Here is a 141,318-nt window from a genome sequence, read left to right on the forward strand (position 1 = left end):
CCACGTACAGAAGACTGGAGCACCACCAAAAACTACTGAACCTGCCCTGCCATCATCTGAAGCAAGAAGTGGTAACGAGGTGGAATTCAACCCTCTATATGCTTCAGAGGTTGGAGGAGCAGCAAAAGGCCATTCAAGCCTATACAATTGAGCACGATATAGGAGGTGGAATGCACCTGTCTCAAGTGCAGTGGAGAATGATTTCAACGTTGTGCAAGGTTCTGATGCCCTTTGAACTTGCCACACGTGAAGTCAGTTCAGACACTGCCAGCCTGAGTCAGGTCATTCCCCTCATCAGGCTTTTGCAGAAGAAGCTGGAGGCATTGAAGAAGGAGCTAAAAGGGAGCGATTCCGCTAGGCATGTGGGACTTGTGGATGCAGCCCTTAATTCGCTTAACAAGGATTCACGGGTGGTCAATCTGTTGAAATCAGAGCACTACATTTTGGCCACCGTGCTCGATCCTAGATTTAAAGCCTACCTTGGATCTCTCTTTCCGGCAGACACAAGTCTGCTGGGGTTGAAAGACCTGCTGGTGACAAAATTGTCAAGTCAAGCGGAACGCGACCTGTCAACATCTCCTCCTTCACATTCTCCCGCAACTGGGGGTGCGAGGAAAAGGCTCAGAATTCCGAGCCCACCCGCTGGCGGTGATGCAGGGCAGTCTGGAGCGACTGCTGATGCTGACATCTGGTCCGGACTGAAGGACCTGACAACGATTACGGACATGTCGTCTACTGTCACTGCATATGATTCTCTCAACATTGATAGAATGGTGGAGGATTATATGAGTGACCGCATCCAAGTAGGCACGTCACACAGTCCGTACTTATACTGGCAGGAAAAAGAGGCAATTTGGAGGCCCTTGCACAAACTGGCTTTATTCTACCTAAGTTGCCCTCCCACAAGTGTGTACTCCGAAAGAGTGTTTAGTGCCGCCGCTCACCTTGTCAGCAATCGGCGTACGAGGTTACATCCAGAAAATGTGGAGAAGATGATGTTCATTAAAATGAATTATAATCAATTCCTCCGCGGAGACATTGACCAGCAGCAATTGCCTCCACAAAGTACACAGGGAGCTGAGATGGTGGATTCCAGTGGGGATGAATTGATAATCTGTGAGGAGGGGGATGTACACGGTGATATATCGGAGGGTGAAGATGAGGTGGACATCTTGCCTCTGTAGAGCCAGTTTGTGCAAGGAGAGATTAATTGCTTCTTTTTTGGGGGGGGTCCAAACCAACCCGTCATATCAGTCACAGTTGTGTGGCAGACCCTGTCACTGAAATGATGGGTTGGTTAAAGTGTGCATGTCCTGTTTTGTTTATACAACATAAGGGTGGGTGGGAGGGCCCAAGGACAATTCCATCTTGCACCTCTTTTTTCTTTTCTTTTTCTTTGCATCATGTGCTGATTGGGGAGGGTTTTTTGGAAGGGACATCCTGCGTGACACTGCAGTGCCACTCCTAGATGGGCCCGGTGTTTGTGTCGGCCACTAGGGTCGCTAATCTTACTCACACAGTCAGCTACCTCATTGCGCCTCTTTTTTTCTTTGCGTCATGTGCTGTTTGGGGAGGGTTTTTTGGAAGGGACATCCTGCGTGACACTGCAGTGCCACTCCTAGATGGGCCCGGTGTTTGTGTCGGCCACTAGGGTCGCTAATCTTACTCACACAGCTACCTCATTGCGCCTCTTTTTTTCTTTGCGTCATGTGCTGTTTGGGGAGGGTTTTTTGGAAGGGACATCCTGCGTGACACTGCAGTGCCACTCCTAGATGGGCCCGGTGTTTGTGTCGGCCACTAGGGTCGCTAATCTTACTCACACAGCTACCTCATTGCGCCTCTTTTTTTCTTTGCGTCATGTGCTGTTTGGGGAGGGTTTTTTGGAAGGACATCCTGCGTGACACTGCAGTGCCACTCCTAGATGGGCCCGGTGTTTGTGTCGGCCACTAGGGTCGCTTATCTTACTCACACAGCGACCTCGGTGCAAATTTTAGGACTAAAAATAATATTGTGAGGTGTGAGGTATTCAGAATAGACTGAAAATGAGTGTAAATTATGGTTTTTGAGGTTAATAATACTTTGGGATCAAAATGACCCCCAAATTCTATGATTTAAGCTGTTTTTTAGTGTTTTTTGAAAAAAACACCCGAATCCAAAACACACCCGAATCCGACAAAAAAAATTCGGTGAGGTTTTGCCAAAACGCGTTCGAACCCAAAACACGGCCGCGGAACCGAACCCAAAACCAAAACACAAAACCCGAAAAATTTCAGGCGCTCATCTCTAATGTATGTATGTATGTATATGTATAGAGGAAGGTGTGATACATACATATAACACATACATGATAGATACATACATATATCACACACACGATAGATAGATAGATAGATAGATAGAACACATACATACAAGATAGATACATACATACATACATACATACATACATACATGATAGATACATATATACACACACACATACGATAGATAGATAGATAGATAGATAGATAGATAGATAGATAGATAGATAGATAGATAGATAGATATCACAAACATATATGATTCATACATATATCACACACACATACATGATACATACATGAGAAAGACCTGGGATGGTGATGAGGCCCGGGCCCCCTGTGTTATGAACCACAGGTAGTGGTTCATTTCTATTTTATGTTTATTTAGTTGTCTTGCATGCCAGGATTTCCCATTGCTCTGTTTTAGATTACTCTTGTCTGCTGCCGCTGGTGAGTCTGTGCAATTGCAGCTTGTTCCCATGTGTTCAGCCTCATCTGGCTGCTAATTGCATCTTGTCAGCTTGGAGTCCTGCAATAGGCCAGCTGCACTGGATTATTAATTAGGCCTCTCTGTTATATGCTGGCTGATTGCAGTTCGCAGATGCTGGTGATATTTCTGGGTTTTCAGTCTGCTTGAGTTCTGAGCTTGGTTCCTGCTAGTTCCTGAGCTTCCTGAATGCTGAATCTGTTTGCTGAAAGTGTTTCCAGTCCTGCTGTATCCGGTCGTTCCTGTTCTCAGTTGTCCTGTACTCGGAAGTCGTCATCTGTTCCTGGAGTCCTGACTGAGCACCTTTGAACATCCAGTGGTGTTCGTGAGTCACGGCGTAGCCGTGTGTTGCGGCTTGGGCCGCTTAATTATTTATCTTTTATTATTTGTGTTCCGGAGCTTTTGCGGAGGATTCCGCTCCCACAGATCCACTCTGGTATCCAGCGGTGCTGGGTAGGAGTACGGACTAGTGGATTTTGGTTGTCCTTTTCCCTGGCGGGTTACCGCACATACCTCAGGTTTAGTCAGTTAGCTTGTAGCCCCTGGCCTGGTTGTTTAGTCAGAGGGCCCCTTGTTATCACCCTGTCTCGGATTTCCCTTTGTCTCCCATTAAGACCTGAGGGGGCATCGGAGTTGGGCAGACATAATCCGCCCTTCAAACGCGGCTGCCATGGGCTCAAGCAACCATAGTCTCGCAGGGGATTTCTGACCACACGGGCGAGACAACGGAGTTAGGGCGCCAGGGGCTATTCCCTTTCCATTCCCCTTTCCCAGCATTACGTCCTGGTGCTCTGGACTCGCTTCATAACATCTCCCTTGTTCTGAGCACCAGGAACCTAACATTATCACCAGCCATACCACAAAAAAGAAATAAAACTTTTTTTTCTTTTTTGGCCCAGTCCAGTGTCTAGTCTAGAATCCAGTCCGGTGTTTAGAATCCAGTCCGGTGTTTAGAATCCAGTCCGGTGTTAAAAAAAAAAAAAAAAAAGTCTTGTTTTGTTTAGCAAAATTTAGTCTTGCCTTGCCTTGTCTTGCCTTGCCTTGTCTTGCCTTGTCTTGTCTTGTCTCGTCTAGTTTTAAATCCTCCTATGTCTACTATGCAAGCCCTGCAGGCATCTCTCGCAGCTCTGAACTCTGTATTCAGTGCCTTGAGACCAGAGCGACTAGAAGTTTTGCAGCAATCCCTAAAGCAACTGCAAAACCTTCTGACTAAAATCTTGCTCATTTTGCCAGAAGTCGTTGAGAGTACATCTATCTCTAAAGAGACTATTGCTCACAGTATGGTGACAAGAGAATCCTCTGGTCTAATTGAAGAGAAAAGGTTTAAAAGTTTTCTGCGGCCCAGGCTCTCAGAAGAGGAGCGTCTGCGTCGCAGAAACTTAAACTTATGCCTATATTGTGGGGGTTTAGGCCATTATCTGCAGACCTGTGAGTTGCGCAAGCCAAAGTGTGGTGACGAGTCTTGCCCTCTGGCCAAGTTGAGTCATGATACAAGACCTACTCCTGTCTCTACTGTGGCAGAGGCACTTGTCACACAACCCACACAAAAAAGCTCTCTGTCCTATAATTGGGGTCCTTGGGCAAGGGAGCCCCATTATAGATTCAGGAATCAAAAGAGAATGTTTCTCTCCTCTCTTGAGGTTCCTGTGGAAGCGGAGTTGCAAGTCCCTGGAGTGATGCCTGATGCCCAGGTTCCTGGAGTGGTGCCCGATGCCCAGGTTCCTGGAGTGGTGCCCGATGCCCAGGTTCCTGGAGTGGTGCCCGATGCCCAGGTTCCTGGAGTGGTGCCCGATGCCCAGGTTCCTGGAGTGGTGCCCGATGCCCAGGTTCCTGGAGTGGTGCCCGATGCCCAAGGTCCTGGAGTGGTGCCCGTAGCCCAGGGTCCTGGAGTGGTGCCCGTAGCCCAGGGTCCTGGAGTGGTGCCCGTAGCCCAGGGTCCTGGAGTGGTGCCCGTAGCCCAGGGTCCTGGAGTGGTGCCCGTAGCCCAGCGTCCTGGAGTGGTGCCCGTAGCCCAGCGTCCTGGAGTGGTGCCCGTAGCCCAGGGTCCTGGAGCGGTGCCCGTAGCCCAGAGTGCTGGAGCGGTACCCGATGCCCAGAGTGCTGGAGCGGTACCCGATGCCCAGAGTGCTGGAGCGGTACCCGATGCCCAGAGTGCTGGAGCGGTACCCGATGCCCTAGCTTATAGAGGGACATCAAATATTATAGTTCAGGTGTCCATATCGGAAGGGGTCTCAGAAGCTGTTACCCCAGGTAGGGACTTGAAAAGCGCAACCCTAGAAAGGGTCTCTAAAACCATAGTTCTTGAGGGGAACTCGAGAAGCAAAACCCCAGAAGGGATCTTTGAAGTAATATCCCCAAGTGGGGTCTCGAGAGACGCAGCCCCAAAGAAGGGTCTAGAAGTCGCTTCCCCAGGAAAGAACTTAAGAAGCATAGCATTAGTGGAGGATCTGAACGTTATTGCTTCAGCAAAAGTCCCTGAAGTCATAGTCCCGGGAGAACTTTCGATAATTATCGACTCAGAGAGGGAGGCCGATGGCCCGATCCCAGTCAGGGAGGCCAACGGCCCGGTCCCAGTAAAAGAATCCGAGGTGCTGGCCCCAGCGGGGTTCTCGGAGGCCACTGCCCCAGCGGGGTTCTCGGACGCCACTGCCCCAGCGGGGTTCTCGGAGGCCACTGTCCCAGCGGGGTTCTCGGAGGCCACTGTCCCAGCGGGGTTCTCGGAGGCCACTGCCCCAGCGGGGTCCCCGGAGGCCACTGCCCCAGCGGGGTCCCCGGAGGCCACTGCCCCAGCGGGGTTCCCGGAAGTCACTGCCCCGGGTGGGGTTCAGAAAGTCACTGCCTCGGGTGGGGTTCAGAAAGTCACTGCCCCGGGTGGGGTTCAGAAAGTCACTGCCCCGGGTGGGGTTCAGAAAGTCACTGCCCCGGGTGGGGTTCAGAAAGTCACTGCCCCGGGTGGGGTTCAGAAAGTCTCAGCCCCGGGTGGGGTTCAGAGAGTCTCAGCCTCGAGTAAGGTCAATAGTGACCAGGTCCTAGCAAAGCACTCCAGTCAGTCAGATGAGAAGGAAACAGATCCTGACTCTGATATCTCAACATCCATAACCTTTGATGGGGACTTCGCCCAATTTCTGGCGCTTTTCAAACACTATTACACTATTATGTTGTCTAGACCATTTCTGGGCATCACTTCAGAAAACCTTGGGCTCTATCTGATTTATTGTTTTAGAGGAGAGCCTTCTGAGTGGGCAACCAGCCTAATGAAAGCTGAAGATCCCATTCTTCAGGATCCCCTAGCATTCTGTGATGTCTCAAGTGCAGTGGAGAATGATTTCAACGTTGTGCAAGGTTCTGATGCCCTTTGAACTTGCCACACGTGAAGTCAGTTCAGACACTGCCAGCCTGAGTCAGGTCATTCCCCTCATCAGGCTTTTGCAGAAGAAGCTGGAGGCATTGAAGAAGGAGCTAAAAGGGAGCGATTCCGCTAGGCATGTGGGACTTGTGGATGCAGCCCTTAATTCGCTTAACAAGGATTCACGGGTGGTCAATCTGTTGAAATCAGAGCACTACATTTTGGCCACCGTGCTCGATCCTAGATTTAAAGCCTACCTTGGATCTCTCTTTCCGGCAGACACAAGTCTGCTGGGGTTGAAAGACCTGCTGGTGACAAAATTGTCAAGTCAAGCGGAACGCGACCTGTCAACATCTCCTCCTTCACATTCTCCCGCAACTGGGGGTGCGAGGAAAAGGCTCAAAATTCCGAGCCCACCCGCTGGCGGTGATGCAGGGCAGTCTGGAGCGACTGCTGATGCTGACATCTGGTCCGGACTGAAGGACCTGACAACGATTACGGACATGTCGTCTACTGTCACTGCATATGATTCTCTCAACATTGATAGAATGGTGGAGGATTATATGAGTGACCGCATCCAAGTAGGCACGTCACACAGTCCGTACTTATACTGGCAGGAAAAAGAGGCAATTTGGAGGCCCTTGCACAAACTGGCTTTATTCTACCTAAGTTGCCCTCCCACAAGTGTGTACTCCGAAAGAGTGTTTAGTGCCGCCGCTCACCTTGTCAGCAATCGGCGTACGAGGTTACATCCAGAAAATGTGGAGAAGATGATGTTCATTAAAATGAATTATAATCAATTCCTCCGCGGAGACATTGACCAGCAGCAATTGCCTCCACAAAGTACACAGGGAGCTGAGATGGTGGATTCCAGTGGGGATGAATTGATAATCTGTGAGGAGGGGGATGTACACGGTGATATATCGGAGGGTGAAGATGAGGTGGACATCTTGCCTCTGTAGAGCCAGTTTGTGCAAGGAGAGATTAATTGCTTCTTTTTTGGGGGGGGTCCAAACCAACCCGTCATATCAGTCACAGTCGTGTGGCAGACCCTGTCACTGAAATGATGGGTTGGTTAAAGTGTGCATGTCCTGTTTTGTTTATACAACATAAGGGTGGGTGGGAGGGCCCAAGGACAATTCCATCTTGCACCTCTTTTTTCTTTTCTTTTTCTTTGCATCATGTGCTGATTGGGGAGGGTTTTTTGGAAGGGACATCCTGCGTGACACTGCAGTGCCACTCCTAGATGGGCCCGGTGTTTGTGTCGGCCACTAGGGTCGCTAATCTTACTCACACAGTCAGCTACCTCATTGCGCCTCTTTTTTTCTTTGCGTCATGTGCTGTTTGGGGAGGGTTTTTTGGAAGGGACATCCTGCGTGACACTGCAGTGCCACTCCTAGATGGGCCCGGTGTTTGTGTCGGCCACTAGGGTCGCTAATCTTACTCACACAGCTACCTCATTGCGCCTCTTTTTTTCTTTGCGTCATGTGCTGTTTGGGGAGGGTTTTTTGGAAGGGACATCCTGCGTGACACTGCAGTGCCACTCCTAGATGGGCCCGGTGTTTGTGTCGGCCACTAGGGTCGCTAATCTTACTCACACAGCTACCTCATTGCGCCTCTTTTTTTCTTTGCGTCATGTGCTGTTTGGGGAGGGTTTTTTGGAAGGGCCATCCTGCGTGACACTGCAGTGCCACTCCTAGATGGGCCCGGTGTTTGTGTCGGCCACTAGGGTCGCTAATCTTACTCACACAGCTACCTCATTGCGCCTCTTTTTTTCTTTGCGTCATGTGCTGTTTGGGGAGGGTTTTTTGGAAGGACATCCTGCGTGACACTGCAGTGCCACTCCTAGATGGGCCCGGTGTTTGTGTCGGCCACTAGGGTCGCTTATCTTACTCACACAGCGACCTCGGTGCAAATTTTAGGACTAAAAATAATATTGTGAGGTGTGAGGTATTCAGAATAGACTGAAAATGAGTGTAAATTATGGTTTTTGAGGTTAATAATACTTTGGGATCAAAATGACCCCCAAATTCTATGATTTAAGCTGTTTTTTAGTGTTTTTTGAAAAAAACACCCGAATCCAAAACACACCCGAATCCGACAAAAAAAATTCGGTGAGGTTTTGCCAAAACGCGTTCGAACCCAAAACACGGCCGCGGAACCGAACCCAAAACCAAAACACAAAACCCGAAAAATTTCAGGCGCTCATCTCTAATGTATGTATGTATGTATATGTATAGAGGAAGGTGTGATACATACATATAACACATACATGATAGATACATACATATATCACACACACGATAGATAGATAGATAGATAGATAGATAGATAGATAGAACACATACATACAAGATAGATACATACATACATACATACATACATACATACATGATAGATACATATATACACACACACATACGATAGATAGATAGATAGATAGATAGATAGATAGATAGATAGATAGATAGATAGATAGATAGATAGATAGATAGATAGATATCACAAACATATATGATTCATACATATATCACACACACATACATGATACATACATGAGAAAGACCTGGGATGGTGATGAGGCCCGGGCCCCCTGTGTTATGAACCACAGGTAGTGGTTCATTTCTATTTTATGTTTATTTAGTTGTCTTGCATGCCAGGATTTCCCATTGCTCTGTTTTAGATTACTCTTGTCTGCTGCCGCTGGTGAGTCTGTGCAATTGCAGCTTGTTCCCATGTGTTCAGCCTCATCTGGCTGCTAATTGCATCTTGTCAGCTTGGAGTCCTGCAATAGGCCAGCTGCACTGGATTATTAATTAGGCCTCTCTGTTATATGCTGGCTGATTGCAGTTCGCAGATGCTGGTGATATTTCTGGGTTTTCAGTCTGCTTGAGTTCTGAGCTTGGTTCCTGCTAGTTCCTGAGCTTCCTGAATGCTGAATCTGTTTGCTGAAAGTGTTTCCAGTCCTGCTGTATCCGGTCGTTCCTGTTCTCAGTTGTCCTGTACTCGGAAGTCGTCATCTGTTCCTGGAGTCCTGACTGAGCACCTTTGAACATCCAGTGGTGTTCGTGAGTCACGGCGTAGCCGTGTGTTGCGGCTTGGGCCGCTTAATTATTTATCTTTTATTATTTGTGTTCCGGAGCTTTTGCGGAGGATTCCGCTCCCACAGATCCACTCTGGTATCCAGCGGTGCTGGGTAGGAGTACGGACTAGTGGATTTTGGTTGTCCTTTTCCCTGGCGGGTTACCGCACATACCTCAGGTTTAGTCAGTTAGCTTGTAGCCCCTGGCCTGGTTGTTTAGTCAGAGGGCCCCTTGTTATCACCCTGTCTCGGATTTCCCTTTGTCTCCCATTAAGACCTGAGGGGGCATCGGAGTTGGGCAGACATAATCCGCCCTTCAAACGCGGCTGCCATGGGCTCAAGCAACCATAGTCTCGCAGGGGATTTCTGACCACACGGGCGAGACAACGGAGTTAGGGCGCCAGGGGCTATTCCCTTTCCATTCCCCTTTCCCAGCATTACGTCCTGGTGCTCTGGACTCGCTTCATAACATCTCCCTTGTTCTGAGCACCAGGAACCTAACATTATCACCAGCCATACCACAAAAAAGAAATAAAACTTTTTTTTCTTTTTTGGCCCAGTCCAGTGTCTAGTCTAGAATCCAGTCCGGTGTTTAGAATCCAGTCCGGTGTTTAGAATCCAGTCCGGTGTTAAAAAAAAAAAAAAAAAAGTCTTGTTTTGTTTAGCAAAATTTAGTCTTGCCTTGCCTTGTCTTGCCTTGCCTTGTCTTGCCTTGTCTTGTCTTGTCTCGTCTAGTTTTAAATCCTCCTATGTCTACTATGCAAGCCCTGCAGGCATCTCTCGCAGCTCTGAACTCTGTATTCAGTGCCTTGAGACCAGAGCGACTAGAAGTTTTGCAGCAATCCCTAAAGCAACTGCAAAACCTTCTGACTAAAATCTTGCTCATTTTGCCAGAAGTCGTTGAGAGTACATCTATCTCTAAAGAGACTATTGCTCACAGTATGGTGACAAGAGAATCCTCTGGTCTAATTGAAGAGAAAAGGTTTAAAAGTTTTCTGCGGCCCAGGCTCTCAGAAGAGGAGCGTCTGCGTCGCAGAAACTTAAACTTATGCCTATATTGTGGGGGTTTAGGCCATTATCTGCAGACCTGTGAGTTGCGCAAGCCAAAGTGTGGTGACGAGTCTTGCCCTCTGGCCAAGTTGAGTCATGATACAAGACCTACTCCTGTCTCTACTGTGGCAGAGGCACTTGTCACACAACCCACACAAAAAAGCTCTCTGTCCTATAATTGGGGTCCTTGGGCAAGGGAGCCCCATTATAGATTCAGGAATCAAAAGAGAATGTTTCTCTCCTCTCTTGAGGTTCCTGTGGAAGCGGAGTTGCAAGTCCCTGGAGTGATGCCTGATGCCCAGGTTCCTGGAGTGGTGCCCGATGCCCAGGTTCCTGGAGTGGTGCCCGATGCCCAGGTTCCTGGAGTGGTGCCCGATGCCCAGGTTCCTGGAGTGGTGCCCGATGCCCAGGTTCCTGGAGTGGTGCCCGATGCCCAGGTTCCTGGAGTGGTGCCCGATGCCCAAGGTCCTGGAGTGGTGCCCGTAGCCCAGGGTCCTGGAGTGGTGCCCGTAGCCCAGGGTCCTGGAGTGGTGCCCGTAGCCCAGGGTCCTGGAGTGGTGCCCGTAGCCCAGGGTCCTGGAGTGGTGCCCGTAGCCCAGCGTCCTGGAGTGGTGCCCGTAGCCCAGGGTCCTGGAGCGGTGCCCGTAGCCCAGGGTCCTGGAGCGGTGCCCGTAGCCCAGAGTGCTGGAGCGGTACCCGATGCCCAGAGTGCTGGAGCGGTACCCGATGCCCAGAGTGCTGGAGCGGTACCCGATGCCCAGAGTGCTGGAGCGGTACCCGATGCCCTAGCTTATAGAGGGACATCAAATATTATAGTTCAGGTGTCCATATCGGAAGGGGTCTCAGAAGCTGTTACCCCAGGTAGGGACTTGAAAAGCGCAACCCTAGAAAGGGTCTCTAAAACCATAGTTCTTGAGGGGAACTCGAGAAGCAAAACCCCAGAAGGGATCTTTGAAGTAATATCCCCAAGTGGGGTCTCGAGAGACGCAGCCCCAAAGAAGGGTCTAGAAGTCGCTTCCCCAGGAAAGAACTTAAGAAGCATAGCATTAGTGGAGGATCTGAACGTTATTGCTTCAGCAAAAGTCCCTGAAGTCATAGTCCCGGGAGAACTTTCGATAATTATCGACTCAGAGAGGGAGGCCGATGGCCCGATCCCAGTCAGGGAGGCCAACGGCCCGGTCCCAGTAAAAGAATCCGAGGTGCTGGCCCCAGCGGGGTTCTCGGAGGCCACTGCCCCAGCGGGGTTCTCGGACGCCACTGCCCCAGCGGGGTTCTCGGAGGCCACTGTCCCAGCGGGGTTCTCGGAGGCCACTGTCCCAGCGGGGTTCTCGGAGGCCACTGCCCCAGCGGGGTCCCCGGAGGCCACTGCCCCAGCGGGGTCCCCGGAGGCCACTGCCCCAGCGGGGTTCCCGGAAGTCACTGCCCCGGGTGGGGTTCAGAAAGTCACTGCCTCGGGTGGGGTTCAGAAAGTCACTGCCCCGGGTGGGGTTCAGAAAGTCACTGCCCCGGGTGGGGTTCAGAAAGTCACTGCCCCGGGTGGGGTTCAGAAAGTCACTGCCCCGGGTGGGGTTCAGAAAGTCTCAGCCCCGGGTGGGGTTCAGAGAGTCTCAGCCTCGAGTAAGGTCAATAGTGACCAGGTCCTAGCAAAGCACTCCAGTCAGTCAGATGAGAAGGAAACAGATCCTGACTCTGATATCTCAACATCCATAACCTTTGATGGGGACTTCGCCCAATTTCTGGCGCTTTTCAAACACTATTACACTATTATGTTGTCTAGACCATTTCTGGGCATCACTTCAGAAAACCTTGGGCTCTATCTGATTTATTGTTTTAGAGGAGAGCCTTCTGAGTGGGCAACCAGCCTAATGAAAGCTGAAGATCCCATTCTTCAGGATCCCCTAGCATTCTGTGATGCAATTGTTAAAAGATACGGTTCCAAAGAAATTGGTTCAGGTTCCTCTAAGTCACCCGTCTTGTCTGCTGAGAGTCCACCAAATACTGTAAACTCTGCACAAGAGTCCCAGCCCGATGTTTTGACTGCAGGATGTGCTTTTTTGACTTCTTCTTCTTCTAATAATAGTACTTTACCAGAAAGTTCAGCTCCCAAGGGTAAGAAACCTGTCTCTGATTTGAACGCAGCCTTGCTGGGTGGTACCATCAGTTCAGACAATGTTTGGGGAATTACCTTGGTCAGACCTAAAGAGCTTTGTAAAAAGAAGAAGAAGAAAAAGAAATAATTTTTTGACTCTTGCCTTGATTTAAAAAAAAAAAAAAAAGTGTTTTTTTTTTTTTGTCCTTGTCTTGTGTCCTGTGGCCACCGTTAGGGAGAGGGCACTGTTACAAGTTGTTGCTACAGCTTGTTTTTGTTTTCTTGTCTGTTAGACCAGTGTGTCAGGTTTTTTTTTTTTTTTTTGTATCCCTTGTTCTGGATAGTCTGAATTTTGGGGTCTTTTGACCCCTCCTCAAGGGGGGGGTAATGTTATGAGCCACGGCTGTGGCTCATTCCTGTTTTGCATTTTTGTTATGTATTTTATGTTATACTTCTGTTTATGTTCCCCGTGGGTGTCATGGGGTGCTCGGAGCTCACCCTTAAGGAGGGGATACTGTTATGAACCACAGGTAGTGGTTCATTTCTATTTTATGTTTATTTAGTTGTCTTGCATGCCAGGATTTCCCATTGCTCTGTTTTAGATTACTCTTGTCTGCTGCCGCTGGTGAGTCTGTGCAATTGCAGCTTGTTCCCATGTGTTCAGCCTCATCTGGCTGCTAATTGCATCTTGTCAGCTTGGAGTCCTGCAATAGGCCAGCTGCACTGGATTATTAATTAGGCCTCTCTGTTATATGCTGGCTGATTGCAGTTCGCAGATGCTGGTGATATTTCTGGGTTTTCAGTCTGCTTGAGTTCTGAGCTTGGTTCCTGCTAGTTCCTGAGCTTCCTGAATGCTGAATCTGTTTCTGAAAGTGTTTCCAGTCCTGCTGTATCCGGTCGTTCCTGTTCTCAGTTGTCCTGTACTCGGAAGTCGTCATCTGTTCCTGGAGTCCTGACTGAGCACCTTTGAACATCCAGTGGTGTTCGTGAGTCACGGCGTAGCCGTGTGTTGCGGCTTGGGCCGCTTAATTATTTATCTTTTATTATTTGTGTTCCGGAGCTTTTGCGGAGGATTCCGCTCCCACAGATCCACTCTGGTATCCAGCGGTGCTGGGTAGGAGTACGGACTAGTGGATTTTGGTTGTCCTTTTCCCTGGCGGGTTACCGCACATACCTCAGGTTTAGTCAGTTAGCTTGTAGCCCCTGGCCTGGTTGTTTAGTCAGAGGGCCCCTTGTTATCACCCTGTCTCGGATTTCCCTTTGTCTCCCATTAAGACCTGAGGGGGCATCGGAGTTGGGCAGACATAATCCGCCCTTCAAACGCGGCTGCCATGGGCTCAAGCAACCATAGTCTCGCAGGGGATTTCTGACCACACGGGCGAGACAACGGAGTTAGGGCGCCAGGGGCTATTCCCTTTCCATTCCCCTTTCCCAGCATTACGTCCTGGTGCTCTGGACTCGCTTCATAACATCTCCCTTGTTCTGAGCACCAGGAACCTAACACCCTGCTGATGTTGCGTTGAGGAAGGCAGTGTTCCAGGGCGGATGCCAGTCGGGGAGAGCGCCGCGCAGCCCGGGAAAAATACTGCTGAGGAGCTACATCTGGAAGAGCCCCAGGGAGGGAGAGTGTCACATGCCCCATACTTCGCGGCACACTCTGCAGGCCTGCACATGGGAAGGGAGGTCTCTGGCCACACATACTCACCCTGCTGCTGAAGCCCCGCTGCTGTCCTCATCAGCGCTCTCCAGCGGGGAGCGGGGCCAGGATGAACCTCAACCTGTGAGAACTATCTTCATGATCAAGAGATCTCATATGCAAGATAAGTATGTGTTGGGAAAGGGCTGGGGAGGGCGGCTGCTCGGGCACACCCTCGTCAAGTTAAGGAGATTTAACTGAGGAAGCACAAGGGAACTCTCGTCTGGGGACAACAACTGCAGGGAGACCACATCTTTTCAGATGAACATGGGAGGGCGGAAGGCTGCCGAATACTGAAGCACCCTCAGACATTAAACCATATGCAACAACTATTGCAAGCATTCCTGGGGGAAGGTCTGCAGCAGACGGATTTGCATTCGGTGATGTCATCCAAGCAGTGGGCCAAAGTTGGCTGGAACCCTCATCTGTATATGAAAAGAGAAAAGGGGCATGCGGGCATGGCGGTCTTTTGCGGCGCTTGGATAACCCCAAGTTTGCATTAAACACCCCCACCCTCCTTCGGTGTGGGGCTCATGTTGGCCATGCCCAAGCCCCTGAAGCATTCAAGCTGATTTCTTGCAGCAGCTGGGCACTGTAACAGCTTCAGAGCTGCTCTACAAGACAAGTAAAGGGGTGTGGGCCCTGCAGCACCACCGGTAGTTTGCATACACACATATATAGGACAGCATCTCTTATATGCCCCAGGGTCAATAAAATAGTATCCTTGTCTAGGCTATCCATCCCCTCAGATAAGGCATTTGTCCATGCCGCTACAGCACTACACACCCAGGTCGACGCAATTGCCGGTCTGAGTAAGGTACCTGAATGTGTATAAATGGACTTCAGGGTAATCTCCTGTTTGCGGTCAGCACACTCTTTGAGGGTAGCCGTATCCTGGGACGGGAGGGCTACCTTCTTGGATAAGCGTGTTAATGCTTTGTCCACCCTAGGGGAGGATTCCCATCGTAACCTATCCGTTGATGGGAAAGGATACGCCATAAGAATCCTTTTGGAAATCTGCAGTCTTTTATCTGGAGATTTCCAAGCTTTTTTACATAACTCGTTCAGCTCGTGTGAGGGGGGAAAGGTTACCTCAGGCTTCTTTCCCTTGTACATATGTACCCTCTTGTCAGCGACAGGGGGTTACTCTGTGATGTGCAAAACATCTTTTATTGCCATAATCATAAATCGAATGGATTTTGCCAATTTTGGCTGTAACTTTGCATCATCGTAATCGACACTGGAGTCAGAATCCGTGTCGGTATCTGTGTCAACAAACTGGGATAGTGGGCGCTTATGAGACCCTGACAGTCCCTGCAACATAGGATCAGGCATGGGATGAGACCCTGACTGTCCCAAAGCTTCTGCCTTGTCTAATCTTTTGTGCAATGAGTTTACACTAGCATTTAAAACATTCCACATATCCATCCAATCAGCTGTCGGCGGAGACACCACATTCATTTGCTCCCGCTCCTCTCTAATATAGCCTTCTTCCTCAGACATGTCGACACACGTGTACCGACACACCACACACACAGGGAATGCTTTTTCTGAAGACAGTTTCCCCACAAGGCCCTTTGGAGAGACAGAGAGGGAGTATGCCAGCACACACCCCAGCGCTATATAACCCAGGAATAAAACAGTAACTTAATGTTTGCCCAGTAGTGCTGCTGCATGTAATTTGCGAATTATGTGCCCCCCCCCCCCTCTTTTCAACCCTCTTGTCTAACGTGGTATAAGCAGGGTAGAGTCCGGGGAGCTTCCTCTCAGCGGTGCTGTGGAGAAAAAATGGCGCTGGTGAGTGCTGAGGGAGAAGCCCCGCCCCCTTGGAGGCGGGCTTCTGTCCCGCTTAAACTGTAAAATTGGTGGGGGCTCATACATATATACAGTGCCCAGCTGTATATATGTTATATTTTTGCGAAAGAGGTTTATATTGCTGCCCGGGGCGCCCCCCCTGCGCCCTGCACCCTTACAGTGACCGGAGTATGTGAGGTGTATGGGAGCAAAGGCACACAGCTGCAGTGCTGTGCGTAACCTCAGTGAAGATCATGAAGTCTTCTGCCGCCTCTGAAGTCTTCTTTTCTTCTCATACTCACCCGGCTTCTATCTTCCGGCTCTGCGAGGGGGACGGAGGCGCGGCTCTGGGACGGACGGCGAGGGTGAGATCCTGCGTACCAATCCCTCTGGAGCTAATGGTGTCCAGTAGCCTAAGAAGCAGGACCTTGCAACTCAGAGAGTAGGGCTGCTTCTCTCCCCTCAGTCCCTCGATGAGGGAGTCTGTTGCCAGCAGTGCTCCCTGAAAATTAAAAACCTAACAAAATACTTTCTGTCAGAAAGCTCAGGAGAGCTCCTGAAAAGCACCCAGTCTCCACTGGGCACAGTATCAAACTGAGGTCTGGAGGAGGGGCATAGAGGGAGGAGCCAGTGCACACCCAGAACTAAAGTCTTTCTTAAAGTGCCCATGTCTCCTGCGGAGCCCGTCTATCCCCATGGTCCTTACGGAGTCCCCAGCATCCTCTAGGACTTTAGAGAAAATAGGATTTTAATACCTACTGGTAAATCCTTTTCTCTTAGTCCGTAGAGGATGCTGGGCACCCGTCCCAGTGCGTACTGTGTCTGCAGTTATTAAATGGCCCTTAACTCCAGAACATTTATGTGGAGACAACTTTCCTGACTTGACCATCTTCCTTGGATGTTTTCCCCCTGTGTGACTGCTCTCCAGCCTCGGAGGGTTGCATCCGTGGTCCCTAGGATCCCGTCCTGGATCCCAAACCATCACCCCTCTAGGTGGTGAGAACTGTGCAGCCACCAATGGAGTGAGATTCTGGTCTTGGAAGACAGGATTATCCTCCGGTGCATGTGTAGGTGGGATCCGGACCACTTGTCCAACAGGTCCCACTGGAACACTCTGGCATGGAGCCTGCCAAACTGAATGGCCTCGTAGGCCGCAACCATCTTCCCCAGCAACTGAATGCATTGATGGATTAACACTCTTGCTGGTTTCAGAATTTGTTTGACCAGACTCTGGATCTCCAGAGCCATTCCACTAGAAGAAAACCTCTTCTGTGTCCAGTATCACTCCCAAAAACAACAACCGCGTCATTAGGACCAACTGCGATTTTGGCAAGTTTAGGAGCCAACCATGTTGTTAAAGAACTGTCAGGGAGAGTAGATGTTTTGCACCAACTGGTACCTGGATCTCGCCTTTATCAGGAGATCATCCAAGTACGGGATAATTGTGACTCCTTGCTTGCGAAGGAGAACCATCATTTCCGCCATCACCCTGGTGAAAATCCTCGGAGCCGTGGACAGACCAAACGGCAACGTCTGAAATTGGTAATGACAATCCTGAATTGCAAACCTCAGGTAGCTTGATGCAGTGGCTAAATGGGAACATGTAAGTAGGCATCCTTTATGTCTACCAAAACCATGAAATCTCCTTTATCCCCCGGACTGGAGATCACTACCCTGAGAGATTCCATCTTGAAATTGAATTTCTTTAGGTAGAAATTAAGGGATTTCAGATTTAAGATTGGTCTGACTGAGCCGTCCGGCTTCGGGACCACGAAGAGGCTTGAATAAAAACCTTCTCCCTGCTGACTAAGGCTGATTTGAACAATCGGTGAGGGGGAACTTCTTGAAACCCCAGTTTGTACCCTTGGGACACTATTTGTAAAACCCACGAGTCCAGGTCCGAATGAATCCAGAACTGACTGAAGAGTTTTAGACGTGCCCCCCAGTGGCGGAACTAGCGAGCAGTGGGCCCATGTGCGACAAAATGGCTTGGGGCCCCCCCCCCATCCCATCCCATCCAAGTCCACCCCCTCACCCCTGGAGAGGATCTGGTGAGGGGGGCCTGCTCAGGGAAGTGGATACCTAGCAACAGTGCCGTAACTAGACATTTTAGCTGTGTGTGCAAGAAACGGCATTGGAGCCCCACCCCTGCATGCAAAACAGGGGCAGTGCGCGCCGTAGGCGCGCGCAAAAAAACATAGTGGCGTGGCTTCGTGGTTAAGCGGTGTGGCCACAAAATAATACCAATTCATAACACGGTGCACAGTAGTCTACATTATTCAAATTACGCCGCACAGTAGCACCACTACACCAGGTAGAGACCCTTTTACACCTTACGGCGGACAGATTCCTCTTTTTACACATTACAGCAGACAGCGTCCTCTTTTTACACATTACAGCAGACAGCGTCCCCTTTTTACACATTACGGCAGACAGCATCCCCCTATTTTACACAACGGCAGACAGCGTGCCCTTGTTACACATAGCGGCAGACAGCGTACATTTTTTTCACATAACGGCAGACAGCCTGCCCTTGTTAAACATAGCGGCAGACAGCGTACACTTTTTACACATAACGGCAGACAGCCTGCCCTTGTTAAACATAGCGGCAGACAGCGTACACTTTTTTCACATAACAGCAGTCAGCCTGCCCTTGTTACACATAATGGCAGACATCGTACACTTTTTACACATTACAGCAGACAGCTTGCCCTTGTTACACATTACAGCAGACAGCTTGCCCTTGTTACACATTATGGCAGACAGCGTGCCCTTGTTACACATTACGGCAGACAGCATCCCCCTTGTTACACATTACGGCAGGCAGATTCCCCCTTGTTACACATTGCGGCAAGCAGATTCCCCCTTTTTACACATTGCGGCAAGCAGCTTCCCCCTTTTTACACATTGCGGCAGGCAGATTCCCCCTTTTTACACATTGCGGCAGGCAGTCCCCCTTTTTACACATAGCTGTAGGCAGATTCCCCCTTTTTACACATAGCGGCAGGCAGATTCACCCTTTTTACACATTGCGGCAGGCAGTCCCCCTTTTTACACATAGCTGCAGGCAGATTCCCCCTTTTAACACATAGCTGCAGGCAGATTCCCCCCTTTTAACACATAGCTGCAGGCAGATTCCCCCTTTTTACACATAGCGGCAGGCAGATTCCCCCTTTTTACACATAGCGGCAGGCAGATTCCCCCTTTTTACACATAGCGGCAGGCAGATTCCCCCTTTTTACACATAGCGGCAGGCAGATTCCCCCTTTTTACACATAGCGGCAGGCAGTCCCAACAAAGAAAGAAAGAGACGAAAGAAAGAAAGAAAGAAAGAAAGAAAGAAAGAAAGAAAGAAAGAAAGAAAGAAAGAAGAATTATACTTACCCTCTCCGCTGGCTCAAGCTCCTCGTGCAGCTTGACGATTCCCGGGCAGTAGAGAAGGAGGAGGAGGGAGGTGGAGGAGGGAGCCGCAGCAGCGCTGTGTTATTGGTGGAGGCGCTGCTGCTGCTGCCCCTCTGCTTCACTATAGGCTGTTCTCGGAAGACAGCCTATAGTGAAGCAGAGGGGCAGCAGCAGCAGCGCCTCCACCAGTAACAAAGCGCTGCTGCGTCTCCTTCCTTCACCTCCCTCCTCCTACTCCTCCCCCCGTGCCGCTGCTCCTCTCATCTCCAAGCGACCCTCCTCCCTCTTCGTGTGTTACAGAGGCGGCAGCGTGTCTGGTGCTGCGGCTGCTGCCCGTAGTGCCCTGGCCTGATCTGTTCGTTACGACGGGCGGGCGGCGGGAGTCGCAGGACGCAGACCCGACGGGAGCGCTGGTGTGCGGCTGCGGCATGATACAATGAGTCATTGTGACTCATTGTAATGCCGGCGGCTGTGGGCCCTTGAGTGCGGCGGGGCCCCAGTGCAATGCACTGCCTGCCCTGCCAGAAGTTCCGCCCCTGGTGCCCCCCACTGGTGTGGGCTCCTGCAAGAGAGCCCCAGCGTCATGCAGTGGATTTGGCAGAAGCAGAGGACTCTGCTCCTGCGATCTTGAAGAGGCTTCTTGGAGTCAGCATCAGCATTCCCTTGGTGAATCCACAATGCCCTCCTATCCGAGACTGCCATGAAATTGGCCCGTGAGCACTTGTGCCCGGTGTAGGATTTTTAAATATGTGTAGTTTACTGTATGCAAGGGTTTAAAACCTTTTAGGAACTGAGATCTAAGGTGTATTACATGTAGTTTAAAAAAAACAAAAAAGGTTTATTTTATGGCAGTAGTTTCCAAACTGGGGTTCTTGCACTGGTAGCATAGTTTGGTGGTCCAGGACCAATTAAAATTATTTATACTTTATTAAATTGCCAAAACCATTCCCTCACAACATAACTGAACCTGAGGATGACATGCTATAAACACAATTTACTTAATTTTATATTTTTTTCTGAATTTCTCAATAAAAAAAACTTTGGCCTAGGGGTGCCGTGAAACAAATTTTGATACTATTTATTTATATAGTGCTCTTTCTCCAACAGGACTCAAGGCGCTTGAGATATGGCTTCTGGAACTGAACACAGGATTCTAAATGTGGCTGTACCAAGGACCTATACAGTGGCATTACAGGTTGAGTATCCCTTATCCAAAATGCTTGGGACCAGAGGAATTTTGGATATCGGATTTTTCTGTATTTTGGAATAATTGCATACCATAACGAGATATTATGGTGATGGGACCTAAATCTAAGCACAGAATGCATTTATGTTTCATATATACCATATACACACAGCCTGAAGGTCATTTTAGCCAATATTTTTTATAACTTTGTGCATTAAACAAAGTGTGTGTACATTCACAGAATTCATTTATGTGTCATATACACCTTATACACACAGTCTGAAGTTCATTTAATACAATATTTTTAATAACTTTGAGTATTAAACAAAGTTTGTGTACACTGAGCCATCAAAAAACAAAGGTTTCACTATCTCAGTCTCACTCAAAAAAGTCCGTATTTCGGAATATTCCGTATTTCGGAATATTTGGATATGGGATACTCAACCTGTATTACTTTTTTCTGCTACTGGTTCTTTACCTATGCAAACAAGCATCTGACTTGCCTTTCCTATTGCTTTGTTACATTGCTCACCTGAAATAGTAATACTTAGATAGCTTTCCTCTTGCCATTATAATGCCCTTAATATTATAGTTAGCCTTTGTATTTTTGAGACGTGTATGATTTTGCATTTTTTGGCATTAAATGTTGCCATGTTCTTGACCATTCCTCTAGTCCAGGGGCGGAACTGCCAGAGACAACGGAGTCAGTTGCCGCCGGGCTCCAGCCCTAAAGGGGCTTCCTCCATTGCCCTCCGGCTGTTACGTGCCCTTCCTATTAAATAGACAAAGGCGCTACCAGCAGGGTCTCGCAGTTTGTACATTCCATGCCGTAACACCCTTCTTTCCACCTTTTTCAAGACCCAGCCCAGCAGCCTCGCCGCTGCCACCACCGCTAGCTGCAGCACTGCCAGCGGTGGGGTGCCCCTGCTTCTTCTCACACCACAGATAGCTGGGCAGCACTGCAACTGCCTGCCTGATTGCTCCGCCCCCTTCCGGCTCCCAAGCACCTCTGCTGCCCAGTGATCCAGGAGCCTGCTGCTAGGAAGAAGTGGCCGAGCTTCAGCAAGCGAGTCTGGACACTGGCGGAGGAAGCCATGATAACCAGATAATGGGGAGTGGAGAGCCAGTTCCAAGGTAATACTTTATACAGCTGGTTGAGATCCTGGTCGGTGGATATGGATTCCAAGAAAACCCTGGAGGTGCTTCCTTTCAAGGGAGACACTCTCTTTGGAGAAGACCTCAATAAGATTGTAGCTGATCTGGCTACTGCTAAAACAGCTTGCCTACCTAGTATGACTCCTACCACGCAGAAGGCTAAAAGTACTTTCCCTTGGCCCTTTCATCCTCAAGGTAAAGCGTACCCAAGGTCAGGCATACCCAAAGCAAGCTCATGCTTCCAGACCTGCCAAGCCCAGACTGAAGCAAGCCTGGGCTGCCCATCAGCCTGCTTCCAAAACGGACAAGCCTGCCGCATGACGGTGCAGGCCTCCCTCTGGGGGATCCCAGGGTGGGGGGCCCGACTTCTAGGTTTGGCATAATTCTAAGCTAGAGAATTCTGTTTGGAGCTCACCTTGTACTTTGTGAAGAAATAATCAGCATTGTGGCTGAGCAGATACATGTAGTGTGTGGCTGCAAACTGCATGGATCTGCTGCGTTGCAATGCTGATACTTTTTTTTTCAAAGTACCAATAGCTTCATATAATGTTCACAATTTTTATGCAGGATCAAATAGCTCAATAGGTAGGGTGTTTGATTAGAATTCAACAGGTTATAGGTTTGAATCCTGGGTATGGTAGTTTGAGATGTGTTATTTAATAAAGTATGTTGTTCTGACTGCCGGCATCCTATCACCTGGGATATCATACTAAATAAATGGAGTTGATCAATTTTTTTTATTTTTTTTTTAAACTAGGGACAATTTCCAGATACTTTTCTTTATAACTGAGATTGCCCCCTGGAACTTCACATCAGTTGACAACTATGCATGAGTGGTCAGTGCTTGCTCTGGATCTGCCCACCCATTTATGTGCCGTCATAAAAGAAAGCACAACTGACAGTTATCCTGGGCGTACACTACACAATTATCTGTCAGGCTATCTATCCAGTCTGGATGGATGGAATGAAAATCTGGTAATGTATCGGAGCAAATGTCAATTAACCATTTGCTCCCAAACACTAGAAAAGTGGTCAAAAATGGTCATTACACAAATTGGTTAAACCCAAAATTTAACCAATTTGTTTAGGGGACCATTTTTGTCCATTTTCTAGTGTTTGAGAGTAAATCGTTGATGGTCATTTGCTCACATAGATAACCGGATTTCTATTCCAACCAGCCAGTGTTGGAGATATGGTCTGCCAGATTACATAATGCATACCAGAGCCATAACTAGACTTTTTGGTGCCCTGTGACAGATAATTATATGCGCCCCCCCCTCCCCATTTTTGCAATATGGACAAAAGGCGCATGCCTTGTGGGGAAGGGACATAACAAGATTGGTCTCAGAGAAAGCACATGAGATATGAAGATATATCTAGTATACTTGACACTCAATGGTTTGTGGTATTGCCGGGGTGCCCTCCTTAAATGCATATACAGTCACACATGGCGTGTTTGTGCAAATGGCATATCAGCAGTCAGCACTAACTGGTGACATGCCATTTGTACAAGTAAGCCATGTGTGACTAATATATAAACATACTTTATTAAATAACACCTCAAACTATCATACCCAGGATTCAAACCTATAACCTGTTGAATTCTAATCAAATACCCTACCCATTGAGCTACTTGATCCTGCATCTATTCTAACCTCCAAAAACAGATTCAGTTGCATTTTCCAGCGTGTTTTGTTTGCGCCTTTGCAAATGTCTTACATCGACAAACTTATTTAGTACTATTTTGCAAATAGGGTTACATTGTCGCAACATTGTGTTCCCTAATTGCTTGATTTTTTTAAATGCAACAATTGATAAAGACACCTGATAATTGCTCTGTGGAGTCTTATTTTGTGTCTACTTCTTATCTACATTTAATTCCCTACCTCTAATCAAGGCATTTTTAAATGCTGGGGGCTGCCAGGACGTGAGGCCTACCTAGACTTTAGATCTGAATTTGAATGTACTTGTGAACTAACTTAATTTCCTACTTCTAAATTCATTCCTAAATTCACTACTTACATTAATCCTGTAGTTGGGCATTTTGAGCCTTCAATTGTGGGCATTGTTTTGTGTCCAGACCAGCAGCTGGTGGTGTGCATTTGCTGGAAAGGCATCGAAGACCTCCGATATGCTGCATCTCCTGATGTGTGTCTCCCTCAAGTGGCTGTCAGCAAATGCATGCTAGACACCCCATTCCAAGCTGATTGTGACATCACGGAACATGCATCATAGAACAGGCATGCTAGAATATGGGTCTTCAACCTGCGACCCTCCAGCTGCTGTGGAACTACATATACCAGCATGCCCTGCCTCAGTTTTAGCATACCTTAATAGCAAAACTGTGGCAGGGCATGCTGGGATGTGTAGTTTCACAGCAGCTGGAGGGCCACAGGATGAAGACCCATGTGCTAGAGCCAAGCCGCAGGTATATTGAATGCTAGCAAGCTGAATGTTTAAATCATTTTTGTTCCGCAGCATTCCAATGCGGAAGATTCCATGGAACCAGAGATTATTCCATTGAGAAGGACATGCTGCCTGGATGACTACACTGTGCAAATTAAATCACGGAGCCAGTTGGTTTGTGGGTGGCTCTGGTGACTGGGTGGTTGGGTGGGTGGTGTGTCTGAGGTGGAGCACATGCAAATGATTGTGTATCATCCAGCTAGTGAGAGAGAAAACTCATGCAGGAGTGTGCCTGCTTGTCAGTGGGTTATGCACCTTGCCAGACGTCAAATCTACATAGAGCAGCTGGAGTAGACAAGAGCAGGTTTGCAAAATATAGATAGAAGAGCATATATGCTGGCACATTCTCCATGATTGTGTCAGCTTATGTTTTGGTGCACTGCACTTTCCTCCACTAAGTTTTAGCCATTTTTGTTAAGCTCAAGTGTAGTTGCTTCTCGGCCTTTTGGCTGTGATCTTGTATCGTGGTTGAAGGGTCTGCAGGAGGGAGGGATTGTTTTCTTCATTGGCGAAAGACCAAAGATATTCCAGGTAGTGATGGGAAATCTAGTTCAGTTCGGTGATTAGTTCATTATGATCTAGTTCACTGAAAAGATTAGTTCAGAAGATTAGTTCATCTAGTTCATTTAGTTCATCATTTCACTCACTGACTCTGAGACTGAAAGGAGTGATTAGATTTAGAACTAGTCTAGACTATTACACATAGAGTAGGCATTTCTAATACTAGCTCATTGTAGGAGTTATAATCTTTTTCAAATGATCAGATGTGTGTAATATGTCAGATTTTTTATTTTTAAGAAAAGCAATAAGTTATATAGCAACCTTATACTGACATATGTATCTCTGCAATATTAATCCCATTGTTGGTACTCCTTTTTACTTCATAATAGGCAAGTGAAAGACCCAAATCCAGAGTAATGTCATAAATCACTTTTAGTTTTTTCTGCTTTTAAAATATAGTAATTAAAAGAAAAAGTCCCTTTGCCCCAATGTAACAGACCTTAGAGAGATAAAGTGGAGATGTTGCAAAGCAACCCATCAGCTTCTGTCATTTATGTTCAACAGTATATAAAGTGACAGAAGCTGATTGGTTGCTAGGGGCAACTGCTCAACTTTATGTCACTTGAAGGTTCATAGTACATATACCCCTGTGTCTTGTGTGGAGTAATCATACCCTACAGAAGGCATGTCCAAACTGCGGCCCTCCAGCTGTTGTGAAACTACATATCCCAGCATGCCCTGACACAGTTTTTCCGTCAGAGAATGCTAAAGCTGTGTCAGGGCATGCTGAGATGTGTAGTTTCTCAACAGCTGGAGGGCCGCAGTTTGGACATGCCTGCGCCTACAGGATAGCATGCAGCACTCAGCACTGTGTCTTTAGCTGATTGGGAGTGTAGCTTGTCACCTAATATACTGGAGGAATGAATCATGGCTATATGCAGTTCAGCATCAGCTCCATACAATGCATATGCCTGAGCACAGCAGTGCCACACATGGTAGCTGAGAAGTACTGCACTGACTCGTATGGCTGTATGAGTCATTGAGTCAGTGAACTGATCAGTGAACTGTAATGAATCACTGAACTACTGAACTACTTGCTGAACTACTGAACTACTTGCAAGGAGAGTGACTCGTGAGTCGTCAGGACAATGCAGTTCAATCAGCTTCATAGAGTCCACCACTGACTCCATGAGCACAGCAGTGACCCCTGTGGCAACTGAGGTAAACTGACTCATGAGAATTCAGTATTCACTCACACACACACACACACACACACACACACACACACACACACACACACACACACACACACACACTGATTGGTTGCTATGGGCAACATCACTTCTATAGAACTACCTAAGTATATGTACCATCATATTTTTAATTATTTCAAGACTGAAGGTTCATCAGACAGACATACATATCCCCCTATGTCTTGTGTAGAGTAATCAGTCCCTACAGCAGGCATGTCCAAACTGCGGCCCTCCAGCTGTTGAGAAACTACATATCCCAGCAAGCCCTGACACAGCTTTAGCATTCTCTGACATCTGACAGCAAAACTGTGTCAGGGCATGCTGGGATATGTAGTTTCACAACAGCTGGAGGGCCGCAGTTTGGACATGCCTGCCCTACAGGATAGCATGCAGCACTCAGAATTTGTCTTTGGTTGATTGGTAGTGACAGTGTACCTTGTGACCACCTAATATGCTAGGTGAATTAATCATGGCTATATGCAGTTCAGTATCAGCTCCATACAATGCATATGCCTGAGCACAGCAGTACCACACATGGTAGCTGAGAAGTACTGCACTGACTCGTATGGCTGTATGAGTCATTGAGTCAGTGAACTGATCAGTGAACTGTAATGAATCACTGAACTACTGAACTACTTGCTGAACTACTGAACTACTTGCAAGGAGAATGACTCACGAGTCGTCAGGACAATGCAGTTCACTCAGCTCCACAGAGTGAGTCCAATCCATGTCTGAGCACAGCAGTGACCCCTGTGGCAGCAGAGATGTACTGACTCATGAGTACTGCTGAGTGAGAGCTGAATAAAAACAGTGCTGCAGCAGCACCTACACAACACCCAGCAGAATATTTAGCACAGCAATATGCACAGGAACCAGTAGTACCAGAAGTAGCAGCAAGTGTTTGGACATCTGGACTAATAGGACAGTGATTGTATCACAGAAAGGTGAGCAGCATGACCACACATGCTCACTCACAGACACACATAAGGGTAAATTTACTAAGGTGGGAGATTTTTAGAACTGGTGATGTTGCCCATGGCAACCAATCAAATTCTACTTACCATTTATCTAGCTGCTTCTAGCAGATAATAAATATAATCGGATTGGTTGCTATGGGCAACATCACCAATTCTAAAAAATCTCCCACCTTAGTAAATTTACCCCATACACTTTGGCTAGGCAGTGCAGATGCTATTTTTTATTAGATCTGATTGCTGGGCTGTGTTGTACTTTTAACTTTCATTTCACAGCATCAGATTCAGGAAGTGAAAATCCAGTGAATGAGACAGTGAGAAGCCTAATGCTGGCTCTATTCTGTCTGTGTCTGACTCCTCCTTCCTGATGAACTAATCTTTGCCAAAGCTGTGAACTGAACGAACTAGTTCACTTTGAAGATTAGTTCATTTTGAACTAATCATTCATGAACTACCCATCACTAATTCCAGGATGGAAGGCTTGGGAACACTATCCGTTTTTCAGTTGTGGAAGAGCACAGAGGTCGGATTGGACTACATTCTATAGTAAAGGATACCTTTCTATTTATTGCCCCTCCCCTTATATGTGTCTGTGTTACAATAAAGCTTTGGTCTTGTGATTCCCTCACCCTCTTACACTCCACACACATAGCCTTATTAACTGTTGTATTATTGTATAGTTTAAATGTATAGTGCAGTTCATGATTTATAGTGTAGGCTGGCCTGTGCTGTAGTTCTTGAACTGTACTATACCGACAGCATTTGTATTGTGTTTTGGCTGTGCTGCAACACAGTACTTATGTGTGTAATGTTTATGTATGTTTTTTCGCTTCTTTATGTCAATAAAGACTGCTTTTTCAATCCAATATCTGAAAACAATCAATGTTTATCTTTGATGGCAATAGAAGTGGTATGATATTTGCTGCTTTTGAAAGGCAATATCTGATATGTCCCCTATCTGGAAACCATATATTAAATGGCTTTTCAGAAAAGGGAGATGGTAGAAGAGCTTTCAGTACTTGTAGGACCGATGCACATTTCCTATTCTAGCCTCCAAAAACAGATTCAGTTGCATTTTCCAGCGTGTTTTGGATGCGCCTTTGCAAATGTCTTACATCGACAAACTTATTTAGTACTATTTTGCAAATAGGGTTACATTGTTGCAACATTGTGTTCCCTAATTGCTTGATTTTTTAAATGCAACAATTGATAAAGACACCTGATAACTGCTCTGTGGAGTCTTATTTTGTGTCTACTTTTTATCTACATTTAATTCTCTACCTCTAATCAAGGCATTTTTAAGTGCTGGGGGCTGCCAGGACGTGAGGCCTACCTAGACTTTAGATCTGAATTTGAATGTACTTGTGAACTAACTTAATTTCCTACTTCTAAATTCATTCCTAAATTCACTACTTACATGAATCCTGTAGTTGGGCATTTTGGGACTTCGATTGTGGGCATTGTTTTGTGTCCAGACCAGCAGCAGGTGGTGTGCATTTGCTGGAAAGGCATCGAAGACCTCCGATATGCTGCATCTCCCTCAAGTGGCTGTCGGCAAATGCCTGCTAGACACCCCATTTCAAGCTGATTGTGACATCACGGTACATGCATCATAGAACAGGCATGCTAGAACATGGGTCTTCAACCTGCGACCCTCCAGCTGCTGTGGAACTACACATCCCAGCATGCCCTGCCTCAGTTTTAACATACCTTAATAGCAAAACTGTGGCAGGGCATGCTGGGATGTGTAGTTTCACAGCAGCTGGAGGGCCACAGGATGAAGACCCATGTGCTAAAGCCAAGCCGCAGGTACATTGAATGCTAGCAAGCTGAATATTTAAATCCTTTTTATTCCGCAGCATTCGAATGTGGAAGATTCCATGGAACCAGAGATCCTTCCATTGAGAAGGACATGCTGCCTGGATGACTACACTGTGCAAATTAAATCACGGAGCCAGTTGGCTTGTGGGTGGCTCTGGTCACTGGGTGGTTGGGTGGGTGGTGTGTCGGAGGTGGAGCACATGCAAATGATTGTGTATCATCCAGCTAGTGAGAGAGAAAACTCATGCAGGAGTGTGCCTGCTTGTCAGTGGGTTATGCACCTTTCCAGACGTCAAATCTACATGGAGCAGCTGGAGAGGACAAGAGCAGGTTTGCAAAATATAGACAGAAGAGCTCTCCAGCCTAGTTTGCTGTCTGTTTCCACTTCTCTTTTCTTGAGCCGCTCCCTTCTATGCCCTAGCGCACTATCCTGACTTCTCCCATCTGCTTACTTTGTGCCTTCCAACGCACAATGCGAACTACAGGTAGTGCTGCAGGGCCCACACCCTTTTACTTGCCATACAGAGCAGCTCTGGAGCTGTTACAGTGCCCAGCTTCTGCAAGAAATCAGCTTGAATGCTTCAGGGGCTGGGGCATAGCCAACATGAGCCCCACACCGAAGGAGGGTGGAGGTGTTTAATGCGAACTAGGGGTCATCCAAGCACCGCAAAAGGCCGCCATGCCCTGCACGCCCCTTTTCTCTTTTCATATGCAGACGAGGGTTGAAGCCAACTTTGACCCACTGCTTGGATGATATCACCATATGCAAATCCATCTGCTGCAGGCCTTCCCCCAGGAATGCTTGCACTAGTTGTTGCATTTGGTTTGTTGTTTGGGGGTGCTTCAGTATTAGGCAGCCTTCTGCCCTCCCATGTTCATCTGAAAATATGTGTTCTCCCTGCAGTTGTTGTCCCCAGATGAGAGTTCCCTTGTGCTGCCTCAGTTGAATCTTCTTTACTTGACAGAGATGTGCCTGAGCAGCGGCCCTCCCCAGCCCTATCCTAAATCATACTTATTTTGCATAGGAGATACCATGGTCATGAAGATTGTTCTCCCAGGGTGAGGTTCATTCATTGCATTCTGGGTATGCTGACCCCTGTGATTTCCCCAAATGTGGGAAACTTGACTGCATTATTTGTGGTAGTGGGGGACTGTGTTTGTGCTTTCCTCTGGTCAGCTCTGGTAAAAGTCAGATTTATTTGTCTCAGATCTTCCTCTAGCCTTGTTCTTCTTTCGAGAGTTCCCTTGTGCTGCCTCAGTTGGATCTCCTTTACTTGACAGGGGGGTGCCCAAGCAGCGACCCTCCCCAGCTCTAGCCCAACTCCTACTTACCTGCCAGGTGAGATACTATGATCATGAAGGTGCTTCTCCCAGGGCAAGGCTCACCCATTGCACTCTGGGTGTGCTGCCCCTGTGATTTCCCCAAATGTGGGAAACTTGACTGCATAATTTGTGTTTCCACTGGTCGGCTTTCATATAATTCAGATCTCTTTGTCTCAGGTCTCTCTCCAGCCTAGTTTGCAGTCTGTTTCCACTTCTTTTTTTTTTGAGCCCCTCCCTTCTATACCCTTGTGCACTATCCTGACTTCTCCTCCTGTCTGCTTACTTTGTGCCTTCCAATGCACAATGCAAACTACAGGTAGTGCTGCAGGGCCCACAAACTTTTACTTGCATTACAGAGCAGCTCTGGAGCTGTTACAGTGCCAAGCTGCTGCAAGAAATCAGCTTGAATGCTTCAGGGGCTGGGGCATTGCCAACATGAGCCCCACACCGAAGGAGGGTGGGGGTGTTTAATGCGAACTAAGGGTCATCCAAGCGCCGCAAAAGGCCGCCATTCACTGCATACCCCTTTTCTCTTTTCATATGCAGATGAGGGTTCCAGCCAACTTTGGCCCACTGCTTGGATGACATCACTGTATGCAAATCCGTCTTCTGCAGACCTTCCCCCAGGAATGCTTGTACTAGTTGTTGCATTTGGTTTGTTGTTTGGGGGTGCTTCAGTATTAGGCAGCCTTCTGCCCTCCCATGTTCATCTGAAAATATGTGTTCTCCCTGCAGTTGTTGTCCCCAGATGAGAGTTCCCTTGTGCTGCCTCAGTTGAATCTCCTTTACTTGACAGAGATGTGCCTGAGCAGCGGCCCTCCCCAGCCCTATCCCAAATCATACTTATTTTGCATAGGAGATATCATGGTAATGAAGACTGTTATCCCAGGGTGAGGTTCATTCATTGCATTCTGGGTATGCTGACCCCTGTGATTTCCCCAAATGTGGGAAACTCGACTTCATTATTTGTGGTAGTGGGGGACTGTGTTTGTGCTTTCCTCTGGTCAGCTCTGGTAAAAGTCAGATTTATTTGTCTCAGATCTTCCTCTAGCCTTGTTCTTCTTTCGAGAGTTCCCTTGTGCTGCCTCAGTTGGATCTCCTTTTCTTGACAGGGGGGTGCCCAAGCAGCGACCCTCCCCAGCTCTAGCCCAACTCCTACTTACCTGCCAGGTGAGATACTATGATCATGAAGGTGCTTCTCCCAGGGCAAGGCTCACCCATTGCACTCTGGGTGTGCTGCCCCTGTGATTTCCCCAAATGTGGGAAACTTGACTGCATAATTTGTGTTTCCACTGGTCGGCTTTCATATAATTCAGATCTCTTTGTCTCAGGTCTCTCTCCAGCCTAGTTTGCAGTCTGTTTCCACTTCTTTTTTTTTGAGCCCCTCCCTTCTATACCCTTGTGCACTATCCTGACTTCTCCTCCTGTCTGCTTACTTTGTGCCTTCCAATGCACAATGCAAACTACAGGTAGTGCTGCAGGGCCCACAAACTTTTACTTGCATTACAGAGCAGCTCTGGAGCTGTTACAGTGCCAAGCTGCTGCAAGAAATCAGCTTGAATGCTTCAGGGGCTGGGGCATTGCCAACATGAGCCCCACACCGAAGGAGGGTGGGGGTGTTTAATGCGAACTAAGGGTCATCCAAGCGCCGCAAAAGGCCGCCATTCACTGCATACCCCTTTTCTCTTTTCATATGCAGATGAGGGTTCCAGCCAACTTTGGCCCACTGCTTGGATGACATCACTGTATGCAAATCCGTCTTCTGCAGACCTTCCCCCAGGAATGCTTGTACTAGTTGTTGCATTTGGTTTGTTGTTTGGGGGTACTTCAGTATTAGGCAGCCTTCTGCCCTCCCATGTTCATCTGAAAATATGTGTTCTCCCTGCAGTTGTTGTCCCCAGATGAGAGTTCCCTTGTGCTGCCTCAGTTGAATCTCCTTTACTTGACAGAGATGTGCCTGAGCAGCGGCCCTCCCCAGCCCTATCCCAAATCATACTTATTTTGCATAGGAGATATCATGGTAATGAAGACTGTTATCCCAGGGTGAGGTTCATTCATTGCATTCTGGGTATGCTGACCCCTGTGATTTCCCCAAATGTGGGAAACTCGACTTCATTATTTGTGGTAGTGGGGGACTGTGTTTGTGCTTTCCTCTGGTCAGCTCTGGTAAAAGTCAGATTTATTTGTCTCAGATCTTCCTCTAGCCTTGTTCTTCTTTCGAGAGTTCCCTTGTGCTGACTCAGTTGGATCTCCTTCACTTGACAGGGAAGTGCCCGAGCAGTGACCCTACCCAGCTCTAGCCCAACTCCTACTTACCTGCCAGGTGAGATACTATGATCATGAAGGTGCTTCTCCCAGGGCAAGGCTCACCCATTGCACTCTGGGTGTGCTGCTCTTGCGATTTCCCCAAATGTGGGAAACTTGACTGCATAATTTGTGTTTCCCCTGGTCGGCTCTCGTATAATTCAGATCTCTTTGTCTCAGGTCTCTCTCCAGCCTAGTTTGCTGTCTGTTTCCACTTCTCTTTTCTTGAGCCGCACCCTTCTATGCCCTTGCGCACTATTATGACCTCTCCTGTCTGCTTACTTTGTGCCTTCCAACGTCAATGCAAACTACAGGTAGTGCTACAGGGCCCACACCCTTTTACATGCTTTACAGAGCAGCTCTGGAGCTGTTACAGTGCCCAGCTGCTGCAAGAAATCAGCTTGAATGCTTCAGGGGCTGGGGCATAGCCAACATGAGCCCCACACCGAAGGAGGGTGGAGGTGTTTAATGTGAATTAGGGGTCATCCAAGCGCCGCAAAAGGCCGCCATGCCCTGCACATCCCTTTTTTCTTTTCATATGCAGACGAGGGTTGAAGCCAACTTTGACCCACTGCTTGGATGACATCACCATATGCAAATCCATCTGCTGCAGGCCTTCCCCCAGGAATGCTTGCACTAGTTGTTGCATTTGGTTTGTTGTTTGGGGGTGCTTCAGTATTAGGCAGCCTTCTGCCCTCCCATGTTCATCTGAAAATATGTGTTCTCCCTGCAGTTGTTGTCCCCAGATGAGAGTTCCCTTGTGCTGCCTCAGTTGAATCTCCTTTACTTGACAGAGATGTGCCTGAGCAGCGGCCCTCCCCAGCTCTATCCCAAATCATACTTATTTTGCATAGGAGATACCATGGTCATGAAGATTGTTCTCCCAGGTTGAGGTTCATTCATTGCATTCTGGGTATGCTGACCCCTGTGATTTCCCCAAATGTGGGAAACTTGGCTGCATTATTTGTGGTAGTGGGGGACTGTGTTTGTGCTTTCCTCTGGTCAGCTCTGGTAAAAGTCAGATTTCTTTGTCTCAGATCTTCCTCTAGCCTTGTTCTTCTTTCGAGAGTTCCCTTGTGCTGACTCAGTTGGATCTCCTTCACTTGACAGGGGGGTGCCCGAGCTGCGACCCTCCCCAGCTCTAGCCCAACTCCTACTTACCTGCCAGGTGAGATACTATGATCATGTAGGTGCTTCTCCCAGGGCAAGGCTCACCCATTGCACTCTGGGTGTGCTGCCCCTGTGATTTCCCCAAATGTGGGAAACTTGACTGCATAATTTGTGTTTCCCCTGGTCGGCTCTCGTATAATTCAGATCTCTTTGTCTCAGGTCTCTCTCCAGCCTAGTTTGCTGTCTGTTTCCACTTCTCTTTTCTTGAGCCGCTCCCTTCTATGCCCTTGCGCACTATTCTGACCTCTCCTGTCTGCTTACTTTGTGCCTTCCAACGCACAATGCAAACTACAGGTAGTGCTGCAGGGCCCACACCCTTTTACATGCTTTACAGAGCAGCTCTGGAGCTGTTACAGTGCCCAGCTGCTGCAAGAAATCAGCTTGAATGCTTCAGGGGCTGGGGCATAGCCAACATGAGCCCCACACCGAAGGAGGGTGGAGATGTTTAATGCGAATTAGGGGTCATCCAAGCGCCGCAAAAGGCCGCCATTCCCTGCACATCCCTTTTTTCTTTTCATATGCAGACGAGGGTTGAAGCCAACTTTGACCCACTGCTTGGATGACATCACCATATGCAAATCCATCTGCTGCAGGCCTTCCCCAGGAATGCTTGCACTAGTTGTTGCATTTGGTTTGTTGTTTGGGGGTGCTTCAGTATTAGGCAGCCTTCTGCCCTCCCATGTTCATCTGAAAATATGTGTTCTCCCTGCAGTTGTTGTCCCAAGATGAGAGTTCCCTTGTGCTGCCTCAGTTGAATCGCCTTTACTTGACAGAGATGTGCCTGAGCAGCGGCCCTCCCCAGCCCTATCCCAAATCATACTTATTTTGCATAGGAGATACCATGGTCATGAAGATTGTTCTCCCAGGGCAAGGCTCACCCATTGCACTCTGGGTGTGCTACTCCTGCGGTTTCCCCAAATGTTGGACACTTGACTGCATAATTTGTGTTTCACCTGGTCGGCTCTCGTATAATTCAGATCTCTTTGTCTCAGGTCTCTCTCCAGCCTAATTTGCTGTCTGTTTCCACTTCTCTTTTCTTGAGTTGCTCCCTTCTATGCCCTTGCGCACTATCCTGACTTCTCCCGTCTGCTTACTTTGTGCCTTCCAACGCACAATGCAAACTACAGGTAGTGCTGCAGGGCCCACACCCTTTTACTTGCCTTACAGAGCAGCTATTGAGCTGTTACAGTGCCCAGCTGCTGCAAGAAATCAGCTTGAATGCTTCAGGGGCTGGGGCATAGCCATCATGAGCCCCACACCGAAGGAGGGTGGAGGTGTTTAATGCGAACTAGGGGTCATCCAAGCACCGCAAAAGGCCGCCATGCCCTGCATGCCAATTTTATCTTTTCATATGCAGACGAGGGTTGAAGCCAACTTTGACCCACTGCTTGGATGACATCACCATATGCAAATCCATCTGCTGCAGGCCTTCCCCCAGGAATGCTTGCACTAGTTGTTGCATTTGGTTTGTTGTTTGGGGGTGCTTCAGTATTAGGCAGCCTTCTGCCCTCCCATGTTCATCTGAAAATATGTGTACCTCCTGCAGTTGTTGTCCCCAGATGAGAGTTCCCTTGTGCTGCCTCAGTTGAATCTCCTTTACTTGACAGAGATGTGCCTGAGCAGCGGCCCTCTCCAGCCCTATCCCAAATCATACTTATTTTGCATAGGAGATACCATGGTCATGAAGATTGTTCTCCCAGGGTGAGGTTCATTTATTGCATTCTGGGTATGCTGACCCCTGTTATTTCCCCAAATGTGGTAAACTTGACAGCATTATTTGTGGTAGTGGGGGACTGTGTTTGTGCTTTCCTCTGGTCAGCTCTGGTAAAAGTCAGATTTCTTTGTCTCAGATCTTCCTCTAGCCTTGTTCTTCTTTCGAGAGTTCCCTTGTGCTGCCTCAGTTGGATCTCCTTCACTTGACAGGGGGGTGCCCGAGCAGCGACCCTCCCCAGCTCTAGCCCAACTCCTACTTACCTGCCAGGTGAGATACTATGATCATGAAGGTGCTTCTCCCAGGGCAAGGCTCACCAATTGCACTCTGGGTGTGCTGCTCCTGCGATATCCCCAAATGTGGGAAACTTGACTGCATAATTTGTGTTTCCCCTGGTCGGCTCTCGTATAATTCAGATCTCTTTGTCTCATGTCTCTCTCCAGCCTAGTTTGCTGTCTGTTTACACTTCTCTTTTCTTGAGCCACTACCTTCTATGCCCTTGCGCACTATCTTGACTTCTCCCGTCTGCTTACTTTGTGCCTTCCAACGCACAATGCGAACTACAGGTAGTGCTGCAGGGCCCACACCCTTTTAGTTGCCTTACAGAGCAGCTCTGGAGCTATTACAGTGCCCAGCTGCTGCAAGTAATCAGCTTGAATGCTTCAGGGGCTGGGGCATAGCCAACATGAGCCCCACACCGAAGTAGGGTGGAGGTGTTTAATGCGAACTAGGGGTCATCCAAGCGCCGCAAAAGGCCGCCATGCCCTGCACGCCCCTTTTCTCTCTTCATATGCAGACGAGGGTTGAAGCCAACTTTGACCCACTGCTTGGATGACATCACCATATGCAAATCCATCTGCTGCAGGCCTTCCCCCAGGAATGCTTGTACTAGTTGTTGCATTTGGTTTGTTGTTTGGGGGTGCTTCAGTATTAGGCAGCCTTCTGCCCTCCCATGTTCATCTGAAAATATGTGTTCTCCCTGCAGTTGTTGTCCCCAGATGAGAGTTCCCTTGTGCTGCCTCAGTTGAATCTCCTTTACTTGACAAGGGAGGCATTTTGGATTTTTTCTTTGGGTACCCTTACACCTGATGGTCTGAATGAGAGCATCGAACTGAACAACATTGGCAGTCTCTGAAGATTTTATCTATTGATTTACCTAATATATTATTTATTGAATATCCATTTATTGTATGTTTAATAAATAAACAAAATTATTAGAAGTAGCTATTTTGGAAACAGCTTTCCTCTTAGGATGAAACTGTATAATCCTGTTGTGTGTGTTCCTTTAAAGTTCTTTAGTAAAATCCACTAGTAATGATGAACATCAGATTTCTTCCTCCATCCTCTTTTTACACTTTCTCTTGGTTCTATATATATATATTTTTTTTTCTATTTTTTTTCCCCTCCTTCTCCCAAAAGGCCCCCCTCCCCCCCCCTCCCTGTTTTAAATTTTAAAATCTTTAAATATTTAAATCTTCGAATCCTTAAATTGTCTGTTTAATATTTATTTTTTCTTCATTTCTTTTTGTTGTTTAAACAGCAATGTAATTATTCCAGGGGTTAAAATAATGAAATATAGAAATAATATTAACAAAAATTAAAGGTAAAAATGAATTGATAGAATGATCCCATTAAAAGTAAATAAATAATATGGATGTTAAGCTGAGCGGGTTGGATTCGAACATGGGACTAGCTGCATAGAGTGCAGGTGATGTTTCCCCTGCGCCACAAGAACTGCTTTAGTAGTGGCATGGATTTATGTTACCCTAAAAGGTTTTATATAAGTAAATGGGGATCCTTAGTGCTGAGTCTCTGAATTATGTATATGTGATTATAGATATGAGGTATTGATTGAAAGATTATAGGTTAATCTGTATATAGATTATATATTTTCTGTTATTTTTTAAACCACCTTGTTGCTTATTTTATTATTATTTTTAATCACCATGTTGCTTATTTTTATATTATGAAATGCCTTTATATGTGCAATTGCAATTAGAAAGTTGTTCCATATGTGGGTCATTACATGTATGCATCCAATTAGTACATGTATGTATCCAATCAACTAATTAGTAATGCTATTGGTCCGGTGCATTTTAAAAAGAGCCTGCTAGGCTGCTGATGTATCCTCTGACGAAACCGCTCTTGGATAACAGCGGAGAAAGTGATTACCGGACACTCTGATTGCTGAGATATAAGCCCGTTCATGAACGAGCTACATCACGGCGGACGTCTGATGTAAAGACAGCGGTGAAGGGGAAAAAGCAATTTGAGACCGAGCAAAAGGAGGTCTCTACCCCACGGCAGGGAGAAATATCCCGACCGCGAGTGCCAATAAGATCCAGCCACGGTTAACGGGGGTCGTAGCATACCGCTGTGTTTCACCAACCATCACAGCGCTCTCCCCCTGTTTTCTTTCATTACTCACGTGAGTTACATATGAACTTTAACTGCAGTAAATAAGAGGCGTTGGTTACAACTGTTGCTGTTCATCCACAAGAAGGAATTTAATGTATCAATTACAATTGGAAAGTAACGATTAAATTACAACAGCTGTATCCAGGAGGATTTTTTGGACACTTTAATAAACATTCCGTTGTCATCAAGGGCAATATGAAATAGATCCTGATTACATTTAGATATGGATAGTGGTGCCTATATATGTTGACTCCATTGTATTTTATTGAATGTGGGTTTCTTCTGTCTATATATATTTTTTTAAAATAAAGAGCTTGTACATTTTATTTTTTGCGCTCCCTTGATAACAAGTGTGATTATCTTTAAAATTTGGTTTATTATTGGTAGAACAGTACTACCTATGGGAGCAGCATTTTATAATATATGGTGAAAATTAATAGATGTATAAAGATTAAATAAGCAACAAATTGGTGAAATAGATACGTTTTGATAGGAGCGCTGGGTTCTATATATATATATTGACATTTGGTTATATATATGTATAGACTTTATAAATTCTTGACAGAGATGTGCCTGAGCAGCGGCCCTCCCCAGCCCTATCCCAAATCATACTTATTTTGCATAGGAGATACCATGGTCATGAAGATTGTTCTCCCAGGGTGAGGTTCATTCATTGCATTCTGGGTATGCTGACCCCTGTGATTTCCCCAAATGTGGGAAACTCGACTGCATTATTTGTGGTAGTGGGGGACTGTGTTTGTGCTTTCCTCTGGTCAGCTCTGGTAAAAGTCAGATTTATTTGTCTCAGATCTTCCTCTAGCCTTGTTCTTCTTTCGAGAGTTTCCATGTGCTGCCTCAGTTGGATCTCCTTCACTTGACAGGGGGGTGCCCGAGCAGCGACCCTCCCCAGCTCTACCCCAACTCCTACTTACCTGCCAGGTGAGATACTATGATCATGAAGGTGCTTCTCCCAGGGCAAGGCTCACCCATTGCACTCTGGGTGTGCTGCTCCTGCGGTTTCCCCAAATGTTGGACACTTGACTGCATAATTTGTGTTTCCCCTGGTCGGCTCTCGTATAATTCAGATCTCTTTGTCTCAGGTCTCTCTCCAGCCTAGTTTGCTGTCTGTTTCCACTTCTCTTTTCTTGAGTTGCTCCCTTCTATGCCCTTGCGCACTATCCTGACTTCTCCCGTCTGCTTACTTTGTGCCTTCCAACGCACAATGCAAACTACAGGTAGTGCTGCAGGGCCCACACCCTTTTACTTGCCTTACAGAGCAGCTCTGGAGCTGTTACAGTGCCCAGCTGCTGCAAGAAATCAGCTTGAATGCTTCAGGGGCTGGGGCATAGCCCCACACCGAAGGAGGGTGGAGGTGTTTAATGCGAACTAGGGGTCATCCAAGCGCCGCAAAAGGCCGCCATGCCCTGCACGCCCCTTTTCTCTTTTCATATGCAGACGAGGGTTGAAGCCAACTTTGACCCACTGCTTGGATGACATCACCATATGCAAATCCATCTGCTGCAGGCCTTCCCCCAGGAATGCTTGCACTAGTTGTTGCATTTGGTTTGTTGTTTGGGGGTGCTTCAGTATTAGGCAGCCTTCTGCCCTCCCATGTTCATCTGAAAATATGTGTTCTCCCTGCAGTTGTTGTCCCCAGATGAGAGTTCCCTTGTGCTGCCTCAGTTGAATCTCCTTTACTTGACAGAGATGTGCCTGAGCAGCGGCCCTCCCCAGCTCTATCCCAAGTCATACTTATTTTGCATAGGAGATACCATGCATCTATACATACATGCGCTAACACCTGGGCATACACTGATGTACCCACACCTAATATCCATACATACACGCCCTGACACCTGGACATACACCAACATTCCCACACCTGCATCTATACATACACATGCTGACACCTGGACATACACCAACATACAAGCACCTGCATCTATATATACACGCGCTGACAAATGGACATACACCGACGTACCCACACTTGCATCTATACATACATGCACTGACATCTGGACATACAAGCACCTGCATCTATACATACACGCGCTGACACCTGAACCTACACTGACGTTCCCACACCTGCATCTATACATACACATTCTGACACCTGGACATACACAGACGTACCCACACCTGCATCTATACATACACGCGTTGACACCTGGACGTACACTGACGTACACACACCTACATCTATATATGCATGGATGCAAATGTGGGTACGTCTGTATACGTCCAGTTGTTAGCATGTGTATGTATAGATGTTAGGTGTGGGTACATCAGTGTATGTCCAGGTGTCAGCACATGTATGTATAGATTCACATGTGGGTACGTTGGTGTACGTTTAGGGGTCAGCGTGTTTATGTATAGATGTTGGTGTGTGTATGTCAGTGTACGTACAGATATAGGTGTGTGTATGTATGTATGTATGTATGTATGTATATGTATAGAGGAAGGTGTGATACATACATATAACACATACATGATAGATACATACATATATCACACACGCGATAGATAGATAGATAGATAGATAGATAGATAGAACACATACATACAAGATAGATACATACATACATACATGATAGATACATATATACACACACATACGATAGATAGATAGATAGATAGATACATATATATATATATCACAAACATATATAATTCATACATATATCACACTCACATACATGATACATACATGAGAAAGACCTGGGAAGGTGATGAGGCCCGGGCCCCCTGCTGATGTTGCGTTGAGGAAGGCAGTGTTCCAGGGCGGATGCCAGTCGGGGAGAGCGCCGCGCAGCCCGGGAAAAATACTGCTGAGGAGCTACATCTGGAAGAGCCCCAGGGAGGGAGAGTGTCACATGCCCCATCCTGCGCGGCACACTCTGCAGGCCTGCACATGGGAAGGGAGGTCTCTGGCCACACATACTCACCCTGCTGCTGAAGCCCCGCTGCTGTCCCCATCAGCGCTCTCCAGCGGGGAGCGGGGCCAGGATGAACCTCAACCTGTGAGAACTATCTTCATGATCAAGAGATCTCATATGCAAGATAAGTATGTGTTGGGAAAGGGCTGGGGAGGGCGGCTGCTCGGGCACACCCTCGTCAAGTTAAGGAGATTTAACTGAGGAAGCACAAGGGAACTCTCGTCTGGGGACAACAACTGCAGGGAGACCACATCTTTTCAGATGAACATGGGAGGGCGGAAGGCTGCCTAATACTGAAGCACCCTCAGACATTAAACCATATGCAACAACTATTGCAAGCATTCCTGGGGGAAGGTCTGCAGCAGACGGATTTGCATTCAGTGATGTCATCCAAGCAGTGGGCCAAAGTTGGCTGGAACCCTCATCTGTATATGAAAAGAGAAAAGGGGCATGCGGGGCATGGCGGTCTTTTGCGGCGCTTGGATAACCCCAAGTTTGCATTAAACACCCCCACCCTCCTTCGGTGTGGGGCTCATGTTGGCCATGCCCAAGCCCCTGAAGCATTCAAGCTGATTTCTTGCAGCAGCTGGGCTCTACAAGACAAGTAAAAGGGTGTGGGCCCTGCAGCACCACCGGTAGTTTGCATACACACATATATAGGACAGCATCTCTTATATGCCCCAGGGTCAATAAAATAGTATCCTTGTCTAGGCTATCCATCCCCTCAGATAAGGCATTTGTCCATGCCGCTACAGCACTACACACCCAGGTCGACGCAATTGCCGGTCTGAGTAAGGTACCTGAATGTGTATAAATGGACTTCAGGGTAATCTCCTGTTTGCGGTCAGCACACTCTTTGAGGGTAGCCGTATCCTGGGACGGGAGGGCTACCTTCTTGGATAAGCGTGTTAATGCTTTGTCCACCCTAGGGGAGGATTCCCATCGTAACCTATCCGTTGATGGGAAAGGATACGCCATAAGATTCCTTTTGGAAATCTGCAGTCTTTTATCTGGAGATTTCCAAGCTTTTTTACATAACTCGTTCAGCTCGTGTGAGGGGGGCAAGGTTACCTCAGGCTTCTTTCCCTTGTACATATGTACCCTCTTGTCAGCGACAGGGGGTTACTCTGTGATGTGCAAAACATCTTTTATTGCCATAATCATAAATCGAATGGATTTTGCCAATTTTGGCTGTAACTTTGCATCATCGTAATCGACACTGGAGTCAGAATCCGTGTCGGTATCTGTGTCAACAAACTGGGATAGTGGGCGCTTATGAGACCCTGACAGTCCCTGCAACATAGGATCAGGCATGGGTTGAGACCCTGACTGTCCCAAAGCTTCTGCCTTGTCTAATCTTTTGTGCAATGAGTTTACACTAGCATTTAAAACATTCCACATATCCATCCAATCAGCTGTCGGCAGAGAAACCACATTCATTTGCTCCCGCTCCTCTCTAATATAGCCTTCTTCCTCAGACATGTCGACACACGTGTACCGACACACCACACACACAGGGAATGCTTTTTCTGAAGACAGTTTCCCCACAAGGCCCTTTGGAGAGACAGAGAGGGAGTATGCCAGCACACACCCCAGCGCTATATAACCCAGGAATAAAACAGTAACTTAATGTTTGCCCAGTAGTGCTGCTGTATGTAATTTGCGAATTATGTGCCCCCCCCCCCCCCCTCTTTTCAACCCTCTTGTCTAACGTGGTATAAGCAGGGTAGAGTCCGGGGAGCTTCCTCTCAGCGGTGCTGTGGAGAAAAAATGGCGCTGGTGAGTGCTGAGGGAGAAGCCCCGCCCCCTCGGAGGCGGGCTTCTGTCCCGCTTAAACTGTAAAATTGGTGGGGGCTCATACATTTATACAGTGCCCAGCTGTATATATGTTATATTTTTGCGAAAGAGGTTTATATTGCTGCCCAGGGCGCCCCCCCTGCGCCCTGCACCCTTACAGTGACCGGAGTATGTGAGGTGTATGGGAGCAAAGGCACACAGCTGCAGTGCTGTGCGTTACCTCAGTGAAGATCATGAAGTCTTCTGCCGCCTCTGAAGTCTTCTTTTCTTCTCATACTCACCCGGCTTCTATCTTCCGGCTCTGCGAGGGGGTCGGCGGCGCGGCTCTGGGACGGACGGCGAGGGTGAGATCCTGCGTACCAATCCCTCTGGAGCTAATGGTGTCCAGTAGCCTAAGAAGCAGGACCTTGCAACTCAGAGAGTAGGGCTGCTTCTCTCCCCTCAGTCCCTCGATGAGGGAGTCTGTTGCCAGCAGTGCTCCCTGAAAATTAAAAACCTAACAAAATACTTTCTGTCAGAAAGCTCAGGAGAGCTCCTGAAAAGCACCCAGTCTCCACTGGGCACAGTATCAAACTGAGGTCTGGAGGAGGGGCATAGAGGGAGGAGCCAGTGCACACCCAGAACTAAAGTCTTTCTTAAAGTGCCCATGTCTCCTGCGGAGCCCGTCTATCCCCATGGTCCTTACGGAGTCCCCAGCATCCTCTAGGACGTTAGAGAAAATAGGATTTTAATACCTACTGGTAAATCCTTTTCTCTTATTCCGTAGAGGATGCTGGGCACCCGTCCCAGTGCGTACTGTGTCTGCAGTTATTAAATGGCCCTTAACTCCAGAACATTTATGTGGAGACAACTTTCCTGACTTGACCATCTTCCTTGGATGTTTTCCCCCTGTGTGACTGCTCCCCAGCCTCGGAGGGTTGCATCCGTGGTCCCTAGGATCCCGTCCTGGATCCCAAACCATCGCCCCTCTAGGTGGTGAGAACTGTGCAGCCACCAATGGAGTGAGATTCTGGTCTTGGAAGACAGGATTATCCTCCGGTGCATGTGTAGGTGGGATCCGGACCACTTGTCCAACAGGTCCCACTGGAACACTCTGGCATGGAGCCTGCCAAACTGAATGGCCTCGTAGGCCGCAACCATCTTCCCCAGCAACCGAATGCATTGATGGATTAACACTCTTGCTGGTTTCAGAATTTGTTTGACCAGACTCTGGATCTCCAGAGCCATTCCACTAGAAGAAAACCTCTTCTGTGTCCAGTATCACTCCCAAAAACAACAACCGCGTCATTAGGACCAACTGCGATTTTGGCAAGTTTAGGAGCCAACCATGTTGTTAAAGAACTGTCAGGGAGAGTAGATGTTTTGCACCAACTGGTACCGGGATCTCGCCTTTATCAGGAGATCATCCAAGTACGGGATAATTGTGACTCCTTGCTTGCGAAGGAGAACCATCATTTCCGCCATCACCCTAGTGAAAATCCTCGGAGCCGTGGACAGACCAAACGGCAACGTCTGAAATTGGTAATGACAATCCTGAATTGCAAACCTCAGGTAGCTTGATGCAGTGGCTAAATGGGAACATGTAAGTAGGCATCCTTTATTTCTACCAAAACCATGAAATCTCCTTTATCCCCCGGACTGGAGATCACTACCCTGAGAGATTCCATCTTGAAATTGAATTTCTTTAGGTAGAAATTAAGGGATTTCAGATTTAAGATTGGTCTGACTGAGCCGTCCGGCTTCGGGACCACGAAGAGGCTTGAATAAAAACCTTCTCCCTGCTGACTAAGGCTGATTTGAACAATCGGTGAGGGGGAACTTCTTGAAACCCCAGTTTGTACCCTTGGGACACTATTTGTAAAACCCACGAGTCCAGGTCCGAATGAATCCAGAACTGACTGAAGAGTTTTAGACGTGCCCCCCAGTGGCTGAACTAGCGAGCAGTGGGCCCATGTGCGACAAAATGGCTTGGGCCCCCCCCCCATCCCATCCAAGTCCACCCCCTCACCCCTGGAGAGGATCTGGTGAGGGGGGCCTGCTCAGGGAAGTGGATACCTAGCAACAGTGCCGTAACTAGACATTTTAGCAGTGTGTGCAAGAAACGGCATTGGAGCCCCACCCCTGCATGCAAAACAGGGGCAGTGCGCGCCGTAGGCGCGCGCAAAAAAACATAGTGGCGTGGCTTCGTGGTTAAGGGGTGTGGCCACAAAATAATACCAATTCATAAAACGGTGCACAGTAGTCTCCATTATTCAAATTACGCCGCACAGTAGCACCACTACACCAGGTAGAGACCCTTTTACACCTTACGGCGGACAGATTCCTCTTTTTACACATTACAGCAGACAGCGTCCTCTTTTTACACATTACAGCAGACAGCGTCCCCTTTTTACACATTACGGCAGACAGCATCCCCCTTTTTTACACAACGGCAGACAGTGTGCCCTTGTTACACATAGCGGCAGACAGCGTACATTTTTTTCACATAACGGCAGACAGCCTGCCCTTGTTAAACATAGCGGCAGACAGCGTACACTTTTTACACATAACGGCAGACAGCCTGCCCTTGTTAAACATAGCGGCAGACAGCGTACACTTTTTTCACATAACAGCAGTCAGCCTGCCCTTGTTACACATAATGGCAGACATCGTACACTTTTTACACATTACAGCAGACAGCTTGCCCTTGTTACACATTACAGCAGACAGCTTGCCCTTGTTACACATTATGGCAGACAGCGTGCCCTTGTTACACATTACGGCAGACAGCATCCCCCTTGTTACACATTACGGCAGGCAGATTCCCCCTTGTTACACATTGCGGCAAGCAGATTCCCCCTTTTTACACATTGCGGCAAGCAGCTTCCCCCTTTTTACACATTGCGGCAGGCAGATTCCCCCTTTTTACACATTGCGGCAGGCAGTCCCCCTTTTTACACATAGCTGCAGGCAGATTCCCCCTTTTTACACATAGCAGCAGGCAGATTCCCCCTTTTTACACATTGCGGCAGGCAGTCCCCCTTTTTACACATAGCTGCAGGCAGATTCCCCCTTTTAACACATAGCTGCAGGCAGATTCCCCCCTTTTACACATAGCTGCAGGCAGATTCCCCCTTTTTACACATAGCGGCAGGCAGATTCCCCCTTTTTACACATAGCGGCAGGCAGATTCCCCCTTTTTACACATAGCGGCAGGCAGATTCCCCCTTTTTACACATAGCGGCAGGCAGTCCCAACAAAGAAAGAAAGAGAGAAAGAAAGAAAGAAAGAAAGAAAGAAAGAAAGAAAGAAAGAAAGAAAGAAAGAAAGAAAGAAAGAAAGAAAGAAAGAAAGAAAGAAAGAAAGAAAGAAAGAAAGAAAGAAAGAAAGAAAGAAAGAAAGAAGAATTATACTTACCCTCTCCGCTGGCTCAGGCTCCTCGTGCAGCTTGACGATTCCCGGGCAGTAGAGAAGGAGGAGGAGGGAGGTGGAGGAGGGAGCCGCAGCAGCGCTGTGTTATTGGTGGAGGCGCTGCTGCTGCTGCCCCTCTGCTTCACTATAGGCTGTTCTCGGAAGACAGCCTATAGTGAAGCAGAGGGGCAGCAGCAGCGCCTCCACCAGTAACAAAGCGCTGCTGTGGCTCCTTCCTTCACCTCCCTCCTCCTCCTCCTCCCCCCCGTGCCGCTGCTCCTCTCATCTCCAAGCGACCCTCCTCCCTCTTCGTGTGTTACAGAGGTGGCAGCGTGTCTGGTGCTGCGGCTGCTGCCCGTAGTGCCCTGGCCTGATCTGTTCGTTACGACGGGCGGGCGGCGGGAGTCGCAGGACGCAGACCCGACGGGAGCGCTGGTGTGCGGCTGCGGCATGATACAATGAGTCATTGTGACTCATTGTAATGCCGGCGGCTGTGGGCCCTTGAGTGCGGCGGGGCCCCAGTGCAATGCACTGCCTGCCCTGCCAGTAGTTCCGCCCCTGGTGCCCCCCACTGGTGTGGGCTCCTGCAAGAGAGCCCCAGTGTCATGCAGTGGATTTGGCAGAAGCAGAGGACTCTGCTCCTGCGATCTTGAAGAGGCTTCTTGGAGTCAGCATCAGCATTCCCTTGGTGAATCCACAATGCCCTCCTATCCGAGACTGCCATGAAATTGGCCCGTGAGCACTTGTGCCCGGTGTAGGATTTTTAAATATGTGTAGTTTACTGTATGCAAGGGTTTAAAACCTTTTAGGAACTGATATCTAAGGTGTATTACATGTAGTTTAAAAAAAACAAAAAAGGTTTATTTTATGGCAGTAGTTTCCAAACTGGGGTTCTTGCACTGGTAGCATAGTTTGGTGGTCCAGGACCAATTAAAATTATTTATACTTTATTAAATTGGCAAAACCATTCCCTCACAACATAACTGAACCTGAGGATGACATGCTATAAACACAATTTACTTAATTTTATATTTTTTTCTGAATTTCTCAATAAAAAAAACTTTGGCCTAGGGGTGCCGTGAAACAAATTTTGATACTATTTATTTATATAGTGCTCTTTCTCCAACACGACTCAAGGCGCTTGAGATATGGCTTCTGGAACTGAACACAGGATTCTAAATGTGGCTGTACCAAGGACCTATACAGTGGCATTACAGGTTGAGTATCCCTTATCCAAAATGCTTGGGACCAGAGGAATTTTGGATATCGGATTTTTCTGTATTTTGGAATAATTGCATACCATAACGAGATATTATGGTGATGGGACCTAAATCTAAGCACAGAATGCATTTATGTTTCATATATACCATATACACACAGCCTGAAGGTCATTTTAGCCAATATTTTTTATAACTTTGTGCATTAAACAAAGTGTGTGTACATTCACAGAATTAATTTATGTGTCATATACACCTTATACACACAGTCTGAAGTTCATTTAATACAATATTTTTAATAACTTTGAGTATTAAACAAAGTTTGTGTACACTGAGCCATCAAAAAACAAAGGTTTCACTATCTCAGTCTCACTCAAAAAAGTCCGTATTTCGGAATATTCCGTATTTCGGAATATTTGGATATGGGATACTCAACCTGTATTACTTTTTTCTGCTACTGGTTCTTTACCTATGCAAACAAGCATCTGACTTGCCTTTCCTATTGCTTTGTTACATTGCTCACCTGAAATAGTAATACTTAGATAGCTTTCCTCTTGCCATTATAATGCCCTTAATATTATAGTTAGCCTTTGTATTTTTGAGACGTGTATGATTTTGCATTTTTTGGCATTAAATGTTGCCATGTTCTTAACCATTCCTCTAGTCCAGGGGCGGAACTGCCAGAGACAACGGAGTCAGTTGCCGCCGGGCTCCAGCCCTAAAGGGGCTTCCTCCATTGCCCTCCGGCTGTTACGTGCCCTTCCTACTAAATAGACAAAGGCGCTACCAGCAGGGTCTCGCAGTTTGTACATTCCATGCCGTAACACCCTTCTTTCCACCTTTTTAAAGACCCAGCCAAGCAGCCTCGCCGCTGCCACCACCGCTAGCTGCAGCACTGCCAGCGGTGGGGTGCCCCTGCTTCTTCTCACACCACAGATAGCTGGGCAGCACTGCAACTGCCTGCCTGATTGCTCCGCCCCCTTCCGGCTCCCAAGCACCTCTGCTGCCCAGTGATCCAGGAGCCTGCTGCTAGGAAGAAGTGGCCGAGCTTCAGCAAGCGAGTCTGGACACTGGCGGAGGAAGCCATGATAACCAGATAATGGGGAGTGGAGAGCCAGTTCCAAGGTAATACTTTATACAGCTGGTTGAGATCCTGGTCGGTGGATATGGATTCCAAGAAAACCCTGGAGGTGCTTCCTTTCAAGGGAGACACTCTCTTTGGAGAAGACCTCAATAAGATTGTAGCTGATCTGGCTACTGCTAAAACAGCTTGCCTACCTAGTATGACTCCTACCACGCAGAAGGCTAAAAGTACTTTCCCTTGGCCCTTTCATCCTCAAGGTAAAGCGTACCCAAGGTCAGGCATACCCAAAGCAAGCTCATGCTTCCAGACCTGCCAAGCCCAGACTGAAGCAAGCCTGGGCTGCCCATCAGCCTGCTTCCAAAACGGACAAGCCTGCCGCATGACGGTGCAGGCCTCCCTCTGGGGGATCCCAGGGTGGGGGGCCCGACTTCTAGGTTTGGCATAATTCTAAGCTAGAGAATTCTGTTTGGAGCTCACCTTGTACTTTGTGAAGAAATAATCAGCATTGTGGCTGAGCAGATACATGTAGTGTGTGGCTGCAAACTGCATGGATCTGCTGCGTTGTAATGCTGATACTTTTTTTTTCAAAGTACCAATAGCTTCATATAATGTTCACAATTTTTATGCAGGATCAAATAGCTCAATAGGTAGGGTGTTTGATTAGAATTCAACAGGTTATAGGTTTGAATCCTGGGTATGGTAGTTTGAGATGTGTTATTTAATAAAGTATGTTGTTCTGACTGCCGGCATCCTATCACCTGGGATATCATACTAAATAAATGGAGTTGATCAATTTTTTTTAATTTTTTTTTTAAACTAGGGACAATTTCCAGATACTTTTCTTTATAACTGAGATTGCCCCCTGGAACTTCACATCAGTTGACAACTATGCATGAGTGGGCAGTGCTTGCTCTGGATCTGCCCACCCATTTATGTGCCGTCATAAAAGAAAGCACAACTGACAGTTATCCTGGGCGTACACTACACAATTATCTGTCAGGCTATCTATCCAGTCTGGATGGATGGAATGAAAATCTGGTAATGTATAGGAGCAAATGTCAATTAACCATTTGCTCCCAAACACTAGAAAAGTGGTCAAAAATGGTCATTACACAAATTGGTTAAACCCAAAATTTAACCAATTTGTTTAGGGGACCATTTTTGTCCATTTTCTAGTGTTTGAGAGTAAATCGTTGATAGTCATTTGCTCACATAGATAACTGGATTTCTATTCCAACCAGCCAGTGTTGGAGATATGGTCTGCCAGATTACATAATGCATACCAGAGCCATAACTAGACTTTTTGGTGCCCTGTGACAGATAATTATATGCCCCCCCCCCTCCCCATTTTTGCAATATGGACAAAAGGCGCATGCCTTGTGGGGAAGGGGCATAACAAGATTGGTCTCAGAGAAAGCACATGAGATATGAAGATATATCTAGTATACTTGACACTCAATGGTTTGTGGTATTGCCGGGGTGCCCTCCTTAAATGCATATACAGTCACACATGGCGTGTTTGTGCAAATGGCATATCAGCAGTCAGCACTAACTGGTGACATGCCATTTGTACAAGTAAGCCATGTGTGACTAGTATATAAACATACTTTATTAAATAACACCTCAAACTATCATACCCAGGATTCAAACCTATAACCTGTTGAATTCTAATCAAATACCCTACCCATTGAGCTACTTGATCCTGCATCTATTCTAACCTCCAAAAACAGATTCAGTTGCATTTTCCAGCGTGTTTTGTTTGCGCCTTTGCAAATGTCTTACATCGACAAACTTATTTAGTACTATTTTGCAAATAGGGTTACATTGTCGCAACATTGTGTTCCCTAATTGCTTGATTTTTTTAAATGCAACAATTGATAAAGACACCTGATAATTGCTCTGTGGAGTCTTATTTTGTGTCTACTTCTTATCTACATTTAATTCCCTACCTCTAATCAAGGCATTTTTAAATGCTGGGGGCTGCCAGGACGTGAGGCCTACCTAGACTTTAGATCTGAATTTGAATGTACTTGTGAACTAACTTAATTTCCTACTTCTAAATTCATTCCTAAATTCACTACTTACATTAATCCTGTAGTTGGGCATTTTGAGCCTTCAATTGTGGGCATTGTTTTGTGTCCAAACCAGCAGCTGGTGGTGTGCATTTGCTGGAAAGGCATCGAAGACCTCCGATATGCTGCATCTCCTGATGTGTGTCTCCCTCAAGTGGCTGTCAGCAAATGCATGCTAGACACCCCATTCCAAGCTGATTGTGACATCACGGAACATGCATCATAGAACAGGCATGCTAGAATATGGGTCTTCAACCTGCGACCCTCCAGCTGCTGTGGAACTACATATACCAGCATGCCCTGCCTCAGTTTTAGCATACCTTAATAGCAAAACTGTGGCAGGGCATGCTGGGATGTGTAGTTTCACAGCAGCTGGAGGGCCACAGGATGAAGACCCATGTGCTAGAGCCAAGCCGCAGGTACATTGAATGCTAGCAAGCTGAATGTTTAAATCATTTTTGTTCCGCAGCATTCCAATGCGGAAGATTCCATGGAACCAGAGATTATTCCATTGAGAAGGACATGCTGCCTGGATGACTGCACTGTGCAAATTAAATCACGGAGCCAGTTGGCTTGTGGGTGGCTCTGGTGACTGGGTGGTTGGGTGGGCGGTGTGTCGGAGGTGGAGCACATGCAAATGAATGTGTATCATCCAGCTAGTGAGAGTGAAAACTCATGCAGGAGTGTGCCTGCTTGTCAGTGGGTTATGCACCTTGCCAGGTGTCAAATCTACATGGAGCAGCTGGAGGGGACAAGAGCAGGTTTGCAAAATATAGATAGAAGAGCATATATGCTGGCGCATTCTCCATGATTGTGTCAGCTTATGTTTTGGTGCACTGCACTTTCCTTCACTAAGTTTTAGCCATTTTGGTTAAATGCAAGTGTAGTTGCTTCTCGCCCTTTTGGCTGTGATCTTGTATCGTGGTTGAAGAGTCTGCTGGAGGGATTGTTTTCTTCATTGGCGAGAGATTGAAGATATTCCAGGATGGAAGGCTTGGGAACACTATCCGTTTTTCAGTTGTGGAAGAGTTGAAAGACCGGATTGGACTACATTCTATAGTAAAGGATATCTTTGTATTTATTAATCCTCCCTTTATATGTGTCTGTCTTTCAATAAAGCTTCGGGCTTGTGATTCCCTCACCCTCTTACACTCCACACACATAGCCTTATTAACTGTTGTATTATTGTATTGTTTAAATGTATAGTGCAGTTCATGATTTATAGTGTAGGCTGGCCTGTGCTTTAGTTCTTGAACTGTACTATACCGACAGCATTTGTATTGTGTTTTGGCTGTGCTGCAAAACGGTACTTATGTGTGTAATGTTTATGTATGTTTTTTTGCTTCTTTATGTCAATAAAGACTGCTTTTTCAATCCAATATCTGAAAACAATCAATGTTTATCTTTGATGGCAATAGAAGTGGTATGATATTTGCTGCTTTTGAAAGGCAATATCTGATATGTCCCCTATCTGGGAACCATATATTAAATGGCTTTTCAGAAAAGGGAGATGGGAGAAGAGCTTTCAGTACTTGTAGGACCGATGCTCATTTCCTATTCTAGCCTCCAAAAACAGATTCAGTTGCATTTTCCAGCGTGTTTTGGATGCGCCTTTGCAAATGTCTTACATCGACAAACTTATTTAGTACTATTTTGCAAATAGGGTTACATTGTTGCAACATTGTGTTCCCTAATTGCTTGATTTTTTAAATGCAACAATTGATAAAGACACCTGATAACTGCTCTGTGGAGTCTTATTTTGTGTCTACTTCTTATCTACATTTAATTCTCTACCTCTAATCAAGGCATTTTTAAATGCTGGGGGCTGCCAGGACGTGAGGCCTACCTAGACTTTAGATCTGAATTTGAATGTACTTGTGAACTAACTTAATTTCCTACTTCTAAATTCATTCCTAAATTCACTACTTACATGAATCCTGTAGTTGGGCATTTTGGGACTTCGATTGTGGGCATTGTTTTGTGTCCAGACCAGCAGCAGGTGGTGTGCATTTGCTGGAAAGGAATCGAAGACCTCCGATATGCTGCATCTCCTGATGTGTGTCTCCCTCAAGTGTCTGTCAGCAAATGCCTGCTAGACACCCCATTCCAAGCTGATTGTGACATCACGGTACATGCATCATAGAACAGGCATGCTAGAACATGGGTCTTCAACCTGCGACCCTCCAGCTGCTGTGGAACTACATATACCAGCATGCCCTGCCTCAGTTTTAGCATACCTTAATAGCAAAACTGTGGCAGGGCATGCTGGGATGTGTAGTTTCACAGCAGCTGGAGGGCCACAGGATGAAGACCCATGTGCTAGAGCCAAGCCGCAGGTACATTGAATGCTAGCAAGCTGAATGTTTAAATCCTTTTTGTTCCGCAGCATTCCAATGCGGAAGATTCCATGGAACCAGAGATTATTCCATTGAGAAGGACATGCTGCCTGGATGACTGCACTGTGCAAATTAAGTCACGGAGCCAGTTGGCTTGTGGGTGGCTCTGGTGACTGGGTGGTTGGGTGGGCGGTGTGTCGGAGGTGGAGCACATGCAAATGAATGTGTATCATCCAGCTAGTGAGAGTGAAAACTCATGCAGGAGTGTGCCTGCTTGTCAGTGGGTTATGCACCTTGCCAGACGTCAAATCTACATGGAGCAGCTTGAGGGGACAAGAGCAGGTTTGCAAAATATAGATAGAAGAGCATATATGCTGGCGCATTCTCCATGATTGTGTCAGCTTATGTTTTGGTGCACTGCACTTTCCTCCACTAAGTTTTAGCTATTTTGGTTAAACGCAAGTGTAGTTGCTTCTCGCCCTTTTGGCTGTGATCTTGTATCGTGGTTAAAGAGTCTGCTGAAGGGATTGTTTTCTTCATTGGCGAAAGACCAAAGATATTCCAGGATGGAAGGCTTGGGAACACTATCCGTTTTTCAGTTGTGGAAGAGTTGAAAGACCGGATTGAATTACATTCTATAGTAAAGGATATCTTTGTATTTATTAATCCTCCCTTTATATGTGTCTGTCTTTCAATAAAGCTTCGGGCTTGTGATTCCCTCACCCTCTTACACTCCACACCCATAGCCTTATTAACTGTTGTATTATTGTATTGTTTAAATGTATAGTGCAGTTCATGATTTATAGTGTAGGCTGGCCTGTGCTGTAGTTCTTGAACTGTACTATACCGACAGCATTTGTATTGTGTTTTGGCTGTGCTGCAACACGGTACTTATGTGTGTAATGTTTATGTATGTTTTTTTGCTTCTTTATGTCAATAAAGACTGCTTTTTCAATCCAATATCTGAAAACAATCAATGTTTATCTTTGATGGCAATAGAAGTGGTATGATATTTGCTGCTTTTGAAAGGCAATATCTGATATGTCCCCTATCTGGGAACCATATATTAAATGGCTTTTCTGAAAAGGGAGATGGGAGAAGAGCTTTCAGTACTTGTAGGACCAATGCTCATTTCCTATTCTAGCCTCCAAAAACAGATTCAGTTGCATTTTCCAGCGTGTTTTGGATGCGCCTTTGCAAATGTCTTACATCGACAAACTTATTTAGTACTATTTTGCAAATAGGGTTACATTGTTGCAACATTGTGTTCCCTAATTGCTTGATTTTTTAAATGCAACAATTGATAAAGACACCTGATAACTGCTCTGTGGAGTCTTATTTTGCGTCTACTTCTTATCTCCACTATTCTGACTTCTCCTGTCTGCTTACTTTGTGCCTTCCAACGCACAATGCGAACTACAGGTATTGCTGCAGGGCCCACACCCTTTTAGTTGCCTTACAGAGCAGATCTGGAGCTATTACAGTGCCCAGCTGCTGCAAGTAATCAGCTTGAATGCTTCAGGGGCTGGGGCATAGCCAACATGAGCCCCACACCGAAGTAGGGTGGAGGTGTTTAATGCGAACTAGGGGTCATCCAAGCGCCGCAAAAGGCCGCCATGCCCTGAACGCCCCTTTTCTCTTTTCATATGCAGACGAGGGTTGAAGCCAACTTTGACCCACTGCTTGGATGACATCACCATATGCAAATCCATCTGCTGCAGGCCTTCCCCCAGGAATGCTTGCACTAGTTGTTGCATTTTGTTTGTTGTTTGGGGGTGCTTCAGTATTAGGTAGCCTTCTGCCCTCCCATGTTCATCTGAAAATATGTGTTCTCCCTGCAGTTGTTGTCCCCAGATGAGAGTTCCCTTGTGCTGCCTCAGTTGAATCTCCTTTACTTGACAGAGATGTGCCTGAGCAGCGGCCCTCCCCAGCCCTATCCCAAATCATACTTATTTTGCATAGGAGATATCATGGTCATGAAGATTGTTCTCCCAGGGTGAGGTTCATTCATTGCATTCTGGGTATGCTCACCCCTGTTATTTCCCCAAATGTGGGAAACTTGACAGCATTATTTGTGGTAGTGGGGGACTGTGTTTGTGCTTTCCTCTGGTCAGCTCTGGTAAAAGTCAGATTTCTTTGTCTCAGATCTTCCTCTAGCCTTGTTCTTCTTTCGAGAGTTTCCTTGTGCTGCCTCAGTTGGATCTCCTTCACTTGACAGGGGGGTGCCCGAGCAACGACCCTCCCCAGCTCTAGCCCAACTCCTACTTACCTGCCAGGTGAGATACTATGATCATGAAGGTGCTTCTCCCAGGGCAAGGCTCACCCATTGCACTCTGGGTGTGCTGCTCCTGCGATTTCCCCAAATGTGGGAAACTTGACTGCATAATTTGTGTTTCCCCTGGTCGGCTCTCGTATAATTCAGATCTCTTTGTCTCAGGTCTCTCTCCAGCCTAGTTTGCTGTCTGTTTCCACTTCTCTTTTCTTGAGCCGCTCCCTTCTATGCCCTTGCGCACTATCCCAGGATAATTATTGTAGCTGGTCTGCGGGTAACAGCTCTCAGATCCACTTCTAGAAAAAATGCAACAATGTAATTTGAGTGACAAACTGCAGAGATGAACGCTTTCTGTGACTGCTGCACAGGGATCACACAAACTCTATTCATAGGGCTGACTTCACTTAGGGGAGATGTTCTCGCCCCGCAAAGAAGTGCGAGTATATACCGCACTTACGGTACCATTGGATTTACAGATATTTTTTTGCAATACACTATGGGGGTCATTCTGAGTTGATTGCTCGCTATTTAAAACGGTGGAGTTAACATATCTCACGTGGAAGGTGGTCATGTTATTAGCCTTGGCTTCGGCTAGGCGAGTGTCGGAATTAGCGGCTTTGTCACATAAAAGCCCATATTTGGTGTTCCATGTGGATAGAGCGGAATTGCGGACCCATCCTCAATTCCTACCAAAAGTGGTCTCATCTTTTCATATGAACCAACCTATTGTGGTGCCTTTGGCTACGCGTGACTTGGAGGATTCCGAGTTACTTGATGTGGTCAGGGCTTTGAAAATTTACGTGGCCAGGACGGCTAGAGTCAGGAAAACTGAAGCGCTGTTTGTCCTGTATGCAACCAACAAGATTGGTGCCCCTGCTTCAAAGCAGGCTATTGCTCGCTGGATTTGTAACACGATTCAGCAAGCGCATTCTATGGCTGGATTGCAGTTACCGAAATCGGTCTAGGCCCATTCCACGAGGAAAGTGGGCTCTTCTTGGGCGGCTGCCCGAGGGGTCTCGGCACTACACCTTTTCAAAATACTATAAGTTTGATACCCTGGCTGAGGAGGAACTCATGTTTGCTCAATCGGTGCTGCAGAGTCATCCGCACTCTCCCGCCCGTTTTGGAGCTTTGGTATAATCCCCATGGTCCTTACGGAGTCCCCAGCATCCTCTAGGACGTTAGAGAAAATAAGATTTTAAACCTACCGGTAAATCTTTTTCTCGTAGTCCGTAGAGGATGCTGGGCGCCCGTCCCAAGTGCGGACTACTTCTGCAATACTTGTATATAGTTATTGCTTCAATAAGGGTTATGTTATAGTTGCATCGGTCCTGCACTGATGCTACAGTATGTTGTTTTTTCGTACTCATAACTGGGTAGTTTATCACAAGTTATACGGTGTGATTGGTGTGGCTGGTATGAATCTTGCCCTGGATTAACAAAATCATTTCCTCATACTGTCAGTCTCCTCTGGGCACAGTTTCTCTAACTGTGGCATAGAGGCGCATAGAGGGAGGAGCCAGTGCACACCCAGAACTAAAGTCTTTCTTAAAGTGCCCATGTCTCCTGCGGAGCCCGTCTATCCCCATGGTCCTTTCGGAGTCCCCAACACCCTGTACGGACTACGAGAAAAAGATTTACCGGTAGGTTTAAAATCTTATTTTCTACTTTATTCTTTTCTATCCTAGTTTATTACGACCAACTCTCATCCAAGGAGTTTGATATTCTACTACCTGCATGCAATTTAAATTGCTTAAATTGTTTATATGGTTGATTTGTCCTTCACAACCCATAATCTGCAACTTGGATGTACTTGTGTCATTGAAAATCTTATAATAAAAATGTTTACATATTGAAAAAAAAAGTTATAAGACATATGCATTCAATATTTGAAGAAACAAAATAAAATAAAGCTATGTATTGGGTTTCACTAACAAGCACATTGGAAGACTTGACTACTGTTAAAAGACATGCATTACATGGTATAGAGCCAAAAACCACAATGTAGTAAAATAAAAACAAACTTACATGTGCTAGAGCTGGGGAGGGTCGCTGCTCGGGCAGCCCCCTGTCAAGTGAAGGAGATCCAACTGAGGCAGCACAAGTGAACTCTCGAAAGAAGAACAAGGCTAGAGGAAAATCTGAGACAAAGAAATCTGACTTTTACCAGAGCTGTCCAGAGGAAAGCACAAACACAGCCCCCCACTACCACAAATAATGCAGTCGAGTTTCCCACATTTGTGGAAATCACAGGGGTCAGCATACCCAGAATGCAATGAATGAACCTCACCCTGGGAGAACAATCTTCATGACCATGGTACCTCCTATGCAAAATAAGTATGATTTGGGATAGGGCTGGGGAGGGCCGCTGCTCAGGCACATCTCTGTCAAGTAAAGGAGATTCAACTGAGGCAGCACAAGGGAACTCTTATCTGGGGACAACAACTGCAGGGAGAACACATATTTTCAGATGAACATGGGAGGGCAGAAGGCTACCTAATACTGAAGCACCCCCAAACAACAAACAAAATGCAACAACTAGTGCAAGCATTCCTGGGGGAAGGCCTGCAGCAGATGGATTTGCATATGGTGATGTCATCCAAGCAGTGGGTCAAAGTTGGCTTCAACCCTCGTCTGCATATGAAAAGAGAAAAGGGGCGTGCAGGGCATGGCAGCCTTTTGCGGCGCTTGGATGACCCCTAGCTCGCATTAAACACCTCCACCCTCCTTCGGTGTGGGGCTCATGTTGGCTATGCCCCAGCCCCTGAAGCATTCAAGCTGATTTCTTGCAGCAGCTGGGCACTGTAACAGCTCCAGAGCTGCTCTGTAAGGCAAATAAAAGGGTGTGGGACCTGCAGCACTACCTGTAGTTCGCATTGTGCGTTGGAAGGCAAAAAGTAAGCAGACGGGAGAAGTCAGGATAGTGCGCAAGGGCATAGAAGGGAGGGGCTCAAGAAAAGAGAAGTGGAAACAGACAGCAAACTAGGCTGGAGAGAGACCTGAGACAAAGAGATCTGAATTATACGGGAGCCGACCAGGGGAACACAAATTATGCAGTAAAGTTTCCCACATTTGGGGAAATCGCAGGAGCAGCACACCCAGAGTGCAATGGGTGAGCCTTGCCCTGGGAGAAGCACCTTCATGATCATAGTATCTCACCTGGCAGGTAAGTAGGAGTTGGGCTAGAGCTGGGGAGGGTCGCTGCTCGGGCACCCCCTTCTCAAGTGAAGGAGATCCAACTGAGGCAGCACAAGGAAACTCTCGAAAGAAGAACAAGGCTAGAGGAAGATCTGAGACAAAGAAATCTGACTTTTACCAGAGCTGACCAGAGGAAAGCACAAACACAGTCACTCACTACCACAAATAATGCAGTCAAGTTTCCCACATTTGGGGAAATCACAGGGGTCAGCATACCCAGAATGCAATGAATGAACCTCACCCTGGGAGAACAATCTTCATGACCATGGTATCTGCTATGCAAAATAAGTATGATTTGGGATAGGGCTGGGGAGGGCCGCTGCTCAGGCACATCTCTGTCAAGTAAAGGAGATTCAACTGAGGCAGCACAAGGGAACTCTCATCTGGGGACAACAACTGCAGGGAGAACACATATTTTCAGATGAACATGGGAGGGCAGAAGGCTGCCTAATACTGAAGCACCCCCAAACAACAAACCAAATGCAACAACTAGTACAAGCATTCCTGGGGGAAGGTCTGCAGAAGACGGATTTGCATACGGTGATGTCATCCAAGCAGTGGGCCAAAGTTGGCTGGAACCCTCATCTGCATATGAAAAGAGAAAAGGGGTATGCAGGGCATGGCGGACTTTTGCGGCGCTTGGATGACCCCTAGTTCGCATTAAATACCCCCACCCTCCTTATGTGTGGGGCTCATGTTGGCCATGCCCCAGCCCCTGAAGCATTCAAGCTGATTTCTTGCAGCAGCTGGGCACTGTAACAGCTCCAGAGCTGCTCTGTAAGGCAAGTAAAAGGGTGTAGGCCCTGCAGCACTACCTGTAGTTTGCATTGTGCATTGTAAGGCACAAAGTAAGCAGACGGGAGGAGAAGTCAGAATAGTGCACAAGGGTATAGAAGGGAGGGGCTCAAGAAAAAATAAGTGGAAACAGACAGTAAACTAGGCTGGAGAGAGACCTGAGACAAAGAGATCTGAATTATATGAGAGCCGACCAGGGGAAACACAAATTACGCAGTCAAGTTTCCCACATTTGGAGAAATCACAGGGGCTGCACACCCAGAGTGCAATGGGTGATCCTTGCCCAGGGAGAAGCAACTTCATGACATAGTATCTCACCTGGCAGGTAAGTAGGAGTTGGGCTAGAGCTGGGGAGGGTCGCTGCTCGGGCACCCCCCTGTCAAGTGAAGGAGATCCACCTGAGGCAGCACAAGGGAACTCTCGAAAAAAGAACAAGGCTAGAGGAAAATCTGAGACAAAGAAATCTGACTTTTACCAGAGCTGACCAGAGGAAAGCACTACCACAAATAATGCAGTCGAGTTTCCCACATTTAGGGAAATCACAGGGGTCAGCATACCCAGAATGCAATGAATGAACCTCATCCTGAGAGAACAATCTTCATGACCATGGTATCGCCTGTGCACAATAAGTATGATTTGGGATAGGGCTGGGGAGGGCCGCTGCTCAGGCACATCTCTGTCAAGTAAAGGAGATTCAACTGAGGCAGCACAAGGGAACTCTCATCTGGGGACAACAACTGCAGGGAGAACACATATTTTCAGATGAACATGGGAGGGCAGAAGGCTGCTTAATACTGAAGCACCCCCAAACAACAAACCAAATGCAACAACTAGTGCAAGCATTCCTGGGGGAAGGCCTGCAGCAGATGGATTTGCATATGGTGATGTCATCCAAGCAGTGGGTCAAAGTTGGCTTCAACCCTCGTCTGCATATGAAAAGATAAAATTGGCATGCAGGGCATGGCGGCCTTTTGCGGTGCTTGGATGACCCCTAGTTTGCATTAAACACCTCCACCCTCCTTCGGTGTGGGGCTCATGATGGCTATGCCCCAGCCCCTGAAGCATTCAAGCTGATTTCTTGCAGCAGCTGGGCACTGTAACAGCTCCAGAGCTGCTCTGTAAGGCAAGTAAAAGGGTGTGGGCCCTGCAGCACTACCTGTAGTTTGCATTGTGCGTTGGAAGGCACAAAGTAAGCAGACGGGAGAAGTCAGGATAGTGCGCAAGGGCATAGAAGGGAGCAACTCAAGAAAAGAGAAGTGGAAACAGACTGCAAATTAGGCTGGAGAGAGACCTGAGACAAAGAGATCTGAATTATACGAGAGCCGACCAGGTGAAACACAAATTATGCAGTCAAGTGTCCAACATTTGGGGAAACCGCAGGAGTAGCACACCCAGAGTGCAATGGGTGAGCCTTGCCCTGGGAGAAGCACCTTCATGATCATAGTATCTCACCTGGCAGGTAAGTAGGAGCTGGGCTAGAGCTGGGGAGGATCGCTGCTCGGGCACCCCCCTGTCAAGTGAAGGAGATCCAACTGAGGCAGCACAAGGGAACTCTCGAAAGAAGAACAAGGCTAGAGGAAGATCTGAGACAAAGAAATCTGACTTTTACCAGAGCTGACCAAAGGAAAGCACAAACACAGTCCCTCACTACCACAAATAATGCAGTCCAGTTTCCCACATTTGGGGAAATCACAAGGGTTAGCATACCCAGAATGCAATGAATGAACCTCACCCTGGGAGAACAATCTTCATGACCATGGTATCTCCTATGCAAAATAAGTATGATTTGGGATAGAGCTGGGGAGGGCCGCTGCTCAGGCACATCTCTGTCAAGTAAAGGAGATTCAACTGAGGCAGCACAAGGGAACTCTCATCTGGGGACAACAACTGCAGGGAGAACACATATTTTCAGATGAACATGGGAGGGCAGAAGGCTACCTAATACTGAAGCACCCCCAAACAACAAACCAAATGCAACAACTAGTGCAAGCATTCCTGGGGGAAGGCCTGCAGCAGATGGATTTGCATATGGTGATGTCATCCAAGCAGTGGGTCAAAGTTGGCTTCAACACTCATCTGCATATGAATAGAGAAGAGGGGCGTGCAGGGCATGGCGGCCTTTTGCGGCGCTTGGATGACCCCTAATTCGCATTAAACATCTCCACCCTCCTTCGGTGTGGGGCTCATGTTGGCTATGCCCCAGCCCCTGAAGCATTCAAGCTGATTTCTTGCAGCAGCTGGGCACTGTAACAGCTCCAGAGCTGCTCTGTAAAGCATGTAAAAGGGTGTGGGCCCTGCAGCACTACCTGTAGTTTGCATTGTGCGTTGGAAGGCACAAAGTAAGCAGACAGGAGAGGTCAGAATAGTGCGCAAGGGCATAGAAGGGAGCGGCTCAAGAAAAGATAAGTGGAAACAGACAGCAAACTAGGCTGGAGAGAGACCTGAGACAAAGAGATCTGAATTATACGAGAGCCGACCAGGGGAAACACAAATTATGCAGTCAAGTTTCCCACATTTGGGGAAATCACAGGGGCAGCACACCCAGAGTGCAATGGGTGAGCCTTGCCCTGGGAGAAGCACCTACATGATCATAGTATCTCACCTGGCAGGTAAGTAGGAGTTGGGCTAGAGCTGGGGAGGGTCGCAGCTCAGGCACCCCCCTGTCAAGTGAAGGAGATCCAACTGAGGCAGCACAAGGGAACTCTCGAAAGAAGAACAAGGCTAGAGGAAGATCTGAGACAAAGAAATCTGACTTTTACCAGAGCTGACCAGAGGAAAGCACAAACACAGTCCCCCACTACCACAAATAATGCAGTCAAGTTTCCCACATTTGGGGAAATCACAGGGGTCAGCATACCCAGAATGCAATGAATGATCCTCAACCTGGGAGAACAATCTTCATGACCATGGTATCTCCTATGCAAAATAAGTATGATTTGGGATAGAGCTGGGGAGGGCCGCTGCTCAGGCACATCTCTGTCAAGTAAAGGAGATTCAACTGAGGCAGCACAAGGGAACTCTCATCTGGGGACAACAACTGCAGGGAGAACACATATTTTCAGATGAACATGGGAGGGCAGAAGGCTGCCTAATACTGAAGCACCCCCAAACAACAAACCAAATGCAACAACTAGTGCAAGCATTCCTGGGGGAAGGCCTGCAGCAGATGGATTTGCATATGGTGATGTCATCCAAGCAGTGGGTCAAAGTTGGCTTCAACCCTCGTCTGCATATGAAAAGAAAAAAGGGATGTGCAGGGCATGGCGGCCTTTTGCGGCGCTTGGATGACCCCTAATTCACATTAAACACCTCCACCCTCCTTCGGGGTGGGGCTCATGTTGGCTATGCCCCAGCCCCTGAAGCATTCAAGCTGATTTCTTGCAGCAGCTGGGCACTGTAACAGCTCCAGAGCTGCTCTGTAAAGCATGTAAAAGGGCGTGGGCCCTGCAGCACTACCTGTAGTTTGCATTGTGCGTTGGAAGGCACAAAGTAAGCAGACGGGAGAAGTCAGGATAGTGCGCAAGGGCATAGAAGGGAGCGGCTCAAGAAAATAGAAGTGGAAACAGACAGCAAACTAGGCTGGAGAGAGACCTGAGACAAAGAGATCTGAATTATACGAGAGCCGACCAGGGGAAACACAAATTATGCAGTCAAGTTTCCCACATTTGGGGAAATCGCAAGAGCAGCACACCCAGAGTGCAATGGGTGAGCCTTGCCCAGGGAGAAGCACCTTCATGATCATAGTATCTCACCTGGCAGGTAAGTAGGAGTTGGGCTAGAGCTGGGTAGGGTTGCTGCTCGGGCACTTCCCTGTCAAGTGAAGGAGATCCAACTGAGTCAGCACAAGGGAACTCTCGAAAGAAGAACAAGGCTAGAGGAAGATCTGAGACAAATAAATCTGACTTTTACCAGAGCTGACCAGAGGAAAGCACAAACACAGTCCCCCACTACCACAAATAATGAAGTCGAGTTTCCCACATTTGGGGAAATCACAGGGGTCAGCATACCCAGAATGCAATGAATGAACCTCACCCTGGGATAACAGTTTTCATTACCATGATATCTCCTATGCAAAATAAGTATGATTTGGGATAGGGCTGGGGAGGGCCGCTGCTCAGGCACATCTCTGTCAAGTTAAGGAGATTCAACTGAGGCAGCACAAGGGAACTCTCATCTGGGGACAACAACTGCAGGGAGAACACATATTTTCAGATGAACATGGGAGGGCAGAAGGCTGCCTAATACTGAAGCACCCCCAAACAACAAACCAAATGCAACAACTAGTACAAGCATTCCTGGGGGAAGGTCTGCAGAAGACGGATTTGCATACAGTGATGTCATCCAAGCAGTGGGCCAAAGTTGGCTGGAACCCTCATCTGCATATGAAAAGAGAAAAGGGGTATGCAGGGAATGGCGGCCTTTTGCGGCGCTTGGATGACCCTTAGTTCGCATTAAACACCCCACCCTCCTTCGGTGTGGGGCTCATGTTGGCAATGCCCCAGCCCCTGAAGCATTCAAGCTGATTTCTTGCAGCAGCTTGGCACTGTAACAGCTCCAGAGCTGCTCTGTAATGCAAGTAAAAGTTTGTGGGCCCTGCAGCACTACCTGTAGTTTGCATTGTGCATTGGAAGGCACAAAGTAAGCAGACAGGAGGAGAAATCAGGATAGTGCACAAGGGTATAGAAGGGAGGGGCTCAAAAAAAAAGAAGTGGAAATAGACTGCAAACTAGGCTGGAGAGAGACCTGAGACAAAGAGATCTGAATTATATGAAAGCCGACCAGTGGAAACACAAATTATGCAGTCAAGTTTCCCACATTTGAGGAAATCACAGGGGCAGCACACCCAGAGTGCAATGGGTGAGCCTTACCCTGAGAGAAGCACCTTCATGATCATAGTATCTCACCTGGCAGGTAAGTAGGAGTTGGGCTAGAGCTGGGGAGGGTCGCTGCTTGGGCACCCCCCTGTCAAGTGAAGGAGATCCAACTGAGGCAGCTCAAGGGAACTCTCGAAAGAAGAACAAGGCTAGAGGAAGATCTGAGACAAAGAAATCTGACTTTTACCAGAGCTGACCAGAGGAAAGCACAAACACAGTCCCCCACTACCACAAATAATGCAGTCAAGTTTCCCACATTTGGGGAAATCACAGGGGTCAGCATACCCAGAATGCAATGAATGAACCTCACCCTGGGAGAACAATCTTCATGACCATGGTATCTCCTATGCAAAATAAGTATGATTTGGGATAGGGCTGGGGAGGGCCGCTGCTCAGGCACATCTCTGTCAAGTTAAGAAGATTCAACTGAGGCAGCACAAGGGAACTCTCATCTGGGGACAACAACTGCAGGGAGAACACATATTTTCAGATGAACATGGGAGGGCAGAAGGCTGCCTAATACTGAAGCACCCCCAAACAACAAACCAAATGCAACAACTAGTGCAAGCATTCCTGGGGGAAGGCCTGCAGCAGATGGATTTGCATATGGTGATGTCATCCAAGCAGTGGGTCAAAGTTGGCTTCAACCCTCGTCTGCATATGAAAAGAGAAAAGGGGCGTGCAGGGCATGGCGGCCTTTTGCGGCGCTTGGATGACCCCTAGTTCGCATTAAACACCTCCACCCTCCTTCGGTGTGGGGCTCATGTTGGCTATGCCCCAGCCCCTGAAGCATTCAAGCTGATTTCTTGCAGAAGCTGGGCACTGTAACAGCTCCAGAGCTGCTCTGTATGGCAAGTAAAAGGGTGTGGGCCCTGCAGCACTACCTGTAGTTCGCATTGTGCGTTGGAAGGCACAAAGTAAGCAGATGGGAGAAGTCAGGATAGTGCGCAAGGGCATAGAAGGGAGCGGCTCAAGAAAAGAGAAGTGGAAACAGACAGCAAACTAGGCTGGAGAGCTCTTCTGTCTATATTTTGCAAACCTGCTCTTGTCCTCTCCAGCTGCTCCATGTAGATTTGACGTCTGGAAAGGTGCATAACCCACTGACAAGCAGGCACACTCCTGCATGAGTTTTCTCTCTCACTAGCTGGATGATACACAATCATTTGCATGTGCTCCACCTCTGACACACCACCCACCCAACCACCCAGTGACCAGAGCCACCCACAAGCCAACTGGCTCCGTGATTTAATTTGCACAGTGTAGTCATCCAGGCAGCATGTCCTTCTCAATGGAAGGTTCTCTGGTTCCATGGAATCTTCCACATTGGAATGCTGCGGAATAAAAAGGATTTAAATATTCAGCTTGCTAGCATTCAATGTACCTGCGGCTTGGCTTTAGCACATGGGTCTTCATCCTGTGGCCCTCCAGCTGCTGTGAAACTACACATCCCAGCATGCCCTGCCACAGTTTTGCTATTAAGGTATGCTAAAACTGAGGCAGGGCATGCTGGGATGTGTAGTTCCACAGCAGCTGGAGGGTCGCAGGTTGAAGACCCATGTTCTAGCATGCCTGTTCTATGATGCATGTACCGTGATGTCACAATCAGCTTGGAATGGGGTGTCTAGCAGGCATTTGCTGACAGCCACTTGAGGGAGACACACATCAGGAGATGCAGCATATCGGAGGTCTTCGATGCCTTTCCAGCAAATGCACACCACCTGCTGCTGGTCTGGACACAAAACAATGCCCACAATCGAAGTCCCAAAATGCCCAACTACAGGATTCATGTAAGTAGTGAATTTAGGAATGAATTTAGAAGTAGGAAATTAAGTTAGTTCACAAGTACATTCAAATTCAGATCTAAAGTCTAGGTAGGCCTCACGTCCTGGCAGCCCCCAGCACTTAAAAATGCCTTGATTAGAGGTAGAGAATTAAATGTAGATAAAAAGTAGACACAAAATAAGACTCCACAGAGCAGTTATCAGGTGTCTTTATCAATTGTTGCATTTAAAAAATCAAGCAATTAGGGAACACAATGTTGCAACAATGTAACCCTATTTGCAAAATAGTACTAAATAAGTTTGTCGATGTAAGACATTTGCAAAGGCGCATCCAAAACACGCTGGAAAATGCAACTGAATCTGTTTTTGGAGGCTAGAATAGGAAATGTGCATCGGTCCTACAAGTACTGAAAGCTCTTCTACCATCTCCCTTTGTACATTCAAATTCAGATCTAAAGTCTAGGTAGGCCTCACGTCCTGGCAGCCCCCAGCATTTAAAAATGCCTTGATTAGAGGTAGAGAATTAAATGTAGATAAGAAGTAGACACAAAATAAGACTCCACAGAGCAGTTATCAGGTGTCTTTATCAATTGTTGCATTTAAAAAATCAAGCAATTAGGGAACACAATGTTGCAACAATGTAACCCTATTTGCAAAATAGTACTAAATAAGTTTGTCGATGTAAGACATTTGCAAAGGCGCATCCAAAACACGCTGGAAAATGCAACTGAATCTGTTTTTGGAGGCTAGAATAGGAAATGAGCATTGGTCCTACAAGTACTGAAAGCTCTTCTCCCATCTCCCTTTTCTGAAAAGCCATTTAATATATGGTTCCCAGATAGGGGACATATCAGATATTGCCTTTCAAAAGCAGCAAATATCATACCACTTCTATTGCCATCAAAGATAAACATTGATTGTTTTCAGATATTGGATTGAAAAAGCAGTCTTTATTGACATAAAGAAGCAAAAAAACATACATAAACATTACACACATAAGTACCGTGTTGCAGCACAGCCAAAACACAATACAAATGCTGTCGGTATAGTACAGTTCAAGAACTACAGCACAGGCCAGCCTACACTATAAATCATGAACTGCACTATACATTTAAACAATACAATAATACAACAGTTAATAAGGCTATGGGTGTGGAGTGTAAGAGGGTGAAGGAATCACAAGCCCGAAGCTTTATTGAAAGACAGACACATATAAAGGGAGGATTAATAAATACAAAGATATCCTTTACTATAGAATGTAGTCCAATCCGGTCTTTCAACTCTTCCACAACTGAAAAACGGATAGTGTTCCCAAGCCTTCCATCCTGGAATATCTTCAGTCTCTCGCCAATGAAGAAAACAATCCCTCCAGCAGACTCTTCAACCACGATACAAGATCACAGCCAAAAGGGCGAGAAGCAACTACACTTGCGTTTAACCAAAATGGCTAAAACTTAGTGAAGGAAAGTGCAGTGCACCAAAACATAAGCTGACACAATCATGGAGAATGCGCCAGCATATATGCTCTTCTATCTATATTTTGCAAACCTGCTCTTGTCCCCTCCAGCTGCTCCATGTAGATTTGACGCCTGGCAAGGTGCATAACCCACTGACAAGCAGGCACACTCCTGCATGAGTTTTCACTCTCACTAGCTGGATGATACACATTCATTTGCATGTGCTCCACCTCCGACACACCGCCCACCCAACCACCCAGTCACCAGAGCCACCCACAAGCCAACTGGCTCCGTGATTTAATTTGCACAGTGCAGTCATCCAGGCAGCATGTCCTTCTCAATGGAATAATCTCTGGTTCCATGGAATCTTCCGCATTGGAATGCTGCGGAACAAAAATGATTTAAACATTCAGCTTGCTAGCATTCAATATACCTGCGGCTTGGCTCTAGCACATGGGTCTTCATCCTGTGGCCCTCCAGCTGCTGTGAAACTACACATCCCAGCATGCCCTGCCACAGTTTTGCTATTAAGGTATGCTAAAACTGAGGCAGGGCATGCTGGTATATGTAGTTCCACAGCAGCTGGAGGGTCGCAGGTTGAAGACCCATATTCTAGCATGCCTGTTCTATGATGCATGTTCCGTGATGTCACAATCAGCTTGGAATGGGGTGTCTAGCATGCATTTGCTGACAGCCACTTGAGGGAGACACACATCAGGAGATGCAGCATATCGGAGGTCTTCGATGCCTTTCCAGCAAATGCACACCACCAGCTGCTGGTCTGGACACAAAACAATGCCCACAATTGAAGGCTCAAAATGCCCAACTACAGGATTAATGTAAGTAGTGAATTTAGGAATGAATTTAGAAGTAGGAAATTAAGTTAGTTCACAAGTACATTCAAATTCAGATCTAAAGTCTAGGTAGGCCTCACGTCCTGGCAGCCCCCAGCATTTAAAAATGCATTGATTAGAGGTAGGGAATTAAATGTAGATAAGAAGTAGACACAAAATAAGACTCCACAGAGCAATTATCAGGTGACTTTATCAATTGTTGCATTTAAAAAAATCAAGCAATTAGGGAACACAATGTTGCGACAATGTAACCCTATTTGCAAAATAGTACTAAATAAGTTTGTCGATGTAAGACATTTGCAAAGGCGCAAACAAAACACGCTGGAAAATGCAACTGAATCTGTTTTTGGAGGTTAGAATAGATGCAGGATCAAGTAGCTCAATGGGTAGGGTATTTGATTAGAATTCAACAGGTTATAGGTTTGAATCCTGGGTATGATAGTTTGAGGTGTTATTTAATAAAGTATGTTTATATATTAGTCACACATGGCTTACTTGTACAAATGGCATGTCACCAGTTAGTGCTGACTGCTGATATGCCATTTGCACAAACACGCCATGTGTGACTGTATATGCATTTAAGGAGGGCACCCCGGCAATACCACAAACCATTGAGTGTCAAGTATACTAGATATATCTTCATATCTCATGTGCTTTCTCTGAGACCAATCTTGTTATGTCCCTTCCCCACAAGGCATGCGCCTTTTGTCCATATTGCAAAAATGGGGAGGGGGGGGCGCATATAATTATCTGTCACAGGGCACCAAAAAGTCTAGTTATGGCTCTGGTATGCATTATGTAATCTGGCAGACCATATCTCCAACACTGGCTGGTTGGAATAGAAATCCGGTTATCTATGTGAGCAAATGACCATCAACAATTTACTCTCAAACACTAGAAAATGGACAAAAATGGTCCCCTAAACAAATTGGTTAAATTTTGGGTTTAACCAATTTGTGTAATGACCATTTTTGACCACTTTTCTAGTGTTTGGGAGCAAATGGTTAATTGACATTTGCTCCGATACATTACCAGATTTTCATTCCATCCATCCAGACTGGATAGATAGCCTGACAGATAATTGTGTAGTGTACGCCCAGGATAACTGTCAGTTGTGCTTTCTTTTATGACGGCACATAAATGGGTGGGCAGATCCAGAGCAAGCACTGCCCACTCATGCATAGTTGTCAACTGATGTGAAGTTCCAGGGGGCAATCTCAGTTATAAAGAAAAGTATCTGGAAATTGTCCCTAGTTTAAAATAAAAAATAAAAAAAATTGATCAACTCCATTTATTTAGTATGATATCCCAGGTGATAGGATGCCGGCAGTCAGAACAACATACTTTATTAAATAACACATCTCAAACTACCATACCCAGGATTCAAACCTATAACCTGTTGAATTCTAATCAAACACCCTACCTATTGAGCTATTTGATCCTGCATAAAAATTGTGAACATTATATGAAGCTATTGGTACTTTGAAAAAAAAAGTATCAGCAGTACAACGCAGCAGATCCATGCAGTTTGCAGCCACACACTACATGTATCTGCTCAGCCACAATGCTGATTATTTCTTCACAAAGTACAAGGTGAGCTCCAAACAGAATTCTCTAGCTTAGAATTATGCCAAACCTAGAAGTCGGGCCCCCCACCCTGGGATCCCCCAGAGGGAGGCCTGCACCGTCATGTGGCAGGCTTGTCCGTTTTGGAAGCAGGCTGATGGGCAGCCCAGGCTTGCTTCAGTCTGGGCTTGGCAGGTCTGGAAGCATGAGCTTGCTTTGGGTATGCCTGACCTTGGGTACACTTTACCTTGAGGATGAAAGGGCCAAGGGAAAGTACTTTTAGCCTTCTGCGTGGTAGGAGTCATACTAGGTAGGCAAGCTGTTTTAGCAGTAGCCAGATCAGCTACAATCTTATTGAGGTCTTCTCCAAAGAGAGTGTCTCCCTTGAAAGGAAGCACCTCCAGGGTTTTCTTGGAATCCATATCCACCGACCAGGATCTCAACCAGCTGTATAAAGTATTACCTTGGAACTGGCTCTCCACTCCCCATTATCTGGTTATCATGGCTTCCTCCGCCAGTGTCCAGACTCGCTTGCTGAAGCTCGGCCACTTCTTCCTAGCAGCAGGCTCCTGGATCACTGGGCAGCAGAGGTGCTTGGGAGCCGGAAGGGGGCGGAGCAATCAGGCAGGCAGTTGCAGTGCTGCCCAGCTATCTGTGGTGTGAGAAGAAGCAGGGGCACCCCACCGCTGGCAGTGCTGCAGCTAGCGGTGGTGGCAGCGGCGAGGCTGCTGGGCTGGGTCTTGAAAAAGGTGGAAAGAAGGGTGTTACGGCATGGAATGTACAAACTGCGAGACCCTGCTGGTAGCGCCTTTGTCTATTTAATAGGAAGGGCACGTAACAGCCGGAGGGCAATGGAGGAAGCCCCGTTAGGGCTGGAGCCCGGCGGCAACTGACTCCGTTGTCTCTGGCAGTTCCGCCCCTGGACTAGAGGAATGGTCAAGAACATGGCAACATTTAATGCCAAAAAATGCAAAATCATACACGTCTCAAAAATACAAAGGCTAACTATAATATTAAGGGCATTATAATGGCAAGAGGAAAGCTATCTAAGTATTACTATTTCAGGTGAGCAATGTAACAAAGCAATAGGAAAGGCAAGTCAGATGCTTGTTTGCATAGGTAAAGAACCAGTAGCAGAAAAAAGTAATACAGGTTGAGTATCCCATATCCAAATATTCCGAAATACGGAATATTCCGAAATACGGACTTTTTTGAGTGAGACTGAGATAGTGAAACCTTTGTTTTTTGATGGCTCAGTGTACACAAACTTTGTTTAATACTCAAAGTTATTAAAAATATTGTATTAAATGAACTTCAGACTGTGTGTATAAGGTGTATATGACACATAAATGAATTCTGTGAATGTACACACACTTTGTTTAATGCACAAAGTTATAAAAAATATTGGCTAAAATGACCTTCAGGCTGTGTGTATATGGTATATATGAAACATAAATGCATTCTGTGCTTAGATTTAGGTCCCATCACCATAATATCTCGTTATGGTATGCAATTATTCCAAAATACAGAAAAATCCGATATCCAAAATTCCTCTGGTCCCAAGCATTTTGGATAAGGGATACTCAACCTGTAATGCCACTGTATAGGTCCTTGGTACAGCCACATTTAGAATCCTGTGTTCAGTTCCAGAAGCCATATCTCAAGCGCCTTGAGTCGTGTTGGAGAAAGAGCACTATATAAATAAATAGTATCAAAATTTGTTTCACGGCACCCCTAGGCCAAAGTTTTTTTTATTGAGAAATTCAGAAAAAAATATAAAATTAAGTAAATTGTGTTTATAGCATGTCATCCTCAGGTTCAGTTATGTTGTGAGGGAATGGTTTTGGCAATTTAATAAAGTATAAATAATTTTAATTGGTCCTGGACCACCAAACTATGCTACCAGTGCAAGAACCCCAGTTTGGAAACTACTGCCATAAAATAAACCTTTTTTGTTTTTTTTAAACTACATGTAATACACCTTAGATCTCAGTTCCTAAAAGGTTTTAAACCCTTGCATACAGTAAACTACACATATTTAAAAATCCTACACCGGGCACAAGTGCTCACGGGCCAATTTCATGGCAGTCTCGGATAGGAGGGCATTGTGGATTCACCAAGGGAATGCTGATGCTGACTCCAAGAAGCCTCTTCAAGATCGCAGGAGCAGAGTCCTCTGCTTCTGCCAAATCCACTGCATGACGCTGGGGCTCTCTTGCAGGAGCCCACACCAGTGGGGGGCACCAGGGGCGGAACTACTGGCAGGGCAGGCAGTGCATTGCACTGGGGCCCCGCCGCACTCAAGGGCCCACAGCCGCCGGCATTACAATGAGTCACAATGACTCATTGTATCATGCCGCAGCCGCACACCAGCGCTCCCGTCGGGTCTGCGTCCTGCGACTCCCGCCGCCCGCCCGTCGTAACGAACAGATCAGGCCAGGGCACTACGGGCAGCAGCCGCAGCACCAGACACGCTGCCGCCTCTGTAACACACGAAGAGGGAGGAGGGTCGCTTGGAGATGAGAGGAGCAGCGGCACGGGGGGGAGGAGTAGGAGGAGGGAGGTGAAGGAAGGAGCCGCAGCAGCGCTTTGTTACTGGTGGAGGCGCTGCTGCCCCTCTGCTTCACTATAGGCTGTCTTCCGAGAACAGCCTATAGTGAAGCAGAGGGGCAGCAGCAGCAGCGCCTCCACCAATAACACAGCGCTGCTGCGGCTCCCTCCTCCACCTCCCTCCTCATCCTTCTCTACTGCCCGGGAATCGTCAAGCTGCACGAGGAGCCTGAGCCAGCAGAGAGGGTAAGTATAATTCTTCTTTCTTTCTTTCTTTCTTTCTTTCTTTCTTTCTTTCTTTCTTTCTTTCTTTCTTTCTTTCGTCTCTTTCTTTCTTTGTTGGGACTGCCTGCCGCTATGTGTAAAAAGGGGGAATCTGCCTGCCGCTATGTGTAAAAAGGGGGAATCTGCCTGCCGCTATGTGTAAAAAGGGGGAATCTGCCTGCCGCTATGTGTAAAAAGGGGGAATCTGCCTGCAGCTATGTGTAAAAGGGGGGAATCTGCCTGCAGCTATGTGTTAAAAGGGGGAATCTGCCTGCAGCTATGTGTAAAAAGGGGGACTGCCTGCCGCAATGTGTAAAATGGGGGAATCTGCCTGCCGCTATGTGTAAAAAGGGGGAATCTGCCTACAGCTATGTGTAAAAAGGGGGACTGCCTGCCGCAGTGTGTAAAAAGGGGGAATCTGCCTGCCGCAATGTGTAAAAAGGGGGAATCTGCTTGCCGCAATGTGTAAAAAGGGGGAATCTGCTTGCCGCAATGTGTAACAAGGGGGAATCTGCCTGCCGTAATGTGTAACAAGGAGGATGCTGTCTGCCGTAATGTGTAACAAGGGCACGCTGTCTGCCATAATGTGTAACAAGGGCAAGCTGTCTGCTGTAATGTGTAACAAGGGCAAGCTGTCTGCTGTAATGTGTAAAAAGTGTACGATGTCTGCCATTATGTGTAACAAGGGCAGGCTGACTGCTGTTATGTGAAAAAAGTGTACGCTGTCTGCCGCTATGTTTAACAAGGGCAGGCTGTCTACCGTTATGTGTAAAAAGTGTACGCTGTCTGCCGCTATGTTTAACAAGGGCAGGCTGTCTGCCGTTATGTGAAAAAAATGTACGCTGTCTGCCGCTATGTGTAACAAGGGCACGCTGTCTGCCGTTGTGTAAAATAGGGGGATGCTGTCTGCCGTATTGTGTAAAAAGGGGACGCTGTCTGCTGTAATGTGTAAAAAGAGGACGCTGTCTGCTGTAATGTGTAAAAAGAGGAATCTGTCCGCCGTAAGGTGTAAAAGGGTCTCTACCTGGTGTAGTGGTGCTACTGTGCGGCGTAATTTGAATAATGGAGACTACTGTGCACCGTGTTATGAATTGGTATTATTTTGTGGCCACACCGCTTAACCACGAAGCCACGCCACTATGTTTTTTTGCGCGCGCCTACGGCGCGCACTGCCCCTGTTTTGCATGCAGGGGTGGGGCTCCAATGCCGTTTCTTGCACACACTGCTAAAATGTCTAGTTACGGCACTGTTGCTAGGTATCCACTTCCCTGAGCAGGCCCCCCTCACCAGATCCTCTCCAGGGGTGAGGGGGTGGACTTGGATGGGATGGGATGGGGGGGGGCCCCAAGCCATTTTGTCGCACATGGGCCCACTGCTCGCTAGTTCCGCCACTGGGGGGCACGTCTAAAACTCTTCAGTCAGTTCTGGATTCATTCGGACCTGGACTCGTGGGTTTTACAAATAGTGTCCCAAGGGTACAAACTGGGGTTTCAAGAAGTTCCCCCTCACCGATTGTTCAAATCAGCCTTAGTCAGCAGGGAGAAGGTTTTTATTCAAGCCTCTTCGTGGTCCCGAAGCCGGACGGCTCAGTCAGACCAATCTTAAATCTGAAATCCCTTAATTTCTACCTAAAGAAATTCAATTTCAAGATGGAATCTCTCAGGGTAGTGATCTCCAGTCCGGGGGATAAAGGAGATTTCATGGTTTTGGTAGACATAAAGGATGCCTACTTACATGTTCCCATTTAGCCACTGCATCAAGCTACCTGAGGTTTGCAATTCAGGATTGTCATTACCAATTTCAGACGTTGCCGTTTGGTCTGTCCACGGCTCCGAGGATTTTCACCAGGGTGATGGCGGAAATGATGGTTCTCCTTCGCAAGCAAGGAGTCACAATTATCCCGTACTTGGATGATCTCTTGATAAAGGCGAGATCCCGGTACCAGTTGGTGCAAAACATCTACTCTCCCTGACAGTTCTTTAACAACATGGTTGGCTCCTAAACTTGCCAAAATCGCAGTTGGTCCTAATGACGCGGTTGTTGTTTTTGGGAGTGATACTGGACACAGAAGAGGTTTTCTTCTAGTGGAATGGCTCTGGAGATCCAGAGTCTGGTCAAACAAATTCTGAAACCAGCAAGAGTGTTAATCCATCAATGCATTCGGTTGCTGGGGAAGATGGTTGCGGCCTACGAGGCCATTCAGTTTGGCAGGCTCCATGCAAGAGTGTTCCAGTGGGACCTGTTGGACAAGTGGTCCGGATCCCACCTACACATGCACCGGAGGATAATCCTGTCTTCCAAGACCAGAATCTCACTCCATTGGTGGCTGCACAGTTCTCACCACCTAGAGGGGTGATGGTTTGGGATCCAGGACGGGATCCTAGGGACCACGGATGCAACCCTCCGAGGCTGGGGAGCAGTCACACAGGGGGAAAACATCCAAGGAAGATGGTCAAGTCAGGAAAGTTGTCTCCACATAAATGTTCTGGAGTTAAGGGCCATTTAATAACTGCAGACACAGTACGCACTGGGACAGGTGCCCAGCATCCTCTACGGACTAAGAGAAAAGGATTTACCAGTAGGTATTAAAATCCTATTTTCTCTAAAGTCCTAGAGGATGCTGGGGACTCCGTAAGGACCATGGGGATAGACGGGCTCCGCAGGAGACATGGGCACTTTAAGAAAGACTTTAGTTCTGGGTGTGCACTTGCTCCTCCCTCTATGCCCCTCCTCCAGACCTCAGTTTGATACTGTGCCCAGTGGAGACTGGGTGCTTTTCAGGAGCTCTCCTGAGCTTTCTGACAGAAAGTATTTTGTTAGGTTTTTAATTTTCAGGGAGCACTGCTGGCAACAGACTCCCTCATCGAGGGACTGAGGGGAGAGAAGCAGCCCTACTCTCTGAGTTGCAAGGTCCTGCTTCTTAGGCTACTGGACACCATTAGCTCCAAAGGGATTGGTACGCAGGATCTCACCCTCGCCGTCCGTCCCAGAGCCGCGCCTCCGTCCCCCTCGCAGAGCCGGAAGATAGAAGCCGGGTGAGTATGAGAAGAAAAGAAGACTTCAGAGGCGGCAGAAGACTTCATGATCTTCACTGAGGTAACGCACAGCACTGCAGCTGTGTGCCTTTGCTCCCATACACCTCACATACTCCGGTCACTGTAAGGGTGCAGGGCGCAGGGGGGGCGCCCCGGGCAGCAATATAAACCTCTTTCGCAAAAATATAACATATATTCAGCTGGGCACTGTATATATGTATGAGCCCCCACCAATTTTACAGTTTAAGCGGGACAGAAGCCCGCCTCCGAGGGGGCGGGGCTTCTCCCTCAGCACTCACCAGCGCCATTTTTTCTCCACAGCACCGCTGAGAGGAAGCTCCCCGGACTCTACCCTGCTTATACCACGTTAGACAAGAGGGTTGAAAAGAGGGGGGGGGGGGCACATAATTCGCAAATTACATACAGCAGCACTACTGGGCAAACATTAAGTTACTGTTTTATTCCTGGGTTATATAGCGCTGGGGTGTGTGCTGGCATACTCCCTCTCTGTCTCTCCAAAGGGCCTTGTGGGGAAACTGTCTTCAGAAAAAGCATTCCCTGTGTGTGTGGTGTGTCGGTACACGTGTGTCGACATGTCTGAGGAAGAAGGCTATATTAGAGAGGAGCGGGAGCAAATGAATGTGGTGTCTCCGCCGACAGCTGATTGGATGGATATGTGGAATGTTTTAAATGCTAGTGTAAACTCATTGCACAAAAGATTAGACAAGGCAGAAGCTTTGGGACAGTCAGGGTCTCAACCCATGCCTGATCCTATGTTGCAGGGACTGTCAGGGTCTCATAAGCGCCCACTATCCCAGTTTGTTGACACAGATACCGACACGGATTCTGACTCCAGTGTCGATTACGATGATGCAAAGTTACAGCCAAAATTGGCAAAATCCATTCGATTTATGATTATGGCAATAAAAGATGTTTTGCACATCACAGAGTAACCCCCTGTCGCTGACAAGAGGGTACATATGTACAAGGGAAAGAAGCCTGAGGTAACCTTTCCCCCCTCACACGAGCTGAACGAGTTATGTAAAAAAGCTTGGAAATCTCCAGATAAAAGACTGCAGATTTCCAAAAGGATTCTTATGGCGTATCCTTTCCCATCAACGGATAGGTTACGATGGGAATCCTCCCCTAGGGTGGACAAAGCATTAACACGCTTATCCAAGAAGGTAGCCCTCCCGTCCCAGGATACGGCTACCCTCAAAGAGTGTGCTGACCGCAAACAGGAGATTACCCTGAAGTCCATTTATACACATTCAGGTACCTTACTCAGACCGGCAATTGCGTCGACCTGGGTGTGTAGTGCTGTAGCGGCATGGACAAATGCCTTATCTGAGGGGATGGATAGCCTAGACAAGGATACTATTTTATTGACCCTGGGGCATATAAGAGATGCTGTCCTATATATGTGTGTATGCAAACTACCGGTGGTGCTGCAGGGCCCACACCCCTTTACTTGTCTTGTAGAGCAGCTCTGAAGCTGTTACAGTGCCCAGCTGCTGCAAGAAATCAGCTTGAATGCTTCAGGGGCTTGGGCATGGCCAACATGAGCCCCACACCGAAGGAGGGTGGGGGTGTTTAATGCAAACTTGGGGTTATCCAAGCGCCGCAAAAGACCGCCATGCCCCGCATGCCCCTTTTCTCTTTTCATATACAGATGAGGGTTCCAGCCAACTTTGGCCCACTGCTTGGATGACATCACCGAATGCAAATCCGTCTGCTGCAGACCTTCCCCCAGGAATGCTTGCAATAGTTGTTGCATATGGTTTAATGTCTGAGGGTGCTTCAGTATTCGGCAGCCTTCCGCCCTCCCATGTTCATCTGAAAAGATGTGGTCTCCCTGCAGTTGTTGTCCCCAGACGAGAGTTCCCTTGTGCTTCCTCAGTTAAATCTCCTTAACTTGACGAGGGTGTGCCCGAGCAGCCGCCCTCCCCAGCCCTTTCCCAACACATACTTATCTTGCATATGAGATCTCTTGATCATGAAGATAGTTCTCACAGGTTGAGGTTCATCCTGGCCCCGCTCCCCGCTGGAGAGCGCTGATGAGGACAGCAGCGGGGCTTCAGCAGCAGGGTGAGTATGTGTGGCCAGAGACCTCCCTTCCCATGTGCAGGCCTGCAGAGTGTGCCGCGAAGTATGGGGCATGTGACACTCTCCCTCCCTGGGGCTCTTCCAGATGTAGCTCCTCAGCAGTATTTTTCCCGGGCTGCGCGGCGCTCTCCCCGACTGGCATCCGCCCTGGAACACTGCCTTCCTCAACGCAACATCAGCAGGGGGCCCGAGCCTCATCACCATCCCAGGTCTTTCTCATGTATGTATCATGTATGTGTGTGTGATATATGTATGAATCATATATGTTTGTGATATCTATCTATCTATCTATCTATCTATCTATCTATCTATCTATCTATCTATCTATCTATCGTATGTGTGTGTGTATATATGTATCTATCATGTATGTATGTATGTATGTATGTATGTATCTATCTTGTATGTATGTGTTCTATCTATCTATCTATCTATCTATCTATCTATCTATCGTGTGTGTGATATATGTATGTATCTATCATGTATGTGTTATATGTATGTATCACACCTTCCTCTATACATATACATACATACATACATACATACATACATACACCTATATCTGTACGTACACTGACATACACACACCAACATCTATACATAAACACGCTGACCCCTAAACGTACACCAACGTACCCACATGTGAATCTATACATACATGTGCTGACACCTGGACATACACTGATGTACCCACACCTAACATCTATACATACACATGCTAACAACTGGACGTATACAGACGTACCCACATTTGCATCCATGCATATATAGATGTAGGTGTGTGTACGTCAGTGTACGTCCAGGTGTCAACGCGTGTATGTATAGATGCAGGTGTGGGTACGTCTGTGTATGTCCAGGTGTCAGAATGTGTATGTATAGATGCAGGTGTGGGAACGTCAGTGTAGGTTCAGGTGTCAGCGCGTGTATGTATAGATGCAGGTGCTTGTATGTCCAGATGTCAGTGCATGTATGTATAGATGCAAGTGTGGGTACGTCGGTGTATGTCCATTTGTCAGCGCGTGTATATATAGATGCAGGTGCTTGTATGTTGGTGTATGTCCAGGTGTCAGCATGTGTATGTATAGATGCAGGTGTGGGAATGTTGGTGTATGTCCAGGTGTCAGGGCGTGTATGTATGGATATTAGGTGTGGGTACATCAGTGTATGTCCAGGTGTTAGCGCATGTATGTATAGATGCAGGATAATAATCGCACAGCCAACCACAAACCTCCCCCACCCCCCTGTATGACATAAACACCGCTAATTCCACTTACACACAATAATTTCAGTTTGCTACCAGGAGCCGGCAATGTATGTGCACCCAAATGAAGCCACTGTACATGCCCTGCAGGCTGCTATGTACTGCACAGGTGCAACAAATTTAAATGCCCTATCTTTAAAATGGGGCATATTTTACTAAATTAAAAAAACCTGTAACTTTCTGTAAAACCTTAACCCCAAAAGGCACTACACTAACATCGGGGTGTAGAGTTGGATGTTGATCCAAGGCACCAACAGGCTAAAGCTTTGACTGTTCCCAGGATGCCTTGCACCGCCTCCTCTATAACCCTACCCAGTGGCGTAACTAGACCTTTGTGGGCCCCATAGCAAAATTCTGAATGGGCCCACCAGCACTCAACAAGAATGAGTGGCGTTTGGGGTCAGAAAAGTAGAGGGGAAGGGGTCTGACAGAGTAGGGGGCAGGACATGAATGAATAGAAACTGAGGTCTCCATTATATAAAGAAATACAGTATGTGTGTCTGTGTGTATATCACACACACACATATAAGGGAAATTCAAATGCCCTCAATTATTGCGCCCATTACACTCTGGTTTAGGTGCACAAAGCACCTAAACCTGAATAAAGTAATGGGCGCGATCGTGAAAAGACACCGTTTGGTTGCCCAAATGGGTCTCTTTGCACACATTTCAGCTTGTTTCCCCTGGGGGTAGCGAGCTGAAATAAACATGTCGCACCCGTTGGCAGCAACATTAGAATAGCTGCTGACGGGCACGATTGAGGGAGGAAAGGGACATTTGAATCCAGCCCATAGATGCAATGTGAATATGTAATTTGTACCTTCCTATCTTAAAATGTATATAGTAGTGTATACACTAGAGGTCTTTCCGAACCCCCTAATCCTAACATTGTAATTTGCTTTAGGGCGCACCTCCAATTAGTCTAGTGTTTCGTATTTTCACATTAAATACTTTCTTGCATTGGTTGGTTAAAGATTAGATCGTATATTTTTCTAGATATAGCTGTGCATAGTCTACAAGGCTACATGCTTCTCCCCTAACTAGAGATGTGCAGCGGGCATTTTTCGTGTTTCATGTTTTGGTTTTGGTTTCGGATCCGCAGTTGTGTTTTAGATACGGACGCGTTTTGGCAAAACCACCCTTTCGGGTTTTGGATTCGGGTGATTTTTTTTTAAAACCTCAAACAGCTAAAATCATAGAATTTGGGGGTAATTTTGATCCTATAGTATTAAGCTCAATAACCATATTTTCTACTCCTTTCCAGTCTATTCTGAACACCTCACACCTCCCAATATTATTTTTAGTCCTAAAATTTGCACCAAGGTCCCTGGATGACTAAGCTAAGCGACCCAAGTGGGTAGCACAAACACCTGGCCCATCTAGGAGTGGCACTGCAGTGTCAGACAGGATGGCACTTAAAAAAATAGCCCCAAACAGCACATGATGCAAAGATAAATAAAAAAAGAGGCGCAATATGAAATTGTAGTGTGTCTCTCCTGCTCAGTGTCAGTTCTCAGTAGTATCCTCATCAGTGCTCAGTATCACTGCTCATTGTCTTGTGCTGCATTGTGGTGCTCAGTATACTAGAGTACATTACTAATAGTCCAGTGCTGCATCTTGCTGCTCAGTGTCAGTTCTAGTATCCTCATCAGTGCTCAGTATCACTGCTCATTGTTTTGTGCTGCATTGTGGTGCTCAGTATACTACAGAACATTACTAATAGTCCAGTGCTGCATCTGGCTGCTCAGTGTCAGTTCTAGTAATCTCATCAGTGCTCCGTATCACTGCTCATTGTCTTGTGGTGCTCAGTATACTACAGTACATTACTAATACTCCAGTGTCTTGTGCCGCATATGGCTGCTGTAGGGTGCTGTGGTAGTGTCCTGTCACTGTGCATATGTCATCATTCCAGTCACAGTGACATACCCTCCAACTGTACCTTTTTAATAGGTACAGTACCTTTTTTTCATGGTCTGTACCTATTTTTGGCTCTCCAAACTTCCATTGAAAGTATAGGAAAAGGGGCGTGGCCACGCCCCCTTTACACGTGACCACGCCCCTTTTTCTAATTTGTACCGATTTTTGTGTGTAAAATGTTGGAGGGTATGCAGTGATATCTGGTATCTATCTAGTGGTATCTAATTCCAGACATTACCACCGTCTAATTCCAGATATATTACTGGCATATAATTCCACACATTAAAAAATGGAGAACAAAAAGGTGGAGGGTAAAATAGGGAAAGATCAAGATCCACTTCCACCTAGTGCTGAAGCTGCTGCCACTAGTCAAGGCAGAGACAATTCAATGCCATCAACATTATGTAATGATTATACGATACATTATATATCATATCATTGTATGGTTGTAAAATACAACTTAAAAACTTTAATGAATAAATACATAAAGTAGCTTTTATGTAACCTTTTTAAACCTATTAGCATAGACCGAATCTCATCGTGTGTATAGGCCTTTAGTTCAACAACAGCATGGGACCAGTTAGTGTGTTTTGACCACTGCACAGCACCTGGTGTTATATAGTAAGCACCACTATGGCATAGTATACAGCATTATGGGCCTGATATGAGTGTGACCAGCGGTGATGTGGAATGCAGTAGGAGGTGCTGTTTAGTAAGCACCACTTCTATATTCACCATGCAGTATATTGTGTGAATATAGAAGTGTTGGCTGTGTTATGTATTAGAGTAATTATTGCAGCTCCCAGCTAAAATTGCAACAATGTAATTTAGTGACAAGCTGCAGAGATTAACCCTTTCTGTGGCTGCTGCACATCCTCTATTCATATCGCTGAATTCAATTAGGGAGATGTTCTCACCCCGCGAGCAAGCGCAGGTATATGCCACACTTATGGTAACATTGGATTTGCAGATATTTTCTTGCAGGGGTGTTTCTAAACAATTTGGCTTCAAATGCGTGCCCCCCGCCACCATTGGCATTAAAAATTGTGCCCCTCCCCCATATATATATATATAAAAAAAACTATATTTGCGTGAGCGCTCCGGACGGCATGGGGGGGCGTGACCTCGCAAAAATGGGTATGGTCTCCATAAAATGGGCGTAGCCTTGCAGGCAAAGACTACCTTACACCCCAGTTCTTGACCCTGCACCAACAGACCTCGGCCACCACAGGGAAAAAAGTACAGTAATTTCCACCATGTTAAGCCCCACACATTAATGCCCTTTGGAACATATTATGTCACTCACCACAATATCTGTGATACACTATGCCCTACAGTAAAGCTTCTAATTACTTTTACAAAAACTGCTCAATGCCAAGAGTTTCACGTGCTGGGTGTCATGCTCATTGCCAGGGGTTTCACTCTCTGGGTGTCATGCTCATTGCCAGGGGGAACGCAGTAGGAGGTGTTATATAGTAAGCACCACTATGGCATAGTATATAGCATTATATATATTGTGAGCACTGGTGATGTTGAGTGCAGTAGAGCTGCTGCTGGGTAATTACAAATGACTACAACCACCAATATATTCTGCTGCACTATATATATGCAAAGCTAATTCTGCTGGGTAATTACAACTGACTACAACCACCAATATATTCTGCTGCACTATATCTATATTTGCAAAGCTAATTCTGCTGGGTAATTACAATTGACTACAACCACCAATATATTCTGCTGCACTATATCTATATATGCAAAGCTAATTCTGCTGAGTAATTACAATTGACTACAACCACCAATATATTCTGCTGCACTATATCTATATATGCAAAGCTAATTCTGCTGGGTAATGCAAATTGAAACATTATTGCATAGTATGTGATTTTGAAGTACTTTTTTAAAGTTTTGAATGATATAGACCCAGTTTAATCTTTGTGGAATGCCTGGTTGTTGTTTTTAAGGTAATTTATTGCCTGGCATTTGAGGGGGTGGGGTGTGGTTACAGATTTCAATTATTGGTTTCACTTGTAATAGTCTTCTACTTAAGTCCAATGGTGTAGGCTGTGCAAAGCCGTTTGGCTGTGCATTTATTGATCTAAGCGTGCATTTTTATCAAAGCGTGATAAAATTGACACATAGCAGCGTTCAATCAGCGTTAATTTATCTTCAGCTGATATTGATTGTGAATTGACGTTTCTTCTCTTCTTGTCACCTACAGGTAATTTCAATTGACTACAACCACCAATATATTATGCTGCACTATATCTATATATGCAAAGCTAATTCTGCTGGGTTATGCAAATTGAAACATTATTGCATAGTATGTGATTTTGAAGTACTTTTTTAAAGTTTTGAATGATATAGACCCAGTTTAATCTTTGTGGAATGCCTGGTTGTTGTTTTTACGGTAATTTATTGCCTGGCATTTGAGGGGGTGGGGTGTGGTTACAGATTTCAATTATTGGTTTCACTTGTAATAGTCTTCTACTTAAGTCCAATGGTGTAGGCTGTGCAAAGCCGTTTGGCTGTGCATTTATTGATCTAAGCGTGCATTTTTATCAAAGCGTGATAAAATTGACACATAACAGCAGTGTTCAATCAGCATTAATTTATCTTCAGCTGATATCGATTGTGAATTGACGTTTCTTCTCTTCTTGTCACCTACAGGTAATTACAATTGACTACAACCACCAATATATTCTGCTGCACTATATCTATATATGCAAAGCTAATTCTGCTGGGTAATGCAAATTGAAACATTATTGCATAGTATGTGATTTTGAAGTACTTTTTTAAAGTTTTGAATGATATAGACTCAGTTTAATCTTTGTGGAATGCCTGGTTGTTGTTTTTAAGGTAATTTATTGCCTGGCATTTGAGGGGGTGGGGTGTGGTTACAGATTTAAATTATTGGTTTCACTTGTAATAGTCTTCTACTTAAGTCCAATGGTGTAGGCTGTGCAAAGCCATTTGGCTGTGCATTTATTGATCTAAGCGTGCATTTTTATCAAAGCGTGATAAAATTGACACATAACAGCAGTGTTCAATCAGCGTTCAATCGAAGTGAAAAAGAAGGAAAACAGAAACACACCAATCTAACAAAACAAAGAAAACTGAAGAACTAATAACAAATGTGAGTCACTTACTCCTCAGATCACTCACCTCCTGATTGTTGCATCTGATTACATAGCACAGAACTACCTTACTTGGACATTGTTATGCACACCAGTGCCAGCAGGAAAGTACTGGTGTCAGAACTGTTATGCACTCCAGTGTCTGCAGGAATGTACTGGTGTTTGAACTGTTATGCAAAACAGATGGACTCACAGACAAACTGGGGGATATGACATAACGTACACAGAAGGTGATAGGGTAACAAAATACACACAAAGTGAACAGAGAAGCCCAGAGGCTAAGGAACTGGGTATCTCCCTTGTATTAGAACTGCTAAGATGGAAAAAGCAAGATGTTGTGTTTTAATACGTAGAGTACCCGAAATGCTGTTGCTAAGGGCAACAGCAAAACCCTAAAGGGTTACCAACGGGTGTGGCAGTATACTCCTTGGTCAGAGATGGAATGATAGACACAAGGAGAATCTCCACAATCCAAATTCTCACTTGCAGTGCACAGGTTTTAGCTTACTGCCACTAAACTGACCCCTGACACCTAGCACAGTGAGACAGGATTAGACAGGCAAGTCTTAGAATACAGCCGCAAACTTGCTAAGTTCACAGAGTAGTAACAGAACCCCAGCAAGCTAAACGACTGACTCCAGTCTTACTGCTAGGTCTGGATTGGCAGAGTGTAATACCAAATTCCCAGGCCTATTTGCAGTAAGCAACAAACAAATACAAAGCTACACAGTACTGGCTAACGTTCATGAACTGACTAACCAACAAAGATTCAGCAGCATCTGCTTACCCTGAAAAGAGGCCTTATAAAGCAGGTGCTGTCCACGCCCCACTCAGACCTCACAGACTGTGAGCACAAAAACCAGCACCGGATCCCCTGCCGTGCACAGAGCCTATAACCACTGCACAGCAAAAGACCCGAACCGGAGTATCAGCTGCGCTCAGGTTACTCCACTAGCACTTGTCTCCCGGTTGCCATGACGACGTGGCAGCACAGGGCAGGAGACCCTAACAGTACCCCCCCCTCTGACGAGGGGTCAAAGAACCCCTACCACCGGGTTTATCGGGGAACTGCGAGAATAAAGAGCGTATCAGTCTGGGGGCATGAAGATCACAACTGCGCACCCACGACCGCTCCTCCGGGCCATACCCCTTCCAGTGCACCAAAAATGACAGCCGACCCCGAACCACCTTGGAGTCAAGAATCCTTTCAACAACAAACTCCCTCTGGCCACGTATCAGAAGAGGGGAAGGTCTTCCACTGGTAGAAAGATTACTAATCGCCCGTTTTAAAAGGGAACAATGAAATGTTTTATTGATACCCAAAGAACGGGGCAGATCTAACTGAAATGCCACCGGATTGATAACCCTGGTGATCTTATAAGGGCCGATGAACCGGGGCCCTAACTTATGAGATGGCTGTCTCAACTTCAAATTCTTGGTAGACAACCAGACGAAGTCTCCTAATTTGAAGCTGCAGGGTCTTTTCCGCTTATCAAAAACCCTTTTGGTCACTAATGACACAGACACAAGGGCTTTCTTCACTTTCCGCCAAATACCTCTAAGGACCGAAACCACAGAGGAACCACCAGGCGTGGAGTCCACGGGGTCAAAAGAATTGGCTTTAGGATGATGCCCATACACACAAAGGAAGGGAGAGATCCCTGTAGCAGAGTGAGCCGCGTTGTTATAGGCAAACTCCGCCATGGACAGATGAGCAACCCAGTCAGTCTGACACTTGGAGACATAACACCTGAGGAACTGCTCCAAGGACTGGTTCACCCTTTCAGTCTGCCCATTAGACTGCGGATGGTAGCCTGACGACAAGCTGACGGAAATCTGGAGATCGGAACAAAATGCCCTCCAGAATTTGGCCACAAACTGGGATCCGCGGTCAGAGACCACATCAAGTGGCAACCCGTGGAGACGCACAACATGCAGCATAAATAATTCAGACAGGCGTCTGGCTGATGGCAGCCCAACCAGTGGAACGAAGTGCGCCATCTTCGAAAACCTGTCAACGACAACCCAGATGGCTGTCATCCCCGAGGATTTGGGCAAGTCCACCACAAAATCCATTGAAATGTGGGTCCATGGCTTAGATGGGATAGAGAGTGGATGTAATGGGCCAACAGGAACCCCTCTAGGAGTCTTATTTCGGGTACAGATGTCACATGCCCGAACCCACTGATCCACATCCTTAGCCACCGAGGGCCACCACACCGCCCTAGATAGCAACTCCCGAGTTCTGGCAATACCCGGGTGACCTGCCGACTTCTTGGCATGGAATTCCAGGAACACTCGCTGTCTTAACCTAGGAGGCACAAACAAAAGACCTACCGGAAGGTCTGGAGGAGCCTGCTCCTGTGCTCTAAGGACTAATGATAAGAGGTCCTGGGTAATGCCCACTTTAATACATGATGGGGAAACAATGGGCAACGGCTCCTCGGTGGTCTCCTGGATTGGAGCAAAACTCCGCGAGAGCGCATCAGCCTTGATGTTTTTTGACCCAGGGCGATATGTTATCAAAAAATTAAAGCGAGCAAAAAACAAAGCCCATCGTGCCTGCCTGGCATTGAGACGCTTCGCTGACTCTAAATATGCCAGATTCTTATGGTCAGTGAGAATTGAGACCACAAACTTAGCCCCCTCAAGCCAGTGTCTCCACTCCTCGAGTGCATCCTTAATAGCCAACAATTCCCGGTTACCCACGTCATAATTCATCTCGGCAGGCGAAAATTTACGGGAAAAGTAAGCACAGGGATGAAGGCGATTATCAGACACTCCCATCTGAGAAAGCACTGCCCCAATACCCATCTCAGAGGCATCCACCTCCACCACAAAAGGACGCTCTGGATCTGGGTGTCGCAGCACCTTGGCCGAAACAAATGCCCTTTTGAGACGGGCAAAAGCCGCTTTAGCCTCACAAGACCAGTGAGCAACATCCGCCCCTTTCTTAGTGAGTGCCACCAAGGGCGCCACTATAGACGAAAATCCAGCGATAAATCGTCTATAAAAATTCGCAAAGCCCAGGAAACGCTGAAGCGCCTTCAAACTAGTGGGCTGCACCCAATCCAGGACTGCCTGTACCTTGGAACCCTCCATTTGGAAACCTTCTGGGGAGATAATATATCCTAGAAATGCGATTTGCTGAACTTCAAATTCGCACTTCTCCAGCTTTGCCCCAAGCCGGTGGTCTCTGAGTTTCTGGAGGACTAAGCGTACATGCTTCCGATGTTCCTCCAGGGAATGGGAGAAGATTAGGATGTCATCTAAGTATACAACTAAGAATCTATCCAAATATTCCCTGAGCACATCATTCATGAAATCCTGGAAGACTGCCGGGGCATTACAGAGCCCAAAAGGCATCACCAAATATTCATAATGCCCTGAGTGGGTATTAAAGGCAGTCTTCCATTCATCCCCCTCTCTTATTCGGATTAGATTGTACGCACCGCGTAGGTCAATCTTAGAAAAAATGGTGGCAGTACGAAGCTGGTCAAACAAGACCGAAATGAGAGGCAGTGGGTATGAGTTTTTAATCGTGATACGGTTCAATTCCCTGAAGTCGATGCAGGGTCGCAACGAACCGTCCTTTTTACCCACGAAGAAGAACCCCGACCCAACTGGAGACTGTGAAGGTCTGATAAATCCCTTAGCCAAGTTCTCCTGAATGTACTCTGCCATAGCCTGAGTCTCAGGACGTGACAGGGAGTACAACCTGCTCTTGGGAAGCTTAGCATTTGGCAACAAATCAATGGCACAGTCATAGGGGCGATGGGGAGGTAGTACCTCTGCAACTTTTTTGGAGAACACGTCCGCAAAATCTGCATAACACCCTGGCAATCCTGGCAAACTTAGCTGCGAGAGCCTGACTGGAAGGCTCAAGCAACTCCTGAAACAATCAGTACCCCAACTAAGAATCTCCCCAGAGACCCAGTCAAATTGAGGATTGTGGGCCCTTAACCAGGGTAACCCCAACACCAATGGGGCAAAAGTACAGACAGTCACATAAAAGGACAATTTTTCAGAGTGTGTGGCTCCAATAAACAAAGAAATCTGGCTAGTGCAAGAGGTAATTTTACCTTGGGATAATGGTTCCCCGTTTAACCCACAAATCTCAATTTCCGATGCCAAGGGTACTAAGGGAACAGAGTGTTTCAGGGCGAATTGGCGGTCCATAAAAACCCCGTCGGCCCCACTGTCCACAAAGGCCTCAGTCTTGACAGTTTGACCGAGGATCTTCAAGGTCACCGGAATGATAAAAGTCTTCTTGGGAAATTCTGACTTCTGGCCTGACAGGATATTTCCCATCACCCTCAGGCCCTGAAGTTTTCCGGCTTTTCTGGGCATGATACTACCACATGACCTTTATTCCCACAGTACAAACACAACCCCTGCTGTCTCCTCCGCGTCTTCTCACGCGAGGAGAGGCGGGTAGCCCCAATCTGCATAGGCTCCTCAGAAAATTCCTCAGAGTCTGAGGTTCCCTTGGGAAGGAAGGAAATCTCAGTCTCCCTTTCAAGCCTACGCTCTCTCAGCCGTCTATCCACCCGGATGGATAACTGCATGAGCTGATCCAAGCTATCAGGCAAGGGATATTGTACCAGTTGGTCCTTTATCTGGTTAGAAAGACCTCTTCGGTACTGGTGTCTCAGGGCTGGGTCATTCCACTGGGTATCATGGGCCAACCTCCGAAACTCCGTACAGTAAACCTCAACTGACCTGCGCCCTTGCTTAAGGATCGAAATCTGAGCCTCGGCTGAGGCCGTCTTGTCAGGGTCATCATACAACATGCCCAGTGCCGTAAAAAAAGCATCAACACTTTTAAGCGACGGACAGTCAGGCTGCAACCCATATGCCCAGACCTGTGGGTCTCCTTGTAGCAAGGAAATCACTATGCCCACCCGCTGAATCTCCGACCCAGAAGACTGAGGCCTAAGCCGGAAGTATAGCTTGCAGCTCTCCTTGAAACAAAAGAACTGCGAGCGATCTCCAGAAAAACGATCCGGGAGATTTACTTTCGGCTCCTTAACCCCTGCAGGTGCTGCTGCTGCGGGAGCTCCGCCAGCAGCCTGGGAGGTGTGCATTTTAATGGACAAATCATTAAATTGTCGAGTCAGGACCTGCACCTGATCGACCACCTGTTGCAACGTATTTTGAGGGGTATGCTCCATATTCCCACAAAATTTCAACAGGAGTATTAGGCTGCTGAATATGTTATGCACACCAGTGCCAGCAGGAAAGTACTGGTGTCAGAACTGTTATGCACTCCAGTGTCTGCAGGAATGTACTGGTGTTTGAACTGTTATGCAAAACAGATGGACTCACAGACAAACTGGGGGATATGACATAACGTACACAGAAGGTGATAGGGTAACAAAATACACACAAAGTGAACAGAGAAGCCCAGAGGCTAAGGAACTGGGTATCTCCCTTGTATTAGAACTGCTAAGATGGAAAAAGCAAGATGTTGTGTTTTAATACGTAGAGTACCCGAAATGCTGTTGCTAAGGGCAACAGCAAAACCCTAAAGGGTTACCAACGGGTGTGGCAGTAAACTCCTTGGTCAGAGATGGAATGATAGACACAAGGAGAATCTCCACAATCCAAATTCTCACTTGCAGTGCACAGGTTTTAGCTTACTGCCACTAAACTGACCCCTGACACCTAGCACAGTGAGACAGGATTAGACAGGCAAGTCTTAGAATACAGCCGCAAACTTGCTAAGTTCACAGAGTAGTAACAGAACCCCAGCAAGCTAAACGACTGACTCCAGTCTTACTGCTAGGTCTGGATTGGCAGAGTGTAATACCAAATTCCCAGGCCTATTTGCAGTAAGCAACAAACAAATACAAAGCTACACAGTACTGGCTAACGTTCATGAACTGACTAACCAACAAAGATTCAGCAGCATCTGCTTACCCTGAAAAGAGGCCTTATAAAGCAGGTGCTGTCCACGCCCCACTCAGACCTCACAGACTGTGAGCACAAAAACCAGCACCGGATCCCCTGCCGTGCACAGAGCCTATAACCACTGCACAGCAAAAGACCCGAACCGGAGTATCAGCTGCGCTCAGGTTACTCCACTAGCACTTGTCTCCCGGTTGCCATGACGACGTGGCAGCACAGGGCAGGAGACCCTAACAGACATTTCATAAACCATCCATTTCACCTACAAATGCCTGTATCTGTATTATTGTAATTTTGTTTTTTAAGCACAGCTGCACCAATGCAATTTTACCTGCAAACACTTAAAACATCTAACATAATTACCATTGCTTCTTAAACCTCTCACAATCCTTTCATTTCTTACACTCCAAATACTTTTCTGCCCCCACTTTATCTACGCTTTTGACTCATTTCATACTAAATCTACACCCCTTGAGCCTACACTGCTTTTCTCACCTGCATTTCTGCAATTCTTCTGCTCGGATTGCCTTACAGTCTCCTCTCCTACTTCCACTTTCCCTCAACCTTGATAAAGCTAAATATTTATCTTATTTAAAACCCTTTAAGAGGCCTAAGAACACTGTACGCTATTGACGTATGGAGTACCGTAAGGGTACGCACGTTGCGTAGCAATCGCTTAGCCGAGGTCGAGACGCTCAAGCGTCACGTTCGCTCACGGCCAAGAGATCACAGGCAGGCACGCTATTGGCTGCTGACTAACGTAATGGTTCGCTATAGCGTAGCGGACGCTCGGGACCACGAGGAGATCACCAGCGGCGCAGACGCTCACAATGTTAAACCTTTATCTCTAAACCATAAACAATGTAATATGCAGTAAAACCTTAGTGTAGAGATAGGGTGTAGATGCAACACAGTGTAACCTTATTAACTTAAAAGCTGTTTGAGCGTCACCGACGCTCTGTGAATACTTAACACTATAATAAATACACAACTACCGGGCTTAGGGTCTAACGCCTTATATGAATGTTTATACTTGCAAAAAGAATAATACAGTACAAGTCATACACTACAATATAACACAGACTAACTAACCAGGTAACTACACAGGAAATACAATACAATACTATTACGTTTAAGAGAATACGAGAGAAAGAGGAGAAGAGAGAGAGAGAGAGATATGGCTCACAATAACAAGAAAGACAATATGATTGCGGAGAAAACTTACGCACAAAGGGGAACGATCGCATGCGCCTCTGGACATCCAGCTCCCGATTATCAGCAATGAGAACTGTTGAAGAGTGAGCTGGATGTGATCGGCTTGTCTATTTATGCCCCACACACAATACAATTCAATGGTCCCTACAATCTCATTGTTCATTGGACACAGGAATTCCTCTTCGCATTATAACAAAAGGTCATAGGTTGATTCATACAGGTGGGCTGTGACGATTTCCAACTGCTCAGGTGGGTGGGAAACTAGGTTTCCCGCCGCATGGATAAGTAAGTGCAAATAATAGTAAATGGACATAAACTTCTTATGTCCATAACTATTCGCACGAGCGATTAATCTGTTTCAAACCAACACCGGAATATTGCTAATTAAATACTCTTCCGATGGATACTAAACACCACTGTATTACTCCTGTCTGACCCTTCGTATCAAACAAAGAGGGATTTCTCTGTCCATGAACATGCTACATTAACCAAACTTTCAGAATCTATCAAAGGGACCATAATCTACAAAATACATTATATAGTTAAAATATGTTATGAACGAGTCGCCCGCTAGACGCATACAATCTCTACCGTAAATGCGCACACCGTGCGCCTGCGGGTGCCCGCAACAGCGAGTATGCGCACGCACGGGAGAGCGCACGCATGCGCAGCAGGGACACATATGAGGTGCAAATATGGCAGTGTGCATCGTGATATTTCTCTGACTTTGACAGTCCACCCTTTGGCAGTCAACAATAACTGCCACTTCTTAAAACATTTCAAAAAGAGAAAAATATATGTCAAGTGTAAATACATTTCCATGGTTGGGTAGGGGAGGAGAGGAGAAGGTAGGAAAAGGGTATGACCTAGTGAGATAGCAGAAGCATGTGTGTATGAATCCGTGTTTGGGGGTCATGTATCATCGTGCCGTACGTGTTTTAAATCAAGCTTCGAGGTATTGCGAAGTATACATTGGAATTCCTTCTTATCCCGTGGTACGGGTCTGTGGATAGGCTGTCAAACTTTACCGAGCTCTCTTCGGCTGTGGTTGTAACAAAATGGGGAGCACATTTTAGTTGATGATACATGAATGGGGGAATATGTGATTGCTGATATCTGTGCCTGTATTCCCTATCGACTATGTGTGTAATTACCTGAAGGTTGTAGAGATGAAGATAAAGAACACTTATGGTAAAATGCAGTGGTATTCTATGTCAGGTTAATGAACATTTGTCGGTTGAAGTCTTGTTCGGTGTCTGTTGAATGCAGTCTTCTTTGTGCTTTTGCCAAAAGGCGTGTGGGCAAAAAGCTTTGTCAATGTCCATAGACTTACAAAAGTGTTGGGCTAGCGTAATTTTAAAATTTCTAGGGAAACTGGGGGTCTATGGCATAGTTCATCAAATCTCTGTGTATAAGGTTGTCAAAACTTCTTCTTTAATCCATCCGTTGTCTGTATACAGGATCATCAAATTCCTCGTCAAACGTCGGTCTTGTTACCTTGGAGAAACCGGAAAAAAACAGGTGAAAGAAACGGACCGTAGAAATCGCATTTTCATCACATCATTGTTTCTACAGTTGGGTCATAAATCAAATCCATTGGAATTACAATTTCCTCACTCCTTAGACTCATTACCCTGGTACTACGTTTGCACTTCATTAAAGCCTGACCGCATCTAAATATCAAGCCAATCGTTATGACAACACCTAAGATACATAGAAGAAACTTCCCAACATCCATTATGACTCCTTGAGCCCATTCTCCTAAACCAGAGAACCAATTTCGCGGGTTCAACCATGACACCCAACTAGTCAGCTCATTACTCACAGCAGCAAGGGTGAGATTGTGTCTCCTGCGAAATTCCCACTTCAATTGGAGAATATCGTCCATCTTTTGGTCTATGACCTCGACCGGGTCCTCGGTTCTATTCGTTATATATGATCAGCATTTCACGCCGTACTGCGTTGCCAGTGTGACACAATATCTACCTGTTACTGCTGTGAGATAATTAAGAACCATTCTATGCTGAACTAGTTCTGTTTTATAAGCTTGAAGTTCTCTTCCAGTATACCTAAACGTGTCATCATACATTTCTGTGATATTGTCTAACAAATTTGCAAGCGCAGAGATGTATCTATAGTTCAGCACTCCTCTAGCGGTGCGAGTGATATCTAACGCGATTAGAAACTGAATCCCGGTGGATTCATGGATCATGTCAGAGGCCGGATGCTCTGTTCTTTCTATCAGGTGCCGTTTAACTACGTGCTCGTAATGAGTATGAGTATAAGGAGCTTGGGCAACACGGTGAATATCTTTCATTTTGGCATGTGATACAGTCATTACTTCAGGCAGTACTTTTCCAATATAACACAATCCTTCAGAGTTTGGGGCAAGCCACTTATACGCCTTCCTCCCGCATATGAAATATGCATCATCGGGGAGAACATATGGGACGGAGTAGGACATAACCATATTACACATCTTCCATGTGAAATCTCCTAACCCTAATTCTCCCATCTGTCTAGTACACGTATCAGCTTGTACGATATGTGCACAGTATCCTGGTGATACCTCTCCAACTCTCGTAATCCTATTTCCTAGGGTATACCTATATCGGAAAGATTTTCCTCTACTGGCTATGTGGCGTATAAGCTCTGTATCTGTCGGCATTCTATCTGCTCTATATGAAAAGGTCATGGTTTGGTTACTCCATGACACTTCCCAATTTCCCGGCTTTCGGGGATTGGAAATGTTAAAACATATTAGGGATCTATCCACATGATATTGGTGGAGCTTCAAACTAGGAGGACTGGAGATATTAAACCTCCTGTCCACCGGCCTCCCACCACTTAGCTCAAGTACCTCCCCTATCGTTAAAGGAAATGGTACTAGTCCTGATTTGCTATGACCTTGAGGTACTTGAGAGCATACCCAACAATCTGTTTGATTTAACACACTACCCACTAAGGAGTGATAGTCACTCAAGGGATGCCGGTCCATGTGGATATTAAAACTGGATTGGCATTTCTTGATGCACCCATCCTCAACTACATTGTCACAGAGCCTACAGATACAGTTTTCTTCAGCTAACAATCCTTCACAATTCCTTCTATGGTCAATGCTATCGGATCGTTTTCTGATACTCGCCTTTGCTTGTTGATTATGTTGTTCTTGGGAAACTACGCCTCCATCTCTGCCATCAGAACCCATTCCAGAACCTCTCTCGACCTCCATGGTACTCTCGCCGGAACAGACTGCTCTGGTCAACATCATGGTTAACAGGAAAATCCGGATCACAGTCTCTTGGGGCAAGTCCATCTTATAGGAGGAAACGAAGAAGAATGAGAAGGGGGAAAAATAATTTGAGGGAGAGGGGATGGGAAGTGGAGGAAAACAATAAAAGGGAACAGGGAATCGACAACTGCTTTTGATCTTGTGATTCTCGATGCTCAGGTGCCGCCTCAGTCCTCCTGGAACAGACACTCCAGTGATACAACTTCCTCTACCGTCTGTTCCTTATCACGGGACCTCTCTGGATCAGCAACCTTCTTACAATGGGACGAATGAACCCAAGTCTCTCTCTCGGCAACTTTCAATGCTGTAGTGCTAGTCAATAAGACTTGGTATGGTCCTTCCCATCTGTCAATAAGGCAACCTGAGCGTAGAAAATTCCGTATCATTACATAATCCCCAGGTCCAATGTCATGACAATTACTATCTGGTAAATCAGGAATCACTAGCTTCAGATTGTCATTTTGATTCCTTAGCTGTTTACTCATATTAACCAGGTACTTTACAGTCACTTCATTGTTACACTTCAAATCATCCTGAGGGTTAATCATAACATGCGGTTGTCGGCCAAACAAGATTTCAAAGGGAGACAGATTAAGAGGGGACCTGGGAGTGGTTCTGATGCTGTATAGTACAATGGGTAAAGCTTCTGGCCATGTCAATCCTGTTTCTGCCATGACTTTGCTCAGTTTATTTTTAATAGTGCTGTTCACTCTTTCCACCTTCGCACTCGCCTGTGGACGGTATGGAGTGTGCAGCTTGCTATCAATTCCCATCAACTTACACATTCCTTGAAAGACATCACCTGTAAAATGGGTACCCCTATCACTTTCAATTATTCTAGGGATACCATATCTACATACAAATTCCTGCACAATTTTCTTAGCAGTGAACATAGCGGTATTTGTGGCCGCAGGAAATGCTTCGACCCAATTTGAGAACACATCTATACAAACTAGTACATATTTCAAATTTCGACAAGGGGGTAATTGAATAAAGTCAATCTGTATTACCTGAAAAGGACCGCCTGTAGGTGGGATATGAGATGGTTCTGTTGGTATTGCCTTTCCGATATTCTTTCTCAAGCATGTAAGGCATGACATTGCTCTCTTACTTGCATGAGATGAAAATCCTGGGGCGCACCAATATGCTCTTACCAACTTGCACATTCCTTCCTTGCCCAGATGAGTCAGCCCGTGAGCTGCCTCAGCTAAACATGGGAGATATGCTCTGGGGGCCACTGGTTTACCTTGTCCATCCGTCCAGAGTCCTGAGGACTCCTGGCCATATCCCTTTGCCTTCCAGACTGCCTTTTCCTGTGTGGAACACAAATTTTGCATTTCACACAGCTTCTGTGTGTTGATGGTATTAAATACCATCAGTTGTGTGGTGTCTGTCTGTCTGGGGGTACCAGCTGCTAACTTAGCAGCTTCGTCTGCTCGGCTGTTACCAAGTGATACTGGGTCCTGGCTATATGTGTGTGCTTTACACTTGATAACAGCCACTCTGTCGGGTTCCTGTATCGCTGTTAGAAGCCTTTTGATGTGAGCTGCATGCGCTACCGGTGTACCAGCTGCCGTCATGAAATTTCTGAGGCGCCATAGGGCTCCGAAATCATGGACTACCCCGAATGCGTATCTAGAGTCGGTGTAGATATTGGCTGATTTGCCCTTAGCCAATTCACATGCTCTGGTTAGGGCGACCAGTTCAGCAACCTGGGCTGAGTGAGGTGGGCCTAGCGGTTCCGCTTCTATGGTGCCTTGGTCATCTACGACTGCGTATCCAGTACACAAGTCTCCCGAGTCTGACTGTCTGTGACAACTACCGTCCGTGTAGAAAGTTAGATCTACATCTTCCAGTGGGTTGTCACTGATGTCAGGCCTTGCGGTAAAATTTTGGGTCAAATATTCCATACAATCATGTGTGTCATCCTTTGTATTAAATCCTCCTTCCCCACCACTCTCATCCTCCACCCTTTGTGCCTGTCCAGGCACACCTGGGAGATATGTTGCAGGATTTAATGCACTGCATCTCCTTATGGTGATGTTTACGGGGGCCATTAGTGCCAATTCCCATCTTGTAAACCGCGCTGATGAGACGTGTCTGTTTTGGGCAGAATTTAGCAAGGCTGACACTGCATGTGGTGTATGAATTGTGAGGTTGTGACCTAGCACTACATCTTCGCTTTTCGTTACTAGCAATGCTATCGCAGCAACGCTTCGCAAGCATGTGGGGAGGGATCGCGCTACCGTATCTAGTTGAGCGCTATAGTATGCTACTGGCCTGCTGGCATCACCGTGTTTTTGGGTTAGGACGCCTGCCGCGCAACCAGCACTTTCTGTTCCGTACAGCTCAAAGGGTTTCCCATAGTCTGGCATACCTAATGCTGGTGCCTGCGTTAGGCACTGTTTAAGTCTCTCAAATGCCATCTCGGACTCGTCTGTGTGCGAAATCCGATCAGGCTTGTTTGAGGAAACCATCTCCTGCAAAGGTAATGCTAGAATGGAAAATCCTGGGATCCAGTTACGGCAATACCCACACATTCCTAAAAACGTTCTGATCTGTTGCTGGGTTTGTGGCAGAGTCATGTCTCTAATTGCTTGAATTCTATCAGCGGTCAGGTGTCTCAGTCCTTGTGTTAGACAGTGTCCCAAATATTTTACCTTAGTTTGGCATAATTGCAACTTGTCTTTGGAAACCTTGTGTCCAGTGTCTGAAAGATGAAACAGGAGCTGTTTCATATCCTTCAGGGATGCTTCCAATGAATCAGAACACAGTAGTAGATCATCCACGTACTGTATTAATACTGATCCACTCTCTGGTTGGAAAGACTGTAAACAATCATGCAAAGCCTGGGAAAATATACTTGGACTGTCTATATAACCTGGTGGTAATCGAGTCCATGTGTATTGGACTCCTCTGTATGTAAATGCAAACAAATATTGGCTGTCAGGGTGCAGAGGTACCGAAAAGAAAGCGGAGCAGAGGTCAATAACAGTGAAAAATTTCGCAGTGGGAGGGATTTGCATAAGGATGACAGCTGGATTTGGCACTACGGGGAACTGACTCTCAACTATTTTGTTAATCCCCCTTAGATCCTGCACTAGCCTGTAACCCCTCCCCCCACTCTTTTTAACAGGGAAGATGGGACTATTGGCAGTGCTGGATGTTCTTACCAGTATGCCCTGTTGTAGCAAGCGCTCTATTACTGGGTAAACTCCTAACTCCACCTCTGGCTTCAGAGGGTACTGTGGGATTTTTGGAGCTATCCTACCATCTTTTACTTGCACAACTACTGGAGCTACGTTTGCCATCAATCCAGTGTCTTGTCCGTCTTTAGTCCACAGTGACTCTGGTATCTGGGATGTCATTTCTTCTACTTGGGATGGAGTCCTATTTGTCATAATGGTATGTGACATTAATTTTGATGGGGAGTCTAACATGTCTTGCACTTCCTGAGCGTGATTCTCAGGTATGTCCAAGAATACACCTTCAGGAGTACAATAAATGACGCACCCCATTTTACACAATAAGTCTCTTCCCAGGAGATTAGTCGGTGCCGATGCAGCCAGCAAAAAGGAATGCTTGGTATGTAAAGGCCCTACTGTAATCTCGGCTGGTTTGCTAACAGGGTAGTGCTGGACTACTCCCGTTACTCCCATGGCTGGAATTGTCTTACCAGTGGTTCTCATGCCCACTGTCGAATTTATCACTGATTTGGCCGCCCCCGTATCTACAAGAAAGTTTAATGATTTACCAGCTACATTTATTGCAATTTCGGGTTCACTCCCAAGACTTGCAATCAATTTTACTGGCTGCAGATTACAGGTATGGCCACACCCCTATTGGGTATGGTGACCTCCCTGAATCCCGCTGGCAGCAACTACCTGTGAAGGGGTTAAATGGGAACTGCCAGAGGCTTGCCAGTCTCTGTTCGGGGGGTATCTTTTTGTTTCCCCTGCATGTGGCTCATAACTCCGTTTCTGCGGACCCTGCTCCCAATGTCGTGTGTCGTGTCGTTGTCTAGGGGGTTGATATGAGTTTTGTGAATTTTTCACTCTACAGTCTCGTGCCATGTGTCCCTGTCTATGACAAGAAAAACAAGTTACCACATTTGACTTACCCACAGGGTTTGGTGATTTATACAAAGGCTGCCTTGTGGTCAGGGCCTGTATACTTACGGCCATTAACTTATCACCTTGTGACTCCCTGTGTCGGGTGATATTCCGGTCGTGATCAATAGCAGCCTCTCTCAAAGTAGCCACCGACAGACCTCGCCAACATGGTTGCGTGGTCTGTACCCTTGTCTTTAATGTCTTTTTTAAACCATCCATTAGTACAGATACTGCTACTTCTCGATGGTTTATGTTTGTTTTAATGTCCTCTATACCTGTGTATTTTGCCATTTCTAGTAATGCCCTGTGAAAATATTCTGCAGCAGTTTCTGACTCTTTCTGTTTAATGGAGAAAATCTTGTTCCATTTAACTACCGCTGGAAAATACTCCTTTAACTGTAAACTTATTCTTTTTACGTTATCTTTGTTGTACACATCTGTAAGAGGTACATCCTGATCCAATCCACAGTCAGCTAAAAATTGAGCTGCGTCGACATTGGAGGGTAAACATGCCCTCAGCAATATCTGCCAGTCTTTGTTATTGGGCTCTAAAGTGTTTCCTAGGTCTCTGATGTATTTCTGGCTAGCAACTAAGTCTTTCCTAGGGTCAGGGAATTCTGACACTATGGTTCTTAATTCCATTCGGGAAAATGGGCTGTACATGGCAATGTTCCTAACAGGTGTGATTCCTGTCGTGTCAGTTTTCCCATTTGGCACTGCTATTACCCTAACAGGATTAAGTCTACTAACATCATTCTGTGTAGGTTCTACAGCCTGTGGTGAAATGGTTTCAGCATAGTGTATGGTGCCGTACTTACCTGTAGATACGACCTCACCTATCCCTCCGCTAGGGGCTTTTGTTACTAATCTCGTGGGTGGAGCCGTGCCTACTGTTGTCTCTGCTATGGTGGCTGCTAGAGAGAGCGCCGATATTGTTGCCGATTCGTCCTCTTGATCACACTCCTGGGGAAAGTTCAAAACAGGGTACAACTTGCACGGGTTAATACTTGCATTTGTTAACTTATTAACATTTACACAGTTGCTAAGTGTTTGTTTGTTACACCCTAATGCGTCATTCTCCGCAACCAATTTCTCTCCTGATATGTATGGTGGCGGCGGGGCCGTGGCTACCAATTTCTTGATAGGATTAGATCCCGCCGCCAGAGCCAATCCTCTCTGTATTTCACCCTCCTGTTGCCATAACTGCAAATAATCATAATGTTGGATTCGTCTCTTTGTTGATTTAATGAGACATATCCTCCTCCTTAAATTTTGCAACACTTCTGGGCTAAAGCTACCTACTCTTGGGAATTTCTCCCCGTCATGCACTGTCATTCTCTCCCATTCATCACATAAAACCTCTGTGTGTGAACCATATTTTTCACACATTACGTACCTTGCCGACCCGACTGGTCGGTTTACTGAATCAACCCGAACCGAGGTTGATCGCCCCTTTCCTGAACAATTGGCCCCCATAACTTGCAGGCGTTGCTTTCACCACCTCTGACCTTCAATCAGGGTCTTCAGCGAACCCTTACAAAAACCAAAATGTTCACGATAGGCTGACGGTGGCAGTTTACCGAGTACCCCACTCACTCGCCCACGCCGACCAATACGACCTACACACTGCCTTAGCGCTGGCGTACTCGACCCAGGGCCCCTATGAACCTCTATTTACTGGAACATGCGAGGGATATCCGCAGAACACTTACTCTTTCCAGTAACTATTGGTTGTTGGACAATTCCTGAGTGACCAGCGAACTTCCCTTCAGAAAATAAAAAATTACACAAATCACGTCAGAATGTACAAATAGTTTTATGACCGGGTTCGTACACAAATGGTACTGGTCAGACTAACTAATGCACACAATTACGTGCGGTACAATCGTTCAGCACATAAGCAACTAATCTTATGTACTGAGCGACCAGTGGAATCGAAAATTTCGGCTGCGAATTCCTTCAGCCAGAGCTTTATTGGCCTATATGGGTTTTGCACCAACCCCCTGGGTTGTGCCCTTTTCTCTTATTTATGGCAGACTTCTTAGTCTGCTGTACCTGGACCTCCTGGTCTGTAGTATGACCTCCTGGTCTACTATACTCTACTGCTCAAATTTTATATTTAACAAAGGATGCCTCCCTCGCCACCATGTACGACACTTACATGCATGTACCTCTGCGAGAACTCGACTTCTTGTGGTTCAACCTGGAAATTGTATAAACTTATATATACAAAACACTCACTCACCACATATATACTTTTGTTTCTATTTCTATTTCTGCGCAGAAATTTTCTTTAAACCAGATGTGTTGTGAATTTGGAGAAGGATCTGTTAGTCTAAATTTCGGACACTAAAATAAACTTGCGCTATTTATCGCGTTGCCACCTTTTCGCCTGTTACGATAATACTACCGTGTGATTTGAGTTACGTGGGCGTACCCGGACGCTCCGTTGCGTAATTTACGCTGCGTGCGTCGGCCTTTGAGTTGCGTACGCGAGTCTCACCCTTTGTTAGAGACACGTGTACGCAAAGCAAATATCCACCGTAACACAACTAACACGTTTATCAATGTAGATGATCCTCGATCGTCTACCGCGCAACACACCAATCTCTCCTTATACCTTAGGTAGAGTTGCGTGTGGGCTTTACACTTTATCCCTTTATATATTACTTTTACACTTTAACTATGAAATAGCGACAAATCTCTCTTAGCACGTTTTATCAATTATAAAATGGCAAACAGGAGAGTGATATGAAAATACACGAATGAAAAAGAAATGCAGATATGTGCGTGCGTGCGTGCGTACGCAAGACAGAAATAAACAGTTTTAAAAGACACTAGCGTTTTGTTCTTACCTCCGGTTCCGGATTCCTTCAGCACCCTTTACTAAGCTAAGCAGACGCTTATCCAAACAGCACTACGAGGAATATGACCTCCCGCCCTTTGCTGCTGGATAATGTCTGCTGAAATTACCTAGCAGAGATATGTGAAGGACGGACGAGCCGCCAATTGATAAAGCTAAATATTTATCTTATTTAAAACCCTTTAAGAGGCCTAAGAACACTGTACGCTATTGACGTATGGAGTACCGTAAGGGTACGCACGTTGCGTAGCAATCGCTTAGCCGAGGTCGAGACGCTCAAGCGTCACGTTCGCTCACGGCCAAGAGATCACAGGCAGGCACGCTATTGGCTGCTGACTAACGTAATGGTTCGCTATAGCGTAGCGGACGCTCGGGACCACGAGGAGATCACCAGCGGCGCAGACGCTCACAATGTTAAACCTTTATCTCTAAACCATAAACAATGTAATATGCAGTAAAACCTTAGTGTAGAGATAGGGTGTAGATGCAACACAGTGTAACCTTATTAACTTAAAAGCTGTTTGAGCGTCACCGACGCTCTGTGAATACTTAACACTATAATAAATACACAACTACCGGGCTTAGGGTCTAACGCCTTATATGAATGTTTATACTTGCAAAAAGAATAATACAGTACAAGTCATACACTACAATATAACACAGACTAACTAACCAGGTAACTACACAGGAAATACAATACAATACTATTACGTTTAAGAGAATACGAGAGAAAGAGGAGAAGAGAGAGAGAGAGAGATATGGCTCACAATAACAAGAAAGACAATATGATTGCGGAGAAAACTTACGCACAAAGGGGAACGATCGCATGCGCCTCTGGACATCCAGCTCCCGATTATCAGCAATGAGAACCGTTGAAGAGTGAGCTGGATGTGATCGGCTTGTCTATTTATGCCCCACACACAATACAATTCAATGGTCCCTACAATCTCATTGTTCATTGGACACAGGAATTCCTCTTCGCATTATAACAAAAGGTCATAGGTTGATTCATACAGGTGGGCTGTGACGATTTCCAACTGCTCAGGTGGGTGGGAAACTAGGTTTCCCGCCGCATGGATAAGTAAGTGCAAATAATAGTAAATGGACATAAACTTCTTATGTCCATAACTATTCGCACGAGCGATTAATCTGTTTCAAACCAACACCGGAATATTGCTAATTAAATACTCTTCCGATGGATACTAAACACCACTGTATTACTCCTGTCTGACCCTTCGTATCAAACAAAGAGGGATTTCTCTGTCCATGAACATGCTACATTAACCAAACTTTCAGAATCTATCAAAGGGACCATAATCTACAAAATACATTATATAGTTAAAATATGTTATGAACGAGTCGCCCGCTAGACGCATACAATCTCTACCGTAAATGCGCACACCGTGCGCCTGCGGGTGCCCGCAACAGCGAGTATGCGCACGCACGGGAGAGCGCACGCATGCGCAGCAGGGACACATATGAGGTGCAAATATGGCAGTGTGCATCGTGATATTTTTCTGACTTTGACAACCTATTTACCTACTTAACACTATGTCAAGGTTTTCTTATACTCCCCACATCACTCAGTGTCTACCTAATAATGTATCTTTAGCCTTCCCCCCTAGTCTCCTCCACCTCCTCCTCTCTCCCCTCCTCTGTCTCCCCTCCATCCCTCTGTTTCCTTCCCCCACCTTTCCTGTTACCCCACTTTCATTCACCTCTGCCCCATGGTCCTGCTACCCCACAACTCAGCCCTGCTCCCTCTCTCCCTTCCCTGTCACCTCCCCACACCCCCATCCACATCACACTGACCTCCCTCCCTGCCCACCTCCTGCAGTTTCCCCTCCTAGCTCAGGCACCCGTACCATCACTACTCTCTCATCATCCCTGCCCTCAAAGTTAATCCCACCTCATCGCTACAGCAACCCTGAAAATCTAATTCACATCTCTCCCACAAACTCATACCCCCTATCCTGTGCCCTCTGGAATGCCAGATCTGTTTATAACAAACTGGTCCCCACTCATGACCTTTTCATTTCCAACTCCCTACACCTACTAGCCATTACTGAAACTTGGATTACACCCTCTGACACTACTTCTGCTGCTGCTCTCTCTGCTGGAGGCCTTACATTCACACACACACCCCGACCTGGGGGTCGCCATGGGGGTGGTGTTGGGGTCCTTTTACCTTCTAGTTACTCCTACCAACTCATACCACCAGAACCATCCCTTATATTCTCTACATTTGAGGTCCACGCCATATGCCTCTTCCAACCAGTCCATCTTAGAGTAGCTGTCATTTACCGCCCCCCTGGCACTGCTTCCAAATTCATCGACAACTTTGCTTCCTTGCTTCCTCACTTCCTCTCTTCTGACATTCCCACCATTATCCTAGGCGATTTCAACATCCCTATTGACATCCCCACACAATCCCCTGCCTCTAAACTCCTTAACCTCACCTCTTCACTTGGTCTCTCCCAGTGGACCTCCTCACCCTCCCATGTGAATGGGAGCTCACTGGATATGGTCTTCACTCACCGCTGTGATATTTCTGATTTTTCCAACTCCCCATTTCCCCTCTCTGACCACCACCTGCTCTCCTTCAACCTATCTCTCTCGACTTCCCCATCTCTACCTCCTAAGGCTACCATCACTAAGCGTAACATTGAAGCTATTGACACCACATTCCTTTCCTCCCTGTTTGACTCACTTCTCTCTCCTATTCTCTCTCTCTCATGCCCTGAACAAGCCACTTCCACATACAATGCTTCCCTTACTTCTGCTCTTGACTCTGTTGCTCCACCAACCACTATTCACCCTCACAAATTAACACCTCAACCCTGGCACACCAAATGCACCAGATATCTGCAAAAATGCTCACGTACGGCTGAGCGACACTGGAGGAAATCACGCTCTAAGGCAGACTTCCTCCATTTCAAACTTATGCTCTCATCCTTCAGTGCTGCCCTTTCTCTTGCTAAACAGTCATACTTCAAGAACCTCATCTCCTCCCAGTCTTCCAACCCCCGGCGCCTCTTTGCCACTCTCAACTCACTCCTCTGCCCACCTCCACCTCGTCTCCCTTCCTCACTCTCTGCTCTTGACTTTGCCACTTACTTCACATCCAAAATTGACTCCATACGTCAGGACATCACATCACACCAGACTATCAGTAACCAGCCTTCTCCCAACCCTTACGAACCCTCCCCATCCCTCGCACCAACTCTGTCATCTTTCTCCCATGCATCTGGAGAGGAAGTCATGGCCCTCATTCGTTCCTGTCCCCTCACCACCTCCCCACTTGACCCAATCCCCTCCCGCCTCCTTTGCCACCTCTCTTCTTCTGCTTTTTCCCATCTTTCCCACCTTCTCAATCTCTCCCTCTCATCAGGCACTGTCCCCTCTGCCTTCAAGCACGCTCTCATCTCTCCTATTCTTAAAAAACCTACCCTTGATCCAAACACTCTCTCCAACTACCGACCCATCTCTCTCCTCCCTTTTGCCTCTAAACTCCTTGAGCATATTGTCTACAACCGCCTTACTTCCTTTCTTTCCTCACACTCACTGCTTGACCCATTCCAGTCTGGCTTCCGTCCTCTCCACTCCACTGAAACTGCCCTTACAAAAGTATGCAATGACCTCCATGCTGCTAAATCTAAGGGACACTACTCTCTACTTATTCTACTTGATCTCTCTGCTGCTTTTGACACTGTGGACCATCCTCTCCTACTGCAAATCCTTCACTCCATTGGTCTGCGTAACACAGCCCTCTCTTGGTTGTCGTCCTACCTTTCTGACCGTTCATTCTCTGTCTCCTCTCATGACTCCACCTCCCCCTCACTTCCACTAACTGTAGGGGTACCCCAAGGTTCTGTCCTTGGTCCTCTTCTCTTCTCTCTCTATACGTCCTCACTAAGTAAGCTCATTAGTTCTTTTGGTTTCCAATATCATCTCTATGCTGATGACACTCAAATCTATCTTTCCTCTCCAGACCTCTCCCCTACTCTCCTCACTCGTATCTCCAACTGTCTCTCTGCTATCTCTTCCTGGATGTCCCAGCTCTTTCTTAAACTTAACATGTCTAAGACCGAGCTGATCATCTTCCCTCCCTCCCGCATAACCTCACCTCCTACAATCTCATTATCTATTGATGGCACTACTATCTCCTCTACCCCCCAAGTGCGCTGTCTTGGAGTAATCCTTGACTCCTCCCTCTCCTTCAAACCACACATTCAGCACCTCTCACAAACCTGCCGTTTTCATCTAAAAAATATTTCCAGGATCAGACCCTTTCTGACCCAGGATGCTACTAAGACTCTTATCCACTCACTGGTCATCTCCAGACTGGACTGCTGTAATCTCTTCCTGACTGGCATTCCTGACAAATACCTCTCTCCACTCCAATCTATCTTCAATGCTGCTTCCCGGCTCATTTTCCTCACCAAACGCACTACGTCCACCTCTCCTCTCTTACTAGTCCTTCACTGGCTCCCCTTCCCTTTCAGAATCCATTTCAAGCTTCTCACACTTGCTTACAAAGCCCTCACCCACTCCTCTCCCATCTACATCTCTGATCTTATCTCGCTTTACACTCCCACCCGTCCTCTTCGCTCTGCTAATGCACACCGACTCCTGCCTACGGATTACTTCCTCCCACTCCTACCTCCAAGATTTTTCACGTGCTGCACCACTTCTCTGGAATTCCCTACCTCTCCCCCGCAGACTCTCCACCTCTCTACAAAACTTCAAACGGGCTCTCAAGACCCACTTCTTCACCAAACCCAGCCAAATCTCATCCTAAACCTCTGTTCCACGCTCTCTATGTACCCCATCTGTCTCACCCCTGTCTGTCTACCCCTCCCTTTTAGAATGTAAGCTCTCACGAGCAGGGCCCTCTTCCCTCATGTGCTTACTCTTTTCTTACTTTAATAATCTTCAGCTGCACCAAATCCAGCAGTCTTCTGCCACCTTATACTTATTCCAGTGTCATCTGCTGATGTAGCTATGTTTGTTTACCCTGTACTTGTCCTATATTGTCGTCAACTGTAAGTTGCTGTTTTCCTGTTTGATTATTTGTTTATGTACTCTGTAATTGGGCACTGCGGAACCCTTGTGGCGCCATATAAATAAAGGATAATAATAATAATAAATAATATAATATATAGCAGTACGGTACAGTAGGCCACTGCTCTACCTACCTCTGTGTCGTCAAGTATACTATCCATCCATACCTGTGGTGCATTTTAGAAAAAAACATGTCTCGGCAGAGCAATCTATAAATCCATAATTTTTCAGACAGCAACAGTGGGTATTGTAATAGTCACCCAATCCATCACTTTTATAGGGTTACATGCACCCACATGCTACAGCCTGTCTCAATAATTTTACTGTCACGCTGTGTGTGTTTGTGTTTTTATTTGGGTATTTTTTGTTGTTGTAGAACTACAGGTACCAGCAAGCCCGTTATTTCCCCGCCTGCTGGTACTTGAGGTTCTCCAAGTACCAGCAAGCGGGGGAGGCTTGCTGGGCCTTGTAGTTCCACAACAAAAAAAACAATATTCTTTTTTTACACACATGGCTATCAGCCCGGCACCCACCACCCAGGGGTGCTGGGGACAGCCTCGGGCTTCACCTCTGGCCCTTGGGTGCCTCGAGGGGAGGAACCTCTTGATTTAAGGGGTCCCCACTCCTCCAGGGAACCCCGGCCAGGGGTGACTAGTTGGAGGGGTAATGCCAGGGCCGCAGGGACCTACATAAAAGTGTCCCCCGGCTGTGGCATTATCTCTCTGGCTAGTGGAGCCCGGTGCTGGTTTTAAAAATATGGGGGACCCCTACATCTTTTGTCCCACGTATTTTTGGAACCTGGACCGTTCTAAGAGCCCGGTGCTGGTTGTCTAAATACGGGGAACCCCTGTCCAATTTTTCCCCCAGTATTTAAATAACCAGGACCGGCTCAAAGAGCCCGAGGCTGGTTATACTAAGGAGGGGGGACCTCACGCATTTTTTTTTAACCCATTCAGACCCTTCTCCTTTAAGTTAATGGAAGCCCTGGACAACAAAATTGCATTCATGTCCTCCTCCCTCACCCTTCCCAGTCCCAAACACTCATTTTTTTTTTCTTTAAAAATGTATAATACATAACAAGAACAATGAGCAGGCAGGCAGCGGGCATTGGCTGCATCGGACTGAGATAGAAATTAGTGGTAGAGGGCTGGGTCAGTTGATTGTGGGAGAGTTTGTAAGCCATTGGCGGTGGCAGCGGGTATCGGCTCAGAAGAGAAAAAACCGAAGACTGCTTCTACAGCGCCTCAATTGCAGGAGGCTAATAATCAAATTACCCTGATACATGCGCGGCTGAAAAACACTATGTGGGTGTTTGGTTGGAGAATATAGAAACAGACAAAATCAGCTGCGCAAAGTATCAGGGAAAGGACAGTACAATTTTAGGAGAACCGATGTATGTATATAAATTGATTTATTAATGAAAAAGCATAAAATAGCAGTAAAAGATGACATTAAATTGTTGGATATAAAAGGCACACCTTGACTCAGTTTATCCGTTTAAACAGACACCAAATTGTGTCAGTTCTCTTTATAGAAGTCCACAAAAGGAAATAAAGTCCAGCTGTTTGTTGGAAAGCAATAGATGGTATTAGCCGTAAGGTTAATATTGGAAGTGAATGATCAGTGCAGTAGACATCCCATAATAAATTGAGGGAGTGATCCAGTGTTATTTATTGTTCAATTACCTCTCCTTAGGTGGGCTGGTCCAAAGCCGAGCGTCCTCGGCGATGTGTCCTGCAATGCCCACTGTGCGAATGCCGCAGGGGAGAGGGAGCCGTGGATTCACTGTAAAGTATAAGCCGTGTCCTGGTTTATCCGTCTGACGGGGAGCCGTATGTTGATACGGGCGGCTCAAGAATTCAGATCCGCGGCTATTCTGGGATCTCTGTGGAGATGAAGGACGGCTTGCGGGGAGAACAAACCCGCTGATGCTTTCAAATCGGATACCTCGGCAGGTGTGCAGACACGGCTTATACTTTACAGTGAATCCACGGCTCCCTCTCCCCTGCGGCATTCGCACAGTGGGCATTGCAGGACACATCGCCGAGGACGCTCGGCTTTGGACCAGCCCACCTAAGGAGAGGTAATTGAACAATAAATAACACTGGATCACTCCCTCAATTTATTATGGGATGTCTACTGCACTGATCATTCACTTCCAATATTAACCTTACGGCTACTACCATCTATTGCTTTCCAACAAACAGCTGGACTTTATTTCCTTTTGTGGACTTCTATATAGAGAACTGACACAATTTGGTGTCTGTTTAAACGGATAAACTGAGTCAAGGTGTGCCTTTTATATCCAACAATTTAATGTCATCTTTTACTGCTATTTTATGCTTTTTCATTAATAAATCAATTTATATACATACATCGGTTCTCCTAAAATTGTACTGTCCTTTCCCTGATACTTTGCGCAGCTGATTTTGTCTGTTTCGGTATCGGCTCAGAGGCAGTAGCGGGCATTGGCTAAGGGTCATCGGCAGGATTCGGCGGAAATTATGGCTGTAGTGCCTCACTAGCCACTGACCTCACCGCACGCCACTGTGGGACAGATGTAACATGCAGAGAGAGGTAGATTTGGGAGGGGGAATGTCCTAGCATAACTGTTAATTGCAGTGTAATACTGTAATTCAGCTGTGCAGCATTTGTGGCTAAATGTCAAAGAAGCCAGTATTTACCCTGCATGCAAAACAATAAATGTATTTGAACATACCTCCCAACTATACCAATTTTTGCAGGACACTTTTTTTGGGAATGTCCAGCTAACCCAAACAACCCCCCCCCCCTGTGGGGGCCGCAGTGTCCCATAGTCATGGGGAAGGGGGGGGGGGGGGTGGAAGGCTCCCTGTAGCTTGTTGCTCTGCAAATATGCACATTGTGGGTAATTCAGACCTGATCGCTAGGGTGTGTTTTTTGCATCCCTGTAATCAGGTAGTTGCCGCCTACAGCGGAAGGGAAAATTTGCTGTGCAGGTGTGTGATCACATGTGCACAAGAGCTGCACAGCTCAGCACTTACTCAGCCATTGAGGTGACGTCACAAATCCTCCCACAAAACGCCGGGTCCCTCCAGTGTTTTTCCGGACACTCCCTAGAAACATTCAGTTGCCACCCACACAAACACCCTCTTCTTGTCAATCTTCTTGTGATCTCCGGACCGTCGCACTTACGCATTGTGGCGCATACGCATGTGCAGTGCAGACCTGATTGCCCGCTGGGTGAAAATAAATTGAAGCGATCTGGTCTGAATAAGCCTCAATGTCTATTCACGGGAGACAGAGGGGCTGGGGCATGGCCAGCAGCTCACAGAGCGCCTATAATCACAAAAATGGGAGACATGGCTCATGATCGCGATATACCTGCGAAGGTACGCCCTCTACTGATTGACAGGCAGAGGCATTCGCATTTTCTGCGGGGCACCCGGAGAAAATGTAGGCACACGCACAGGATGGACCCTGCGTATATGCCCCCATCCTCTTCATAGTTTTTGCGGTTGGAACGCGTGTTACGATCCAAACTATGTCTTATATACACGAGCAGTGTGAAAATGGGGGTAATTCAATGGGGGTAATTCCAAGTTGATCGCAGCAGGAATTTTGTTTGCAGTTGGGCAAAACCATGTGTACTGCAGGGGAGGCAGATATAACATGTGCAGAAAGAGTTAGATTTGGGTGAGTTATTTTGTTTCTGTGCAGGGTAAATACTGACTGCTTTATTTTTACACTGCAAATTAGATTGCAGATTGAACACACCACACCCAAATCTAACTCTCTCTGCACATGTTAAATCTGCCTTCCCTGCAGTGCACATAGGTGGTCATTCCGAGTTGTTCGCTCGGTAATTTTCTTCGCATCGCAGCGATTTTCCGCTTAATGCGCATGCGCAATGTTCGCACTGCGACTGCGCCAAGTAAATTTGCTATGCAGTTAGGAATATTACTCACGGTTTTTTCATCGTTCTGGTGATCGTATTGTGATTGACAGGAAGTGGGTGTTTCTGGGCGGAAACAGACCGTTTTAGGGGCGTGTGGGAAAAAATGCTACCGTTTCTGGGAAAAACGCGGTAATGGCTGGAGAAACGGAGGAGTGTCTGGGCGAACGCTGGGTGTGTTTGTGACGTCAAACCAGGAACGACAAGCACTGAACTGATCGCACTGGCAGAGTAAGTCTCGAGCTACTCAGAAACTGCACAGAGATGTCTTATCGCAATATTGCAAATCTTTCGTTCGCAATTTTAAGATGCTAAGATTCACTCCCAGTAGGCGGCGGCTTAGCGTGTGCAATGCTGCTAAAAGCAGCTTGCGAGCGAACAACTCGGAATGAGGGCCATGGGGGGTAATTCTGAGTTGATCGCAGCAGGATTTTTGTTAGCAGTTGGGCAAAACCATGTGCACTGCATTTACGAACAGATGATTTTTTATATAAATTTTAAAATGTTAGTAAATGTGTGTTTTTTTTTCAACCTGGAAGCCCAACATCGATTAAGATCGATCTTAAATAGACCCCTGGGTTTTAAGGATAACCATGGTTGAGTCCAATGGTTAATTCACATTGACCGAAGTTCTAATTAAGTCACCTGTGCTCAAGCATGATATCCTTAAAATCTGGATTGCAATGACAGCATTTGGGAACTATGCCTAAGGGTTTAATTTTTACATTTATCCACTGACAATAAATCTACCTACAATATCCCTGTAACTGTTATGATTACAGTATTTCACTAAATAATTTAATTTGCTGAACCTTCTGTAAAAAGAAATATTAAGATGCTGTAATTCCCAGATGCAGCAAATTTGTTAGCTAGTGGGCAAAACCATGTGCACTGCAGGGATGGGGGGGGGGGGGGGCAGATATAACATTTGCAGAGAGATTTAGGTGGGTTATATTGTTTGTGTGCAGGGTAAATACTGGCTGTTTTGTTTTTACACTGCAATTTAGATTTCAGTTTGAACACACCGCACCAAAATCTAACTCTCTCTGCACATATTATACACCCCCCCCCCCTGCAGTGTACATGGTTTTAGCTAATAAATTTGCTGCTGTGATCAGATCTGAGTTAAGCCCTATGTATTTGGCACTGGCAAAGGGTTAGAGGCCTTGCTGTAGAGCTCACACCTTTCTTATCATGCATTGTAATATTTCCTATGTCCTGATGTTGTGCTCTCTGCTCCATCCAAGTAAACAGCAATGTAGCGTGGCTATCAAAGATCGTGAAGATTGCAGATTTCCTGGGATTAATGCTAAAGAATGCTATTATAGAGGCTGCTGCTTTAATTCAAGTGTCACTGGGGTTAAATGGTGTTTTTACCTTAAAAACACAGGTAGAGTATACAGTACAGTGGTAGAGTGGGAGCATGTAGTGCTATTGATTACAGATTTGATGGAGCTTAAACATGGATAAGGTCCATATCTATAAGAGTTTATCTTGTGTATCCTTTATTCTTAGTCATGGTCAGATAAGATTAGAAAATACCATTTAAGTGGAAATTTCCTGTTAGCTGTTTTAGCTAAATTGCACCAGTTAAAAAAAAAAAAAAAAAAAACTAAGCTGCTGTAATTCCTGGATGTTTCCTTACTGCATCAACAGGAAGTGACAAGAAACAATGTAATGTGGAACCGTACAGCAGAAGGGATTGCGGCTACCCCACAATAAGTGCAGCGGAATGTAAGAAGAGGAATTGTTGCTTTGACTGCAGCATTCCCAGGGTTAACTGGTGTTTCTTCAAGTCACAAGGTATGGAGCTGCTGTATAGTTACTCGCAAGTCAGTAGTTGTATGATGCTCACACCTGTTAAGCTGGATACACACAGAATGCCCTACACAGGGGGTGAAATGAGCGCCCCCCACCCCCCGTACGCTCAGTACACATCACGCTGTGCTGAGCGGGGGGAGAGATGTGTGCTGAGCAGTTCGCTCAGCACACATCTCTCCCCAAAATCGGGCCGTGAATACGGACCTTTAAACTGGATCCACACTTAGATTATCTGTCCAATTTTTTTTTTCTAGTTGAAACAAAATTATGCTAATATGTGGCAGCAAATGACAATTGACCATTTGCTCACAAACACTGGAAAACATCCAAAAATGGTCATTTAGATAAATTGGTTAAATCCATTTCATTTAGCTAATTTATCCAAACTACCTTTATTGTATCTTTGTGGGTGAATGATGTGTGGGTCAGTGTTGAGGGTGGTGGAGGAGATGGGTAATAGGCACAGCAGGGTGTGGACAGTCAAATAGTGTGCTTAGAGGTTCAGAGTCATTGTATGAGACTCTGGCAACAGTGACTTGATGAGTCTGGTGTTCATAGGGTGGGACGCACTAACCTTTTTATGCTATTGAAATAGTTCTCCTCCTGACCGACGCAGTTCCTTGCTCCGAGGTTGGTGTATTGTCCTGTTGCAGCGCCTCTCCACTGTTGTCACAGTGAGCTGTGTGGTGTTGCTGGCGCATGCCAATCTCCCCCCAACCTCCCTCTGGCATTTCAGACCTACGTACGCATGATGGGATCTTGTATGATATGCGCGTGTGCTGTAGAGATGAAAGTGGCGGTGAGGAGGCAGATCGTGAGATGGGGAAACTTTGTGGACTGTTAGCGAAGGGGAGCACTGGGCAATCTGAGTTGCAAAGAGGGCAGCAGAAGAGGTTATTGCATGTGCACTGGTGACAGGTCCATCCTTGGTGGCTAGCCTCAGTGGTAAAGGGGTACATGAGCTAGTGTCCCTTGGTCAGCCATGTACCATGGCCACCTCCCTACCTCCTATATATTCTCCCTAATCTGTCACTTTGTTACGGTCTGCTGCTGGCACTGGTGTATCGTCCTGCAGATGCCGTCTCCGCCCATTGCTGTGACTTCCCCCAGAGTTAGCCACACAGAGTGACAGATCTGGGAAAATATATAGGAGATCATTACTTTCACTTGCAGCCTACCTTATTTTTTGCAGCCTAGCATGCTCCTGACCCCTTCTCTCACTAATACTTATACAACATTCATGAACTCATCTTAAGGTTTCTTTAATATTCAGTCACACTGTCTTGGATCCAAACCATTTCCTGTGGCATTGCAGTCAAACAATTGAGCTATTTACCCTTGCATAGAAAGGTATAATCTAAGCTAGAGAATTCTATTTGGAGCTCACCTTGTACTTTGTGAAGAAATAATCAGCATTGTGGCTGAGCAGATATATGGAGTGTGTGGCTGCACACTGCATTGATCTGCTGAGTTGCAATGCTAATAGATAACCGGATTTCTATTCCAATCAGCCAGTGTTGGAGAGATGGTCTGCCAGATTACATAATGCATACCAGAGCCATAACTAGACTTTTTAGTGCCCTGTGACAGAGAATTATATGCCCCCCCCCCCCACTATTTTTGCAATATGGACAAAAGGCGCATGCCTCGTGGGGAAGGGGCATAACAAGATTGGTCTCAGAGAAAGCACATGAGATATGAAGATATATCTAGTATACTTGACACTCAATGGTTTGTGGTATTGCCGGGGGGCCCTCCTTAAATGCATATACAGTCACACATGGCTTGCTTGTGCAAATGGCATATCACCAGTTCCAAGGTAATACTTTATACAGCTGGTTGAGATCCTGGTCGGTGGATATGGATTCCAAGAAAACCCTGGAGGTGCTTCCTTTCAAGGGAGACACTCTCTTTGGAGAAGACCTCAATAAGATTGTAGCTGATCTGGCTACTGCTAAAACAACTTGCCTACCTAGTATGACTCCTACCACGCAGAAGGCTACAAGTACTTTTCCTTGGCCCTTTTTTGTCAATTACCATTTTAATAATAGGGTAAAGAAAATTAAGTGGATTTTTGAAAGAAAACAATACTGTCAATATACTATTAAAACAAATTAAAATGGTAAAAGTTATTGTACTGTAAGTAAAAATAAAAGAGCCAACATATCAATCCCAGTTTTGGATTACTTTAATTAACAAAAAATCTTGCCCTGGATTAACAAAATCCTTTCCTCATACTGTCAGTCTCCTCTGGGCACAGTTTCTCTAACTGTGGCATAGAGGCGCATAGAGGGAGGAGCCAGTGCACACCCAGAACTAAAGTCTTTCTTAAAGTGCCCATGTCTCCTGCGGAGCCCGTCTATCCCATGGTCCTTTCGGAGTCCCCAACACCCTCTACGGACTACGAGAAAAAGATTTACCGGTAGGTTTAAAATCTTATTTTCTACTTTATTCTTTTCTATCCTAGTTTATTACGACCAACTCTCATCCAAGGAGTTTGATATTCTACTACCTGCATGCAATTTAAATTGCTTAAATTGTTTATATGGTTGATTTGTCCTTCACAACCCATAATCTGCAACTTGGATGTACTTGTGTCATTGAAAATCTTATAATAAAAATGTTTATATATTGAAAAAAAAAGTTATAAGACATATGCATTCAATATTTGAAGAAACAAAATAAAATAAAGCTATGTATTGGGTTTCACTAACAAGCACATTGGAAGACTTGACTACTGTTAAAAGACATGCATTACATGGTATAGAGCCACAAACCACAATGTAGTAAAATAAAAACAAACTTACATGTGCTAGAGCTAGGGAGGGTCGCTGCTCGGGCAGCCCCCTGTCAAGTGAAGGAGATCCAACTGAGGCAGCACAAGGGAACTCTCGAAAGAAGAACAAGGCTAGAGGAAAATCTGAGACAAAGAAATCTGACTTTTACCAGAGCTGTCCAGAGGAAAGCACAAACACAGCCCCCCACTACCACAAATAATGCAGTCGAGTTTCCCACATTTGTGGAAATCACAGGGGTCAGCATACCCAGAATGCAATGAATGAACCTCGCCCTGGGAGAACAATCTTCATGACCATGGTATCTCCTATGCAAAATAAGTATGATTTGGGATAGGGCTGGGGAGGGCCGCTGCTCAGGCACATCTCTGTCAAGTAAAGGAGATTCAACTGAGGCAGCACAAGGGAACTCTCATCTGGGGACAACAACTGCAGGGAGAACACATATTTTCAGATGAACATGGGAGGGCAGAAGGCTACCTAATACTGAAGCACCCCCAAACAACAAACAAAATGCAACAACTAGTGCAAGCATTCCTGGGGGAAGGCCTGCAGCAGATGGATTTGCATATGGTGATGTCATCCAAGCAGTGGGTCAAAGTTGGCTTCAACCCTCGTCTGCATATGAAAAGAGAAAAGGGGCGTGCAGGGCATGGCAGCCTTTTGCGGCGCTTGGATGACCCCTAGCTCGCATTAAACACCTCCACCCTCCTTCGGTGTGGGGCTCATGTTGGCTATGCCCCAGCCCCTGAAGCATTCAAGCTGATTTCTTGCAGCAGCTGGGCACTGTAACAGCTCCAGAGCTGCTCTGTAAGGCAAATAAAAGGGTGTGGGACCTGCAGCACTACCTGTAGTTCGCATTGTGCGTTGGAAGGCAAAAAGTAAGCAGACGGGAGAAGTCAGGATAGTGCGCAAGGGCATAGAAGGGAGGGGCTCAAGAAAAGAGAAGTGGAAACAGACAGCAAACTAGGCTGGAGAGAGACCTGAGACAAAGAGATCTGAATTATACGAGAGCCGACCAGGGGAACACAAATTATGCAGTCAAGTTTCCCACATTTGGGGAAATCGCAGGAGCAGCACACCCAGAGTGCAATGGGTGAGCCTTGCCCTGGGAGAAGCACCTTCATGATCATAGTATCTCACCTGGCAGGTAAGTAGGAGTTGGGCTAGAGCTGGGGAGGGTCGCTGCTCGGGCACCCCCTTCTCAAGTGAAGGAGATCCAACTGAGGCAGCACAAGGAAACTCTCGAAAGAAGAACAAGGCTAGAGGAAGATCTGAGACAAAGAAATCTGACTTTTACCAGAGCTGACCAGAGGAAAGCACAAACACAGTCACTCACTACCACAAATAATGCAGTCAAGTTTCCCACATTTGGGGAAATCACAGGGGTCAGCATACCCAGAATGCAATGAATGAACCTCACCCTGGGAGAACAATCTTCATGACCATGGTATCTCCTATACAAAATAAGTATGATTTGGGATAGGGCTGGGGAGGGCCGCTGCTCAGGCACATCTCTGTCAAGTAAAGGAGATTCAACTGAGGCAGCACAAGGGAACTCTCATCTGGGGACAACAACTGCAGGGAGAACACATATTTTCAGATGAACATGGGAGGGCAGAAGGCTGCCTAATACTGAAGCACCCCCAAACAACAAACCAAATGCAACAACTAGTACAAGCATTCCTGGGGGAAGGTCTGCAGAAGACGGATTTGCATACGGTGATGTCATCCAAGCAGTGGGCCAAAGTTGGCTGGAACCCTCATCTGCATATGAAAAGAGAAAAGGGGTATGCAGGGCATGGCGGCCTTTTGCGGCGCTTGGATGACCCCTAGTTCGCATTAAATACCCCCACCCTCCTTCTGTGTGGGGCTCATGTTGGCCATGCCCCAGCCCCTGAAGCATTCAAGCTGATTTCTTGCAGCAGCTGGGCACTGTAACAGCTCCAGAGCTGCTCTGTAAGGCAAGTAAAAGGGTGTGGGCCCTGCAGCACTACCTGTAGTTTGCATTGTGCATTGGAAGGCACAAAGTAAGCAGACGGGAGGAGAAGTCAGGATAGTGCACACGGGTATAGAAGGGAGGGGCTCAAGAAAAAAGAAGTGGAAACAGACAGTAAACTAGGCTGGAGAGAGACCTGAGACAAAGAGATCTGAATTATATGAGAGCCGACCAGGGGAAACACAAATTACGCAGTCAAGTTTCCCACATTTGGGGAAATCACAGGGGCAGCACACCCAGAGTGCAATGGGTGATCCTTGCCCAGGGAGAAGCAACTTCATGATCATAGTATCTCACCTGGCAGGTAAGTAGGAGTTGGGCTAGAGCTGGGGAGGGTCGCTGCTCGGGCACCCCCCTGTCAAGTGAAGGAGATCCAACTGAGGCAGCACAAGGGAACTCTCGAAAGAAGAACAAGGCTAGAGGAAAATCTGAGACAAAGAAATCTGACTTTTACCAGAGCTGACCAGAGGAAAGCACTACCACAAATAATGCAGTCGAGTTTCCCACATTTAGGGAAATCACAGGGGTCAGCATACCCAGAATGCAATGAATGAACCTCACCCTGAGAGAACAATCTTCATGACCATGGTATCGCCTATGCACAATAAGTATGATTTGGGATAGGGCTGGGGAGGGCCACTGCTCAGGCACATCTCTGTCAAGTAAAGGAGATTCAACTGAGGCAGCACAAGGGAACTCTCATCTGGGGACAACAACTGCAGGGAGAACACATATTTTCAGATGAACATGGGAGGGCAGAAGGCTGCTTAATACTGAAGCACCCCCAAACAACAAACCAAATGCAACAACTAGTGCAAGCATTCCTGGGGGAAGGCCTGCAGCAGATGGATTTGCATATGGTGATGTCATCCAAGCAGTGGGTCAAAGTTGGCTTCAACCCTCGTCTGCATATGAAAAGATAAAATTGGCATGCAGGGCATGGCGGCCTTTTGCGGTGCTTGGATGACCCCTAGTTCGCATTAAACACCTCCACCCTCCTTCGGTGTGGGGCTCATGATGGCTATGCCCCAGCCCCTGAAGCATTCAAGCTGATTTCTTGCAGCAGCTGGGCACTGTAACAGCTCCAGAGCTGCTCTGTAAAGCATGTAAAAGGGTGTGGGCCCTGCAGCACTACCTGTAGTTTGCATTGTGCGTTGGAAGGCACAAAGTAAGCAGACAGGAGAGGTCAGAATAGTGCGCAAGGGCATAGAAGGGAGCGGCTCAAGAAAAGAGAAGTGGAAACAGACAGCAAACTAGGCTGGAGAGAGACCTGAGACAAAGAGATCTGAATTATACGAGAGCCGACCAGAGGAAACACAAATTATGCAGTCAAGTTTCCCACATTTGGGGAAATCACAGGGGCAGCACACCCAGAGTGCAATGGGTGAGCCTTGCCCTGGGAGAAGCACCTACATGATCATAGTATCTCACCTGGCAGGTAAGTAGGAGTTGGGCTAGAGCTGGGGAGGGTCGCAGCTCGGGCACCCCCCTGTCAAGTGAAGGAGATCCAACTGATGCAGCACAAGGGAACTCTCGAAAGAAGAACAAGGCTAGAGGAAGATCTGAGACAAAGAAATCTGACTTTTACCAGAGCTGACCAGAGGAAAGCACAAACACAGTCCCCCACTACCACAAATAATGCAGTCAAGTTTCCCACATTTGGGGAAATCACAGGGGTCAGCATACCCAGAATGCAATGAATGAACCTCAACCTGGGAGAACAATCTTCATGACCATGGTATCTCCTATGCAAAATAAGTATGATTTGGGATAGAGCTGGGGAGGGCCGCTGCTCAGGCACATCTCTGTCAAGTAAAGGAGATTCAACTGAGGCAGCACAAGGGAACTCTCATCTGGGGACAACAACTGCAGGGAGAACACATATTTTCAGATGAACATGGGAGGGCAGAAGGCTGCCTAATACTGAAGCACCCCCAAACAACAAACCAAATGCAACAACTAGTGCAAGCATTCCTGGGGGAAGGCCTGCAGCAGATGGATTTGCATATGGTGATGTCATCCAAGCAGTGGGTCAAAGTTGACTTCAACCCTCGTCTGCATATGAAAAGAAAAAAGGGATGTGCAGGGCATGGCGGCCTTTTGCGGCGCTTGGATGACCCCTAATTCACATTAAACACCTCCACCCTCCTTCGGTGTGGGGCTCATGTTGGCTATGCCCCAGCCCCTGAAGCATTCAAGCTGATTTCTTGCAGCAGCTAGGCACTGTAACAGCTCCAGAGCTGCTCTGTAAAGCATGTAAAAGGGCGTGGGCCCTGCAGCACTACCTGTAGTTTGCATTGTGCGTTGGAAGGCACAAAGTAAGCAGACGGGAGAAGTCAGGATAGTGCGCAAGGGCATAGAAGGGAGCGGCTCAAGAAAAGAGAAGTGGAAACAGACAGCAAACTAGGCTGGAGAGAGACCTGAGACAAAGAGATCTGAATTATACGAGAGCCGACCAGGGGAAACACAAATTATGCAGTCAAGTTTCCCACATTTGGGGAAATCGCAAGAGCAGCACACCCAGAGTGCAATGGGTGAGCCTTGCCCTGGGAGAAGCACCTTCATGATCATAGTATCTCACCTGGCAGGTAAGTAGGAGTTGGGCTAGAGCTGGGTAGGGTCGCTGCTCGGGCACTTCCCTGTCAAGTGAAGGAGATCCAACTGAGTCAGCACAAGGGAACTCTCGAAAGAAGAACAAGGCTAGAGGAAGATCTGAGACAAATAAATCTGACTTTTACCAGAGCTGACCAGAGAAAAGCACAAACACAGTCCCCCACTACCACAAATAATGAAGTCGAGTTTCCCACATTTGGGGAAATCACAGGGGTCAGCATACCCAGAATGCAATGAATGAACCTCACCCTGGGATAACAGTCTTCATTACCATGATATCTCCTATGCAAAATAAGTATGATTTGGGATAGGGCTGGGGAGGGCCGCTGCTCAGGCACATCTCTGTCAAGTTAAGGAGATTCAACTGAGGCAGCACAAGGGAACTCTCATCTGGGGACAACAACTGCAGGGAGAACACATATTTTCAGATGAACATGGGAGGGCAGAAGGCTGCCTAATACTGAAGCACCCCCAAACAACAAACCAAATGCAACAACTAGTACAAGCATTCCTGGGGGAAGGTCTGCAGAAGACGGATTTGCATACAGTGATGTCATCCAAGCAGTGGGCCAAAGTTGGCTGGAACCCTCATCTGCATATGAAAAGAGAAAAGGGGTATGCAGGGAATGGCTGCCTTTTGCGGCGCTTGGATGACCCTTAGTTCGCATTAAACACCCCCACCATCCTTCGGTGTGGGGCTCATGTTGGCAATGCCCCAGCCCCTGAAGCATTCAAGCTGATTTCTTGCAGCAGCTTGGCACTGTAACAGCTCCAGAGCTGCTGTGTAATGCAAGTAAAAGTTTGTGGGCCCTGCAGCACTACCTGTAGTTTGCATTGTGCATTGGAAGGCACAAAGTAAGCAGACAGGAGGAGAAATCAGGATAGTGCACAAGGGTATAGAAGGGAGGGGCTCAAAAAAAAAGAAGTGGAAACAGACTGCAAACTAGGCTGGAGAGAGACCTGAGACAAAGAGATCTGAATTATATGAAAGCCGACCAGTGGAAACACAAATTATGCAGTCAAGTTTCCCACATTTGGGGAAATCACAGGGGCAGCACACCCAGAGTGCAATGGGTGAGCCTTGCCCTGGGAGAAGCACCTTCATGATCATAGTATCTCACCTGGCAGGTAAGTAGGAGTTGGGCTAGAGCTGGGGAGGGTCGCTGCTTGGGCACCCCCCTGTCAAGTGAAGGAGATCCAACTGAGGAAGCACAAGGGAACTCTCGAAAGAAGAACAAGGCTAGAGGAAGATCTGAGACAAAGAAATCTGACTTTTACCAGAGCTGACCAGAGGAAAGCACAAACACAGTCCCCCACTACCACAAATAATGCAGTCAAGTTTCCCACATTTGGGGAAATCACAGGGGTCAGCATACCCAGAATGCAATGAATGAACCTCACCCTGGGAGAACAATCTTCATGACCATGGTATCTCCTATGCAAAATAAGTATGATTTGGGATAGGGCTGGGGAGGGCCGCTGCTCAGGCACATCTCTGTCAAGTTAAGAAGATTCAACTGAGGCAGCACAAGGGAACTCTCATCTGGGGACAACAACTGCAGGGAGAACACATATTTTCAGATGAACATGGGAGGGCAGAAGGCTGCCTAATACTGAAGCACCCCCAAACAACAAACCAAATGCAACAACTAGTGCAAGCATTCCTGGGGGAAGGCCTGCAGCAGATGGATTTGCATATGGTGATGTCATCCAAGCAGTGGGTCAAAGTTGGCTTCAACACTCATCTGCATATGAATAGAGAAGAGGGGCGTGCAGGGCATGGCGGCCTTTTGCGGCGCTTGGATGACCCCTAATTCGCATTAAACATCTCCACCCTCCTTCGGTGTGGGGCTCATGTTGGCTATGCCCCAGCCCCTGAAGCATTCAAGCTGATTTCTTGCAGCAGCTGGGCACTGTAACAGCTCCAGAGCTGCTCTGTAAAGCATGTAAAAGGGTGTGGGCCCTGCAGCACTACCTGTAGTTTGCATTGTGCGTTGGAAGGCACAAAGTAAGCAGACGGGAGAGGTCAGAATAGTGCGCAAGGGCATAGAAGGGAGCGGCTCAAGAAAAGAGAAGTGGAAACAGACAGCAAACTAGGCTGGAGAGAGACCTGAGACAAAGAGATATGAATTATACGAGAGCCGACCAGGGGAAACACAAATTATGCAGTCAAGTTTCCCACATTTGGGGAAATCACAGGGGCAGCACACCCAGAGTGCAATGGGTGAGCCTTGCCCTGGGAGAAGCACCTACATGATCATAGTATCTCACCTGGCAGGTAAGTAGGAGTTGGGCTAGAGCTGGGGAGGGTCGCAGCTCGGGCACCCCCCTGTCAAGTGAAGGAGATCCAACTGAGGCAGCACAAGGGAACTCTCGAAAGAAGAACAAGGCTAGAGGAAGATCTGAGACAAAGAAATCTGACTTTTACCAGAGCTGACCAGAGGAAAGCACAAACACAGTCCCCCACTACCACAAATAATGCAGTCAAGTTTCCCACATTTGGGGAAATCACAGGGGTCAGCATACCCAGAATGCAATGAATGAACCTCAACCTGGGAGAACAATCTTCATGACCATGGTATCTCCTATGCAAAATAAGTATGATTTGGGATAGAGCTGGGGAGGGCCGCTGCTCAGGCACATCTCTGTCAAGTAAAGGAGATTCAACTGAGGCAGCACAAGGGAACTCTCATCTGGGGACAACAACTGCAGGGAGAACACATATTTTCAGATGAACATGGGAGGGCAGAAGGCTGCCTAATACTGAAGCACCCCCAAACAACAAACCAAATGCAACAACTAGTGCAAGCATTCCTGGGGGAAGGCCTGCAGCAGATGGATTTGCATATGGTGATGTCATCCAAGCAGTGGGTCAAAGTTGGCTGGAACCCTCATCTGCATATGAAAAGAGAAAAGGGGTATGCAGGAAATGGCGGCCTTTTGCGGCGCTTGGATGACCCTTAGTTCGCATTAAACACCCCCACCCTCCTTCGGTGTGGGGCTCATGTTGGCAATGCCCCAGCCCCTGAAGCATTCAAGCTGATTTCTTGCAGCAGCTTGGCACTGTAACAGCTCCAGAGCTGCTCTGTAATGCAAGTAAAAGTTTGTGGGCCCTGCAGCACTACCTGTAGTTTGCATTGTGCATTGGAAGGCACAAAGTAAGCAGACAGGAGGAGAAATCAGGATAGTGCACAAGGGTATAGAAGGGGGGGGCTAAAAAAAAAAAGAAGTGGAAACAGACTGCAAACTAGGCTGGAGAGAGACCTGAGACAAAGAGATCTGAATTATATGAAAGCCGACCAGTGGAAACACAAATTATGCAGTCAAGTTTCCCACATTTGGGGAAATCACAGGGGCAGCACACCCAGAGTGCAATGGGTGAGCCTTGCCCTGGGAGAAGCACCTTCATGATCATAGTATCTCACCTGGCAGGTAAGTAGGAGTTGGGCTAGAGCTGGGGAGGGTCGCTGCTTGGGCATCCCCCTGTCAAGTGAAGGAGATCCAACTGAGGCAGCACAAGGGAACTCTCGAAAGAAGAACAAGGCTAGAGGAAGATCTGAGACAAAGAAATCTGACTTTTACCAGAGCTGACCAGAGGAAAGCACAAACACAGTCCCCAACTACCACAAATAATGCAGTCAAGTTTCCCACATTTGGGGAAATCACAGGGGTCAGCATACCCAGAATGCAATGAATGAACCTCACCCTGGGAGAACAATCTTCATGACCATGGTATCTCCTATGCAAAATAAGTATGATTTGGGATAGGGCTGGGGAGGGCCGCTGCTCAGGCACATCTCTGTCAAGTTAAGAAGATTCAACTGAGGCAGCACAAGGGAACTCTCATCTGGGGACAACAACTGCAGGGAGAACACATATTTTCAGATGAACATGGGAGGGCAGAAGGCTGCCTAATACTGAAGCACCCCCAAACAACAAACCAAATGCAACAACTAGTGCAAGCATTCCTGGGGGAAGGCCTGCAGCAGATGGATTTGCATATGGTGATGTCATCCAAGCAGTGGGTCAAAGTTGGCTTCAACCCTCGTCTGCATATGAAAAGAGAAAAGGGGCGTGCAGGGCATGGCGGCCTTTTGCGGCGCTTGGATGACCCCTAGTTCGCATTAAACACCTCCACCCTCCTTCGGTGTGGGGCTCATGTTGGCTATGCCCCAGCCCCTGAAGCATTCAAGCTGATTTCTTGCAGAAGCTGGGCACTGTAACAGCTCCAGAGCTGCTCTGTATGGCAAGTAAAAGGGTGTGGGCCCTGCAGCACTACCTGTAGTTCGCATTGTGCGTTGGAAGGCACAAAGTAAGCAGATGGGAGAAGTCAGGATAGTGCGCAAGGGCATAGAAGGGAGCGGCTCAAGAAAAGAGAAGTGGAAACAGACAGCAAACTAGGCTGGAGAGCTCTTCTGTCTATATTTTGCAAACCTGCTCTTGTCCTCTCCAGCTGCTCCATGTAGATTTGACGTCTGGAAAGGTGCATAACCCACTGACAAGCAGGCACACTCCTGCATGAGTTTTCTCTCTCACTAGCTGGATGATACACAATCATTTGCATGTGCTCCACCTCTGACACACCACCCACCCAACCACCCAGTGACCAGAGCCACCCACAAGCCAACTGGCTCCGTGATTTAATTTGCACAGTGTAGTCATCCAGGCAGCATGTCCTTCTCAATGGAAGGATCTCTGGTTCCATGGAATCTTCCACATTGGAATGCTGCGGAATAAAAAGGATTTAAATATTCAGCTTGCGAGCATTCAATGTACCTGCGGCTTGGCTTTAGCACATGGGTCTTCATCCTGTGGCCCTCCAGCTGCTGTGAAACTACACATCCCAGCATGCCCTGCCACAGTTTTGCTATTAAGGTATGCTAAAACTGAGGCAGGGCATGCTGGGATGTGTAGTTCCACAGCAGCTGGAGGGTCGCAGGTTGAAGACCCATGTTCTAGCATGCCTGTTCTATGATGCATGTACCGTGATGTCACAATCAGCTTGGAATGGGGTGTCTAGCAGGCATTTGCTGACAGCCACTTGAGGGAGACACACATCAGGAGATGCAGCATATCGGAGGTCTTCGATGCCTTTCCAGCAAATGCACACCACCTGCTGCTGGTCTGGACACAAAACAATGCCCACAATCGAAGTCCCAAAATGCCCAACTACAGGATTCATGTAAGTAGTGAATTTAGGAATGAATTTAGAAGTAGGAAATTAAGTTAGTTCACAAGTACATTCAAATTCAGATCTAAAGTCTAGGTAGGCCTCACGTCCTGGCAGCCCCCAGCACTTAAAAATGTCTTGATTAGAGGTAGAGAATTAAATGTAGATAAAAAGTAGACACAAAATAAGACTCCACAGAGCAGTTATCAGGTGTCTTTATCAATTGTTGCATTTAAAAAATCAAGCAATTAGGGAACACAATGTTGCAACAATGTAACCCTATTTGCAAAATAGTACTAAATAAGTTTGTCGATGTAAGACATGTGCAAAGGCGCATCCAAAACACGCTGGAAAATGCAACTGAATCTGTTTTTGGAGGCTAGAATAGGAAATGTGCATCGGTCCTACAAGTACTGAAAGCTCTTCTACCATCTCCCTTTGTACATTCAAATTCAGATCTAAAGTCTAGGTAGGCCTCACGTCCTGGCAGCCCCCAGCATTTAAAAATGCCTTGATTAGAGGTAGAGAATTAAATGTAGATAAGAAGTAGACACAAAATAAGACTCCACAGAGCAGTTATCAGGTGTCTTTATCAATTGTTGCATTTAAAAAATCAAGCAATTAGGGAACACAATGTTGCAACAATGTAACCCTATTTGCAAAATAGTACTAAATAAGTTTGTCGATGTAAGACATTTGCAAAGGCGCATCCAAAACACGCTGGAAAATGCAACTGAATCTGTTTTTGGAGGCTAGAATAGGAAATGAGCATTGGTCCTACAAGTACTGAAAGCTCTTCTCCCATCTCCCTTTTCAGAAAAGCCATTTAATATATGGTTCCCAGATAGGGGACATATCAGATATTGCCTTTCAAAAGCAGCAAATATCATACCACTTCTATTGCCATCAAAGATAAACATTGATTGTTTTCAGATATTGGATTGAAAAAGCAGTCTTTATTGACATAAAGAAGCAAAAAAACATACATAAACATTACACACATAAGTACCGTGTTGCAGCACAGCCAAAACACAATACAAATGCTGTCGGTATAGTACAGTTCAAGAACTACAGCACAGGCCAGCCTACACTATAAATCATGAACTGCACTATACATTTAAACAATACAATAATACAACAGTTAATAAGGCTATGGGTGTGGAGTGTAAGAGGGTGAAGGAATCACAAGCCCGAAGCTTTATTGAAAGACAGACACATATAAAGGGAGGATTAATAAATACAAAGATATCCTTTACTATAGAATGTAGTCCAATCCGGTCTTTCAACTCTTCCACAACTGAAAAACGGATAGTGTTCCCAAGCCTTCCATCCTGGAATATCTTCAGTCTCTCGCCAATGAAGAAAACAATCCCTCCAGAAGACTCTTCAACCACGATACAAGATCACAGCCAAAAGGGCGAGAAGCAACTACACTTGCGTTTAACCAAAATGGCTAAAACTTAGTGAAGGAAAGTGCAGTGCACCAAAACATAAGCTGACACAATCATGGAGAATGCGCCAGCATATATGCTCTTCTATCTATATTTTGCAAACCTGCTCTTGTCCCCTCCAGCTGCTCCATGTAGATTTGACGCCTGGCAAGGTGCATAACCCACTGACAAGCAGGCACACTCCTGCATGAGTTTTCACTCTCACTAGCTGGATGATACACATTTATTTGCATGTGCTCCACCTCCGACACACCGCCCACCAAACCACCCAGTCACCAGAGCCACCCACAAGCCAACTGCCTCCGTGATTTAATTTGCACAGTGCAGTCATCCAGGCAGCATGTCCTTCTCAATGGAATAATCTCTGGTTCCATGGAATCTTCCGCATTGGAATGCTGCGGAACAAAAATGATTTAAACATTCAGCTTGCTAGCATTCAATGTACCTGCGGCTTGGCTCTAGCACATGGGTCTTCATCCTGTGGCCCTCCAGCTGCTGTGAAACTACACATCCCAGCATGCCCTGCCACAGTTTTGCTATTAAGGTATGCTAAAACTGAGGCAGGGCATGCTGGTATATGTAGTTCCACAGCAGCTGGAGGGTCGCAGGTTGAAGACCCATATTCTAGCATGCCTGTTCTATGATGCATGTTCCGTGATGTCACAATCAGCTTGGAATGGGGTGTCTAGCATGCATTTGCTGACAGCCACTTGAGGGAGACACACATCAGGAGATGCAGCATATCGGAGGTCTTCGATGCCTTTCCAGCAAAATGCACACCACCAGCTGCTGGTCTGGACACAAAACAATGCCCACAATTGAAGGCTCAAAATGCCCAACTACAGGATTAATATAAGTAGTGAATTTAGGAATGAATTTAGAAGTAGGAAATTAAGTTAGTTCACAAGTACATTCAAATTCAGATCTAAAGTCTAGGTAGGCCTCACGTCCTGGCAGCCCCCAGCATTTAAAAATGCCTTGATTAGAGGTAGGGAATTAAATGTAGATAAGAAGTAAACACAAAATAAGACTCCACAGAGCAATTATCAGGTGTCTTTATCAATTGTTGCATTTAAAAAAATCAAGCAATTAGGGAACACAATGTTGCGACAATGTAACCCTATTTGCAAAATAGTACTAAATAAGTTTGTCGATGTAAGACATTTGCAAAGGCGCAAACAAAACACGCTGGAAAATGCAACTGAATCTGTTTTTGGAGGTTAGAATAGATGCAGGATCAAGTAGCTCAATGGGTAGGGTATTTGATTAGAATTCAACAGGTTATAGGTTTGAATCCTGGGTATGATAGCTTGAGGTGTTATTTAATAAAGTATGTTTATATATTAGTCACACATGGTTTACTTGTACAAATGGCATGTCACCAGTTAGTGCTGACTGCTGATATGCCATTTGCACAAACACGCCATGTGTGACTATATATGCATTTAAGGAGGGCACCCCGGCAATACCACAAACCATTGAGTGTCAAGTATACTAGATATATCTTCATATCTCATGTGCTTTCTCTGAGACCAATCTTGTTATGCCCCTTCCCCACAAGGCATGCGCCTTTTGTCCATATTGCAAAAATGGGGAGGAGGAGGAGGGGGGGGGGGGGCATATAATTATCTGTCACAGGGCACCAAAAAGTCTAGTTATGGCTCTGGTATGCATTATGCATTCTGGCAGACCATATCTCCAACACTGGCTGGTTGGAATAGAAATCCGGTTATCTATGTGAGCAAATGACCATCAACGATTTACTCTCAAACACTAGAAAATGGACAAAAATGGTCCCCTAAACAAATTGGTTAAATTTTGGGTTTAACCAATTTGTGTAATGACCATTTTTGACCACTTTTCTAGTGTTTGGGAGCAAATGGTTAATTGACATTTGCTCCTATACATTACCAGATTTTCATTCCATCCATCCAGACTGGATAGATAGCCTGACAGATAATTGTGTAGTGTACGCCCAGGATAACTGTCAGTTGTGCTTTCTTTTATGACGGCACATAAATGGGTGGGCAGATCCAGAGCAAGCACTGCCCACTCATGCATAGTTGTCAACTGATGTGAAGTTCCAGTGGGCAATCTCAGTTATAAAGAAAAGTATCTGGAAATTGTCCCTAGTTTAAAAAAAAAATTAAAAAAAATTGATCAACTCCATTTATTTAGTATGATATCCCAGGTGATAGGATGCCGGCAGTTAGAACAACATACTTTATTAAATAACACATCTCAAACTACCATACCCAGGATTCAAACCTATAACCTGTTGAATTCTAATCAAACACCCTACCTATTGAGCTATTTGATCCTGCATAAAAATTGTGAACATTATATGAAGCTATTGGTACTTTGAAAAAAAAAGTATCAGCATTACAACGCAGCAGATCCATGCAGTTTGCAGTCACACACTACATGTATCTGCTCAGCCACAATGCTGATTATTTCTTCACAAAGTACAAGGTGAGCTCCAAACAGAATTCTCTAGCTTAGAATTATGCCAAACCTAGAAGTCGGGCCCCCCACCCTGGGATCCCCCAGAGGGAGGCCTGCACCGTCATGCGGCAGGCTTGTCCGTTTTGGAAGCAGGCTGATGGGCAGCCCAGGCTTGCTTCAGTCTGGGCTTGGCAGGTCTGGAAGCATGAGCTTGCTTTGGGTATGCCTTACCTTGGGTACGCTTTACCTTGAGGATGAAAGGGCCAAGGGAAAGTACTTTTAGCCTTCTGCGTGGTAGGAGTCATACTAGGTAGGCAAGCTGTTTTAGCAGTAGCCAGATCAGCTACAATCTTATTGAGGTCTTCTCCAAAGAGAGTGTCTCCCTTGAAAGGAAGCACCTCCAGGGTTTTCTTGGAATCCATATCCACCGACCAGGATCTCAACCAGCTGTATAAAGTATTACCTTGGAACTGGCTCTCCACTCCCCATTATCTGGTTATCATGGCTTCCTCCGCCAGTGTCCAGACTCGCTTGCTGAAGCTCGGCCACTTCTTCCTAGCAGCAGGCTCCTGGATCACTGGGCAGCAGAGGTGCTTGGGAGCCAGAAGGGGGCGGAGCAATCAGGCAGGCAGTTGCAGTGCTGCCCAGCTATCTGTGGTGTGAGAAGAAGCAGGGGCACCCCACCGCTTGCAGTGCTGCAGCTAGCGGTGGTGGCAGCGGCGAGGCTGCTGGGCTGGGTCTTGAAAAAGGTGGAAAGAAGGGTGTTACGGCATGGAATGTACAAACTGCGAGACCCTGCTGGTAGCGCCTTTGTCTATTTAGTAGGAAGGGCACGTAACAGCCGGAGGGCAATGGAGGAAGCCCCTTTAGGGCTGGAGCCCGGCGGCAACTGACTCCGTTGTCTCTGGCAGTTCCGCCCCTGGACTAGAGGAATGGTCAAGAACATGGCAACATTTAATGCCAAAAAATGCAAAATCATACACGTCTCAAAAATACAAAGGCTAACTATAATATTAAGGGCATTATAATGGCAAGAGGAAAGCTATCTAAGTATTACTATTTCAGGTGAGCAATGTAACAAAGCAATAGGAAAGGCAAGTCAGATGCTTGTTTGCATAGGTAAAGAACCAGTAGCAGAAAAAAGTAATACAGGTTGAGTATCCCATATCCAAATATTCCGAAATACGGAATATTCCGAAATACGGACTTTTTTGAGTGAGACTGAGATAGTGAAACCTTTGTTTTTTGATGGCTCAGTGTACACAAACTTTGTTTAATACTCAAAGTTATTAAAAATATTGTATTAAATGAACTTCAGACTGTGTGTATAAGGTGTATATGACACATAAATAAATTCTGTGAATGTACACACACTTTGTTTAATGCACAAAGTTATAAAAAATATTGGCTAAAATGACCTTCAGGCTGTGTGTATATGGTATATATGAAACATAAATGCATTCTGTGCTTAGATTTAGGTCCCATCACCATAATATCTCGTTATGGTATGCAATTATTCCAAAATACAGAAAAATCCGATATCCAAAATTCCTCTGGTCCCAAGCATTTTGGATAAGGGATACTCAACCTGTAATGCCACTGTATAGGTCCTTGGTACAGCCACATTTAGAATCCTGTGTTCAGTTCCAGAAGCCATATCTCAAGCGCCTTGAGTCCTGTTGGAGAAAGAGCACTATATAAATAAATAGTATCAAAATTTGTTTCACGGCACCCCTAGGCCAAAGTTTTTTTTATTGAGAAATTCAGAAAAAAATATAAAATTAAGTAAATTGTGTTTATAGCATGTCATCCTCAGGTTCAGTTATGTTGTGAGGGAATGGTTTTGCCAATTTAATAAAGTATAAATAATTTTAATTGGTCCTGGACCACCAAACTTTGCTACCAGTGCAAGAACCCCAGTTTGGAAACTACTGCCATAAAATAAACCTTTTTTGTTTTTTTTAAACTACATGTAATACACCTTAGATCTCAGTTCCTAAAAGGTTTTAAACCCTTGCATACAGTAAACTACACATATTTAAAAATCCTACACCGGGCACAAGTGCTCACGGGCCAATTTCATGGCAGTCTCGGATAGGAGGGCATTGTGGATTCACCAAGGGAATGCTGATGCTGACTCCAAGAAGCCTCTTCAAGATCGCAGGAGCAGAGTCCTCTGCTTCTGCCAAATCCACTGCATGACGCTGGGGCTCTCTTGCAGGAGCCCACACCAGTGGGGGGCACCAGGGGCGGAACTACTGGCAGGGCAGGCAGTGCATTGCACTGGGGCCCCGCCGCACTCAAGGGCCCACAGCCGCCGGCATTACAAAGAGTCACAATGACTCATTGTATCATGCCGCAGCCGCACACCAGCGCTCCCGTCGGGTCTGCGTCCTGCGACTCCCGCCGCCCGTCGTAACGAACAGATCAGGCCAGGGCACTACGGGCAGCAGCCGCAGCACCAGACACGCTGCCGCCTCTGTAACACACGAAGAGGGAGGAGGGTCGCTTGGAGATGAGAGGAGCAGCGGCACGGGGGGGAGGAGGAGGAGGAGGGAGGTGAAGGAAGGAGCCGCAGCAGCGCTTTGTTACTGGTGGAGGCGCTGCTGCTGCTGCCCCTCTGCTTCACTATAGGCTGTCTTCCGAGAACAGCCTATAGTGAAGCAGAGGGGCAGCAGCAGCAGCAGCGCCTCCACCAATAACACAGCGCTGCTGCGGCTCCCTCCTCCACCTCCCTCCTCCTCCTTCTCTACTGCCCGGGAATCGTCAAGCTGCACGAGGAGCCTGAGCCAGCGGAGAGGGTAAGTATAATTCTTCTTTCTTTCTTTCTTTCTTTCTTTCTTTCTTTCTTTCTTTCTTTCTTTCTTTCTTTCTTTCTTTCTTTCTTTCTTTCTTTCTTTCGTCTCTTTCTTTCTTTGTTGGGACTGCCTGCCGCTATGTGTAAAAAGGGGGAATCTGCCTGCCGCTATGTGTAAAAAGGGGGAATCTGCCTGCCGCTATGTGTATAAAGGGGGAATCTGCATGCCGCTATGTGTAAAAAGGGGGAATCTGCCTGCAGCTATGTGTAAAAGGGGGGAATCTGCCTGCAGCTATGTGTTAAAAGGGGGAATCTGCCTGTGTCACAACTGAGGGCCTGAGCTGACGGGAGGCAGCCTCAGTTGTAGGGGCTGAGATGTACCGGAACCTGGGAGGTTGTATCAGACCCCTGGACATGTAAGTAACATGAATAATAACTGCCCGAAGGCGTGACCACGACAACTTGGATAAAAGTCAATGATGTTTATTATGACAACTCCGCAACACAGCAGCAGTAAAAGAAAACGTAAAAGTCAGCAAAGAATAAATACAGTTCCTGGGTACTACAGGATGGCAGGAGCCACAGGGCACTGGTAGTGTGAGATAGTTCTTATGATCTTCTAGATGGAAAGTCCTTACCAGGCCCGACTGTAGCAATGGAGATAACCCAGGATTGTGCCAGCTGGTGTTCCAGGAAAAGCTGGGTTGCTGAAGATAAAACAGCTGCTGTGGATACTGGCTGGAACCAGACTGTTGTTAGCACGGAGTGGATACTGGCTGGAACCAGTTAAATAATAAATGAACTTGGGAGCGATGAAATATGAACTGAAATGTAGAACTTGAGAGCGGAGAAATAATAATACCGGTGGAGAGTGGTAAAGTGTAGAAAGGACACCGGCCCTTTAAGGGAAGCTGTACTCTGCTGGAAGCTGAGCTGGGAGCAGGTAATGTTGTAGCTGGAAACAGATGAATCCACAATGGATTGGAGAGTCAGGCTACACCGCAGGTGGAATGCTGGTGCGGGTCTCTATGGTGGAAGTCTTGAGACAGGAGCTGGAACCTGGAAGACAATCACAGGAGAGAGACAAACAGGAACTAGGTTTGACAACCAAAGCACTGACGCCTTCCTTGCTCAGGCACAGTGTATTTATACCTGCAGCAAGGAAGGGATTGGCTAGGCAATTATGCAGATTAACAATACTGACAACAGATTGGAGGAAATGATCAGCTGACAGAATCCAAGATGGCTGCGCCCATGCAGACACTTGGAGGGAAGTTTGGTTTGTAATCCATGTGGTAATGAAAACAGTAATGGCGGCGCCGGCCACTGGAGACAGGAGACGCCAGGCTGACAAGTGCACATCCAACCACGCGGACACAGCGGAGGCCGCGGCTGACGTAATCGCCACTCTGACACTCTGCATGCAGAAGCTCAGGGACGGCGGCGGAGGCCGCGGGAGACGCCATGCCAGATGTAATATGGCGCTTACTGTGACAGCGTCCCAGAGTGACAGGAGAGGATACAGGAATGTACACATCAGGATAACAGATGGAATCCGGTCCTGGAGCGCTGAGCCAGCCTTAGGAGGCATCTGATGGGTAAGAAATGGCGTCCAGATACCCGGATCGTGACAGCACCCCCCACTTTAGGAGTGGCCCCAGGACACTTCTTTGGCTTTTGAGGAAACTTGGAATGGAATCTCCGGACCAAGGCAGGAGCATGGACATCAGAAGCATTGGTCCATGAACGTTCCTCAGGACCATAACCTTTCCAGTCAATAAGATATTGTAGTTGACCGTAACGGTGACGTGAGTCCAGGATCTTGGCCACTTCATACTCAACGCCTCGTTGAGTTTGGACTTTCGGAGTTGGAGGAAGTGAGGAATGAAACCGATTCAAGATCAGCGGTTTCAACAGGGAAACATGGAATGTCCTGGGTATTTTTAAGAAGGGAGGCAACTGGAGTCTGTAAGCAACAGGATTGATGACTTGTTCAATCTTGAAAGGACCGATATAGCGAGGTGCAAACTTCATACTGGGAACTCTTAACCTCAAATTCTTCGTGGATAACCATACCCGATCACCCACCTTGAGAGCAGGAACTGCTCGACGCTTCTTATCCGCAAACTTCTTGTACCTGAACGATGCCTTGAGCAGAGCTGATCGTACGCTCTTCCAGATATTGGCAAACTGATGCAAGGTGATATCCACTGCGGGAACAGAAGTTGCTGGAAGCGGTTGGAACTCAGGGACTTTAGGGTGGAATCCAAAGTTAGTGAAGAATGGTGTTGAAGCAGATGAAGAATGATACTGGTTGTTATGACAGAACTCGGCCCAGGGAAGTAATTGAACCCAGTCATCTTGAGAGGAGGACACATAGATGCGGAGGAAGGCCTCCAAGTCCTGATTCACCCTCTCGGTTTGACCATTGGTCTGAGGATGGTAAGCCGTGGAAAACTTTAGCTTGACTTGGAGGACTTGACATAAACTTCGCCAGAATTTGGCTGTGAATTGAACTCCTCGATCTGAGATAATTTCTTCAGGAAGACCGTGGAGTCGGAAGATCTCTTGTATGAATACTTGAGCCAACTTGGAAGCTGACGGAAGACCGGTGAGAGGAATGAAGTGTGCCATCTTGGTGAACCGGTCAACTACCACCCAGATGGTATTGAACTTGTTGCACATGGGTAAGTCTGAAATGAAATCCATCGACAAGTGGGTCCATGGTCGACGGGGAACGGATAGTGGAACCAGTTGCCCCGCAGGCGACTGGCGGGATACTTTATGTTGGGCACACTTTGGGCAAGATGCAATAAACTCCAAGACGTCCTTTTTCAGAGTTGGCCACCAATAGGACCTAGAGATAAACTCCAGGGTTTTTTGGATACCTGTATGTCCGGCAAAACGGGAAGCATGGGCCCAATGCATGAGCTTCTTCCTTAGCATCGGCTTCACAAAACTTTTCCCTGATGGGGGCGTAGAGTCCATCCCTACCGTGGAGAATGCCAACGGATTTATAATAGGATGCTTGTCTGAAGACTCTGACTCATTTTCTTGCTCCCATGAGCGGGAAAGGGCATCGGCCTTGCGATTCTGAGAGCCCGGACAGAACTAGAGTTTAAAGTCGAACCTGGAAAAGAAAAGTGCCCATCTGGCCTGACGAGGGTTGAGACATTGTGCGCCCTTCAGGTATAAAAGGTTCTTGTGGTCTGTAAGTATGGTGATTGAATGAGAAGCTCCCTCCAACAGATACCTCCACTCTTCTAGAGCGAGCTTGATGGCTAGCAACTCCTGGTCGCCAATGGCATAGTTGCGCTCAGCTGGGGAGAACTTCCGGGAGAAGAAACTGCAAGGGTGTAAATGGCCATCTTTAGCCCTCTGAGATAACACCGCTCCTACTCCAACGGAGGAGGCATCCACCTCTAAGATGAAAGGAGAGTCGATGTCAGGCTGTTTCAGAACAGGCGCAGAGATGAACCTTTGTTTTAAAAGATGAAATGCTTGCATGGCTTCTTCAGACCACTTGGACGGGTTAGCACCCTTCTTAGTGAAAGCAGTAATAGGCGCCACAATGGTGGAAAAGTCTCGTATAAACTTTCGGTAATAGTTGGCGAACCCTAAGAACCTCTGGACCCCTTTGAGGGTTAAGGGTACCGGCCAATTTTGGATTGCTTGTAGTTTCTCAGGATCCATCTCTAGTCCGGAACCGGACACAATGTACCCTAGAAACGGAATGGACTTGACTTCAAAGACGCATTTTTCTAATTTGCAATAGAGATGATTGACACGGAGACGGGACAGAACCTCTTTAACCCAAAAACGATGTTCCTCTAAATCGTTGGCAAAAATGAGGATATCGTCTAGATAGACCACGACATGACGGTATAGAATGTCTCTGAAGATCTCATTGACAAAATGCTGGAAGACAGCTGGAGCATTGCTCAATCCGAAGGGCATGACGAGGTACTCATAATGTCCGTCACGGGTGTTAAAGGCGGTCTTCCACTCGTCACCCTCACGGATCCGGATGAGATTGTATGCACCTCGCAAGTCCAGCTTTGTAAAGATGGTAGCTCCGCTAACTCTGTCAAAGAGCTCAGTAATCAGGGGTAAAGGATAACGGTTCTTGATGGTAATGTCGTTCAAACCTCTGTAGTCGATGCACGGCCGCAGACCACCATCTTTCTTTTTTACAAAAAAGAAGCCTGCGCCGGCTGGAGAAGAAGAAGGTCGAATGAACCCCTTTGCTAGGTTCTCTTTAATATATTCCTCCATAGAATGCGTCTCAGGCAGAGACAACGGATAAGTTCGGCCTCGAGGTGGAACCTTCCCTGGAACGAGATCAATCGGACAGTCCCATTCTCTATGAGGAGGAAGGATATCAGCAGAAGCTTTACTGAACACATCCGTGAAATCTTGATATGGAGGAGGTGGAACATCAGACGACCTGGGGGAGGAAGAACAGACAGGCAATACTTTAAACAAACATGTCTCAGCACAGGAGGAACCCCATGCCAGGATTTGCGTAGTCGTCCAATCAATTGTAGGATTGTGAAGACGGAGCCATGGAAGGCCCAGGACCACAGGATGTGTGGCTCTTGGAATCACTAAAAAAGAAATAAGTTCGGAATGAAGAACTCCCACTCTCAGACGAACTGGTAGAGTCCTTAAAGAAATAACTGCATCAAAAATTTTGCTGCCATCCACGGCAGTTAAAGAAATGGACGAAGGAAGTCTCTCGGTGGGTAGGGACCACCGTTTAACATAGGCTTCGGTAATAAAGTTCCCAGCTGCTCCGGAATCAAGGAGGGCAATGACGTTCCGGTAACGTTGAGCAACTTGAAGCGAGACTGGGAGATTACAATCTTGAGGAGATGGAGAGGAGATCATTACTCCTAGCCGGCCCTCTCCTTGGCGAGCTAGGATTTGGAGTTTCCCGGACGTTTGGAACAGGCGTTAATGGTGTGAGACGGAGCTGCACAATAGAGACAGAGAAACTCGGAGAGACGTCTTCGGCGCTCAGCAGGAGTTAAACGGGAACGGCCAAGTTGCATGGGCTCATCTTTAGATGGTGACAGTTGACGAGGAGGAGGAGCAGAAGATTTTGGAGCAGATGATCTTCCACGCTCAGTTGCTCTCTCTCTGAAACGTAAATCAACTTTCGTGCAGAGTGAGATTAGCTCATCTAACTTAGAAGGTAAGTCTCTGGTAGCTAACTCATCTTTAATACGCTCAGATAAGCCATGCCAGAATGCAGCATACAGGGCCTCGTCGTTCCATGCCAGTTCGGATGCCAGGATCTGGAACTGTATCAGATATTGTCCTACAGTACGTGACCCCTGGCGTAAACGGAGAATCTCGGATGAAGCTGAGGTTACCCGGCCTGGCTCGTCGAAGATGCGCCTGAATGTTGACACGAAGGCAGTGTAGGAAGATAGCAGGGTGTCGGACCTCTCCCATAACGGTGATGCCCAATCAAGGGCTGAGCCACTGAGAAGAGAAATAATGTAGGCAATTTTTGTACGGTCACTGGGAAAATTGCCAGGTTGTAGCTCAAACTGAATCTCACACTGGTTGAGAAATCCCCTGCAGAATCTTGGAGATCCGTCAAATTTTGCTGGCGTTGGAAGATGAAGACGTGGAGCAGAAATGGGTAAGGTGGGTGGGGTTATAGCTGGAGTCACTGTGGTTGACGCACCAGACGCGCCTGATTCACGGAGAGTTGTCTGAATCCCATCCAGCCGAGTAGAGAGATCCTGGAGACAGCGGATGATGTGGCCCTGTGCAGCCTCCTGATGTTCTAGTCGGGCTGCCAGTTCTTGCATCGGCCTGGCCGCTTGATCCTGGTCTCCGGCTGGATTCATTAGGTCAGTGCTTACTGTCACAACTGAGGGCCTGAGCTGACGGGAGGCAGCCTCAGTTGTAGGGGCTGAGATGTACCGGAACCTGGGAGGTTGTATCAGACCCCTGGACATGTAAGTAACATGAATAATAACTGCCCGAAGGCGTGACCACGACAACTTGGATAAAAGTCAATGATGTTTATTATGACAACTCCGCAACACAGCAGCAGTAAAAGAAAACGTAAAAGTCAGCAAAGAATAAATACAGTTCCTGGGTACTACAGGATGGCAGGAGCCACAGGGCACTGGTAGTGTGAGATAGTTCTTATGATCTTCTAGATGGAAAGTCCTTACCAGGCCCGACTGTAGCAATGGAGATAACCCAGGATTGTGCCAGCTGGTGTTCCAGGAAAAGCTGGGTTGCTGAAGATAAAACAGCTGCTGTGGATACTGGCTGGAACCAGACTGTTGTTAGCACGGAGTGGATACTGGCTGGAACCAGTTAAATAATAAATGAACTTGGGAGCGATGAAATATGAACTGAAATGTAGAACTTGAGAGCGGAGAAATAATAATACCGGTGGAGAGTGGTAAAGTGTAGAAAGGACACCGGCCCTTTAAGGGAAGCTGTACTCTGCTGGAAGCTGAGCTGGGAGCAGGTAATGTTGTAGCTGGAAACAGATGAATCCACAATGGATTGGAGAGTCAGGCTACACCGCAGGTGGAATGCTGGTGCGGGTCTCTATGGTGGAAGTCTTGAGACAGGAGCTGGAACCTGGAAGACAATCACAGGAGAGAGACAAACAGGAACTAGGTTTGACAACCAAAGCACTGACGCCTTCCTTGCTCAGGCACAGTGTATTTATACCTGCAGCAAGGAAGGGATTGGCTAGGCAATTATGCAGATTAACAATACTGACAACAGATTGGAGGAAATGATCAGCTGACAGAATCCAAGATGGCTGCGCCCATGCAGACACTTGGAGGGAAGTTTGGTTTGTAATCCATGTGGTAATGAAAACAGTAATGGCGGCGCCGGCCACTGGAGACAGGAGACGCCAGGCTGACAAGTGCACATCCAACCACGCGGACACAGCGGAGGCCGCGGCTGACGTAATCGCCACTCTGACACTCTGCATGCAGAAGCTCAGGGACGGCGGCGGAGGCCGCGGGAGACGCCATGCCAGATGTAATATGGCGCTTACTGTGACAGCGTCCCAGAGTGACAGGAGAGGATACAGGAATGTACACATCAGGATAACAGATGGAATCCGGTCCTGGAGCGCTGAGCCAGCCTTAGGAGGCATCTGATGGGTAAGAAATGGCGTCCAGATACCCGGATCGTGACAGCCTGCAGCTATGTGTAAAAAGGGGGACTGCCTGCCGCAATGTGTAAAAAGGGGGAATCTGCCTGCCGCTATGTGTAAAAAGGGGGAAGCTGCCTGCCGCAATGTGTAAAAAGGGGGAATCTGCTTGCCGCAATGTGTAACAAGGGGGAATCTGCCTGCCGTAATGTGTAACAAGGGGGATGCTGTCTGCCGTAATGTGTAACAAGGGCACGCTGTCTGCCATAATGTGTAACAAGGGCAAGCTGTCTGCTGTAATGTGTAACAAGGGCAAGCTGTCTGCTGTAATGTGTAAAAAGTATACGATGTCTGCCATTATGTGTAACAAGTGCAGGCTGACTGCTGTTATGTGAAAAAAGTGTACGCTGTCTGCCGCTATGTTTAACAAGGGCAGGCTGTCTGCCGTTATGTGTAAAAAGTGTACGCTGTCTGCCGCTATGTTTAACAAGGGCAGGCTGTCTGCCGTTATGTGAAAAAAATGTACGCTGTCTGCCGCTATGTGTAACAAGGGCACGCTGTCTGCCGTTGTGTAAAAAAGGGGGATGCTGTCTGCCGTAATGTGTAAAAAGGGGACGCTGTCTGCTGTAATGTGTAAAAAGAGGACGCTGTCTGCTGTAATGTGTAAAAAGAGGAATCTGTCCGCCGTAAGGTGTAAAAGGGTCTCTACCTGGTGTAGTGGTGCTACTGTGCGGCGTAATTTGAATAATGGAGACTACTGTGCACCGTTTTATGAATTGGTATTATTTTGTGGCCACACCCCTTAACCACGAAGCCACGCCACTATGTTTTTTTGCGCGCGCCTACGGCGCGCACTGCCCCTGTTTTGCATGCAGGGGTGGGGCTCCAATGCCGTTTCTTGCACACACTGCTAAAATGTCTAGTTACGGCACTGTTGCTAGGTATCCACTTCCCTGAGCAGGCCCCCCTCACCAGATCCTCTCCAGGGGTGAGGGGGTGGACTTGGATGGGAAGGGATGGGGGGGGGGCCCAAGCCATTTTGTCGCACATGGGCCCACTGCTCGCTAGTTCCGCCACTGGGGGGCACGTCTAAAACTCTTCAGTCAGTTCTGGATTCATTCGGACCTGGACTCGTGGGTTTTACAAATAGTGTCCCAAGGGTACAAACTGGGGTTTCAAGAAGTTCCCCCTCACCGATTGTTCAAATCAGCCTTAGTCAGCAGGGAGAAGGTTTTTATTCAAGCCTCTTAGTGGTCCCGAAGCCGGACGGCTCAGTCAGACCAATCTTAAATCTGAAATCCCTTAATTTCTACCTAAAGAAATTCAATTTCAAGATGGAATCTCTCAGGGTAGTGATCTGCAGTCCGGGGGATAAAGGAGATTTCCTGGTTTTGGTAGACATAAAGGATGCCTACTTACATGTTCCCATTTAGCCACTGCATCAAGCTACCTGAGGTTTGCAATTCAGGATTGTCATTACCAATTTCAGACGTTGCCGTTTGGTCTGTCCACGGCTCCGAGGATTTTCACCAGGGTGATGGCGGAAATGATGGTTCTCCTTCGCAAGCAAGGAGTCACAATTATCCCGTACTTGGATGATCTCCTGATAAAGGCGAGATCCAGGTACCAGTTGGTGCAAAACATCTACTCTCCCTGACAGTTCTTTAACAACATGGTTGGCTCCTAAACTTGCCAAAATCGCAGTTGGTCCTAATGACGCGGTTGTTGTTTTTGGGAGTGATACTGGACACAGAAGAGGTTTTCTTCTAGTGGAATGGCTCTGGAGATCAAGAGTCTGGTCAAAAAAATTCTGAAACCAGCAAGAGTGTTAATCCATCAATGCATTCGGTTGCTGGGGAAGATGGTTGCGGCCTACGAGGCCATTCAGTTTGGCAGGCTCCATGCCAGAGTGTTCCAGTGGGACCTGTTGGACAAGTGGTCCGGATCCCACCTACACATGCACCGGAGGATAATCCTGTCTTCCAAGACCAGAATCTCACTCCATTGGTGGCTGCACAGTTCTCACCACCTAGAGGGGCGATGGTTTGGGATCCAGGACGGGATCCTAGGGACCACGGATGCAACCCTCCGAGGCTGGGGAGCAGTCACACAGCGGGAAAACATCCAAGGAAGATGGTCAAGTCAGGAAAGTTGTCTCCACATAAATGTTCTGGAGTTAAGGGCCATTTAATAACTGCAGACACAGTACGCACTGGGACGGGTGCCCAGCATCCTCTACGGACTAAGAGAAAAGGATTTACCAGTAGGTATTAAAATCCTATTTTCTCTAAAGTCCTAGAGGATGCTGGGGACTCCGTAAGGACCATGGGGATAGACTGGCTCCACAGTAGACATGGGCACTTTAAGAAAGACTTTATAGTTCTGGGTGTGCACTGGCTCCTCCCTCTATGCCCCTCCTCCAGACCTCAGTTTGATACTGTGCCCAGTGGAGACTGGGTGCTTTTCAGGAGCTCTCCTGAGCTTTCTGACAGAAAGTATTTTGTTAGGTTTTTAATTTTCAGGGAGCACTGCTGGCAACAGACTCCCTCATCGAGGGACTGAGGGGAGAGAAGCAGCCCTACTCTCTGAGTTGCAAGGTCCTGCTTCTTAGGCTACTGGACACCATTAGCTCCAGAGGGATTGGTACGCAGGATCTCACCCTCGCCGTCCGTCCCAGAGCCGCGCCTCCGTCCCCCTCGCAGAGCCGGAAGATAGAAGCCGGGTGAGTATGAGAAGAAAAGAAGACTTCAGAGGCGGCAGAAGACTTCATGATCTTCACTGAGGTAACGCACAGCACTGCAGCTGTGTGCCTTTGCTCCCATACACCTCACATACTCCGGTCACTGTAAGGGTGCAGGGCGCAGGGGGGGCGCCCTGGGCAGCAATATAAACCTCTTTCGCAAAAATATAACATATATACAGCTGGGCACTGTATATATGTATGAGCCCCCACCAATTTTACAGTTTAAGCGGGACAGAAGCCCGCCTCCAAGGGGGCGGGGCTTCTCCCTCAGCACTCACCAGCGCCATTTTTTCTCCACAGCACCGCTGAGAGGAAGCTCCCCGGACTCTACCCTGCTTATACCACGTTAGACAAGAGGGTTGAAAAGAGGGGGGGGGGGGCACATAATTCGCAAATTACATACAGCAGCACTACTGGGCAAACATTAAGTTACTGTTTTATTCCTGGGTTATATAGCGCTGGGGTGTGTGCTGGCATACTCCCTCTCTGTCTCTCCAAAGGGCCTTGTGGGGAAACTGTC

The 141,318-nt window shown here is 46.8% G+C and overlaps 37 non-coding genes and 6 pseudogenes across 37 annotated transcripts; 15 read left to right on the forward strand and 28 right to left on the reverse strand.

Moving 5' to 3' along the window:
* The first annotated feature begins 29,610 nt into the window (after window positions 1-29,610).
* Window positions 29,611-29,774, forward strand: LOC134950507 (U1 spliceosomal RNA). The gene has a single exon (XR_010183414.1). It is a non-coding gene; the product is annotated as a U1 spliceosomal RNA (small nuclear RNA).
* A 152-nt stretch (window positions 29,775-29,926) lies between these two features.
* LOC134952208 (U1 spliceosomal RNA) lies at window positions 29,927-30,089 on the forward strand. Its single transcript, XR_010184781.1, has one exon. It is a non-coding gene; the product is annotated as a U1 spliceosomal RNA (small nuclear RNA).
* Window positions 30,090-30,764: 675 nt separating this feature from the next.
* LOC134951871 (U1 spliceosomal RNA) lies at window positions 30,765-30,928 on the forward strand. The gene has a single exon (XR_010184530.1). It is a non-coding gene; the product is annotated as a U1 spliceosomal RNA (small nuclear RNA).
* A 152-nt stretch (window positions 30,929-31,080) lies between these two features.
* LOC134952209 (U1 spliceosomal RNA) lies at window positions 31,081-31,243 on the forward strand. The gene has a single exon (XR_010184782.1). It is a non-coding gene; the product is annotated as a U1 spliceosomal RNA (small nuclear RNA).
* A 674-nt stretch (window positions 31,244-31,917) lies between these two features.
* LOC134951872 (U1 spliceosomal RNA) lies at window positions 31,918-32,081 on the forward strand. The gene has a single exon (XR_010184531.1). It is a non-coding gene; the product is annotated as a U1 spliceosomal RNA (small nuclear RNA).
* Window positions 32,082-32,233: 152 nt separating this feature from the next.
* Window positions 32,234-32,396, forward strand: LOC134952276 (U1 spliceosomal RNA). The gene has a single exon (XR_010184836.1). It is a non-coding gene; the product is annotated as a U1 spliceosomal RNA (small nuclear RNA).
* Window positions 32,397-33,066: 670 nt separating this feature from the next.
* Window positions 33,067-33,230, forward strand: LOC134951427 (U1 spliceosomal RNA). Its single transcript, XR_010184170.1, has one exon. It is a non-coding gene; the product is annotated as a U1 spliceosomal RNA (small nuclear RNA).
* Window positions 33,231-33,382: 152 nt separating this feature from the next.
* LOC134952527 (U1 spliceosomal RNA) lies at window positions 33,383-33,545 on the forward strand. Its single transcript, XR_010185031.1, has one exon. It is a non-coding gene; the product is annotated as a U1 spliceosomal RNA (small nuclear RNA).
* A 670-nt stretch (window positions 33,546-34,215) lies between these two features.
* Window positions 34,216-34,378, forward strand: LOC134953082 (U1 spliceosomal RNA). Its single transcript, XR_010185417.1, has one exon. It is a non-coding gene; the product is annotated as a U1 spliceosomal RNA (small nuclear RNA).
* A 671-nt stretch (window positions 34,379-35,049) lies between these two features.
* On the forward strand, window positions 35,050-35,213 carry LOC134951735 (U1 spliceosomal RNA). The gene has a single exon (XR_010184420.1). It is a non-coding gene; the product is annotated as a U1 spliceosomal RNA (small nuclear RNA).
* A 152-nt stretch (window positions 35,214-35,365) lies between these two features.
* Window positions 35,366-35,528, forward strand: LOC134952950 (U1 spliceosomal RNA). The gene has a single exon (XR_010185314.1). It is a non-coding gene; the product is annotated as a U1 spliceosomal RNA (small nuclear RNA).
* Window positions 35,529-38,136: 2,608 nt separating this feature from the next.
* On the forward strand, window positions 38,137-38,300 carry LOC134950325 (U1 spliceosomal RNA). Its single transcript, XR_010183263.1, has one exon. It is a non-coding gene; the product is annotated as a U1 spliceosomal RNA (small nuclear RNA).
* Window positions 38,301-38,452: 152 nt separating this feature from the next.
* Window positions 38,453-38,615, forward strand: LOC134952877 (U1 spliceosomal RNA). Its single transcript, XR_010185259.1, has one exon. It is a non-coding gene; the product is annotated as a U1 spliceosomal RNA (small nuclear RNA).
* A 15,693-nt stretch (window positions 38,616-54,308) lies between these two features.
* LOC134951678 (U1 spliceosomal RNA) lies at window positions 54,309-54,472 on the forward strand. Its single transcript, XR_010184374.1, has one exon. It is a non-coding gene; the product is annotated as a U1 spliceosomal RNA (small nuclear RNA).
* A 152-nt stretch (window positions 54,473-54,624) lies between these two features.
* Window positions 54,625-54,787, forward strand: LOC134952014 (U1 spliceosomal RNA). The gene has a single exon (XR_010184639.1). It is a non-coding gene; the product is annotated as a U1 spliceosomal RNA (small nuclear RNA).
* A 2,025-nt stretch (window positions 54,788-56,812) lies between these two features.
* Window positions 56,813-56,976, reverse strand: LOC134951053 (U1 spliceosomal RNA). The gene has a single exon (XR_010183864.1). It is a non-coding gene; the product is annotated as a U1 spliceosomal RNA (small nuclear RNA).
* A 682-nt stretch (window positions 56,977-57,658) lies between these two features.
* Window positions 57,659-57,809, reverse strand: LOC134952693 (U1 spliceosomal RNA; annotated as a pseudogene).
* Window positions 57,810-57,961: 152 nt separating this feature from the next.
* LOC134951821 (U1 spliceosomal RNA) lies at window positions 57,962-58,125 on the reverse strand. The gene has a single exon (XR_010184490.1). It is a non-coding gene; the product is annotated as a U1 spliceosomal RNA (small nuclear RNA).
* Window positions 58,126-58,820: 695 nt separating this feature from the next.
* Window positions 58,821-58,961, reverse strand: LOC134953670 (U1 spliceosomal RNA; annotated as a pseudogene).
* A 145-nt stretch (window positions 58,962-59,106) lies between these two features.
* Window positions 59,107-59,261, reverse strand: LOC134953514 (U1 spliceosomal RNA; annotated as a pseudogene).
* Window positions 59,262-59,932: 671 nt separating this feature from the next.
* Window positions 59,933-60,095, reverse strand: LOC134953012 (U1 spliceosomal RNA). The gene has a single exon (XR_010185361.1). It is a non-coding gene; the product is annotated as a U1 spliceosomal RNA (small nuclear RNA).
* Window positions 60,096-60,247: 152 nt separating this feature from the next.
* On the reverse strand, window positions 60,248-60,411 carry LOC134951604 (U1 spliceosomal RNA). Its single transcript, XR_010184313.1, has one exon. It is a non-coding gene; the product is annotated as a U1 spliceosomal RNA (small nuclear RNA).
* Window positions 60,412-61,082: 671 nt separating this feature from the next.
* On the reverse strand, window positions 61,083-61,245 carry LOC134952528 (U1 spliceosomal RNA). The gene has a single exon (XR_010185032.1). It is a non-coding gene; the product is annotated as a U1 spliceosomal RNA (small nuclear RNA).
* A 152-nt stretch (window positions 61,246-61,397) lies between these two features.
* LOC134951525 (U1 spliceosomal RNA) lies at window positions 61,398-61,561 on the reverse strand. The gene has a single exon (XR_010184249.1). It is a non-coding gene; the product is annotated as a U1 spliceosomal RNA (small nuclear RNA).
* Window positions 61,562-62,232: 671 nt separating this feature from the next.
* On the reverse strand, window positions 62,233-62,395 carry LOC134952154 (U1 spliceosomal RNA). The gene has a single exon (XR_010184738.1). It is a non-coding gene; the product is annotated as a U1 spliceosomal RNA (small nuclear RNA).
* A 152-nt stretch (window positions 62,396-62,547) lies between these two features.
* LOC134951924 (U1 spliceosomal RNA) lies at window positions 62,548-62,711 on the reverse strand. Its single transcript, XR_010184570.1, has one exon. It is a non-coding gene; the product is annotated as a U1 spliceosomal RNA (small nuclear RNA).
* Window positions 62,712-63,384: 673 nt separating this feature from the next.
* LOC134952387 (U1 spliceosomal RNA) lies at window positions 63,385-63,547 on the reverse strand. The gene has a single exon (XR_010184923.1). It is a non-coding gene; the product is annotated as a U1 spliceosomal RNA (small nuclear RNA).
* A 152-nt stretch (window positions 63,548-63,699) lies between these two features.
* Window positions 63,700-63,863, reverse strand: LOC134950508 (U1 spliceosomal RNA). Its single transcript, XR_010183415.1, has one exon. It is a non-coding gene; the product is annotated as a U1 spliceosomal RNA (small nuclear RNA).
* Window positions 63,864-114,594: 50,731 nt separating this feature from the next.
* On the reverse strand, window positions 114,595-114,758 carry LOC134950948 (U1 spliceosomal RNA). The gene has a single exon (XR_010183777.1). It is a non-coding gene; the product is annotated as a U1 spliceosomal RNA (small nuclear RNA).
* Window positions 114,759-115,430: 672 nt separating this feature from the next.
* Window positions 115,431-115,591, reverse strand: LOC134952113 (U1 spliceosomal RNA). Its single transcript, XR_010184718.1, has one exon. It is a non-coding gene; the product is annotated as a U1 spliceosomal RNA (small nuclear RNA).
* Window positions 115,592-115,743: 152 nt separating this feature from the next.
* LOC134951716 (U1 spliceosomal RNA) lies at window positions 115,744-115,907 on the reverse strand. Its single transcript, XR_010184405.1, has one exon. It is a non-coding gene; the product is annotated as a U1 spliceosomal RNA (small nuclear RNA).
* A 695-nt stretch (window positions 115,908-116,602) lies between these two features.
* On the reverse strand, window positions 116,603-116,744 carry LOC134953299 (U1 spliceosomal RNA; annotated as a pseudogene).
* A 145-nt stretch (window positions 116,745-116,889) lies between these two features.
* On the reverse strand, window positions 116,890-117,044 carry LOC134953163 (U1 spliceosomal RNA; annotated as a pseudogene).
* A 671-nt stretch (window positions 117,045-117,715) lies between these two features.
* LOC134952314 (U1 spliceosomal RNA) lies at window positions 117,716-117,878 on the reverse strand. The gene has a single exon (XR_010184867.1). It is a non-coding gene; the product is annotated as a U1 spliceosomal RNA (small nuclear RNA).
* A 152-nt stretch (window positions 117,879-118,030) lies between these two features.
* Window positions 118,031-118,194, reverse strand: LOC134951093 (U1 spliceosomal RNA). The gene has a single exon (XR_010183895.1). It is a non-coding gene; the product is annotated as a U1 spliceosomal RNA (small nuclear RNA).
* Window positions 118,195-118,865: 671 nt separating this feature from the next.
* LOC134952277 (U1 spliceosomal RNA) lies at window positions 118,866-119,028 on the reverse strand. Its single transcript, XR_010184837.1, has one exon. It is a non-coding gene; the product is annotated as a U1 spliceosomal RNA (small nuclear RNA).
* Window positions 119,029-119,180: 152 nt separating this feature from the next.
* LOC134951944 (U1 spliceosomal RNA) lies at window positions 119,181-119,344 on the reverse strand. The gene has a single exon (XR_010184583.1). It is a non-coding gene; the product is annotated as a U1 spliceosomal RNA (small nuclear RNA).
* A 674-nt stretch (window positions 119,345-120,018) lies between these two features.
* LOC134952211 (U1 spliceosomal RNA) lies at window positions 120,019-120,181 on the reverse strand. The gene has a single exon (XR_010184783.1). It is a non-coding gene; the product is annotated as a U1 spliceosomal RNA (small nuclear RNA).
* A 152-nt stretch (window positions 120,182-120,333) lies between these two features.
* On the reverse strand, window positions 120,334-120,497 carry LOC134950509 (U1 spliceosomal RNA). Its single transcript, XR_010183416.1, has one exon. It is a non-coding gene; the product is annotated as a U1 spliceosomal RNA (small nuclear RNA).
* A 692-nt stretch (window positions 120,498-121,189) lies between these two features.
* Window positions 121,190-121,331, reverse strand: LOC134952720 (U1 spliceosomal RNA; annotated as a pseudogene).
* A 152-nt stretch (window positions 121,332-121,483) lies between these two features.
* On the reverse strand, window positions 121,484-121,647 carry LOC134951094 (U1 spliceosomal RNA). The gene has a single exon (XR_010183896.1). It is a non-coding gene; the product is annotated as a U1 spliceosomal RNA (small nuclear RNA).
* A 675-nt stretch (window positions 121,648-122,322) lies between these two features.
* Window positions 122,323-122,485, reverse strand: LOC134952212 (U1 spliceosomal RNA). Its single transcript, XR_010184784.1, has one exon. It is a non-coding gene; the product is annotated as a U1 spliceosomal RNA (small nuclear RNA).
* Window positions 122,486-122,637: 152 nt separating this feature from the next.
* On the reverse strand, window positions 122,638-122,801 carry LOC134950693 (U1 spliceosomal RNA). The gene has a single exon (XR_010183568.1). It is a non-coding gene; the product is annotated as a U1 spliceosomal RNA (small nuclear RNA).
* Window positions 122,802-141,318: the final 18,517 nt, after the last annotated feature.

The sequence above is a fragment of the Pseudophryne corroboree genome, chromosome 8 (assembly GCF_028390025.1).
Source record: "Pseudophryne corroboree isolate aPseCor3 chromosome 8, aPseCor3.hap2, whole genome shotgun sequence".
Classification (NCBI taxonomy): Eukaryota; Metazoa; Chordata; class Amphibia; order Anura; family Myobatrachidae; genus Pseudophryne; species Pseudophryne corroboree.